The sequence below is a fragment of the Bubalus bubalis genome, chromosome 6 (genome assembly GCF_019923935.1).
Source record: "Bubalus bubalis isolate 160015118507 breed Murrah chromosome 6, NDDB_SH_1, whole genome shotgun sequence".
NCBI classification, from domain to species: Eukaryota; Metazoa; Chordata; class Mammalia; order Artiodactyla; family Bovidae; genus Bubalus; species Bubalus bubalis.
Genome location: NC_059162.1, coordinates 19,763,844 through 19,886,866, shown reverse-complemented (window position 1 = coordinate 19,886,866; position 123,023 = coordinate 19,763,844). Strand labels below are relative to the sequence as shown.

The window sequence follows — 123,023 nt, the reverse complement described above, 5'->3', positions numbered from 1 at the left end:
AATGAAAATAGGATGCCCTCCATTAAGCTATCAGCCATTGCAGTCATTCCCACAATGGTGCACCCTTTGGAGACTCAGGATGGGAAAACACAGGATACTGGCCCCAGATAGCTGAGATAGATATCAAAGGAATGATTTCAGCGAGCCCTGACTTTTGCATCTTTCCTTACATAGAAAAGCACTACATTCATTGACTTGACATGTCTTGTTTTCCTTAATAAACAGTAATCTTTTGATATTCTGACTACCTGGCTTTTGTTACAAAATTCCTATATATTCTGGCTCCTCCTTTACTTCTTCAGAGCAGTCCCTCAGAGCTATTTGAGAGGCTGCATTCCAGGCTTAAGTTCCCAGTATTGTCCACCAAACAAAACATAATTCTCTACTTTTACGTTGTGCTTTTTTTTTTTCAGCTGACCTTCTCATCTGAGTGATGAGGAAAACACTGAGAAGTTAGGAGACCTGGATTCTGGTCCCAACACCATGGCCCTTGGAAGTCACTCAGTCTCCTTGAGTCAGTAACAAGAGAGTGGTAGGTCAGGTCATCCCTAAGATCTTCTCCAACTCTGAAATTCTAAGATCTAGAGCATGGGTATGGAGGGTGATTTGTTGCTGTTGTTCAGTTGCTAAGTCTTGTCCAACTCATTTGCAACCCCATGCACTGTAGCCCACCAGGCTCCTCTGTCCATGGAATTCTCCAGGCAAGGATACTGGAGTGGATTGCCAAATCCTTCTCCAGGGGATCTTCCTGATGCAGGGATCAAACCTGCAACTCCTGCAGCTCCTGCATTGTAGGAGCATTCTTTACCCATGAGCCACCAGAGATGCCCTAGAGGGTGTTTTAGTAAATCTGAAAAGGGCCTCAATCTGACCCTGGAGTTTAACAAAACAAAACCCAGGGACAAAAGGAGTAAAGCTTCCACCAGGCTCAGAGAGACATCTATAAATGCGTCACACACCTCATAATGCTAGGCAGTCAGGACCATTCTTCTGCCTCCTCCAAATTCAGTATTCAGCCTTGCAGGTCAGCCAGCATTACCTTGCAGAGGTTTAGACTGGAGAAACAGGAGCCCTCTTTTGCCCTTCATTTCCCCCTACACGTACTTGGAACATGCCCAAAAGAGATTCTCAAGGGTACAGAAAGCCAAAGCCCAGGGACCCTGGCTGTGAAGCTGCTCTTCTGCTATACCAGCCTAGAAGTCTCCTGCGTGTGTGCTGAGATCCGTCTCAGCGGGGCCCCTGGAGTGAATGTCTACCTGAGTCTCTTCCCCGACCCTGCCTGCCCATGGAGTCCTCTGGGGAACCTCATGTCCTCAGGCCAAGAGAGCCCCTTGGTATCCCTCAGATACCAAGGGGAATCAGAGCCTCCTAGACCACGAATGGCCACCAGAGGGTCTCAAGGCTCTCTTGCAGTGGCTCTCTTTTGATGGCCTCTTGTGGCCAGATTGGGGATTTAAAGAAAGAAGCGGCAGAAGAGATCCAAGGTTGGAACTCTTAGGGAGATGCTAATAACAGTTACCACCATAAAATAACATTATAACATATGTATTATTACAAATTAGTAAATATTTTACCATTAAATGGTAAATATTTTACCATTCAACGCCCAGCACTCTCCTAAAGTGCTTTACATGTATTTATTTAATCCTCACAATAGCCTATAATATAAACACTGTTATTATCACCAGTTTTTTTTAACCTCTGTTTTGACAAGGAAGAAACTGAGGAGAGAAATGTTAAGGTGGTTCCCAGAGTCACACAGCAGACCAGAATTCTAAGTCAAAGGAGTCTGGCTTCAGAACATTTGCTTTTAATCACCATGCTGAAACTGCATCCCATTTTTCAGGCTGCCAGATAAAATATAGGACACTCAGTTAAATAATTTATTAGCATCGTGCATGAATGCTAAGTCGCTTTAGTCATGTCCAACTCTTTGTGAACCTATGGCCTATAGCGCGCCAGGCTCCTCTGCCCATGGAATTCTCCAGGCAAGAATACTGGAGTGGGTTGCCATGCCCTCTTCTAGGAGCTCTTCCCAACCCAAGGATCAAATCTAGTCTCTTATATCTCCTGAATTGGCAGGTGGGTTCTTTACCACTAGCACCACCTGGGAAGCCCTATTAGCATTGTATAGCCTTGCTTGGGGGACTCCCCATGGAGGGCTGCAGTCCATAGGGTATCAAAGAGTCAGACACAATTGAAGTAACTTAGCACGCACACACACATTCTATGAAACATGTGGGTCACACTCAGTACTAACAAATTATTGTTATATTTACTAAATCTGGCAATCTTAGTTTATAATGCATGTCTTAGAATATTGTTTATTATTTTAGATGTAATCCCATAGAATGACCTATTGGTATAAATCAGGATCTGGGGGGTTTTTTTTGGCCACCCTGCAGCATGCTGGATCTTAGTTCCCTGACCAGAGATTGAACTGTGTCCCCTGCAATGGAAGCATGGAGTCTTAACCACTCGACTGCCCTATAGGGCATTTTTCTGTCTCAAATGCCATCACACATATTACTTCATTTAATCCCCCCAGGAAGCCTATTTCCAGGTGCTGCCAGGATTCCCCCTCCAATCACCCAACCCTCCTACTCCCCCAAGCCCCACCCACAACACTTCAAACTCTCCCATTATCCCCTTTTTTTTCCCCTAGGTAAAGAAACAGAGACAGGAAGACCTGAAATGACTAGCTGAGGTTATAGAACTTAACAAGTGGCAGAACTGGGACTGAACCCACATTCTTCAGCAAAAATCGGTGCATGCTTTCCCCTTTAACAGGAGAGAAAAGTGAGGTGCAGTGATTGTCACCATGAAAATCTCCCTTTACGGCACCTCCTTAGGCCTGGTCTGCTCTGAGGATGAGCGGCCGGTCCTTCCTCAGGGATGCAGGAAAACCTTCCAGGGTAGGAGCATGGCAGAGGAGTGCAGATAGCTTCTGTGCCCAGCCCCTGCCTGACCTGTCTAGCATTGCAGGAAGGAGACTGCTCCCAGGCCCTAGGGAGTTGTCGGTGAGATTCGAGTAATTGCCTGTTCAGGGGCCCCTTTGGCTCCCTAAGACTGTTTACCTGCTGTTCTGTGCACTGACAGCCTCCAAGAAAGCTGCTGGAGTTGCATCACCTACCGCTAAAATAGTCCTGGCTGCTAAAAGGCAGCAGCAGGAATCTAAGACGCAGGGACCCAGGAGCCTCTTTCATCTCCCTGTTGCCTTTTGGGCACACGATGCTTCTGTCCACGGGGATTACCCTTCTCATTTTCCTCTCTTGACTCTGCTGATCTTCCCCCACTCAGAAATACCTGTGCTCTTCCTTCCGCGGAGGTTTACACAGTCTCCCCACCCTACTCTTTCCATCACTCCCACTCACTACTGCTCCAATAAGGCAATCATCAAGGAGTTCTGGGTTGGGACCCCTCTGGGGTGCAGGCTGGGGTGCCCCACTGGTATGTGCCCCAACAGGTTTTTCTCTGTCAGCCTCCAAATCAGCCTGGAGCCTGTCTGACCTGCCCCCCCGCAGGGATCTGGAGTCAGAGGCAGAGCCAGGTCAGAAACTGAACTCAGAGACTGGGCTTCTGTGGTCCCAAACCAGCCCCACAGAGAAAGCAGTGCACAAAGCCTCCTGTGTCAGGGCTGAGCTGCTGAGAGGCAAGCGGAGTTCTCTTGTTTGGGCTGAGGCCAGTTCCTGGGAGGAGAGATGCTGTAGGGAGGTGTTTGCATGTGGGACACGGTACAGCCTGGTCCTCTCCCACAGTTGGGAGGGGCCAGAGCCCGAGGACGGTGGGGCTAGTCTGCTGCAGAGGTCATCTGACTGGCTGTTCAGCTTGGGCGGCACATACCGCTGTCCTGTACCAGGCCACACCGGAGCTGGTGAGCACACAAGGCACCGCGCCAGAGTCTGACGACACCCACTTTGCCCCCAGCACCTCTGGGTAAGCACTGGACCTGGGCTCTCATGCTGGGGGAGGGGGGAGATTGGTAGGAACTCGCTGATCACTTGGGGGAGGGAGAAAGGACTTTTCTAACATGAGTGCCTGAGTCCTTCTCCAGGTACCCATGTACCCACAAGAACACACACTTACCTCAGCTCAGAAACTGTGGCTGCTGACCTAAAGATTCCAGCGGGAAACTCCGAGGGAGAAAGACACGCAGCACAGTGGTGGAAGCTGACGGGCAGGTGACAGTCTCACTTGTAATCTGGGGCTGACGGTGAGGGGAGGTGCTGTTATTTCCCACTCTGCATACTTAATCCTCACCTCCTCCACACTGCCCCAGGAACAACCAGCCAGGCCATGGAAGGGAAGGGGAGGTGGACCTCAGGAGGGGATCATCCATCTCAGACCACGGGGCTGGGGAGCCTGGGGACCAGCCCTGGAGTCTGGGAGGGTCTGTTTTGGTGCTAGGTCTGGCAGCATCCCTGATCAAACCTTGCTTCCTAATGACGGTGAGTGGTGGGGAAGGTGGGGGCACCATTCTTACCTTCCCCTTGGGCTCCCCAACCTGCCAAGCAGGTTGTTCTTTTTTTCTGCAACAAGGGAAAGGAGTGGGCAAAGGGCTCCCAGACTCCCAGGCTTGGGGGTCATAAAGAGGCCCTGAGGGGCTAGCGGGACGTTCCCCTCAATTGGCTCCTATGTCCCTCCCCCCAGGGCAGCCAGTAGCACCATGTCTGTGGCCCACGGGAAGATGGGACTCTCCTTGACTCAGGAGATCCTCAGTCACCTGGGCCTTGCCAACAAGGTAAGGGCTGCTGGGATTGTAGGAATTATTTTTAAAAATTATTTTTATATCAATGCAGAGGCTGTGGGGTGGGGTGAGGAGCAGGAAAGGAAGATCTAGCCTGAGGCTATGCCAAGGGCCTGGCTGGGTCACTGGGGAGGAGCATGGGCAGACTCTGGTACCCCCCTATCTTACAGACTGCAGCTTGGGGCACCCTGGGCACCCTCAGAACCTTCTTGAGCTTCAATGTGGACAAGGATGTACAGAGGCTGCTGAAGGCCATAGCAGGCCAAGGTGAGCCATTTCCCTCTGTGCTTGGGCATCTATCTTTTGGAAACCAGTCTGTAGACCAAGGAGCCAGAAGGAGGAACTGACAATACTCAATAGATGTTTGTGGAATGCCTTCATTCCTGTGTGTCCGGTACCCAGTAGGTATTTATCTCCATTTTCACAACAGCCCTGTGAGGCAAGCCATACTATTTCCGTTTCACAGATGAGGAAATGGGCTCAGGGAGGTCAAAAGCCTTGCCCAAGATCACACAGCTCAAAATATTGCATAGCTGGGATTCTAAAGCAAGCCTGTGATCCCAAAAGGCCATTTCCTGCACTGTACCAGGCCACCTTTGCTTAACTTTGGGTCAGATTTACATGCCATTGGCAACTTCTTCAGGATCAAATGGTGGTAGGGATGATGTAGCTTTTCCTAGACCTTGTCATCTCCTCCTCTGGAGGCTTCAAGTCAAGGACTAAGGGGATCTCAACTCTGTAAAGACCCTGACAGGGCTCTGCCAGGCTCACAGGCCAGCCCTCACCTTGGTTCAGGTGTGGACTGTATTGCCATTCTGGACGTGCTGACCAACCGGAGCCGAGAGCAAAGGCAGCTCATCTCTCGAGCCTTCCACGAACGCACCCAGCAGGTGAGACCACACTGATTCCCAGGAGCAGTGGGCTGGGATGAGAAGCTCCCAGGAAACTTGGGCACAACAAGAGCAGTTGAGACCAGCTGAGACCAGCCTTTACCCCCTGCTAAACCCAGTCTGCTGGGGGAAGGGAAGTCTGGTGGTTAGGTCTGAGATGAGAGCCAGCCAAATATTCCCAAACCTCCTCACACACCTGGGACTCTCCCCCTCATGCCGTTCCTCTGCCATGGGGACTGTTTCTTGTAGGACCTACTGAAGTCCTTGCAGGCAGCACTCTCTGGCAACCTGGAGAGGATCGTGGTTACTCTGCTGCAGCCTGCAGCCCATCTCGATGCCCGGGAATTGAGGACAGCCTTGAAGGTACCCTGGTAGCTCAGCTGGTAAAGAATCTACCTGCAGTGCAGGAGACCCCGATTCAATTCCTGGGTCAGGAAGATCCCTGGAGAAGGGATAGGTTACCCATTCAAGTATTCTTGGGCTTCCCTTGTGGTTCAGACAGTAAAAACTGCCTGCAATGTGGGAGACCAAGGTTCGATCCCTGGGTTGGGCAGATCCCCTGGAGGAGAGCATGACAACCCACTCTAGTATTCATGCCTGGAGAATCCCCATGGACAGAGGAGCCTGGTGGGCTGCAGTCCATGGGGTCGCAAAGAGTCGGACAGGACTGAGCAACTAAGCACATTGAAGAAACCAGGAGAGGAGCTTTGCCAGGAGTGATGACCCTATTGAGGGAGAGAATACGTTGACTGCCTTGCCTTTGCCCACTCCAGAGGAGTGGACTTGGCAGAAGCCCCCTGGAAAAGTAGTCGCTGTTGACCCTCAGAAGGACAAGTGGTCAGCGTCTGCTCCCCACCATTCTAACAACACGGCTCAGTCTCAGAGTGGCTTCCCAATTTCTTGTAGGGCTCAGGTTCTGCTGAAGATGTGGCCTTGGAAATTCTTGCCACCCGAACCCCACCCCAGCTGCAGGAGTGCCTGGCAGTCTACAAACACAGTAAGAGTGTGGAGGATGGAGCTCTAAGAGCTGGACAGGACAGTCCTCGCCTCCCCTGCACTCCCTGCAGTGAGCCCTCTGGGAGCCTTTCTGCTTCTGTTGTTCCCTTGGGGTCTCTCTTCCTCCTCCCTACCCCCCTCTGCCGGGCTCAGTCTCCCCAGGGAGACAGCCAGTTGTCATCATTAAAGAGAGAGAAGCAATCATTAACTGTCATAGTCTGGGGTTCCAGGGTGGATCCCGAGGTAATGACAGTGTTGAGCCCTGTGACAGTCCCAAGGGCACCCCAGTCACCTTCCCAGCCCCTTGCTGATTCTGCCATCACACCACATCCCAGGCTGAATGGAAGCTCGATGCAGCCAGGGGGAAAGGTGGGGACCTGCTCTTGTAGGTGTCAATTCTCGGCCCCTGGCTGCTGTCCCTGCAGTGACTGCCACATGCCTCACCCACTAATTGGTAACTAGTTTTTTTCTCACCCTCATCTTAACACACCCCCTCTTTTTCTTGCTTTCCCCAGTTTTCCTTTGATGTCCTACCTCAGCCTATCTTTTTTTTTTTTTTTTCAGCCTATCTTTCTTTCTTTCTTTTTTTTTTTTTTAACTTTTTGGCCATGCCAAAAGATCCTGGGCGTGTGGGATCTTGGTTCCTTAACCATGGATGGAACCAGTGTGCCCTGCAATGAAAGTGTGGAGTCTTAACTGCTGGACCTCCCGGAAAATCGATTTTCTTAACCCCTCTCCCACCCCTTTTCCCTTCCTGCTTCTCTTTTCCCCTTCCTTTTCTCCCTTTCCTGCTCTTTCCTTTCTTCACATTCTACCTCCCTCATCACCTCGCCTCACTTCCAAGGAGGGGGCCCGGCCCTAGCCATCTTGCATCACGATATGGGCACCCCCATCCTCTTTTCACTGTCTGGCCACCACCCGAGTAACTGATTGCCTCCCGCCCCCAGCAGTCTGGCACCGGGAGATGAGGCCGCCCCACAGGGCACGACCCCACAGCGCACAGGTTACTCGCGGCTTAGAGATGCTTTCAGGGTGGCCACGGTGGTGCTTCTGCCTTACATCCTGGGAACTAGCGGCCATCAAGCAGGGGATGGCGGGACTGACAGGGCACAGGCATCTGACAGGTCCTGGAGGTACCCTCATTGGGAAAAATCAGGAGGATTCAGAGAGCTCCTGCTCCCATCCCAGATTTCCAAGTGGACGCTGCAGAGGACATCAAGTCTGAGACCAGGGGCATCTTGCGGGACTTGCTCCTGGCCCTGGCCAAGGTAAGGGGGACTGGTCTGGGCGGAAGGGAGTTATCCACTGGGGAACACCCACCTGTAGTGTAATGAACAGGAGAGGGCTTTAGGGGAAGACCAGGGTTTGGTTTGTTGGTCTGGTGATAAAAAACTGCCCTCCAAAGAGTCCTCCTGAGAGTTTCTCCTCCTAGGGGGGCCGCGAGGCCTACACTGGAATCATTGACTATAACCTGGCTGCACAGGACCTCCAGGTGAGCAAGGGGAGGGGGAGTTTGCACCGTCGTGCACGTAAGACACTGTATCTTAGAGCCGGTGACCTGTGTACCCACTTGTCCTGCAAAACTGTCCTTGCCTTGGGAAGGAATCCTCAATGACGTAAGGCGGACATGGGCTGTCAGGCAGTGTCACGCATGGAGCTGTTTCCACTCATCTGGACTCTGACTCCTGAACTCACACATTCTCCTCTCATGGGTATTTGGGGATTATTTAATTCCTTCCACGGCAGGGGACATAGGTTCTATCCCTGGTTGCAGAACTAAGGTCCCACATGCTGTGCTACACAGATAAATAAATGCAACTAATTTATAGGTTAAAATAAGCTTTTCCATGTTTATGGATTCTGGGAACACCATAACCGTGGCTCCCCAATCCCCAAACCAGTGATTCTGATTTACTCCCTGCTCCCAGGCATTAAAGCAGGCTGAAGGACCCAGCACAGAGAGGACGTGGGTCCTCATCTTCACCCAGCGCAATCCCGAACACCTTGTCCGAGGTACACAGGAGTCTTCCGGCCTCTCCAACTTGCTTTAATGATGAGTTCTGGCTGAGGAAGGTGGGGAGGGCTCATCCTTCTCTGGGATAACCACCGCCTCCCCCATGTATTTTTCTAACTCCCTCCCGTGTGCACCAGTGTTGAACCAGTACCAGTGGTACACGGGGCATGAGTTGGAGAAGACTGTCCGGGCCCGTTTCCATGGAGCCGCCTGCGTGGCTCTGCTCAACCTAGGTAAGTGGTCTGTCTGCTTGGAACCCGTGAGGCAGAGGTCTCCTGTGGAATGGCGGTGGTCTCTCTCCATCTTTGCCTCTTTGCTTCCAGCCTCGGTGATCCGGAACACACCCCTGTACTTTGCTGATAAACTTCATCAAGCCCTCCAGGTAAGACTGACGCTCCTTTCCCCTTGCTTTGGAACATAAACGGGTGGGAGACACCTCCTGGGCAAGAGAGAGGAAGTTTCACACTGTTGCTAAGGTAACCATCTCATATTACTTTGTAAACATGGAGTAGCTCTCTTTTCCTAAGTTTACAAATTGTCTTGTCAAGAGTGGAGGAGGGAGCTGTGGTTAGAGATAAGTCCATTGACCCATCAGGGCCCTAAAGCTAAAATTTTTGGCCCAACGAATGTCTAGGTGGCCAGATACAGATATGAATTTACTCTGTAAAGACACTGCCTTGTCCGGGTTCAGTTGTTGCCAGAATGAGGCTGGCGATAACACTAAAAAGAAGAAAGAAATAGCCGCCCGTTTCTGAGGGGCTCCTTGTGTGCCAGGGCCTCTGCTGAGCACGTTTCAGTAAGTCCTGACATTAACACTCCATCCTTGTTTATAGACAAAAAACTGAAGCACAGAGAGTTTAAGTACCTTGCCCAAGGTCACACAGCAGTCTCCCTACAATACACATAATGATCCTATAGGACAAATTTTAACTGCCACATGTCAACTCCTAGTCTATTCCATAGGTGTTGGTCTATACTATAAGCTATAGCCTACTCTTGGTACCCAAGATCACCTTTCTCCATACTGATCAGACTTTGTTCTATATAATCCAAACTTAAATTGGCAATCTTGGTTTGAGTAATTTCATAAACCGCATCCAGTCATTCTGCTCATTCAACTAGGTGTCCTAATACAACTGTCCCCCAAGGCCTATAAATAAAAATCCCACCCAAACTTTGAAGATGGAATAGTTTTTGGTACACTGGTTGAGAAACCATGATGCCTATTGACAACTATTCAAAATGTAACACAGAAACTTTCTTAAAACATTTTCCTTTTATTTATTTAGGGCTATGCTGGGTTTTCACTGCTGTGAGGGTTTTCTTCAGTCGCTGGGAGTGGGGTCTCTGCTGTGGTGTGCGGGCTTCTCCTTGTGGTGGCTTCTCTTGTTGCAGGGCGTAGGCTCTGGGGCACTCGGGCTTCAGTAGTTGCGGCTCTTGGGCTCTCCAGCTCAGGCCAGTAGTTGTGGTACACGAGCTTTAATTGCTCCATGGCATATGGGATCTTCCTGCACTAGGGATTGAACCCGTGTCTCCTGCATTGGCAGGCAGATTCTTTACCACTGAGCCATCAGGGAAGCATTTATTTTATTATCCAGAGATTTCCATTTTGACAGTAGATTATTGTACTTATCCAATAAATCCTGTACTATTATAATGAGTGAACTCTAGGATTCACTTGAAAAGTTGTAGTTCTCTAAATTCCTGTCATAAAAAGAACCTGTACTCCAGCAGTGATTGTAATGTATTTGGATTATAGGACTTTAGACTCCTGGATATAAATTGTGGGTTTAATCTTAGAAGAAGGAGTCAAGAAGTGATGCAGGCTTATTTTTCTGGAAAAAAAAATTTTTTTTTTTAAAGAAAAACTCAGTCAAGATACTTCCATACTATTCTTTTGTGAGAAATACGTAAAAACATAATTGTGATAAATATTTATTCAGAAAAATGACCTTTAAGTGATGGCTGACTCAGGACAATTCAGTTCAGTCGCTCGTCGTGTCCGACTCTTTGCAGCCCCATGGACTGCAGCACGCCAGGCCTCCCTGTTAATCACCAACTCCTGGAGTTTACCCAAACTCATGTCCATTGAGTTGGTTATGCCATCCAACCATCTCATCCTCTGTCGTCCCCTTCTCCTCCTGCCCTCAATCCCTCCCAGCATCAGGGTCTTTTCAAATGAGTCAGCTCTTCTTATCAGGTGGCCAAAGTATTGGAGTTTTGGCTTCAACATCAGTCCTTCCAATGCATATTCAGCACTGATTTCCTTTAGGATGGACTGGTTGGATCTCCTTGCAGTCCAAATTCAGACCAATTTGAACCATAAAATGAATGTTCTTTATAAAGATCCTAGGGCAGTATGAGATGCCACATATACCCTCAGGTAACAAGAGAAGAATGATGTTTGATATAGGTTTATTGTGGAGAGCCACTTTACACACTGGGAATATTCACTTAATGAGCAACTCTTACCCCAGTTCTACAACTGTGGAGTACAAGAGTTGCAAGAAGGGAAGAATGGATACTGGGAAGCATTCAGCAATCTTTGTCACAATACAAAACCAATGGTACATGCCATCCAAAAGAGTAGCCATCAGGGAATTCCCTAGCAGCCCAGTGGTTAGGATTCTGTGCTCTGACTGCCGATCCCTGGTCGGGGAACTAAAATCCCACAAGCTGTGCAGCCAAAAAACTAATCAGATTAAATTAAAAGTGAAAAAAAAAAAAAAGTAGCCATCAGGCCCATTGACAATTAGGTAATGAGTCCAGATAAAATATAGCATCCTATATTCCCTTCATCATTTTTTATTTGTTTCTTCTAGGAGTTATGATGTGTAGGGTTGCCATAAGTATGGGTTTCAGGCAATTTTGGGAAGGGTCTCGGAAGTCAGGTGCCTGAGGAAACTGAAAAGGAGGATATTAGAAAATGATGGCAGCAGCAGTACCAGCTCATGACACAAACAGGGTTTTTGCAACCAAAATACTTTATTTAGAAATCTCTCATGATAACATTATTATAATCAGTTATAGCTCCTGATTTCATGACACCTCTATTGGGGCTTCCCTGATAGCTCAGTTGGTAAAGAATCCGCCTGCAACGCAGGAGACCCCAGTTTGATTCCTGGGTCGGGAAGATGTCCTGCAGAAGGGATAGGCTACCCACTCCAGTATTCTTGGGCTTCCCTTGTGGCTCAGCTGGTGAAGAATTTGCCTGCAATGTGGAAGACCTGGGTTCGATCCCTGGGTTGGGAAGATCCCCTGGGGAAGGGAAAGGCTACCCAATCCAGTATTCTGGCCTGGTGAATTCCATGGACTGTATAGTCCATGGGGTGGCAAAGAGTCAGACACGACTGAGCGACTTTCACTTCACAGGTGGCGCTAGTGGTAAAGAACCCTCCTGCCAATGCAGGAGACATAAGGGACAGTGGGTTCGACCCCTGCCCTGGAGAAATAAATGGTGCCCCACTCCAGTATTCTTGCCTGGAGAATACCATGGACAGAAGAGCCTGGCAGGCTAGTCTATAGGGTTGCATAGAGTCGGACACTACTGAAGCGACTTAGCACACATATACCTCTATTATTTCTAAACTGAACCCTCCGTGACTGTCCTTAACCAAAAGGCAAGAGGCCTGTTGCAGGTACAGGAGAAAGAGAATGATGCTGAACCTCAGGGGTCTAACCAGGAGAAACCGATGACAGTTTAGGGATAGGGTGAGTGTCCTCCTTAGATATTCCCTGTTAATAGTCTCTTGACTATCATGCTGTAAGTCTTCACAGGTAGCACATCTCTATCCTTTCTTGAGTCCTTGCTCTTGGAGTGAGACTCTAAGCTAACGGCAAGGCCAGAAAAGATGTGGAAGGAATGAGTGATATTGCTGTAAATATTCCCCGCAGCAACTGATTTTTCCTGCCACGTCATCTCCCTTGAGGATGGACACAGATAATGTTTGCCCCTAGATAATGTATATTTCTCTTTTCCTTGATTCTCTCCTCACCAGCACTCCCTAGAATAATTCACCGTGTGGCCCAATCCCTGCCCTGTGAGAATTTCCCTACCACCACATCCCCATTCTGTTTCTTCCTCTACCAGGAGACTGAACCCAATTACCAAGCACTGATGCGCATCCTTATTTCTCGAAGTGAGACTGATCTTCTAAGTATCCGAGCCGAGTTCAGAAAGAAATTTGGCAAGTCCCTCTACTCTTCCCTCCAGGTGAGGCTTGGCTGGTTCTTAAACTGGAGCCCCAGAGCTTCATCTTTTACCTCCACCCTGCACACAGTGGAGCATATTCATGGCCTGGAGAACTCCTGGGTCTCTGGTTAATTTAGTGCAGAACTCTAGAAACCAAACAAGCTCTGGACCAGCACGAGGGAGAGAACAGTGCCTGAGCCATGATGGTGGCAGGTCTTTCTAACATCTGACTTGCCTGTCTGCAGGATGCAGTGAAAGGGGACTGCCGGTCAGCCCTACTAGCCCTGTGCCGGGCGGAAGACCTTTGAGACCTCATCCCCGCATGACCTTCAAGGATCTGAGATTCTCTTGTTTGGCTGAGCCTGCAGGAGACCAGCTGGGCCTCCAAATAATGACCCCTCACTGAGCACCACATGTTCCAGCTTCTTGTTGAGGCCAGAACTCAACGTTGCTTTTAAATTCCTTCACCTCTCTCATTTCAAAGTGATGCCTGCACCTGGATCCCCTAGCTCTGTCCTGGGTGTGCAAAACGAGATCGCTTGGATAGTTTCTGTCCTATTCATTCTTCCTGAATTCTGGCCAGAACATCTCGCTGATGCTTGATTTCTTTTGGCAAACTTCACTGTCATTTGTGTTCCCTGACTGAAGTTTGGGTGGAGCAGGACACTGGCTGGGAGGAGGCCTTGAAGCTGGAGGTGCCTTTGATGCGCCCTTGGATATTCAACAGGAGGCCTGTTTGAGGCTCTGAACTGCAGTTGTCAACAACCTGCCTCCTCTGTGCATCCCCCTCACGCCCATTATTCTCTCTTCCCCAGGAAATTTCAGGCAAAATAAGTGAGAACCAGGAACCATGAGGCCAGAAATGCCTGGAAGTAGCAAAGGACCGTCTATATGACCTGAGAAGCAAGTAGAGGATCAAGCTACCCTTTCCCTGAATGGGAACATTTGGGTGGGTTAGCGGGGCATACAATCCTCAAATTCATCTGTCCAAAGCTGGGACTTAGAAACCCACCTCCCAAATTAGAGTACTAGCTCCAAAAGAAGGGGCTTCCCTGGTGACTCAGTGGGTAAAGAATCCGCCTGCTAATGCAGGCGACACGGGTTTGACCCCTGGGTCGGGAAGGTCCCCTGGAGAAGGAAATGGCAGCTCATTGAAGTATTCTTGCCTGGAGAATCCCCATGGACAGAGGAGCCTGGCAGGCCACAGTCCATACTGTGGCAAGAGGTGAACATGACTTAGCAACTAAACAACACCTGTGCATGCTAAGTCGCTTCAGTCATGTCTGACTCTTTGTGACCCTATGGACTGTAGCCCGCCAGGCTCTCTGTCCATGGAATTCTCCAGGCAAGAATACTGGAGTGGGTAAACAGCAACAACCACATGAAGAAAAAAAAAAAAAAAAAAAAAAAAAAAAACCACAAGAAAGGACAAAGTGGACTTTTGGCTCCCCCTGCTGGCTCTATTAGAAATGACAGGCCACCCCCTCTAGCCTCTACCATCCCTGCACCCCTCCCACCCCCACCACGCTTTGCATTCCTCAATTGGGTCAAATACTTAACCACTGCAGGGTAAGGCAAACAACAGATTTCAGGAAAGAAGTTTTATTTCCAAACCCCTAGGAAGGCATTACAAATAATAGAGATAGAAACCCAAATCAAACCCTGAAACAAACGGATGGATGGATGGATGGATTCGGATGGGCCTATTATAGGATGACCCAGCTAGTCAGGGGTGGGAAGTAGCAGAGATGGATTCTAGACAGGAACTTCACCCTGGAGCCTGAGTCTGTACATTAATGTGACTATTCTGGGGGAAAAGAGTTAGAAATCAGAAATCCTCCACCCCATCAACTCCAATGTTGTCCTGGATAGTTGGGAGGAAGAGGAGGCAGCACATGAGGGCAAAGAGGTCACCAAGTCTGACCTTAGCATTCACTGCCTGCTCTGATCCCCAACATCCCATAAATAAGTTACCCTGCATATCTCAAGTTGAGGGGGAGCAAGCAAATAGCCCCCACCTCTGAAAGCGGAGGCAAGGCAGCTGGGCCCGAGCAGGGCTACAGGAGGACACAGTCGGACTCTTGCTTCGGCCTTTGCCGACGCTCAGCAGCTGGGCGTCCAGATGCAGCTCCTCTCCCCTGTGTCAGATTTAACAGCTGGTCACCCATTGACCATGGCGGAACAAGGACAGGGACTCTAGATGGAAGCAGGGTCAGGACTGGGAGGGGCCGTGGGGAGAGAAAGACAGGAGGGGACCCAGGGCAGAGGGACAGACAGAAGGGCCCCGAGGGAAACCTTGAAGAGATGCTGGTGGCAATAACAAGTCTGGATCAGGGGAAGCCAGAGTGGCACGCTGGGGATGCGGGGATGCTGGAGGGGCAGCACTAAGAGCAAGGAGGAGCAGGCCCACCTGCGGTGACGGGGCCCGTGCAGGGGCAGCCTGGGCCGCTTGGTGCTGCTGGTACTCCTCTTGCTGAAGCTGCTGGGCCAGTTCCAAGTCGCTCAGACCCGATGTGCCCTGGGGCGGGGGCTGCTGCTGCTGCAGGGACAAGGCGATCAGGTAGTCCTAGAGACAGGGGCAAGAACAAGGGCAGTGAGGGAGGCTGGGGCAGGGGGCTGGCCAGGCTGGGCTTCGGCTTCCAAACCAGCTCAGCCTTTCCTTATCCTTCCAATCTCCCCACTCCTCCTCCAGAGAGAAACACACAGCCGCGTATTTTATCTGTGATGCCAGAGAACACACACCAAGCACAGAGATGGTCCACAGAGCCCAGAGAGGGGTCCGGGTGTCATAAGTTACAGTCTCTAGAAGATAAGATACAGGCTGCCCGCCTTGGGCACAAAGCTCTCCGAGGCAGACACGCTCTCTGCACCCCACCCCGGCCCCCAAGGCCCCACACACCTGGTCGACCTGCCGCTGCTTTTCTGGGGAGCCACTCCCACCTCCCGTCCCGGGTCCCTTGCCCGGGGAGTGACTGAGGTGAAAGTCAGAGTCACAGAAACAGCTGTCTCCGTCCACATTGTGCAGGCTCTCCCACACCACTTGCTCCTCCTGTAGAAAGCCCTGGTCAGTGACCAGTAGGTACAAGTGGCCCTGTGCGGGAGAGAACACACGCGCTGGTGGGACGGGCGGCAGGAGCAGCGCGCGGCAGAAGTGACCTGAGCTTCGCAGAGCCCCTGTGACTGGTCGGCACGCTAGCTGAAACATGCAGTGTGAGTGCGTGGACCTCTCGCTGAGTACACACGGCTGTGGGCAGAAGGGCTGTCTGAGGGCATGGTCAGGGGCATGTAAGTGTGGCAGTCACTGCGGTCAAGCACTGTGGGGCGGGAGTCTTCCTACCCTACTTCCCGAGGTTCTCTGGGCTCACGGGATGCCTATGAGGATAAATCCTTTAAGAGCCAAAGATCTTTCCCTCTTCTACTCAATTCCTAGAATGCTTAGACAATTTCTAGCTTTGGACAACTATGTGTGTGTTAGTCGCTCACTCGTGTTCGACTCTTTGCGACCCCATAGACTGTAGCCCACCAGGCTCCTCTTTCCATGGAATTCTCTAGGCAGGAATACAGGAATGGGTTGCCATTCTATTCTCCAGAGGATCTTCCCAACCCAGGGATCAAACCCGGGTCTCTTGCACTACAGGCAGATTCTTTACAGTCTAAGCCACGAGGGAAGCCTTGGAAAACTATAGTATTATTCAAAACTTCCACTGCTCCTTCCTGGGAGAGGACGTGCACTTTCTTGGCCCACTGATGGCAAGCTCACTCCTTATGTTTCGCTCTGGCCAGTGAGATAGCAGAGCCAACGCCGTGCATGGTGTGTTCCTCTTGCTCTCCTATGTTCCAGAGAAAGGCTGTTTTGTCAGCCAGGGCCCCAGACTGAAGATGATGTGGGACAGAACAGTAGCCAACCCATAGTGGACACGCAACATGAATGAGAAATAAACCTTTGTCATGGTGAACCACAGGGATTTTAGGGGTCATTTGTTACCACAGCATAATCTACCTTATCCTGACTGAAATACTGACCCGGAAGAAATAGGCATGAGGAAATAGACAGCACTCCAACCTCCCACCTCCAAACCCGAATCACCTTATGCTTAGTCATAGTGCTGAAGTGGTTGTTCCGGAAAAAGACGCTAAGTTCGCCCTCCTTGGCAGCTGCTGTTAGTTCACATAGGCCATGGTAGGTCAGCTGGGCAGCAGTGGTCTCCAGAAACTGCTCTGCAATCAGGCCTGGCAGCAAGGACAAGAAAAGAGGGACAGGGGACTCAAATCCAAAGTCCACAAGAGGATCATCCAGAGAGCCCCTATCAAAGCCCTAGGGATCAGTCCCACCTTGGGAAATCCCTTCCTTGAAGCCTGGTTAAATTCATCCATTCAACAGATGCTGAACTTCCCTGGTGGTCCAGTGGCTAAGACTCCGAGCTCCCAAATCAGGAAGCCCGGATTCGATTCTTGGTCGGGAAACTAGATGCCAAACAGCACAACTAAGAGACGCAGGTGGGGACTTCCCTGGTGGTCCAGTGGCTAAGACTCTATGCTCCCAATGCAGAGGGCCCAGGTCAGAGAACTAGATTCCACATGCCACAACTAAGACCCTCCGCAGATAAATAAATAATTATTTTTAAAAAATGAGAGAGAAAGATGCAGGTGTACACGCATGCTAGGTCGCTTCACTCGTGTCCTGCTCTTTGCAACCCTATGGATTGTAGCCCACCAGGCTCCTCTGTCCACGGGGATTTGCAAGGCAAAAAAACTGGAGTGGATTGCCATGCCTTTCCTCCAGGGGATCTTCCCAACCCAGGGATCAAACTTGAGTCTCCTGCATGTCCTGCACTGCAGGCACATTCTTTACCCACTGAACCACCTGGGAAGCTCATGCTGCCACTAAAAAAAATCCCGCATGTCACAACTAAGACTCAGCCAGATAAACAAACAGATGCTAACGGAGCAACCAGGCACTGCACTAGGTACCGGGGGATACATCAGTGAACGAAACAGACAACTCCCCAAACTCCTGCTCCTGGTGCCTACATTCTCATGGGACATGGTGGTGGAAAGACAGACAATAAACACTAAGCCTCAGTAGCCATAATTCCCTCCACATAAGATTGCTGAGAAGGGAGGAATGTCACCTTCTGTCACGAGATTGGTGTCACTGGAGTGCTTGCAGGTGATGATCTTCTCTACCAGCTGGTTGTAACTCAGCTTCCCGACTGCACTCACAGCCTCAGGACTCTGCATGGGCAGTGGGGTGGTGTGGTACCCCCAAAAATGGAGAGCTTTTTTTAGGAAGGAAGTGAACCAAGCCCACAAGGATTGCAACCCTATGACAAAAGCTTCCTGAAACTTGTGATGTCTAAAGAACTGACCCATCTTCATATTGCTTGCTTGTGTTTGAATGTTACCCCCAAAAGTTAAAAACTAAAGGAATTCCACACCGAATCCAACCTTGAAAGCCCAATCCCCTCCCTAGCCAATCTACTCCCTACCTCCCTAACCCCAACCCCACAAAATGCTGCTTCTCTCTCAGCTTGAGCTGGCTGTCTCATTTGGGCCCTCCCATCCTCACCTGGGGATCAACAAGCCAGCCATGGTACAGAGGAATGCCAAGGAGGTCAAAGACACTGCACTCAGGCGTGTACTCGAAATCAGAGACGCCTGTGAACCGCACATTGACATCCAGACCTGTGGCCAGTTTAGGCAGCACTGTCATGGCATCGTCCACATTCTGGGGTGGAAAAGAAAACGATGGATAGGTCAAATCAGCACACTGTGCATTTTAAACTTAGTGTTATAGATAAGCAACAAGGATATACTGTATACCACATGGAATTATACCCAGTATCTTTTTTAAAAAAATTTTATTTATTTACTTGTTTATTGGCTGTGAGGCACGTGGGATCTTAGTTCCCCAATCAGGGATCGAACCCATGCCCTCTGTATTGGAAGCACAGAGTCTCAATCACTGAACCACCAGGGAAGTCCCATATACCCAGCCAATCTAATTATAAGATACCCAGTATCTTAAGATAACTTATTACAGAATTTAATCTGCAAAAATACTGAATCACCACACTATACACCTGAAACTAACACAGTATTGTAAATCAACTATACTTCAATTAAAAAATAAAATGAAATGAAAAAATAAACCTTACACAGTATTATATGTCGATTATATATCAATAAAACTGGTGGAAAAAGAAAATGATGGATATTCTAGCCTTCCCTCTTCTTGTTCCACTCCTACCTCCAGAAAAAACAAAAAAACAAAAAAACAATTAATCTTGTTGCTTTTTCCCCCTGGTTTCCTCTTACAATGGAAAGTCCTCCCTTTTCTCAATCCTTCTTTATCTTATGTAAATGAACATGTTTTCTAAGACAGAGATACACTCTCTCCCTCCTGCAGAAAGAAATGATGGTTCAAAGAACCCTCTTGAGAAGCATCAGAAAGGCTTCTCTTAATAGCCTGGGTGCCCCTTATGAACCTGCAAGCCCCCAGTTCACAGACCTTTCACCTCACCTGCTGAAAATTAAGCTGAAGTCCCTCTGACTTTTCCTGAGGTTTGATGGACAGAAGGCAGTCTCCTACAAGACAGGATTCCTTATCAGCTTACCCCACCACTGTCCCAAAAGCTGCTTCCTCTTCTCTAAGAAAACAGAGGTATATCACAGAACCACAGATTTTCAGAGTTGCAAAGGGCCTTTGTTTCTCAGAGGAAGAAAGAAGCCACAAAAGGTGAAGGACCCACTCAAGGTCCCATGTGAAAGTTAATGGAAGAATGAGGGTGACGACCCAGGACTCCTGACACCTTGATTTTTGCTTTTCATTCCCCAGCCTTGCAGAGAAACCCTATAGACCTTTACCCTCCCTGCCACATAAGATCCCTGAATGAGGAGTCCCTCAATACTCTGGATTTCTGGCTCAGTAGATAGCACTGGAACCTTTCAGGTAATTCCTCTTGAAGGCCCAGTCACTCACCGAGATGGGCCATGAGCTCGTCAGACGTGATCACTTCTTTCTGAGGTGGCAGCTTTACCTGGAGGCAAGGAGAGATCAAAGAGTTGGTCAGTCATTGGTAAAGAATCTGCTTGCCAATGCAGGGGACAAAGTTTGATTCCTGGTCTGGGAATATTCCACATGCCATGTGGCAACTAAGCCCACGCACCACAACAAGGAGTAGCCCCCACCCGGCCACAACTAGAGAAAGCCTGTGTGCAGCAACAAAGATGCAGCACAGCCAAAAATTAATAAATTAAATAAAAAAAAAGTGAGCCAGGTGTGTGCTTTCCTTCATGGAGCGCTGAAGGAGGAACCCAGAGAAAGGCAGGAGGGCAGGGCTTATCCAGCAGTCAGGTGTGGTGGGCAAAAACGGCTTGCAACTGGAGCAAGGGACTGAATGGGAAGAATTGCAAGGCATTCCCATTTGCTAGACAGTGGAAGGCGCAGGAGTAGGACAGATAATTGTCTTGTTTTGCAAATATCTGATCTCATTTGTTCAACCTGGAGATAAAAGAAGAAAAACCTGGAAAGTTTGACAGGTTTGAGAAATGCAGAATGATCAACATTTCCTAAGACCCCATCCAAACTCCCTCTTACCTTCCACTGAAGAAAAAGGATGTTCGCGATGGCGATGAGAGGGCAAGGGCCATTGGCGCTCTGGGTGATGATAGGTGTCTGTTCTCCTTTCCAGGGGATCCACTTGACACAGTAGAAGTCTAGCTCAGGCTGTCGGGCCCTAGGGGACTGGGGAAGCTCCTGGAGCCTGGAGCAGGCCCCCGCTGTCTCTGTCTCAGGTCGAGTCTCCCGGGCTGGTCCTGGTTGGCTTGAGCTAGCATCTGGTAGAGGGGACTCGAAGCTATCCTGGCCTTGGGCTGGCAGTGAAGCTTGGTCTACTGGCTCCTGCTCTCCAGCTGCCCCGTCCGCCTCTTTGGCATCCTTGTCCTGAGGGTGCTCTTTGGGTTCTGACAAGACCTTGTGGTTTTCAGGGCTGACCGCTTCTGCAGTCCTGGTCTCACCAGCGGCTGGATGCTCAGGTTGATGGTGTTCCATGGTCAGGAAGGGCTGACTGAGGGGCACTAAAGGGCTTTAATGTCCTCAGAGACTGACCTTACTCTAAGCTTGATATGCAAAAGGGAGACGGATCCAATAAGAAGGAAATCATTGGGCTGAAAAGTAAACAGACCCAGAAAAATTTGGCAAAGGAATGTAGTGCAGAAGGCTTGGTGAGCGTCTGTTCAGCCACTCCAGGCTACGGGCAGTACAGTTTTAGGTTAAACAGAAGGGTCCCAGGCTGAGCTGTCACCTCTAACTTGCTGTGACCAGATGGGACCAAAGAGGGTACAGGACTCGAAGGTTTGGAAGGGATAATTCTGGTGGGATTGAGGACATTGGGTGGCGTCAGCTTTCCTGAAACAGAAACAACAAGGAATGAAGACAAGATAGAAAGGGAGAGCAAAAGGAGAAAGAAGGAAAAGAGATGGAGAAAGAAATGTTATACAATATTGACAGTAATCTTAATATGGTGATCTTTAGCTAACCTTGAAGTAAGCATTGTGTCAGTAAAACCCACCATAGCTGGAATGAAGGTGACTCCTCTGTCTCATCCCCCACCCCTGCCCTTGACTCTTCAGGGAACATCCTGAGCACACAGGGCATATATCTTTAGGGTCCTGTTTTCTCTGCTTCATCCCAAGGCCAAAGAGCTAAACAGAGCTTGGGGTGGAGAAAAAGAGTCAGTATCAAACCCCTAAAGGGGAAACACTGGTGAGAAAGAAGTCATTCTCCTTGAAGGACTCCACCTTTACAATTCCAGCTTTATACAATTGCAAACCACAACAAAAAGGTCCTGGGAGGAGCTTCCTGTAGGCTGGAGAGGGGAAATGCGGGCAAGGTGACTTGAAACAGATGGGATCTGCTAAGTGATTTCAGGTTAGAGGTACAACTTGTCCCACCCCACCCCCAGCCCCGTTCTTCAAGTAAGCTTCTCTTGCCAGCTGGAGTTGGGATAGCAACTTCTCCTCAGTTCCTCTATGCTCTGAAAACTGCTCAAACCCAGTATTCCCTTGCTCACTACATGGAATATGAAAATACTGATTATTGATTTACATTAAAAAAATTACTCCCTCTACATTCACCTATCTATGCAAATGTTGTTTCAATCTATTCCCATCTAGGTCATTTTAAATGTCACTCTGGACCTGTTTAACCTGCTCTCTCCCAGCACTAAGCATGACATTTAATTAACACCATGGATCGTAGATGATAAAAAGCCACAAACCCTGCCTCCTGGAAAATATCTCCCTTCAACCTCCTTGCTCCCCTCTTCACCTTGGTCAGGGTGAGAAAGGTGGAGAAATAAACTTGTTAGAAATCTTTTCTCTTGCTTCCTCCTAACCTGAGACTATGCTTCCTTTCGCAATCAGGTAGGATTTAGGGCTAAGGTAAAGCCTCGGAGGTGAAGTTGAGGAATGTAAAAGTTATGGAAATAACACTAGTCACCCAAATTGATCATCCTTCTGATTCAAATATAATCTATGCTGCTGCTGTGGCTGCTAAGTCGCTTCAGTCGTGTCCCACTCTGTGAGACCCCCATGGACAGCAGCCCACAAGGCTCCCCCGTCCCTGGGATTCTCCAGGCAAGAACACTGGAGTGGGTTGCCATTTCCTTCTCCAATGCATGAAAGTGAAGTCAAATGAAGTCGCTCAGTCGTGTCCAACTCTTAGCGACCTCATGGACTGCAGCCTACCAGGCTCCTCCGTCCATGGGATTTTCCAATCTATGCTAGCTGCATCTTATTTCCATGTGATTAATTTAGAATCAGAGTAGCAAAATTTGCCCGCAGGCCTTACACCTTTTTTTTTTTAATCTCTCTCCTTTTTTCCTTCCTTCCCAAATGACATTTAGAATGAGCCTCTGAAGCAGAAACCAGAGCCTGGGACAATTTTTTAAAAGCCTGGAGGAAAACAGGGCTTACTTCTTATCTTTTCTATCCAAATGCCAGAAATGATCTATAATTAAGTGGGGGCTGGGCAGTCCAGTGAGCCAAAAGAACCCAGAACTGGACTACCAGAGGAAGCTGGGTCTCAGAGAAACTGGGTTGAAAGCTAAGAGGGCTAATCCTTCAGAAGAGGGGAGGGAGTGTAATGGAAGAGTTCCAGGCTACAGGGTGCACACTGGTGGAGTGAGCATGGAGTACTCCAGAGCAGGATGCATTTTGAGACTCACAGGTACTTAAACAAACAAGGAATTCATTCTTCCCCTCTTAACTAAGTCCTATACTTTCTGGAATCATCCTCTGGTGGCAGACAGAGGAGGTAAAACAGCCCCTGCTCCTCCCTAGCCAGTGGCAATAAATAGCCAGAAGTTGGAAGAATGCAGGAATCAGGTCTGTAGCTTCAAGAAGACACGTCCCCCCTCCCACCCCCGCTCCCCAGGAACTTGACTCTCCCTTCAAGAGCGTAGGGCTCCCCTCCAATCTCCCTCTCACTCTGACCCAAATCTTCACGCAACTAATGGTTTAGATTTTCCCCTCAGAATAAGTCCACCACAGTGCCCTGTCTACTTGTTAGCAAGGGAGAGGGGGAAGGTGTAATTAAACGGGGGAAAGGTAGCATCTCTTTTACTTACTCCTTCTGCCCGAGCGCCTCTAGAAACCCAAACGTACAGAGACCCAGGGTGGGAGGATAGGCGGTGTCACCTCCCCAAAGCTAGAGAGGAAAAGGGGAAAAGGTGAAGGAAATGGTTAAGACGGTTTTTACCTTAAAGAAGTGGGGGCTGTTCCAGGACTTCGAAGGAGGGTTCAACTCCCGGACTGCGGTGAGGGAGGTGGGCTCAGAGTGGGGCGCCGCCACAGTCCCGGCCGCCTCCCAGCTGTCAACGCCAGAGTCTACACAGGTTTCCCCAGGTTTACGAGCGGCGGTCCCGGCTGGCTCGTGGCTACTTCCGGGCTCACGCCCACGACCGGGGGGCCCTGGAGAAGGGTGCAGGCAGGCACGGGTGCAGCCCAGGTGCGCCCCTGTTCGCTCAGAGCGTCTTCAGGATTTCTGAATCCCCGCGTCCAGGGCGCGCGCTCCAGGCCCAGTCTACAAGCGCTGGTTTTCAAAGGAAGTTTGTGGTTTTTCTTTTCTTCTTTCTCGCTCTCTCTTTTTTCACCGTCGGGACAAAGAAAAATCAGTCAAGGACAAGCTCCCCGAAGGAGGAGGAGCCTGCCCGGCACTGGCGGATTTCCATTCGGGGTTTCTGACCTGGTCAGCAGCTTGGTGATCAGCAGTGAGCGAGAGAAACAAGGAGAGAAAAACAACAGACCCTTTCTCTTCTCTCCGCCTGCCGCTGGAAGGGATGGAGCACTTGTGCCTCTCTGGTGAGAATAGGGAAGAGCAAGGGCCCTGGCTGCGCTGGGAGGAGCAGGGCTGGACAGCAGAAGCTTGTTGGATCTCCCTGGGTGCGGCAGTCCTCTGCTCTGCCTCCACAAAAACAGGGCCAAAGAGCCTGATATTTTCATATTTATTCATTTAAAGGGAAAAAAATCCCGATCCTTTCGAAATCCATACTGTATCATTTTTTCGTTTTTTTTTTTAGTTAAGAAATGAAACCGGTTGGGCTGCACCCTGGTAATGCAGAAGGTGTGGAAGAAGCAGCGGGCTCCAGGAAGAGTGCAGCAAGCAGAAAACTAGCTGAGCACGCAGGGGATCCCATATCCCTGTGGTCTGGTCCTTGTTACCCCCACAGGCCTCAGCTTCTCATCCATCACTTCCTCTCAATTCCTAGCTTGGTGAGGAGGAAAAACTGGTGTGAGGCTGGCGGCAGAAAAAAAAGGGACGGATTCATAACTGAGGGAACCTTTGATGATGAGAGTACATATACTTGCAGTACTCTGCACTACTTTGGGGCTGGAAGGTGGCAGTTAAAGGAGGTTGGAACACAACTCTACATTCTGAAAGGCCTTCCAAGCTCTACTCAGGGCTATGGCAGGATGAAACTTCTAGCAACTCTGCAGGCTGAAAGGGGAGTTGGAACAACTGGGGAGGCAGGAAGTATAGATCCCAGGTTTCAACAGACCGGGGAAGAATGAGACATTTGCCAACAGGCTACAGAGTTGTAAAAGAAGCAGCAGGAGTTGGCAAGAGACTGTAGGTGTTAAGTAAAGAAGAGGGGTCAGAGATTATTAAAAATTTTTATAATAAGGAAGACCATATAATTGGTCCATTTGGTAAGGAAGAGAATTCAAGATGAAGAGTTAGTTGTTTTTGCCCAGTGGAATTTTAGATGTCAACCAGGTGGTCGATATAATTTATGGAAAGACGCTATACTTAGCCTGACTAATGACGGAAAGTTCAGAAGCCACAAGGATAGATTATATGCCACATACACACTTGTTAACTCAGATAATTCTCCTTCCCGCAATTCTTGGGGAACCATAGCGGAGCTGCGGGACTACATTTCCCAGGATGCCTCCGCACCACGCTCCACTTCGCGCCTCCCGTGAGTCTCTGGGCGCAGAATTTGGCCTTCGCCGCTGGGGGCGGGGCATCGTCGGACTCCCGGGCGGCCCGGTTACGCACTTCCTCCCGGGGTGAATCGCCGTGTGGCGGGTTCGAGTCCCGCCTCCCGACTCGCCGCAAGCCCCTGAGTCCGGGGCGGGGCTCATTCGCCGGTTAACCTCTCCGCGGCAAGGGGCGGCGGCACACGTTGGGCTTCACCATGGAGAACTACCTGCAGGGTTGTCGAGCTGCTCTGCAGGTAAGGGACCCCTGTTTGTTATCGTAAGGAATGGATCCTAGGGTCCAGGAAGGACGAAGATGTGGGATCTGGGGAGCACCGAAGGTTTGTGTGGAGGGAACGCGGAATTGTGGGGTGGGGGGCTTGGAAACCTGAGGAGGGAGGAAGGAGAACCTAGCCTTTGAGAGTGGGAATGCATGCTCACTTAGGGGCTCCAGCCTTTGGGGTCTGCTCGAGAGCGGGGAAGCGGAATCGTGGGGCCGGGTCCTGCCTCTGAGCCCCTGCTCGGTGTCGCTGGGTTAGTTCCGTCAATGGGACCCGGGCTGTGCCGGCCGCGAGGTGTATTTGTTCCCTTCTCCCCGCCCTTTTTTCAGTTCTCCGTTCACGAGGCCTTGCTGGCGCCCTGGCCTCCAGGTGAACCCCGGGAGTACGAGGGAACCTGTGCCCACGGCTTTGTTGCCTCTCAACGGCGGTTTTTGTCTGACGGGCCTAACTCCTTCTAAATTAAAGGTGGTCATGGTGTTACACTTTAAATCTGTTTTTAAGGTAAACGCACACAGTACATCAGGCTTGCATTCCTTTGCCTCCAGTTTACTTCCTTGGCCTTAACACACACAAATTACATAAAAATCCGCGACCTGGATGGGGATAAGCACAAAGTATGTTTGGAATCAAAACTATATGCATGACTCCTGAATGCTTTGTGGCTTATCTTTGGTACTCTCAGAGCCAGTTGGAGTCTCCCAGCCTTGCTGACTGGCCGTGCAACGTTAGGTCGCTATTCCCAGTTAGCAGCAAACAACGGGCCAGAGAGAGGCTCCAGGAGGTCACCTGGCCCCCCTGCTTCAAGTTATACTACCCTTGGAGAAACCTTGACAGATGATTGACTCTGCTTCCTTTTAAAGTATCTTAAACCCGACAAATGCACCTGGGAAATAAGATTCTGGTCTGTAACAAATCCTAAAAGTCACCTAATTCCTCCTGCAGAATCAGCTGCTGTCATAAAGGAATGTCCTCACCTGAAGAATGGGAGTGAAGTTCTGGACTTCCCTGGCAGTCCAGTGGTTAAGACTCCACCCTTCCAACGTAGGGGGTGCAGTTTTGATCCCTAGTGGGGGACATAAGATCCCGTGTGTCGTGTAGCATGGCCAAAAACAAAAGAAGAATAGGAGCGAAGTTCAATTAGTGTAAAACCAATTACTCTACATTTTTCCTTGTGAAATACAAATTTGGGAAGGTCATTTTAATGTGTAAGACAATCTGGGACCAATTCATTTTGGTTACCTCTGATTTCCACCACAGGGACCTCATTAAAGACTAATATAGAGGCTTTTGGGCACCATTCCAAGGGCCAAGAAGTTGGATTTTCCCCTAATGACCCAAATAACCAGTCTTTTTCACCATTTGATAAAAGAGTCTTTGAGCCTGAAACCTTACCAGATAGCATTTCATTGCATGCCTCTATTCTATAGCATCTACTCTCCAGAAGTGTCCCAGGTTGAGTATGTCTTCCTCAGGAATATGAAGCTGAAAAACACTGGATTTTTTCAGTATTACTGATATCCTGACTTTTCTCTGCCTGAATTCATTCTCCCAGGGAACAAGATCTAGATCTTCCTTTTTCCAAACTTGTGAAGGAAAGATCATATCTTAGAGCTCTTATCACACAACCTAGCCTGGGCCAAGAGAAATTAGAAAGTTAGACTAGCAATGTTAGTGGGTGGCCTGGTAGTAGGAGATACTGGTGGACACCCAATGATTTAGATTGTTTTTAATTATGGAAGTAGAAAATGTACAGAGTGAAAAAAGTTAATACAAAAAAGTTAGAAAGTGAGAAAGATCTTTTTCTTCTCCATTTCCAACTTCCCAGAGGCCACACTATTGTTTCTTAGCTAAAGAAAGACATGATTTAGAAACTATTTTCCTAAACTTTTTATTTTGTGTTGGGGTATAGCAGATTAACAATGTTATGATGGTTTCAGGTGAACAAGCAAAGGGATTCAACCATACATATATAGGCATCCCTTCTTTCCCAAACTCCCTCCCAATCCGGGCTGCTACATATCATTGAGCAGACTTCTACGTACTCTACAGCAGGTCCTTGCTGGTTATCCATGTTAAATACAGCGTTGTGTACATGACCATCCTGAACTTCCTAAGTGTCCATTCTCCCTGGCAATCATGTTTGTTCTCCAAGTCTGTGAATCTCTTTCTGTTTGGTAAGTTCATTTGTATCATTACTTTTTAGATTCCACAAATAAGGGATGTCATACAATATTTCTCCTTCTCTGCTGACTGACTTCACTCAGTATGACAATCTCTAGGTCCGTCCATATTGCTGCAAATGGCATTATTTCATTCTTTTTAATGGCTGAGTAATATTCCATTGTATATATATATACCACATCTCTTTTATCCATTCCTCTTTCGATGGACATTTAGGTTTATTCCATGAGATATTGTTGTGGTTTTTTTTTTTTTTTTTTAATTTTTATTTGTTTGGCTGTGGCAGGTCTTAGTTGTGGCATGTGGGATCTTCTTTCTTCATTGTGGCATGCTAGATCTTTAGTTGCGGATTGTGGGATATAGTTTCCTGAGCAGGAATGGAACCTGGGCCCCCTGCATTGGGAGCGTGGAGTCTTAGCCTCTAAACCACCAGGAAAGTCCCCAGAGACACTATTAAGTTTGAGTGTTGCTGTTAAAATACAGTATAACTTTTAGGAAATCGTGAATGCCTGGACTTTTATATAAGACAGGAACAGCTGATACCTCAGCCAACTTTCCTATTGATACCATATTTTCAGCATTTGATACCAGTGAAATTTTCTAGTCTGCCACCACAATGATAGTAGATTGTTCTATTTAAAAGAAATCTTATTTAACTAAATGTCCTAGTCATGGTAAGTCATCTGTCACTTTTAGTTTGGCGGCGGGGGGCGGGGGGGGGGGTGTCTTTGCTTCAGGGTGCGGCCACATTCTAGTTTAGGTGCTCATCCAGAAGCTTTGGATACTGCGTGCCGTCTGCACTTCTCAGGCGTGAGGCAGAAATCCGGATTGGCTGACTCTCCCCAGAAATTGACAGTCCTTGGGTCACCGTCAGTTAGTCCCATCTTCCCTGCCGGAAATGCTTCTCTATCTCTGACTCCTTGTCTCCTTTTTTCTTTCTTCATTAACTAGTTTGTAGAGTAAGCATCAGACCGTATTCAGCCTCAGAAGGGAAGGGGTTGACTCTGCTAGCCCTAAAACCATCCCCTCTCACACCATTGAGGCCACAAAGAACATCAGAATACAGTCATTTCAACTAGTGGGTTTTTTAAAGGAAGGGAAAAAAAAAAGTTTATATCTACTTGTGGCTCTCAGATTGTATTTCTCCCATTGGCAGCTCAGGTTTTCTCATGTTCTAAGTATAGCTATATTTGCCCTGAACTCTTCTCTGATGGTCAGAAAACTGAGGCTGTTTGGCTTGTGCTTTCAGCTAGTGGGGGATGGCATAGGGATTAAGAGTTACATGTGTTTTTCCTAAATGAGGAGAATGGTACCTTGTAAGTTAAGCATTCATATACCTGGCTTGCCCAGGATAGTTTATTGAAATATAATCATTAATTGCAGCCCTTTTCATTCTCAAAGGAGTACTGGTTTGAACAGCAAAGTATATAGTCACCTAACTTGTAAGCTATGTTAAGGATTTGTGATACACGCCCATGAACAGATAGCAAGCTCCTTAAGGTGGTAGTGAAGTTCTGTACCCCAAGTACAGGAAGCTGGAAGTAGAAGAGACTGGTGTGGCCTGGGTGCAGGGACGATTTGCAGAGAGAGGGGGCTTGGGTAAGGACAGCAAGGGCTGGAGAAAGAAGATGGAAGGAAACTCCTCTGAACTATGACCGAGTTGGCTCTTATGTGCTGTCTCATTTAATCCTCATAACAACTTCATGAAATTGGTTACAGTAGTATCCCCATTTTTATATGAGGAAAAAGAAGCTTAGAGAGGCCAAAGTCCTACAACAAGAAGCAGAGCTGGGATTCAACCCCAGCCTGTAGTCTTTTCCAGTGACAGTTCGGCTGCTCTCAGAGAAAAGCAAACAGTGCAAAGGACAGAGCTGGGAATGTGCGCATCGTGGGCGCTGAATGGACCAGTCAGGCTAGGGGAGTGGTGGGTGCTGACGGCGGGGGGCGGGGGGAAGGAATGCCACCACCTCCCTTGGTTGCTCCTGTTCCAAGATTTGCTGACGGTCCCAGAATATTCCTTCTGTTTTAATTCTTTTTGGTTGCGGTCTGAGCTTGGCTGAGCACAAGGGCTTAGTTATTCACCTTCCTCTGGTGGTCATTTCTCCTCCCCTCAGAGCCATGACGTTGTATTTGGTCCCTACTTTCTGCTTAGCCTTCTCTTGGTGCTGGGGATCTGATTGAGTCTAATTCAGCTGCCACTTGGAAGGAAGCAGCACCAGTGTGAATTTTGGAAGGGTTCTCTGAGGGCCTCTTCAAGCCCAGCAATAGACCTCTCCTGCTCTGCCTGTCCTGTGTTTCTCTTACCTTTATTCTCCAGGGTCAGGACCGTGTGGCCTCTCTTGTGTATATAGTTCCCTCTCTAGAGAACACAGTGCCCTCCCTTACTGCTTCTGTGAGCCAGTTATCTCTGCGGCCACTTATCTCAAGTGCTTTGTTGTCACTTTGGTCCACAGCCATCTGGTCAGTTCGTGGTATCCAGGAAACAGAGGCGCCTTCTCTGGTATCAGGAGGACAAATTGCAAGTCAGAGGAGTTATTATGGGCCTTGGGTCTTGGGTACAGAATTCTCATATTGTGTTGGCAAAGAGTTTAATGTTGAAAAGAATCTTCCCTCTCCCATGCTGTTCAGTGTGAATGAGTCTTGGCTGCCACACTCTTGAAATAGGCTTAGAGAAATGGGCATAAGGGAGAACCTAAGGGCAGACTTTCCCCAGAGGTAAAAAATTTAAAAATGGGGTGCATGTGTGTTCAGTTGCATGGTCGTGTCCGTCTCTGGGACCCCATGGACTATAGCCTGCCAGGCTCCTCTGTCCATGGGATTTTCCCAGGCAAGAATACTGGAGTGGGTTGCCATTTCCTCCTCCATGGGATCTTCCCAATCCGGGAATTGGAACCCATGTTTCCTGCCTCTCCTGCATCGCAGGCAGATTCTTTGTCACTGAGTCCACCGGGGAAGCCCTTTTTCCCAGAAGCTCTTTGTGCAAAACCTTGACAGACAACCTCTGCCTTTTGTCCTTCTCTGTAGGGCCACTCACTGCAGTATTCTTGCTTGGGAAGTCCCAGAGGAGCCTGGCGGGCTACAGTCCATGGAGTCACAAGAGTTGGACACGACTTAGCGACTGAACAAGAACAACAACTAGGGCTGGGAGTAGAAGATGGAGAAGAGGGTGGTTTCATAATAAAAGCTTACCTAGTTACTAGACAGGACAGTTTTTACCACCAGAAGTCTTCTAAAATTGGCCCTTTCTGGCTTTGGGTTTCTGGGCAAGTGAGGAGAGTGGATAACAGTCAAATACAGAGAAGCTGATTCTAGGTCCCCCTAGATTCTCTTTCTTCCTAAAGTTATATTACTTGATAAACCATTACTTATTATGTTTTACTCTTCTAAATGCTTCCCCACTTCTCTAAAATCTTCTGTCTAGCAAATCTTCCCTGACTGAAGAAGCCAGAGTGGATTTTCACTTTTCTGTAACCCAGCAGTTCTCAACTGGGGGTGATTTTGTCCCGTGCGGAATATTTGGCAAATCTGGAGACATTTTGATTGTCATGACTGGAGGTGGAGTTTGGGGGTGCTGCCAAACATCTGACAATGCACAGGCAGACAGCCCCTGCAGCCAGGAATTGTGCAGTTCAAAAGGCCAGTGGGGCTGAAATTAAGCAGCTAGTGCATCTCTTAAGGAATCTCTTGTATTCCTTCCTCTCTTTTAGAAGTAGGCTGAGATAGAAATTCAAAAGTAAACTGGTAAGAGAGAATCCTTGTGCCTAAGCCGAGCCATGGACTGTATGGTCTCATTCCACCTGGCCAAATGCATCTTTGCTAATTTAGGCACCTGTAGGTTTTAGTGTATTTTATTTAAAGTCCGATAGGGAGAAGCAAAGTAACAAGGTTAATACTAACAACAGATGTGCCTCCCTCTTCAGAGTTCATATCAGCAGCTGGATTTTCAAAGCTTTAAAAATAAAAGTTCCAGCAGCAGCAATTGTTTTTGTTTTAGTCTGAACCCATTGGAGAAAATGTCAGTTTCTTGGGTGTGAGAATGTTGATTAATCTGGCTACCATTGACACTCCTTTGAGTAGGGGGAATTTCATGGACTAGATATTTGGATAAGGGACTTGATCTTATTTTTACTTTTACTTTCAAAGTCTATTCACCTATTCTCATTTAGAAGTAAAAGGATTCTTTCCCCTATTTGAAGACAGGAAAAAAGTACACACCAGAGTTGATATGGTTTGAATACATCAGCTACCCCAGATGCTGTACCTTTGACTACTCCTTGAGTTTCCCAAGGAGCATAAGAATCAGAGAATTATTTACTGCTCTTCTGAAAGCTTAACATTCAAGGAGACAGTGTGGTAGAGAGGAAGGAGTACATTTCCACTAAGTAGACACGTGTGGAATGCTTAAAGCTTGGCCAGAACACATATGCCCTTTTAGCTAATATCCTTATCTGGGAAATGAGGACCCATAAGAATTTCTGACCTACCTCCTCTATGAAGATCACTGAGAGGATGTGTGTGCAGCCCTACATGTGTATTAGATAAATGGAAATGATTAGAGGATGCTTTTGTTAATCTCATTCTCCCGCCTCTCTAGGAGTCCCGACCCATACATGTTGTGCTGGGAAATGAAGCCTGTGACTTGGACTCCATGGTGTCAGCCCTTGCCCTGGCTTTTTACCTGGCAAAGGTGAGTACCTAAGAACAGAGTCCCTTAGAAAGAAAAGATTTGGATTCAAAACCCAGCTCTGCTGTTTGATAGCATTTAGCCTTAGGTAACTCAGATCCCTTAACTTTGCTGAGTCTCATATCAGTAACTATACAATCTGAAATGATAATACTTTGCAGTGTTGCTGTGAGGATCAAATGAGCGGATGTATTTTGAAGAATTTGTAAACCATAAAGCAATATTCACACAGTCAGTTACTGGGTTATCACTGACTCAATGGGCATGAATTTGAGCAAACTCTGGGAGATAGTGGAGATAGGGAAGCCTGGTGTGCTACAGTCCATGGGGTCACAAAGAGTCAGACCCAACTTAGTGACTGAACAACAGTAGGTGTCAGTGGTCTGTGTATATTCCCCATGCCCATGTCGGCTCTGGAGGACTGATAGTCTCTTCTCTGCAGCATCCAGAACTAGGCCTTTTCCATGAGTTGTCTTGTTGACCTTCATGTTATTGCTAAGAAAGAAAGAGGGTAAGGGTCATCCTTTTATTTCGATCAGACTGGAAAACTGCGGCTTTGAGGAAGGCAGAAACTTCCCCAAGATCATGTCTCCCTTAGTCCCAGTGGTCTTGTGACTTTTCCTGTCCTGTCACATAACACAGCCATACCTTCTTTTCACTTTCCTATCCAGACAACTGAGGCCGAGGAAGTCTTTGTGCCAGTTTTAAATATAAAACGTTCAGAGCTACCTCTACGAGGTGACAATGTCTTCTTTCTTCAGAAGATTCACATTCCAGAGTCCCTCTTGATTTTCCGGGATGAGATTGACCTCCATGCACTGCACCAGGCCAGCCAGCTCACCCTCATCCTTGTCGACCATCATGTCTTACCCAAGTAAGTGGAAGAAATAAAGCTGATACTTATCATGTGCCATGGGCTGTGATGAGTAAGATTTTCACAGAGAAGAATGTTTGCTCTCAGGGATCTCATGGGCTAATCATAATTGATGAGTGATACCAGATATAGAAAGGCAGTAAAAAATATTGTCACTTCTCTAATTATACAAGTAATAAAAAGAAATAGAAACATAAAGAGTTCAAACTAAAGGATAACTTGGAAATAATTTAGATCTACCTTTGGTATCATTGTTTTAAGATTTCATGGCAGATTTATTGTAATAGAAACCTTTGAATAATGGTTACAATTGTATTTTTAAAAAATTAGCAAAATCATTTCCTTCATAAAGCAGTATCTCATTAGTGCTATTTAACAAATGAACACACCTATAATAATTCCATCCCTAATTTAGGATTGGAAAAAACTGGCCAACAAAACAATATGAATACTGATCTTTCCAAGTGTCTCTGGCTCCTACTAATACTAATATATATATTTTTCTCCTTGAGCACACTGGTTACAGCAGGGGTACTGACAGAGGATAGCCTTGGGGCGCTAGTCCATCTATCCACTCACTCATTAATAAACTTCTGTTTAGAGGATGAAGGGAAGTGGAGTCTGTTCTCAAGCAGTTGTTAGTCAGGAGGGAACTAGACAAACGGGTCATTGTAATGGGTGTTAGAGGTAAGTGGTAACTGTCATTTAGGGGACAATAGGTGCGTGGAAGATGGAGTGGTTAAATATACAAGTGGGGAGTGGAGGATGTCAGGAAAGTTTTTCTAACAAAATGGATCCTTGATCTCAGTCTTGAAAGACTCAATGTTTGCTTGGTGTATGAGGAGGTGAGGTAATTAGGAAAAGTATCCAGGCAGAGTAATGAACATTGAGATAAGTAAAATGCAGGTAGGCATGAAATAGTATGGTGACTTGGGAGAACCGGGATTTGTTTTGCATGACTGGAACATAAACTATGAGGGAGAAGCAGGACATAAAAAAGATAACTAATAGCCAGGGGCCTGATCATGGAGACCTTGTAGGCCCTTCCAGGAGATTAGACTTTATTTTAGAGCAGCGGGGAGCTATTGTCAGTTCTCTTTATTCCAGGTCTTAGCAGAACCAAATTTGCATTTTTCAAATGATCATGCAGGTAGCCTTGTGGAGGACAGTTTAGGAGGACCCTGAAAGCAAATGTTTGGTTAAGGAACTATTGGAGTAGTTCAGATGAGAGAGATTGAGGGCCTAGAATAAGGCAGCAGCAGAGGGCTGGAGAGAAGGGAATGGATGGGAGTTGAGCCAGAAGCCATAGGATCCTGTGAATTGCATGAAATTGCGATATTAAGTGAATTAAGGAAATAGAGATTTAGATGTTGGGTGTCCAGGTGTCAACTGGAAAGGCACATCAAACATGTGGATGAGATATGGGTAGCTGATACTTGGTCAAATTCACTTATGCAGTATTTAAAGATGGCCTCAGTTATAGTATTTAAGAAAAGAATTGAGAGGAGTGGGGCAGAGGTGGAAGTGATCAAAGATCTACGTGTTCGCCTAGGATGTCTGTATTTTCTTCGTGCAGAAGTGCAGCTGGAGTGCCCCTACCTGTCTTTCTTTCTCTTTCCCCCACATCCCCCCTTTCCCACACAGAGGTGATGCAGCCCTAGAGGAGGCAGTGGCAGAGGTGCTAGACCATCGGCCCATCGATCAGAGACACTGCCCTCCCTGCCATGTTTCAGTTGAACTGGTGGGGTCCTGCGCTACCCTGGTGGCCGAGAGAATCCTGCAGGGGGCACCAGAGATCTTGGACAGGCAAACTGCAGCCCTTCTTCATGGTGAGGGTGGCTTGGGGGTTGGGACCTGACCCTTTATCCCATCCCAGAGAAGGGAAAGAAGTCTAGAGTCTTCCAGCCTGACCATACCCTCTCAAAGCCAGTTAGTCCATAACGAAGGAGGTTCTTTCAAGGAGCAGTTAGGCATTAGAAAGGCTTTCGAGTACTTTGTCCTTTGAAGGCCTGGGGAATATTTTGTTGGAGAGAGTAGAAAGGAAGCATGAAACAACAGACCTAGGAGCTGCCTATTAGTAGCATTGTATAATGGAAGGAGGACTAGCCAAAGAAGCAGGAAATGAATTCTAATACCATTTCTGCCCAGGAAGTAGTTATATGACCTTGAACAAATCTCTTAACCTTTTTTGTTCTTATTTTCTCCATTTGTTAAAAAAAAAAAAGAGAGAGAACTGGATTCAACTATCTCTTCCAACTGGAATTTGGCCTACGGAAGAGAAGTCATCTCTCTCTGACTAGGTTTCAAAGTCTCCAGGAATTGAGATACACTTCCTTTCTACCTTTTCCCCATTTCTGTGCCTACATTTCAGTTTGGATTTGCGATATCTCACTCAGGACACGGTCCCAGTTATTTTGTTTTCCGTGAGTTGCCATACAGTCTCCTTAGGTATTGTGTCCTTTGGGTTTGAGGGTAATGTGTGCTCTAGTTGCCAGGAATGGAGTGCCACAGCATTTGAGTTCTGCCATGCTCCTTCTCTGCAGGAACAATCCTCCTGGACTGTGTGAACATGGACCTTAAGATTGGAAAGGCAACCCTCAAGGACAGCCACTATGTAGAGAAGCTAGAGGCCCTCTTCCCAGATCTGCCCAGCAGAAATGACATCTTTGATTCTCTGCAAAAGGCCAAGTTTGATGTATCAGGTATGAAATGTTAAACTAGTGGACAAAAGCCTTGTTCATTATATGCTTGAAAACCAGCGAAGCAATGTCAGAGCATGCTAAATGATTTAAGCTTTACACCAGAAAGAAGCTGGCTAGTATGTTGTGTGGATAAGAAGGAATATATTAAGAGTCTCAGAGGTTTTCAGTCGAATTAGAAAATACAGACATTTAAGGACTTCCCTGGTGATCCAGCAGTTAAGACTCTGCACTCCCAATACAGGGAGACCAGGTTCGATCCCTGGTCAGGGAACTAGATCCCACATGCTGCAGCTAACACCCAGCACAGCCCAAAAAAATGAATTTTTTTTTTTTAAAAGAAAGAAAATATAGACATAAGTATGCTGAAGGAATATAGTTGTCCCTCGGATCTGCAGGTAAGTGGTTCCAGGATCCCTCACAGATGCCAGAATGCTTGGATGAACTCAAGTCCCTTATATAAAATAGCAAAATATATGAATAAAGCCGGCCCTCCTTATCTATGAGTGTGAAGCCTGCATACAGAGGGTCAACTGTACTGAATTATGAGAGGGAGATCTAGATCACTGGTTAGGGAAGCAGAAGAAACATTTAGGGTAAGTATACAAAGGATATTGATGCTTTTGAATTGTGGTACTGGAGAAGACTCTTGAGAGTCCCTTGGACTGCAAGGAGATCAAATCAGTCAATCCTAAAGGAAATCAACCCTAAATGTTCATTGGAAGTACTGATGCTGAAGTGCCAATACTTTGGACACCTGATGCAAAGAGTCAGTTCACTGGAAAAGACCCTGATGTTGGGGGAAAAATGAAGGCAGGAGAAGGGGGCAGACAGAGGATGAGATGGTTAGATAGCATCACTGACTCAATGGACATGAATTTGAGCAAACTCCAGGAGATAGTGAAGGACAGGGAAGCCTGGCGTGCTGCAGTCTATGGGGTTGCAAAGAGTCAGACACGACTTAGCGACTAAACAAAAACAGTAATAGAAAGGACAAAATAAAAGAAGAAAAACTTCCATGACTTTTTTTACCCAGCTATTTCTTGTTGATATTTTAAAAAAGAGAAAGAAATGGACCACCAGCTTCCCCGGTGGCTCAGACAGTAAAGAATCCACCTGCAGTATAGGAGAGCTGGGTTCAATCCCTGCGTCAGGAGAAGGGCATGGCAACCCACTCCTTTATTCTTGCCTGGAGAATTCCATAGACAGAGGAGCCTGGCGGGTTACAGTCTAAGAGTTGTACATGACTGAGCGACTTTCTTTCACTGCTTGTGGATATTTAAAAAGGTCCTACATGTACTTTTAGAAAAGTGAACAACCCAGAAAGGGGAAAATCAGGAGTAAAAGCCTTTCTTCTTCCATTCTCCCTGCTCCCCAAAGTCCCTTGCTCTAAAGGTAACTGTTGTGACCCAGTAATTGAAAATAATTTTTTCTTTAAAATAAATTTCCATTCTAGAATTACATCCTGAGTTATGAGCCCTGTTCTTTGTGCCTCAAAGAGCGACTGTGTTTTTCCTCTTCCTTGACCTGTCTTGGTGTCATCACCTTCCTGATCCTAGGACCCTGGGTTCTCTTGGTTCTCTTGTTTGACCCTTAGTCTCACATCCAATTTCTAGGACTGACCACAGAGCAGATGCTGAGAAAGGACCAGAAGACCGTCTCCAGACAAGGCACTAAGGTGGCCATTAGTGCAATATATATGGATATGGAGGTAAGAGCAAGATGTAGGTGTGGGTGGAGAGAGAAAACCTTCAGTTTTGTTTGTAACCTTGTCCCTTATTCCTGGCTCACCTCCAAAATATATCTTGTACCTACTTTTTTATCCATCTCTACTGTAACTCCACAGTCCATCATCTCTCACTGCACTGTGAGACCCCCAGTGACCTGTGGTGACCCCACGCTGGTTTCCCTGTCTCCACTTTCAGCCCCTGCAAACCGTTCTCCACACAGCAGCCAGAGTGATCTCTTTTAAGATATAAGTCAGATCCAGGGGCATTCCCTGGTGGTCTAGTGGTTAGGATTCGGTGCTTTGGCTGCTCTGGCCCGGGTTCAATCCTTGGTTAGGGAACTGAGATCCTGCAAGCCACAAGGCATGGACAAAAAAAGACGTGTCAGATCCTATTGGCCCTCCTCCCTTTACTGCCTTTTCATCACATTTCTAATAAAACCTAAAGCCTTACTGTGGTTTAAAGGGCCATCTTTGATCAGGCCTTCATCCTTTTCTCTGACATCTGCTCATTCCAGCCCCATTCCTGCACTTACAGTACTGCAGCCACACTGGTTTGCTTTCTGTTTTTCAGAACCATTAAACTCACGCTCAACACAGAGCCTTTGCAGTCCTTCTGCAGAGCTGGCTCCTTCTTTTAGCTCAGGACTTAGCTCAGGTATCTCCTCCTTTAAAAGGTTTTTGCTGATTACCCTAACTAAAGTAATACCCTTTGTGCTCAAAAGTCTCTTAAGAATTACTTTTTATTTTTGGCCATGCCGTTTGCAAGATCTAGTTGCCTGGGCCCCTGCAGTGGAAAGCACAGAGTCTTAACCTGCCAACAGGTTTTTCATAACACTTAGCACACTGAAATAATCACGTTTCATGGTTTCCTTGTTTTTTGTCTCTATTCCTCTGCTAGTTTATCAGCTCCCCCAAGTAGGGACCCTGTTTGTTTTGTTTCGGGTATATCTCCAGCACTTTGACAGTGCCTGACACGTAGTGGATGCTCACTGAATCTGTCAAATGGGTGAATGAATATAACTCTGATAGTGGTATTTTAATACCTAGTTCCATATCATATTGGGTTAAATCAGTCAACAACCTGATCTAAACACATACTTTCATAGACTGCACAGCTTTCTCCTAAGTAACGTGTAAAAAACACTAAATAACTAAAAAGAGAATAGTTTGGCCTCTTCTCTTGTTACTCATAACCTAGTTTGGGAACCTAACATAAGAGCACAAAAGGCTTGGAATTCCCTGGCAGTCCAGTGGTTAGGACTCTGCGCTTTCACTGCAGGGAGCAGGGGTTCAGAGCCTGGTCTGGGAACTAAGATCCCACATGGCACATGGCACAGCCAAAAACTTTCTTTAAAAAAACTTTTTTTATAATAAAAAGAAAAACTAGAGAAAAAAAATTAAAGAACACAAAATGCTTTCCAAGTACCATAATCACAGTATAAATTGACTTGTTAGAAATACCAAGAACAAAGAAAAGCCCTAATCTGGAGCAGCTGGTGGTGGTATTCATTGGAGTAAATACCGCATGAGATTTTGGAGAAGAGTATAGACAGACAAAGAATGAAGAGCCCAGGATGCAGTTGTCATGCTGTCTGTACTTATTTGTATGCACCATTTGTATTCTGTTTTTATTTAGAATAAAAATACCCACAAGGCAAAGACCTTGCTTGTTTGATTGCAAGAGCAAGATAGCCTTGGACATGCCCAGCATGTTAGTTACATTATCATTTTTTAGTTCTTAAAACAATTATGTTCGATAAATGATTTATCCTCATTTGACATGAGGAAATTTATGATCAGGGATCCTTGATCGTATAACTGAGAAGCAATAGAGCTGATTTTCAAACCAATTCTGTCGGAACCAAAAGCCTATATTCTCCTCATTCTATATGTTGCCTTCCAGCACACACATAGCACAGAGTAAATACTAGATACCTTTTTTATGGAGTACAAGTCCCGGGTTATCATGCAAGAAGCCTTGAACAAGCATCTTCTGTGGGGATGATAATGAGGGTCCAGCTGTAGCCCTCAGCCCTGTCCGTTTCTTCTGTTTTAGGCTTTTCTGCAGAGGTCTGGCCTCCTTGCAGATCTCCATGCCTTCTGCCAGGCTCACAGCTACGATGCCCTGGTTGCCATGACTATCTTTTTCAACACTTACGATGAGCCAGTGCGGCAGTTGGCTGTTTTCTGTCCCCACGCAGCACTTCGAATGACGGTGAGTCTCTATCCTAGCGGCCCTATGGAGTACAGCCTGTGTGCACTGCTCTGTTCTACAAAGACTTCTCCTTGGTTCTTGTATTTATACAGAGGTCCTTGATCTATTTCCAGATTCCCTCCTCCTTCCTTTTTTCCATTTTCTCTATATATGACTATCCTTAATCATGCTATTGGTGAGAAACGGAGATTCCAAAGAAAATTAGAGACACAGTGCCTACTTAGTAGGACTTGAAATTGGGCTAAAAGAACCTATTATAAATCTGGAGTTAAAACTTGATTTAATCACTATTTCCTAATTCCTGGAAATCAATTTCTTTCTTTTTACCTTATTGCTTTGAAAACTGAAAACAGAAGAGAAACCTTTTTCACTCTTTAACCGGGCAAGGATTAGTTACTCTGTGCTAACTGTGCAGAGTAGTTGAGGAGCAGGTTTGGTTTTTAACTCTGATCTTCCATTTGGCCATCTTTCTCACTTCTTCACCTTTCTTTTCCTCTGTTGGTTACTCATAAACTCAGGGAAGAATTTAAGAGTGGACTTAAGGCAGTCCAGAGATTCTTTGGATTTCTTAGCAATGAGGACTGCTAGACTAGTCTGGATACAGCCAGATAATCTTTTTGTTCATAAAAGGTATGTCTGCCTTTTCCCACCTCTCTCTGTCTTTATCTTCTCCTCCAGGAAGCAAACATAATTTCATTCAATGGAAAGTAAGTTTGGCATTGTGGAAAGAACTACCCTTTTAAAGATAGATAAATAGGCTTTACTGTCCCAGATTTGCCACTTACTGGCACGTTGACCAGAGGGAAGTCAGTTGACTTCTGAGTCCTAAATGGCATATTACTACCTAGTGTGATGTGATCGTGAAACATAGTGTCATATGTGAAGTTCATTGCTGGGCACAAGGAACTCTTAGTAATCATGTCATGAAGGAAAGGGTGCTTTGACCCCACCTTCCTGAATCTCCCCTCTTCTGCCTGCCACAGTCCCTCTGATAACTTGACCATCGTCCTGGCTGCCTCTATGCTGGGAAATGGTAGTCCTCTTTTCACCGTCTGCCCTACCATTTCCTCTCTTTCTCCTTTGATAAGATGGTATATAATAATTTAGGACACTGCTCTAGTGACAGACCTGAGTTCAACTATCAGCTTTGCTCCATTCAGAGTTGACCTTTGGCAAGTTACCTAATCTATCTAAGCTTCAGTTTCCCTAACTATAAATGAGGGTAATAGTAATACCAACCAGTAAGGTAGTTGTGAGGATTGAGAAAATTAGTATTTGAAAATGGCCAGACATGGCGCAGTGCCTGGCATACTTCCCAGCCCCATTGGATCTATTCATTCTTTCTGCCTCTATCGTTCCCCTGACTTCAATGCAGATGCTTGGCCCATCTCAGCTAAGGATAGAGTTCAAGTTTTTAAACAGAGCAGTACCCTTGGAAACAACAAAATCCTAGGAGCGGGGAGTCCCAGATTCTGGTTCAGACTCTACCATCATCTGTGTTCAAGACATCAAATCTCTCTGGACTTTGGTTTACTTATTAATAAAATGAAATATATGATCTCAAACATTTCTTCTGTTTCCAAAATACTGTATATTAGTAATCAGTATTAGCTGATGTGCAAGCAATAAAACAACTCTGGATGACTTAATTTAAATTAAAAAAAAAAAAAAAATTTTTTTTTCCCTCTTCTGCTAGAGACGTCTCTTAGAAGTCTCAGCCTTTTGCTTCACCACCTTATATACCATCTCCCCATCTTGTCTCCTCTTTAGATCTGTGGAATCTTGGAACGTTCCCACTCTCCATCCCTGAAGCTGACCCCTGTCCCAAGCAGCCACCCTGACCTCCAAGCCTATCTTCAAGGCAACACCCAGATCTCTCGAAAGAAAGTTCTGCCTCTGCTCCAGGAAGCCCTGTCAGCGTATTTTGACTCCATGAACATCCCTTTAGGACAGCCTGAGACAGAGGGTGTGTCAAGGGAGCAGGTGGACAAAGAATTGGACAGGGCAGGCAACTCCCTGCTTTCTGGACTGAGTCAGGATGAGGAGGAGCCTCCACTGCCCCCCACGCCCATGAACAGCTTGGTGGATGAGTGCCCCCTGGATCAGGGGCTGCCGAAGTTCTCGGCCGAGGTCATCTTCGAGAAATGTAGTCAGATCTCGCTGTCAGAACCTACCACTGCCTCCCTGTCCAAGAAATGACCGTTGAGAGGGAAGGGGAAAGTGAGAGAGGTTGCTTGAACCATCCTGAATGCATGTTTTGAGATGTTTCAGCGGTTCCGTCTTCTTCATTGTTCCAGGATCTGGTGTACTGTTGTCATTCCTAGGAGGAGAAAGAAGACAAAGAAAGCTGAGCTGGCTTTCTACCTTTTCCCCCCACAATCTCAACCAATCAAACATTTTATTATTTAATTTAACTGTTGAAATCCGCACTGACTATCATCTATTTCATTTGCCAGGGTCATAATGTGATAACATACATTTGTATGTATTACATAATGTAGTAACATACAGGTGCAGCAGAGTGGCACAGAAATAATGTGTACCCCAAGAGTGCCCTCAGTCAGGCTCTTTAACAGAACCAGTATTTCTTATGGAACCAAACATGCATTGTCTCCAGTATTCATTTATTCTCTTATTAATTCAAGTATTTATTGAATACAATACCTACCTTAAGCTTATTCTGGTTTTAGCCTTTAGCTCATTTCCACCTCCATAACTCCTCTCTCTGCCCCCCAATTAGGTGATGGTGTCTGATCCCAGATGGTTAAATTTCTGTTAGTTTATTGTGACTGTTTCAGGATTATTTAGCGGCAGATTGGAGGCCCTTGTCTTCTGTCCTGATCAGGTGGCCTAGCTCTCAGTTTCTCTGGATCCCTCTGAGCCAGAGCCACAGGGATCCAGAAGACCTCTGGTTCAGGAGACCCCTGGGAAGACCTTAAGACTCCTGGGCACTCTTCTCAAAAGATGGCAAAGATACCATGAGAGCCCTGGCTCTACTGATTTCTTACCCATCTCATTCTCCTCTTGGACAGAGTAGAAGGAAACAAGAAGTTTCATAACGAGTGCCATAAACTGTCTTTTGTCCAGACACTCACTCCTTCAAGTCTCATTTCCCTGTCTGCAAAACTGATGTTCCCTGGTTTCTGTCCCGTTGCCACCTCAGCCCCTCTGGTTTTTTGTTTTTGTTTCTGTTTCCCTGGGAGTGCTCAGGGTCACTGGATTGTCTGTTTCTCTGTAATTGTACCAAGGTCCTCAGCCTCATGTAGCATGTACAGGGGTGTGATTCCTACCATAGTGACCCAGCACAGAGCCCCCCACCCCCCGACTTGTTCTGCATGTGTAGAGTCCCCCTTTTCTCTTCAGACCAACCTGTTCCCCCTTTTCCTCCCCAACAGCTCTGTCTCCTGTGGGTTGTCAACAGTTTGGCTGAACAGTGGGGTATGTGATGGTTTTGACATGATGTCTTCATATAAGGGAAACAGTGTGACTTCACTTTGAAGGGATGATGTTTGTAGCCATTGGAAGGTAAAATAGTGGTGTGATTATTGAACCAAAGGAATTTACGTTTTGTAACTTGGTTACTTTTATTTTGCATTTTGTTAAAGTATTAAATACTTTTTTCCTGTTTGAGGTCTTATTGTCTCTTTTTACAACTATAATCAGCCCTTTCCCTTGGATAATTGTTTTAACTTCATCAAGATTCATTTCCCTTCTTTCTGCTGTACTTACTGTCTTCCTTCTGTTGACTCTCTTTGGGAATAAGGAGCAACAGTCTTTTTATCTCCCTTCATCCTCAGCCTTTCCTTTAATGTTTCTTCTTCCAGAACTCTATCACATACTTCTGTGTCCTTGATTTTGCTTATGCTTGAAAAAGTAGGGACACGATAATTTTAAAACCAAAGTGGTTTATACCATTGCCTTTTTTTTTTAAAGCAGCTTCCAGAAGGTTTTAAGGAGTCTAGAAAATTGTCTTCCTAGACTCACCCAAGACTAGCCACTTTAGAAAATGTACTCTCCTCCCCACAACCCGCCCCCACATAGGCAGGGTTTGTCTTTTGTGCAAACCTGCTTCTTGGGAAGGGAGGTGGCAAAACCTGTTTGAAGGTGAGGTTACCTCCCTTCCACCCCTCCTTCCTCCTTGGAGGAAAGAGCAACGACAGCTGAGACAGAAAAAGGGGGTACAGAAGTGTTGGGGAGCTGGGGCATCCGGCTCCCCGACAACTGCAAGTGTTTCAAGGTGACAGGGAGACTTGTGAAGATGGGAACTGTACAAGAAGCCGGAGAAAAGACGGTGGATCTTGGGTGAGTAAGATCTTGGCTGACGTGATCGAGTGAATAGTCCTCAGGGATTTTCCCACCATCCAGCTCTTACCAAGTCCTAGCAGAGACTAGACTAAGAGAACTAATTGGCAGGGAAGGGATGGGGGTGGCCTTAGGTAGGAAGTAGCAGTATCCTACGGGAATTAGGGAACAGGGGATTCCAGGGTAATTCCCTATTGCTTTTCTTTTAAGGAAATTTCTATACGTTGATATCTGCCCCTGTTCTCCATTTTCTAACTCCCACCCTCCAGAATGGCCATGAGAAAAGCTGCCCCAGAACTGTGCTAAGATCCAGGTCCTCCTTCCCAGTAAATCGCTCTTCCTCCTTACCTTCTTCCCCCACCCGTCCACCCATGCCATGGTTCCCCTAACCACTCCCCAGCGTGATGGAGGTAAAGCAAGCCTGACAAGGTGCCATCTTTCCCAGCTTTGCCCAGTGACAGCTGGGCAGGTCTGTCGGGTTCCAGCCTATTGTAATGTGAAATACCTCTCACCCCGACAGTCCAGGTGGAACAACTGCCACACAGGTCAAAATAATTTAGCTTTTGACCTTAGAGCTAGAGGGATCTTAGAGGGACCCTCCATGCTCCCTCTGCTCCTATATCCAGCAGTAGGGATGACTGCCTTTCAACAAGTGAAGGTGGTAGAAACATCTAGGAGACAACAGATCTGAGTTCTTTTTAAGGCCTGACCTCTGCTCTGTACGTTACTACTATTCACGCCAGTGTTCTCACCTACTATCCAGTTCCTTAAGACATTGCCTACGGACTTCCCTGGTGGTCCAGTAGAACACTGTACTCCCAATGCAGGGGGCCCAGGTTCAATCCCTGGTCAGGGAACTAGACCGCAGGTGCTGCAACTAAGATCTGGCACAGCCAAATAAATAATAAATTATATATATATATATAAAAAGACATACCTAGTTTGTCTCAATAATATTTTCTTTCTGGGGGACTATCTTAGCATCAAGGAGAATGCAGAAACAGCAATACCAGGAGCATCCTTGAGACTTGGAGAACTGGAGCTGAAGGAAGAATGGCAAGATGAAGAATTCCCTAGGTGAGATATATGAGTGAGGCTGGGAAAAAGAAGAGCTGGTCACAAATGCAGGGTGGGGATGGTAAATTTGGACTTGAAAGAGAGAGAGATGGGAAAAGAAAGAAGAAATAAAATTATGGTAGGGAAACAGATTTGATAAAGTGATACCTGGCTTAATAAGCCTTAACCTATGTTTCTGCCCCCTTTTTGGCTTTCCCCGTCTAGATTGCTTCCTGAAGAGATTGGCCCTTCTGAGGATCCTCATGATCCTGAAAGAGACACACAGGCAGGTAGGTAAATGAGAACCTAGGCCTCAAGTCCTTGATTCTAGAGTCAAGGTTATGCCAGCCTGTCCCCTTGTGGTTCTACCTCCCTTTTCCCAAATGTCCCGCATTAGTCCTTCTTTAGAATTCACCCCATAGTATCACTTACATATACAGGAATTCTAATGTCCTGTGCCAACACATCCATCTTTCTCTTCTTTTTTTCCTCCTCCTCCAACCCCAGGCACCCCCAGCACTTTAGCCCTGTGTGGCCGGCGCCCCATGCGCAAGCGTCTTTCTGCCCCGGAGTTGCGACTGACTCTGACTAAGGGGCCTGGAGATAATGGAGCGTCTCCCACCCACTCTGGACCTTCCTCTTCTGATGGCAGTTCTGACCTGGAGGTAGACGAGTTGGAAACACCTTCAGACTCGGAGCTGCTGGACAGTGGACATGAATTTGAATGGGAAGGTGGGAAAGAAAGCTGAGGACTGAGCTGGTAGAAGTAGAGGCCAGTGTTAAAGCAGCTCAGGATGGATTTAATGGGACTGAAGTTAGAACTAATAAGGGGATCAAGAGGTAAGATGTGCAGAATTTCCTTGGAATGGAAAGGTGGAGCCTACAGATCCAATGTAGTCAGTATGAGGGGAGGGCCACTTCATTTACTGAGGGAAATTTTATTGAATAACTGTTATATGCTATCAGTGAGCTGGAAGTGAAAATGTAGTCGCTCAGTCATGTTCAACTCTTTGCGAGCCCATGGACTCCAGCCCACCAGGCTCCTTTGTCTGTGGAATTCTCTAGGCAAGAATACTGGAGTGGATTGCCATTCCCTTCTCCAGGGGATCTTCCCGGCCCAGGGGTTGAACCTGGGTCTCCCACATTGCAGGTGGATTCTTTACCATTTGAGCCACAAGGGAAGACATCAATGAGCTACAGCCAGGTTATGAAGATGAATAAGATAATCCACACCCTCTGGGAATTGTCTGTTTAGTATAAAATAAACATATGTATAGATTAAGTGTGGTAAAGATTATGATCTACATGTATGTAGGATACAGATTAAGCAGGGAAAAGGCAAAGGTCAGTTCTGGCTGAGAGGTATTAAGAAAGACTTCACAGAGGAAACAATTCTGAGTTTATTGGGTAGCTGGAGAGGCATTCTAGACGGAAAAAGCAAATTGGGCAATAGTGTGGCATGATGCGGAATTCAAGGTATTGAGCATGACTCTTTGGATATTAAGGAAAACTTTGATTTCTTCTCTACTCACAACACTTTTGATACCAAATGTATCAGTTTCCGCCCACCGATTCTCCAGACACAAATTGGATGTCCTACAATTCAGTCACAACACTTACCTGGAGATAGTACAGACACTACAGGTTGAGGGCTCACCCACAAGACTGCCCTCAGACTTCAGACTTCAATCACACATCCAGGTTGTCACCTGTGCTTCTGACTGACAGGGGATAAATCACAGGTGCCCACCACACCCTCCTCAGATTTGATAATTTGCTAGAACAGCTCACAGAACTTGGGAAAACAGTTTACTTACTAGATTACAGGATTATTATAAGAGGATACAGCTCAGAAACAGCCAGAAGGAAGCAATACATAGGACAAGTTATGTGAAAGGGGAGCACCAACCTCCCAGTACCTGTGTGTGTCACCAAACAGGAACCTCTCCGCATCCCTTCAGTTAGGGTTTGTTTGTCTATAGTATGACTTTTCGCTTACGCTGGGTCTTCATGGCTGTGCGTGGGCTTTCTCGAGTTGGGACGAGTGGAGGCTGCTCTCCAGTCGCAGTGTGCACAGGCTCTGGGCTCGCAGGCTTCAGTAGTTGCAGCACATGGGCTCAGGAGTTGCAGCAGGGCAGGCTCTAGAGTGCAGGTTCAGGAGTTGTGGCTCTTGGGCTTAGTTGCTCTGTGGCATGTAGAATCTTCCCAGACCAGGGATTGAACCCATGTTTCTTGCATTGGTAGGCAGAATCTTATCTGTCGTACCACCAGGGAAGTCTCAGGGTTTTTTTTATGGAGGCTTCATATGTAGGCATGACTGATTAAATCACTGACCATTTGTGATTTAGCATGACCTCCAATCTCTCTCCCCTTCTCAGAGGGCAGATGGCAAAAGTTCATCCCTCTAATCATGGTCACTTCGCCTAGCAACCAGTCACCCACCCATAGGCGCTTTCCAAAGTCACCTCATTAACATAAACTTGTGTGGTTGAAAGAGACCTGTTATGAATAGGAAAAGATACTACTTTCACCTTTATTGTCAGGAGCCAGGAACAAAACCAAAATATACATTATTATATTACAGATCTGAAGGACTGGGCAGTGAAGAGAGTGACAAAAAACTGTGTTAAATAGGCAAGGGTCAAATTATGGAGGTCCCTGCTGCCACACTAAGGCGCTTAGATTTTATCCTGTAGGCAATGAGTTTTAATCAAGGGAATAACATGATCAGGTTTAATGGCTTTTAAAAGATTGAAAACAGCCTAAAGATCTGTGTTAATTCTATTACTGTACACCCATGTAATGGGATAGAATGCAACAATTTTTTAAGATGAAACAGTTCTTTCTATGGCTATGGAAAAATCATGCAAAAAATTAGTGAATATAGAATATTACTATTTAAGTGAAAATGGGAGGGGAGGAAAAAATGTTTGCTCTAGCAGTGGTGGGTGGGATGGAGGAAAACAGAAAAGAGTAGGGAGATAGAAGGCTAGTACTAAGGCCAGATAAGAAATGCTAAGAAGTTATACCAGGACAGTGAGAGCAGAAAGAATAATTTATTATCTAATGGAAGTAGATGGACGAGGATCTGGCTTGAGGGCTGGTAAAGAAGTAAAAGTCTTGGATGGCATAGAATTTTCTCTCCCAGGCAGTTAAATGGATGGGGTCATTCACCAAGAAAGAATATAGGAAAGAGGAGGAAGAGAATGAGTGTGAGTTGCACTTGGGGTCTGGTGACTTGGAGATGACAGAGAAACACAAAATAGAGGTGTCCATTCCAGACATTCAAGAATATGGGTCTGGTATCAGGAAAGCAGTCTAGGTTAGAGAGGAGTCATCACCATACTGGCAGTAACTGAAGACACAGGAATAAATGAGCTCACCCAAGGAAGGAAAAGCATCAGAAGAAAGAAGGAATCTGGGAAAATGGCAGGGGCCATCAAGCTACCATAGTTCAAGGTGACCTTCAGGCCATTGTCCAGTGACAAAGTGAGGATGATAAGTCACAAGAAAGAGAAATCAGCAACAGGTTGGGTTGACTGGACAAACCAGGGCTAGTCATGGCGGGAAAATGAGAAATTAGTTGTTGGGGTAATAAACGCTAAGAATCTAAGGAAGTTTCAAGATGCTGAAGACACGTATTCTGCCTTGTTGATCCTTCCCCATCCCTCTTTTTAGATGAGCTGCCCCGGGCAGAGGGCCTAGGGGCCAGTGAGGCAGCTGAAAGGCTGGGCCACGGTTGTATGTGGGATGTGGCTGGAGAAGATGGTCATCGCTGGAGGGTGTTCCGAACAGGACAGCGGGAGCAGCGAGTGGACATGACTGTCATTGAGCCCTATAAGAAAGTCCTATCTCATGGAGGTAATGGCTATAATAAATGAAGGGTTAAGAACTGTGACTTCTTGAATAAAATGCTGAAGCTGGAAATTCAGTTATTGGGTTCAGAATCCTTCCTTCAACTTCTAGAGACCCACAGAGATGCTCAACCTAAACAGATGTACTGCCCATCAGTACTTATTTATTGAGTGAGTTTTCTCCTTCTCCTCCCCAGGCTACCATGGTGATGGCCTCAATGCTGTTATCCTCTTTGCTTCCTGTTACCTACCCAGAAGCAGCATCCCCAACTACACCTATGTCATGGAACACTTGTTCAGGTGAGGTACAAGGCTTAAAGGGCTCCAGAGTGGATGTTATGGAGGCAAACGTTAAAAAGCACCCCTGACTGTCGAGTCTACAGCAATGTCCCTCTCATTCCCCACAACCAAAATGCATACCTTCCCTGACAATTTCATCTGTCCAGGTACATAGTGGGAACCCTGGAGCTGCTGGTAGCTGAAAATTATCTGCTGGTTCACCTGAGTGGAGGCACAAGTAGGGCGCAGGTTCCACCTCTGAGCTGGATACGCCAATGTTATCACACTCTGGATCGGCGGTGAGCCTCTCGGACAAGAGGGCTGTAACTCTCTCTTATCCTTTTCTCTTTCATCTTTCCATTTTTTTCTTCTAATTGGTCTCTTCTACTTTTTTTTTTTTTTTTGGCTCTGGGATCTCATTTTCCTGACCAAAGATTGAACCCCAGGCACTGTCAGTGAAAGCCTGGAATCCTAACCACTAGGGCCACCAGGGAACTCCCTCTTCCACTTTTCTTTGTCCCCCTACAACCCTTTCCAAGGTTCTCCTATTTTCTGTCCTCTCTTGGAGTCAAGGAAATCTAGTTTCAAATCTTGCCTTTATCATTTACTACCTGTATGACTTTGGACAAGTGATTTAACCTTTCTGGGGTTCAGTTTCCTTCTCTGTAAAATGACAATGATAATATTAATATCTTTGCCACTAAGCATTTGTGAAAATCAAATAAATCAACATGGTGCCTTGCCTGGAACATGGCAGGCAGCCCTTCCTTTTCTCATAGTGTTGCTGATTATTTCATTTTCCACATCTCCATTGTCTTTTCTTGTCTGCCTTCATCCCTGGCCCTTATGCCCTTTTTTTTTAATTTAACTGTGTTGGGTCTTAGCTGTGACATGCAGGGTCTTCCTGTGTCACACAGATCTTTTGTTGCAGTGCACAAACTCTTTGGTCTAGGTACACAAGTTCAGTAGTTGCAGTGCATGGGTGTAGTTGCTCCAAGGCATGTGGGATTTTAGTTCCCCTACCAGGGATCGAACCCACAACCCCTGCCTTATATGACTTTTTCCCCCCCTGGTTTTTCTTTTTTTCCCTTCTTCCTTCCATCTTCCATTTGGCCACTTTCCTCTTCTGGTTCCTTTTTTCTCTCTCCTCACTGGCCTTCACCTTGCCATGGATGGATGAAGGACTATACAAAAAGAAATATGGGGAACATAGGGCATAGGGCATAGGAAGGAAGTGGGGCTGAGAAGACCAGGCTAAGGGATTCTGAGAGAAGAGTTTCCTAAAAAATGAGAAGGTTAAACAAGATGGATGGAGCTGAGATGGCAATTAAAGGAATGGGGATTCAACCCAACTGTCAGAGAACTCTAGAAATTAGAGAAGAAGTGAAGGAAATTAAAGTACAGAAGGTAGCTCTACCTGATCGTCAGGTACGAAGGCGGAAGGAGAGTAGGATGGTCTCATGTTCTTCTTCAGGCTCCGGAAAAACCTGCGTGCTCTGGTGGTTGTCCACGCTACATGGTACATGAAGGCATTCCTGGCATTGCTTCGGCCCTTCATCAGGTACTTGCTCGGGGGATAAAGACCCCCTGCCCCCTCCTCACTTTCACAATCAAGATTAAGAAGTTCTTGCCCCACTGTGGCTCTTTCTAGCCTTAACCACTCTCTACTTGTTATGTTGCACTTTGTAAGGATCTCCAAGAGCCCTCTTCTTAGTATAAAACACGCTTGGTTGATCGTCTCTTTTCAGTTCCAAGTTCACACGAAAGATCCGTTTTCTGAACAGCCTTGGAGAGCTGGCTCAACTCATCTCCATGGATCAGGTCCACATCCCAGAAGCTGTCAGACAGTGAGTCCTGGTTTAAGGATAAAAGTTTGGGATGGGATATGTAAAAGCCAGTTCGTGTTTTCTTAATGCCTTGAGGGCGATACAAAGGAACTGAAAGACAGGCTCTGCTTTCAGCTGCTTCCGTATATCTGGGAAAATGCCATACATGCAGAGAAGAAATTAAGGACATTACTGTAAAAAGAACAAATGAAAAAATTACCCCTAAAAGTGCATCAAGGAATAAAGGAGTAATCACAGCAAAGAATTTAAGGAGATTCAGACCAGCTGTAGAAATTAAGAAAGGATGTTGGCAGTGAATAGGAGAGAATATCCAGTGGGGGAGGGTTGTTAGGGAGCAAAGGAATGATGACTGACCCAAGCATCTTCCAGTTCACCTGGCTTCTCTCCCCAAACCCCTGAATTAAAACCAGGTCTGCTCTTGTACCGATTTTTTCCCCTCTTTTCCTCCTAGGCTGGACCATGATCTCCATGGCTCAGGAAGAACCTAGCATAGGACTGGAAAAATGGGCTTAAGAACCAATCAAAGATACGGATCTGCCTACACCCTAAACTTGAGCTGTTTTGTAAATCATCTTATCTTCAACCCCAGTACCACTGGATCTTCACATCTCTGTGGGATGTCTTTCCTTCCATGCCCCCGACTTCAAAGCAGGGCCCTGATGTGCTGGGTAACTTTCGTTTCAGCTGGAGGGCTGCATGTCCTGGCATTTTTTTTATAGGAAAGTGCAAAGCTGTGCTGCTTTAGCTGTAGAACCTTGGGCAAATCACTTCATCCCTTTTGAGTCCGTGATCCTTTTCACCTGGGGTATTCCCGCAGTCTGTAGAGGTGAGGGGCGGGCGGGCGGGCGGAAAGGGAGGGCAGGCCTTCTCCAGGGAGCCGGGAACCAGTAGCCTCTATTTCCCTCTTCCCGTCAGTAGTCACGTCTGCTGCCTGTGAGCCCGAGCAGGGGCACTTTCAAAACCTGTACTTTGTCCTCTTTAGTAAATTCTGATCTGTAGTAAATTTATCTCTTAATAAATCAGAGATTTATTAAGCACTGCGCCCAGGAAGTGAACTACTCTACTCAACCGCTGCATCACACACGATCCGTCGGTCGGTTCCTGCACGGAGTTCTCGCTGCAGATGTTCCCGGGGATTTTCACCTGAGTCCCGGGGCCTGCCAGGGCGCCCCGTGGGGAGAGGGCTTGGGGGAGGGGCGCGGCGCGCGCGTGCGAGCCCCCGCCCCTCCCCCCGCGGGCCTCGGTTCTAACGACCCGGTGGGTCTGGGTCGAGAGCTTAAGGGAGGGAGAAAGGTGGGAGCCCCAGCCTTCCTCACTGGCTCCCTCCCAACCCCACACCGTCCAGCCCCATGGTCCCCGCCGCCGGCGCGCTGCTCTGGGCCCTGCTGCTGAGTCTGGGGCCCCGGGCGGCGGGGGCCGAAGGCCTGACTTCGACCGCGATGCCGCGGGACAGTTTCCGCTTCGGGGGCCCTATGACCCGCAGCTACAGAACCACCGCCCGGACCACTCCGGGCGTTGTATTATCCCCGAGGATGAGGGTGACAATGGAGGATGAGGACGACGTCCTGGCCGCTGCCGACCGCCTGGCAGGCCCGGCCGCTGCGGAGCTCTTAGCCTCTACGGTGGCCACAGGCAGCAGGTCACGATTGTCTCAGGAGGAAGATGGGTCTTTGGAAGAAGGGGTTGTGATTTACGCCAGAAAGAATGACACCGAGTCGGAGACTGACAGTACGACTCGCATTACGCCTGGGAGGCCTAGCCCATACTTTACAGCGAATGACCAGGATTCCGACATCAAGATGAGTTCAAGCCTACCTCACTCCAGCTGGAAGGCTAATGTGGACTCACAGCCCTCTGACAGTACCACAAACCCGTGGTCCTCAGCAGGGTCCACGCTGAACCAGTGGCCGCCTCCCTCGCCCACGGCCATGCCAGCTCCGGAGGATCTGCGGCTGGTGTTGTTGCCCTGGGGCCCGTGGCACTGCCACTGCAAGTCGGGCACTATGAGCCGGACCCGGGCCGGGAGACTGCATGGCCTTTCGGGGCGCCTGCGAGTTGGGGCGCTGAGTCAAGTGCGCACCGAGCACCGGCCTTGCACCTACCACCTATGCCCCTGCAACCGCGAGCGGGAGGAGTGCCCCCTAGATGCAGGTCTCTGTGCTGACACCAGCTGCACCACTCAGACCACCACCAGGGCCACCACCAGGGCCACCACCACCACTCCCTTCCCCCCTCTAACCAGCAGACTCAGACCCGCCCCTTTTATCCCCAGTCCCATTCCCAGCCCCCACCCAGCCTATGCTTTTTGGAAACGGGTCAGGATTGGGCTGGAGGATATTTGGAACAACCTCTCTACAATGTTCACAGAGATGGAACCAGTAAGTGTTTAGTGATGAGCCAGGATTTTTGTTAATGAATCTGAAAAGTCCTGATATACAGAAACCTGTTGCTAAACCAGCCAGCATGTCTGCATGAACTGTTAACTTGTTTGGTTATTGATTCATAATATGCATTGGTTATTCACATTATTGTTAGCCATTGATTCTGTATACCATTTCTTGAGCAACTGCTGTTTGGCTATTAGGCAACATGTACTGATGGTCACTAGATGATTATTGACCAAATTGTTAAGATGGTAGTTATATAAAGAATTCTTGATGTGGAGATGATTAATGCATGTGGAAGATATTCATGGTTTTCAGTTTATTAATGCAGCTTAACAGTAACAGCCACCAATATCTGAGGTCTTCCTCTGTGCACTTTGCCTGGATCAATCCTCACAACAACCGTATATTATTATTCACACCTTACAGATGAAGAAACAGGGCTTTCAAAGCTAGTAAGTAGCAGAATCACAGCAGGATTTAAACTAGGTTTGTTTGACCCTAGTGCCAATGCTCTTAACCACTACTAACCCAAAGAATTGTCCTTCTGGGATTATTCCCAGAAACGTAAGAACTCTCAAGTAAAGATAGTCCTTTACTTTTACCAAAAGAGCTACCAAAGTTCCTGACTGACCTGATAAAATATTCTCAAGGTCTCAGGATAATAGGTCCTTTGGGGAAAGACAATAAAATGTATACTTGGTTATTTTGTCAGTTTCTGTCCTTGTCTTTCTCCTTGTACGTCCAATACCATTATTCAATATAATAAAGCATAGTGTGCAATAGTGTTGAGGGGATGAGGGTTTGTGGAAAGAGGGAAATGAGGCAAGGGAAGGGAAAAGAATATGGATGTGGTTATAATATTTTCCCTTCTGTTTTGTTTCCTCACCCAGATAAAGAGAAATCAGAGGTAATGGCCACTTCAACCACAAGAGGAGGTGTCAGCATCTCAACCTCTCCTCCCCCTCGAATCCCAGTTCCCACCGGATATATTTTTAGTACAGAAAAACAAAACTAGAAAAGAACTGTTTGGTCATGTATCTTTGTACAGAGGTATCTGAAAGAGAGACCATAAATCTCCTGAACCTTAAACCTGAACTGAGTAGCTAACAGCATCTGACTTGGTCTCTTCCCCTCTCCTCCAGGATAAAAATGTTGATATTGCTTATCTTCCTCATTTCTATTTTTTTTAATGTCTATTCATGTCCTCTATTTTTTTAATTTTTATTTGACTGCGCCGGGTTTACTTGAGGCACTCGGGGTTAGTTGCAGTATGTGAACTCTTGCTTGTGGTAAGGGGCCTCTGGTTCCTGACTAGAGATGGAACCTGGGGCCCCCGCATTGGGAGCTCAGAGTCTTAGCCACTGGACCACCAGGGAAGTCCTCATCTTCCTCATTTCTAAAGTTGTTTTTAAACAAGTACTTCTTTAAAGACTTGAAAAATCTCAGATGAATGCCCCCAAAAAAGAACAGGAAGAACAAGTTGAGCCCTTGGAAGGTGATAGTGATCTTCTCCTTGCCTTCACAACACTTAGCCTTCTCTCCTCAGAAGAGGCAAGGTCAGAACAAAACTCTACGACAGCCACTTTCTTGGAGTGGCCTTCATTAACAATGTCTCCCCGCTAACCCACACATACCTGTAGTGATTACTCTGCAACTATTTTGCTTCAACTTCTTTTATTTGAAAATGTATTTAAAAGTCCAACAATTTTTAATATAAATTATGACTCTCAAACCCATTCCCGTCACTCTCAATATTGTTAAAATGATGGTAGCATACACATTAGAGAAGGTAGCTAAAGGTGAGAGAGCACCAAAGAAAAGAAGATTGTGTGTAAAGACAGGCAGTAGAATAAGGCTCAAGATCAGGGTGACCAGAGATTCCAGGAGGTCCTCATCTTCCTGCCCTATCCTGTTAACACTTTAGTATAACCCTCAGGCTACTGAGCTACTTGCAGAGCACTTAGCTAGACTGGAACTGAGGTACATTGGGAATGTATCCCTATGACCAAGCTTAGACACTGAAAAACTGCAGGAAATACACTGAAATTTGAAAAATTAGAACCTCAGTTACTATAGGTGGGGGCGAACCAGATGGATGGTGGAATCAGCAGAGTGGACCTTAGTTTTCACATTCCTGACTCCCACTCCCATCAAACAGGATGCTTCCTGTTACTGAGCTAAAGAGACCCCCGCCTTCTCATCTGAGCAGGCAGGAGCTTATCTGTTCTGCCCTTCTAAATACCCTGCAAGGAAGGGGCCAGAACAAAACACCTGAGAAAACTGAAAGCGCCTTAAAGACCCTGCTCCTACAGTATTTTCCCACCTAAGGCAGACTCTTCAGCCAGGTGGGCAGTGGGATGCTGGTCTTCAGACAAAACTCCCTGAGTCTTATTTGTGTCTGGTTCTAGGACTAGGGCACAGAAATACAGTTTAAATTTGGGGGGGATAAGCTGGGCTGGCTGCAGCTCTACTGTTTCTCTTCCTTCCTTCTGCAACCCCATTTCACCCTGTTCAGGCCCCCACACCACAGGAACCCCTCCCCTGGAGAAAATAAGGATGGAGCGTTGCAGCACATGTCCATACAGAGACGTGAACCCACGCAAGCACAAGCAACACAGTGAGTAGAGTCTGGAGATTAGGTGCAGCCCTATTGAACCTGTTGTACAAGGGGCCCTCATTTATCCATGGTTCAGGCTTAGGATGAACAAGTGGAAGTCAGGTAAGAGGAAAATATCTTGACTCTAAGCTGTGGCTCTCAGCGGGGAGGTTGCCCTCTAGGAGACATTTGGCCACATCTGGGGACATTTTTGGTTGCCACCACTAGGTGGGCAGGGATGCTGCTAAATGTCCTACCATGCACAAGGCAGTCCCTCCCACCAAGAATCATCCAGCCCAAGGTGTCAAAGTGCCTAGTTTTGAGAAAACTTGCTCTAGAGGTCTTCCAGTTCCCATGCTGTGAGGATCTTAAGCTCCTTTTAGGATGACTGTTTTCAACCTATTTATCTCACCACCCCTCCCATCCTCAGTGATCAGTAAGTCTACGCTGAGACATAAACTCCTAGTTTTGTGGCCTTCTGGGTTCTTCTCCAAGATCCTCCTCTCACCTAGGCCAGAAGGGAGGTTGGCAGAAGGCAGATCCCCAAGACTAAAAAGGGATGTCTCCAGGTTAAGACTCACCCCTTAACTCTTATCCAATGGGAAATAATAAGGCTCATGACAAGGTTGGGGTTAAGGGCAGAGGTAGTAGCAAGATGGGGTAATTAAGAGATCTCATCTTAAATTAAAATTTTAATTAAAAAAAGAGGAAAAGATCTGAGGGAGCCAGCAATGCTACAGAAACAGGGCTAGAGGTCTGAGAGAAAGAACCCGGTACTGGTAAAGCGATAGGAGGGACAGTGAGCTTAAAGTCCACACTCGAGAAAGAGCAGCCAGTTGTCACCCACCAAGACCCAACCTGACATCCACTTCAGTTCCCTCCAGGAAGAAAGACAAACGCAGGGGGGTAGGGAGCTCCTCAGCAAAGCTGGCTTCAGCTTAGGTCATCTCACCTACCCACCACATGTAAGGAATTCCAGGTTAGCAGTTTAAAAACATATGGCACCTAGACCATCATTCAGGAGACAGGAACTCATTCCAAGTTCTCAGAAATCTCCTATCTCAGATCTGAGAGCGTCCAAGGCTTCAGCCGAGCTCCTCTGGCCAATTAGTCGTCACTTGGTCAGTCCTGCTGCCTTGACCCCATCTCCAGGAGGGGCTGCAACCAGAGGGAGGAAAGGGAGTCCAGCCCCCAAGCCTTGTGAGGCACTATGAGACAGACAGAGAAAGAGGGGCCCTGGGCCACTGATTCTGGGAGGAGAACTGGTAGGGGCAGCATCTCTCTGGGGCTGGACAGAGCGGAGGCTGGACACACAGCAGATCCTGATCAAATAAAAAAATGAAGATTAGCCTCGAAGATAACCTTTGGGAGAGAGCACCACCTGGCTCACACTCTTAACTGCTTCCACGATGTGCTCTTTTTTTCTATTTCTCTCTGTACATCCACTTCTCTCTGCCTTTCTGGATCCTAATTCTTTCTTCTTCCCTTAATTTCCCATTCCTGCAAAGGATCATGGTTCCAAGGCAGGGGGCTAGAGGCTCTGGATCAGTTGCTCTCATCACTCACCATTCCTATGGAGCTATAAGCCCCTAGAATTGCTCCATGGCCTGTCTCGGTTTCCCTTGGATCTCATCTGCTCCTGAACTGCACCTGTCTGTGAAAAAGCACATGTGAGACCCTCCAAAACCTTAATATAGCACAGCAGGAGTTCTGCCCTGTGCCCTCCAGGGAAGAGGTTGACCCCATCTCCTTGACAAGAAAATAATCACGAGAAGGTAAAAACTAGCCTCCATTCCTCCAAGGGAAGTTTCAATGCCTCCCTTCACATTGAACTTTATGAGATGCGATAAACTAGGTCTTTTACAAGTAAGATTCTCTCACAAAGGACTCTCTCATATTTATCTCAATTTCATAACTGGTGAAAAGATTCCTTCAATATCTCCAAGCCCACTCCCTCTTTTTTTTTGGGAGGTGGGGCATGGCAGGTGGGATCTTAGTTCCCTGACCAGGGCTTAAACCCATGCTCCCTGCATTCAAAGTGTGGAGTCTTAACCAATAGACCACCAGGGAAGTCCTCTGTTATTCTGAGAGCAGAAATGCATATTTAACAGTATTTAGAACAGAGGTGCTTAGCCCTTTTCCTGACCCAACACTCCCAACCTCAAACTGCTGAGACAGCAGGTTTTTGTTTTTGTTTTTGTTTTTTTGAGACAGTTCTTAATAGAAGAAAGGGTTATGATTTTGGGGAAAAGCCCTCTAAGTAACTATTAAGACATATATCCCCCATCCCAATGGAGAACAATTTGCTAATTATAAAGATGAGGGCGACTACACCAGAGACCTGAAATGCCAGATCTCAGATTTATGCAGCCTGCAAACAGGACTAGAATCCTAGCCTCTTGCTTCCCTTCAAGTATTCTGTTATGCCTCCAGGTTCAACTTTCAAAAAGGGGCACAGTTCCAGGCCATAATCCCATCTCAGCCTCCCCATCCCTTCGTTACCATGGCAAGTCCATCTCCGGCCCCCATCTCCCCAGAGCCAATGTGAGTCAGGTGGACAAAATTCATTGGTTCCCCAATCATGGTCCGGTCAATCCGTCTCCTCTTCTTCTTCTGCTTGGAGAAGACAGGGAGTTACATCACAGCGGAGGAAGGGAAGAAAGTCTTGAAAACCACTCAGGGAAGAGCTAAGGGTCTGGGGGCAAAGGGGATATGGCACTATAACAGGGAAATCATTAGGGTATGAAAGGCGGGGCTAGAACAACACAGATGCAGAGGACACAGGCAGGGTGGTAAGAGCAGGGGCCTGCACAGTGGCCAGAGAAAGGCATGTCTGAGTCACCTCTGGCTGGTGAGGGAACAATGGGGCAAAAGGACAGGTATTAAGCTCCACCTGCCACCTCCTGTCCAACTCCAAATGGACAGGAAAAGGAAGTGACAGCTGGCACTGCTCACCCCTTCCATCATTCAGCCCCTTTATTCCATGCCCACACCAGCCTGGCCTTAGAAGCTGTTCTGACAGAGAGGTAGGCAAGAAGCGGGCTCTTCAGACGGCAGATTTCAGATGATGTGTCTTCGTCACAGTCTATGGTAACTGATTTCTGTGTGTGTTGGGGTGGGGTTGGGAAGACTCACCGGCTGGGGTTTCTCTACCACGCAGCAGCCCAGTTTGTGCCAAAATTCACTCATGTTCCCTGATGGTTCCAGTTTCACTCCTCTGCCTGAGGCCCCAGAGGGCTCTTGTTCTTGTGCCTTGACTGCCCTCGCCTCACTCCCCTCAGGTGTAACAACGCCCTGAGTTTCGCTGGACAGGTCTAGACAAAGTGGAGTCCTTGGAGCCCTGAGCTGAGCGGTGAAGGTCAGTGTCTCAGATCCTGAGAGACTAGCAAGGTCAGAGAGTGGGGTGGGCAGGCAGGTGCAAGGTTATGTCTTCCACAGACTTGGAACCCTGGATGAACAGAGAGTAAAGAGAGAGAAAAGTTAAGGAGAAATCCCCCATCCCCCACACTTTGAGAAGCCTCCTGATGAGCCTATATCTTCTTGCTCCTGTTTAAGGCCACAGTCCTGTAACCAATGTTAACCTCTGTAAACATAACCTCAAAGTATGACGATCAGAGAAAGGCAAAGAACCAATAGGGCACCAAGGGGTTAAGAAGCTGTAGCTGCTGGGAGAGGAAGAGGGCTAGAAGCTAAGGTGACAGGATGGGAGGGGACCAAAAGATACTGGCAGAAATGAACAAAGTTGGGGTGCTCAAGCTCCACCTCCCTTCTCCCTGGGTTTAGGGCAGAAGGGGAGGGGCATTTAAGTGACTTTAAAGAGGAAATGGTGGTTTTTTTGTTCTCACAAACAAGGCCTCCACCCCTGACCCTCCCTTTTACCTTACCCTGAACACCTAGATTTTCTTTACCAAGAAAGGCTCTTACTGCCTAGGTCCTTCCTGGGTGACTAACTGCAGCAGGTTGGAACCTAAGAAAGATTTTCTTCAGTGAGGAATTCTTCCCTCTCTGTTCCCTGCCCTTGTTCCTCCTCATTTCCCTCAAGTGAGATCCAACCCCTCCCCAAAGCCATTTACTAGTTCCTTCATTACTTGACCTTGAGAGCCTTTCCGAGGACTGCTGGCACTGTTTCATCTGTGCTCTGCATCAGCGCACTCCTGTGTGTGCGCCTCAGCGTGCACATACGTGGCATGGCCCTTTCTCCATGTGCATGTTGTGGTGATCGCCTGTGCCCAGGTCGTAGGTACACTTGCCAGGCATCTTCTGTCCCATGAGGAATCTCTTTCCAGGCTCCCCACCCTCTTCACGTGTCGTGTCGTGCCACTCTGCTCTGCCTCACAACCCACAGGGCCTGGGCCGGCCTGCCTCCTCCCCTCATGCTGTGACCTGTTCTCTTTCTCCCTTCCCTCCTTAGCACTTCCACCCCCAATCTTCATCAGCCAACCAGATATGAGGAACTTTCCAGTAGCATTAGTGTCCAAGGACACTACTTCACTACTGCCTGCCAGGGTAGGACACCTGGGTTTCCTCTATCTTCAGTGCCTCTTCCAGTCGGATAATACAAGCAACCTCAAAGATTCCAGACAGGGCAATTTCACGGACACCATACTGGAGCCTGGATAGGAATCTCCCCTCCCTCCAGGACTGGAACCCTGATGCTCTGGCACCCTAGGCTGATCTAAGAGCTGAGAGGGATTTTTTTTTCTCAGCCTTGAGATGAGATCACACAGACACTGAGGTACAGTTTCTGGGGGATGGAAGGACCCAGGAGTCCAGGCTTCCTCTAACTTCCCTTTCCACCACTGGAGGGACAAGTAATGAGACAGGGAGGAAGTCAGAATGCAGCTGTCCAGAGAGGAGGGCTGTGGTCAGTGGGACAGTCAGTCAGTCACAGGGTTTGTTGTGATGGTGGTGGTGTTGGTTGGTAAGGGTTGTGGGGTGGGAGGGGATGAAGAAAACAATGAAGAATCAGAGGAAACCCCCAACACTACCAGACCCGCTGTGCTAAGACTGGACTCTCCCCCACACCACCACCCCCCCGCCCCCCCCGCCCCCCCCCCCCCGCCCTTGCTCAAAGCTGAGTGGACAGAAGCGGATGGTGGGAGGGAAAAGGAGAGAGGAGGGGGAGGAGAGAGGGAAAGGGGCAGTGGAGGGAACAAGGGCGTTTCTGTTCCTTTTCTAGGGACCTGGCCAGGGCTGGGTGGAGGGAAAGTGTGTGTGGGACTTGGCATGAAATGACCAATGATGATTAGAAGTGACCAGGAAATTCCATTCCCTAGGACACAGGACATAAGGGTCTCTGAAACTTGGCGGTGGGGTCAGCCTGAGAAGACTGGGCCGGGTGAATGCGGTGGCGGAGAGGGGGGAGGGGAACAAGGTCAGAAGAGGAAGTAAGAGTGATTGGCTGCCGCTCTCCTTTAAAACAGCTAAATCCCTAAAGAGTGAGTTGCGGACAAACGAAGTCCTGAACTGGTCAGTCCAGGAGGAAGAGGCACCTGAACCCACTACCCACTATTTCAACCCCACAAATGAAGGGGAAGGGGCTGGGTAAACAGCAGGAGAGGTCAGGATCTGATCAGATAAGGCCATATCCTGAGTCAAGCAGTGCCTTGACCTGGCTTGAGTCCCAAATAGGAAGGGTGAAATACAGAGCTGGAGAAGACACCAAGGTCACAACGGAGCTTAAGAACATTAAAACTGCCAGGGAGTGAGCAGGAGAATGGATGGGAGAAAGGATGTACAGAGGTAGTTCCCGAGTCCTGTTCTAGCCCCAAACCGGTTTTCCCGGTCCCGCTGCCTCCAGCCCCAAGGCCTCCAACCCGCTGCTTGACAAGCCTTCACAAGAAGCAGCTGGGGAAAGAGAAAGAGAATGGAGAGAATGGAGCGGGCAATTCTGGCCAGGAGCCCGGGGCTGCAGCTGGCCCTTCTGAAGACCTCCAGGGAGGAGGGCTGCTGAGGGGCTCTAGAGAAGTAGGGGGGGACCCCGCTTTTCAGTCAAGTGACAGGCATTCGCCCCAGCACCAACCGGGCCCTTCCCCCGGAAAGGTCTTGTGGAGGCTTAAGAGCAGAGATACGCCCTCAACTCCCCCTCCCCAATATAATTAGTCCCATAGACTCCATTTCTGCCCCCACCCCCGCAACTCTATCCAGAAATTCTCTGCTTCTCCCAAGGTTGAACTAGGATTGGGGCCTCTCTGTGAATCTTTCCGACTTTGTCGCTGTCTTCCGTGACTGCTTGTCTCAGATTCAGACCTTCCTGGACCAGCTCAGCTTCACTTTGTTGGCACATCCCAGCACCGAGGTTGGTGAGTCTCAAAAGAGACCTTCTTTCCACCGCCCATCTCCCCCCAGCACTCCAGACCCGTCTTCCCTTCTGCTCTTTCACTGGCCTCACCTGCGCACCGCCGGAGCGTGGACCGGGACGGTTACTCACCCAGCGCATCCGCGTTTGCCACCGACCCAGCATCTCGACAGCCGCGGACTGCCTGCTCCCCCACCCACAGCATCCGGTGCGTCTCCGCCAGGCTGGGCAGGCGGGGCGCACCGGCGGAGGGACAGACCCCAAAGCCTCACCTGCTCTGCTCCAGCATTGAGGCGTCCGGCGGCAGCTGATGGGGGGCTCCCGCTCGGGGCACGCCAGTGTGGGTTCCCGGGCTCGCTCCTCGGCGCGGTGGGGGAGCCGAGGGCGGACCGGCAGAGGTGGGGCTGGCCGAGGGCGGAAACGGCCGCGACGCGATTACGAAACCCGTCCGGCTGAGAGCCCAGCGCACAGCTCTGCTCGGGACAGAGGAGGCGCTGCGCTGCGCAAGGACGTGGGAGGGGCCTCGGAAGCCCCCGAGGGCCGCCGCCCTGCCGGGCGAACCCGGGAAGGTGGGCCCTCGAGGAGGGCCTGGCACCCACCCTGGACAGTCCGGAACCGTACGTTCCCTTTGCGCGCCGGCGGTTGCGGGGCAAAAAGGAAGCGGAGCCCCGGAATCCTTCGTCCCCAACCGAGTTAAGAGATTCGCAGAAGCACACCCCCGTCCCGATCTTCCTGTACCCTTCTCCAAATGGAAGGGGGCTAGGTTATTAACCCATTGTGAGGGTGGGGAGGCAATCAGGAGGGAGGGCTGGAGAATTTTTTCTGATTCTCGAAAACACTTCGAGTAACTCAAAATCCTTAAATCGGGGAATAAAGGGACACTCCTCTTCTCCATCGTTATCTAGAGTCAAGATTTTTTAATCCATAAATCTAAAATTAGAGGACAATTAAGTGCTCATTCATTACTATATCAGTCAGCACGGGGGTGCTGGAACCGTGGTGCAGACCAATAAACCTACGGAGATGCTTTAATCCTGTCTCCCTCCCTCAAGTGTTCTGGAACCTATCATTTGAATTAGCCAAGTCAGGCCGGGAGGGGGCGGGGAGTCCTTCCGCCCTTCTTAGGAGGGGCTGCATTGCAGGGGGAGACTGAGCAGACTGGCTCAGTCACTGAACAGGGAGAGGGAGTGAGAAGACAAAGCCGTCAAAGCCCCAGTAGCTTTCTTTTTCTCCAGCCCAGAGCACACACCGGAGCCCTGAGGTACTCCCTCCATCTTTGGAACACGCTAGTAATTCATTGATAACAGGTAAACGAGACTGAGGGAGGGGGGCAATGGGCTGAAAAGATTTGAGAGGTGCTGCTAGTTAGGTTGAAGACCCACTAATGAGGGTGGGGTGGGGGAACAGTTCTTTAGGAGCGAAGGCGGCGCTGGGAACAATAGGTAGGTAGGTAGTTCACCGTTTTACATCTTTCCAAAGATCTCCATCCATGCCTTATAATCCTTTACACAGACATTAATTTCTAACAATTTACGTGTAGCTATTTTTCAGCATTTCTCCCTATTTCAGTTGTCAATCTGCCTAAAATTTGTCCTGAAGATAAAATTATTGTCATCAGTTATCTGTATCTTCTTTTTCAAGCTGTCATTGGTTCTCCCTTTTTTTTTTTTATGACTCTCTAGTCCTCCTGTATCAATCATTCTGGCCTCTACTTCCCTGTATTCTCATTTTTTTCCTGTCATGTTCCATCGATGTGTCTACTCTCACCCCAAACTTATTTGTCTCCATAGAAAGGAGTTTGGGGGGAGAGATGTGATAATACTGAGATTAATCCTGACTTTTCTTTTAAATCTTCTTCTCCTATTCCCAAACCTTTGCTCGGAAGTCAGTTTGAGGTAGGAAGGGAGGGACATCTGTGTTGGACAACTGCCTGATTTCGTATTGCAATCAGTACAGTCCACAGGAGCTAGGTATGGGGGCAGATTTTGGAAAGGGAATGCTTCATTGTAGCTCAGTAGAGTAGGTGGGGGAAGGACATGGCTAGTAGGAAAATCCAAGCCCAGAATGAGACACCTCTAATGAGATGCCAGGGAGGTTCCATTCCCCTCCACCACCATCCCTTGTCCCCTCTATGGTGGCAGCATGACACAGCAAGGCCTGTTGGGCAGGCCCTGGATTCCCACAGAGGGTCTGGACAAAGGGTATTTGGGCGTGTCCTTGTGGCTCAGAGAGAGCCACTTTATGCTGTGTATTTTCTAATTGTGTATCTCTAAGAATAGATGGTGATATTTAGAAGTTATTATTGCCTAAAACAAGTGAAGAATTTAAAATGAAGGATAGTGGGAAGCATTTATTGAGCATATATTGTGGTACAAGGCACTATCCAAGCCCTTTGAGATAAATAAATGATATATAGATGAGGCATGGATAGAGAATATTTGGGGAAGAGAAAGCTAGCTGAAAAGGAACCTTATGCAAAATTCAGGTACTTGGGAATTAAATCCATACTGTATTAAAAATGTCATTGCTAATGCAAATTTTAGCTTCATTTTTGGTACAGCCAATATTCTTGACTTGATTTTAAGTGCTGATATGCTTGATTGAGTGCCTTTCTGAAATGCATTTAGTACCACATACATGTCTCTGAGTCAATGAATGGCATGGCTAGGGATTTGGGGCTTTTTAAGTTATTATTTTGTAAAATTTCCTCTTGCTTTTTTAATTTCAAGAGTAGCTCTGCCAGACACTCAGAATTGGTTGGACAGTTTTTATACATACACTGGTTGAAAAAGGAGTCAGTTTGTCAAAGAGCTTTTTCCCTTTCTCAGATCCTATCTTCCTCTCTTCTGCCTTTTGCATTTTCACCATTCAGGTTCTAATCACAGGAATAATCAACACCAAACCCACTGAATGTCTGTTCCTCAGGAAGTAAGAATTCTTGCCAGTTCTGAGAATACTGGTATAGGATTATATCAAGCTGCAGGCAACTATGTATAACACATCAAAAAAGGGTCAGATCGGAAATTATGAGACCCTATCCAAACTGACTGGATAATTTCTAAGGTGTTTTCTTGTTTTAAAATCCTATGCTTCCCTCTCCTCCCCCATGATTCTATTCTTTAAAGAGCCTATTTAAAATAGAATTTCTAAAAAAAAGGTGGGGGGGGACCTCCCCGGCGGTCCAGTGGTTGAGACACCACGCTTCCAGTGCAGGGGGTGAGGGTTTGATTCTGGTGGGGGAACTCAGATCCCATAAACTGCATGTTGTAGCCAATAAATAAATAAAATAGGATTTCTTTTTTAAAAAAAAAAGAGAGCCTATGATGTGCTCAGCATTATATTAAGCTTACTCTGGAGGAAATATAAAAGAGACCAGCTAGATAGGCAAACTAGTACTATTAATTAAAATCCCTCTGGGAAGGTTTACTTCTTACAGTCTCTACAGTCCCAGACTAAGCCAGGGTTAGTTGGTTGATAGGAACTTTTTTTTTTTTTTTAATAGCTTCTGTGCACATGTCTCTGCAAATTACTGTGGAGATGATCAGAGCTGAATATCATAGGATGATGACCTCACCTTTCCAACATGCTCCCCCACCCTTTTCCAGTCCCCAAATTACTCTCCTTCTAAGCAGCTTCTCCGCTGAGTAATGCTCAGTTCTCAGGGTTTATTTTGGAGCTTTCATCTAAGAAGACAAAGAGCAACTCAGAATTCACTTTTAATATTGAAAATACCCTAGTCTACCCACTTAATATTCCTAAAACCCCTATACTCGCATATAACTGTACATTTATGGGGGCATTTTGGAACTTATTTAAGGTCACTATTTAGGAGTCTCAAAGCTTGGTGAAAGCCAATGGAGTGTGTTGGAGGAAAGCCTTGTGAGATGGGTGAGATGGGGGTTCTATTTTTAGAGGCAGTGGAATGTTCTTTCTGCTCCTTTGGAACATTTCAACTAATGCTTCTTGCCCCTTCCCTTGGTTAGTAAGCAACAGGGAGGTCGCAAGGAGGTGTAATAGTCTAACTTGAGGGTGTGCATGGGACACACAGGAAAGATGAAAGGAGTACTCATTAGAACATGGAAAAGTAATCTATTGAAGGATCTTCTCCTTCCAATCTAAACTTTCCAGAAATTTCCAATCCATTTGCTGTATCAAGTGTATTCTAGCACTGAGATCAGAGAAAAGAAATCCTGTTATAGCATAGGAAAATTAACTTTAAGAACCCAGGTTTTGTTCTGAAGGAGAGGTAGGCTAGAGAGAAACAGATAGGCTGTAAGATTTATCTGTGGGCTTATAAATGGGAGTGGGAAAGTATTCATTGTATTACATACTGAGGGAAAATTAGTCAGCAGCTTTGGATGTTTTTGTGTGTGTGTGCAAAGCCCAGCACTTATGAAGGTGTAAAGTAGACTGGTTTTTACTTGGGGAAACTCTCAGTCCCTTGAAGGAGTTAAGATTATCCTTATATAAGACACGTAACAGTGATCTGTAACCCCAAACTGATGTAGTCAGGTAAAACTCTATAGGCATTGTAGGAAATATTGCAAGAAATAGGCTAGATGGAGTTAAGTTTAAGGATGTCCTCCTGGAAGAAGTGAGTTTACCGTAGGGTTTAGAAAGCAGGGAGGAAAATAGAAAAATCATGGACATGGAAACCCTTTTCAGAGGTACCATGACCTATTAAACAGGAAGAAATCAAGGATATGAAATATAGTAAGAGGTCAATGGAGATTCCTCTAGGGACTTGAATGGAGCCTTGAAACTTGGATAGTATTTTAAGATGGAGAGTGTAGAGTTAAGAGACAGGAGTAAGTATAGCTGTAGCATAAAATGTACTAGGAAATATGGGGCCCGATTCTGGAAGGCCTTGAAAACCAGACCCAAGCAGTAGGTAGTAAATAAGTTATTCCAAGATGGGGCAGAGTTAGGAAATGGCAGGAAAAGGTAATAGAGGCAGATTCCTGAAACTTGCCCTGGTTGGATTATGTACAGAGGCAAATGGGGAAAGGCCATGGGCCACAAAGAGGTGGCTGTAGCATGAATACTGATAATTGGTTTCTTTCCAGGAAGTTATGAGGGACCCTGTGAGTAGCCAGTACAGCTCCTTTCTTTTCTGGAGGATGCCCATTCCAGAATTGGATCTGTCGGAGCTGGAAGGCCTGGGTCTGTCAGATACATCCACCTACAAGATCCAGGACAGCAGCGCTGCCAAAATGACGGGGCAAGCACCCGGAGCAGAGCAGGAGAAAAACCCAGAAGGCGATGCCCTCCTCGAGTACAGCACCTTCAACTTTTGGAGAGCTCCCATTGCCAGCATCCACTCCTTCGAATTGGACTTGCTTTAAGCCCAAGACCTCTCTCTCCCACCACTTTGCCCTCATTGCCTGACATTTCAAATCCCCTTCCTTCCGCCCTTTTCCCCTATCAATCTTGCTGTCTCCCCTCTACTGTGTTGAGGTGGTGCTGATGAATCTGCCTGAGTTGTGTTTTATGTATTTATTTATTTATTTATCTTACCAGTTTTTCCTCAAAAGTCCTCAAGTCACAAAGTAAAGGGTACAAGCAATGGAGTATTGGTCACAGGGATTCCTCCTTTCCTTCCCCAGACATTAAATCCAGAAAAAAAAGACTGGTGAGGCCACAACTGAGTTGTATAGCAGTGTAAAATGGAGGACTGATTTTTTTTTAGTTCACTTTAATCAGCTTTCAGAGATTGCTCAAACCTTCCTAATTAGTTGTTCCAAGCCAAGAAACATAAATATTTCTTCAGGGGTTGATGAAAACCCTGTAAATTTTGAGATTATCTGCTATAAAACTATAGGGTTTCTAAAAGGTTAAGGTGATCCTGCTGCTTCTTGTGATACACTTTTTTTGCAGAGAAATTAGGGGCAGTTGAAGGTATGAAACAAGAGGAAATAACACAGTGTGGGAGATGATAATAAGAAGAAAGCCCTGAATCATTTCAGAAAGTTATACTCTATCAAAAGTTGTTCCTTCTTTAAACCTACTCAATTTACAATTTTGTTCCTGTGGGCTGAAAATGCTAGCTGAGGAAAATCAGATTTCAAATCTTAAAATGCAATCTTGCTGTTACGATAATTTGTAAGGTTTTAGTCTCTAAAAGGCATAGGCATGGGCCTTAGTATTTTAGTTTTGCCCTCCTGCATTTGCAGTGTAGGATACTGAGCAAATGGGCCTTGGGCACAGTTCTTCAGCTCCCTTGACACTATGAAATGAACAATCAACTCTGACCCTACACCATGTCTCCACTCCTCCCCAAATTATTGCTGATTTGTGCTGCCATTTAATCACTTCTTTAATAAAGATATTCAATCCCAGGACTGGATTCTAGTTTTCTCTCTTCACAGGAAGCAGCATAGATCTAAAAAATTAGCTTTGCTTCCATGTTCAGCTTATATATTTTATCTGATGTTCAACTTTGAGGAAGAAGGATTTAAGTAGCCTTTACACATTATAATGATGAACTTCAGGTTGAACAGATGTTACAAGGGTGAAAACAACTTAAAAAAATTATTTTGGGGAAAGCTGTAACCAACCACTCTTGTGCTTGCCCACTGACTACCAATGTATTAGGTAGTAATTCCAGATGCTGCAGAAGGCACCTGTGACATTAAATCTGCACTTCATTATCTCAGCCTGGGTCTCTAAGAAAACAAACGACTTAACCCAAATATGTTATATGCTTATACTTACAAGTCACTTCATTAAAAAAAAAAAAAAGCTATTTGGGGTAATTTATAAGTAGATTATGAGTGCCTACTGTATGAGACACCGAAGAGGTTATAAACAAGACTGATTCTGACCCTCAAAGAAGCTGTAAATACCAATTGGGCAATAAGCCAAAGAAGTCCTTTAAAGAACATGAACAGGATCTACGGAAATTGAGAAAAGGGATGGATTGGGAGTTTGGGATTAGCAGATGGCAAATTATTACATACAGAACGGATAAACAGGTCCTACTGTATAGCGCAGGGAACGATATTCAATACGTTGTGATAATCCATAATAGAAAAGAATTTAAGCATATATATATAGTTACAACGGAATCACTTTGCTGTACAGCAGATATTAACACACTACAGCAGATATTAACACACTATCATCTATACGTCAGTAATTTTTTTAAAAAAGCACGTAAATCTTCCCCATAGGCTTTGAAAAGCGTTGATGGTCTCCACCATCAATGACAAAAGCCAAAATCGAATAAAGAGTGGAGCAGTGATGTCTCCTTTTCTATTTATTTTCGCAAGTCTTCTTTCCCAGCTTCGCGCTGTCCTTTAGTTCCTGGCGAATGGTAGGTGGAGTTGGGAATCAACTGGTAAGTCAGGTGCCTAAATGAATTTGCAATTCCTGCTCCATCCTCTTCTAAGCCCCCACCAAGAAATAACTGTTGACCGCTTGGCTCTAGGATCCTTACATTCAGGCTGTGGCGGAAAACATGTCGGTCCGGTAGAAGAGCTCAATTCACGCGCAAACCCTGCAACGTCCCAGACATCTTCACCCGAGGCTGGGACCGCGAAACATGGCTTTCCTAAAAACACCCAAAAAACAGCGGGACAGATGAGCAGAATCCGATTTCACCAGGTTCTTGGCGCCAAAACAAACCATCGGGTCCGTCCCCTGCCGGACCTATACGACACGTAATCGACAATCCTCCGCCTCGCTAAATAGTCCTGTCTAAAACGTCTCGAATACACACTATTTTACCTCAAAAGGCCTTCCGAGGATAGACAGTGACCTCTGGGGCGCATCATCGTCCTGTTCGAATACAAATACGGTTTTCCTATCATTTTCTCTTCATAGATTCCTCCGCCAGAAATTATATTCGCCGAGTCTTCACTTCCGGGTCCGCCATTTTGCTGCCTCCATTTCTTCACGAGGGGGGGGTTAAAGGCCCCCAAAATATGCATATGTGAAAAGGCCAAAAAGTAACCGTCATTGACAGGGAGTCTTAACTAGAAAAGGAAACAGGACAAAACTGGCAGGCTCGGTGAAAGCACAGCCGGCAGCGTCCCGGACGAGGAGGTGAGGGGGAAAAAGAGATGCGTGGGCTCGAGGGGGCGTCAGGGCTGGAAGGGAGACTGCCGCGAAAAGTTGCACCGCTTCCCAGCTCGGCTCCGAACTTCTCGGTGCAGTCGGAGCGGCGCCCCCTCGCCAGAGCGGGGGCGGCTGAGGGAAGGAGAGGAAGGGGATGCTGCCGGGAGGAAGGGGAGGGGACTGGGAGGTGAAGAAGGGGGTGGGTGTAAGACCTGGGGCTGGGGAGCTGGACCGAGGGAAGCCAAGGCCACAGAGGTGACCGCTAGGGGGCAGCGCGGCGCGCGGGCTGGGGGCTAACCTCGAGGCTGAGACCCTGGTTCCCTGTCCCTAATCGACCCTTCTTGCAGAAAGACTGAAGAGAAAAAGGATTCCCTGACTCTCTGATCCCAGGAATAGCCTAAAGATTATTAATGAGCTCAGCAATCTGAGCAAGAGCAGTGAGGGCTCCGCCTCCAGTTCTTGCACAGTTGTTTGTACAGCTGGCGGAGCAGTGGGGACGTGTGCAATAGAAAAAGGTCGTCAGATCATGGACTCTTCAATTCCATTTCTCCTTCCCTAACCATTCTCCTTTTCTCACAGATTTTCTTGAGCCCGCAGACATCATCCCATTCTTCTCTCCCTTTCCAGAAGGACCTTTCTCTCTCATCTCTCTTTTTAAAACATCTATGGAAAAGAATATTCTATGATTTACCTTCAGCAACTTGACATTTTTGGCCATCTGAGACTATTTTCATTGTACCATTTGATCCACCTAGTCCACAAGAGATGTTCTTAAGCGTCTATGTTCATATATGCTTTGATAGCAATGAAAGAAGTGCCCCACCTAAATTTTTGTATCAAAAAGCGAAATTACTCTCTTGTAACAGAGTACGTTGTTGTGAAGAGCTCAAGCACTTCATCAGTTATTAAAAAACACTTATTCAAAATTCTTGTGTGTTCGTTTGGGAGGGAAAGTGGATGCTCTGTTATTTTATTCATCTCCAAAATCCTGGGAGGCAAGTTAGATCAGTAGGGAAAGTGGAGGTACATTCACTAAGGGAGAATATTTTCCTTTTGTTTTTAGTAATCAAGGGATCTCAGAAGTACCTAGACTGTCTCTTATCCTTAGGCTGCATCTCTCATCTGGTGTGGTATATGGGAGAATGACACATAGTCCCCCCAAAATGTCATTATTTTAAAAATACATTTTACTTTTAACTTAAAAGCAAAAAGTGAGAATAAGGGGAGAAAAGAACCTTAAACACATATCTAGGAAACTTTTTTTTTTCTATCAAATGATGAATGCAACAGCTTATTCACATTCTGACCCCAAAGTTTAACTTACAATTTATAATAAGAAATAAGGTTTTTGGTGGCCTGTTTAAACAATGGGATGAAACATTTGGGTCACTTTCATTTAGAGGTACTGATACACAGACTCATAAATATGATTTAAAAGTGTTAAAATTGACATATATATGAAGGCAGACTGTAGTGGACAAAATTGAGGGCTCAAAAATATTTTGTTAGAGTTCAGGAGCTAAGGACACCAGTTGCAGTGGGATTAAAATCGACTTAATTAAAGGACCTTGTCTTCCAGAAGTATCAGCTTCCCAGGAATGTGAAGCAAACTAGGTATCTCCTTAAGCAGATACCTCAGCCTACGCCTGAATATTTTTTTGTGGTAGAGAATAGAGCTGAAATTTCAATATTAGGAGAATTTAATCTGCTGCATGTCAACATTTCTCAACATTCCTGTGTAGGATGTTCTTTCCCTTTGTGATCAGTTATCGTAGAGGTGTTTTGGGTTTTGTTTTGTTTTTCATTTTTTGAGGGGGAGGTGAGGGAATGTGCTGTGTGACTTGAGGCAGGATCTTAGTTGCCTGACCAGGGACTGAACCCAGCCTCAGCAGTGATAGTGTCAAGTCCTAACCACTGGACGGCCAGGGAATTCCTATAGAAGTGTTTAGGGCTTGCTGATACTTTTTTTATATATAGATATAACACATTGGCAGGCAGATTCTTAACCACTGGACCACCAGGGAAGTCCAGAGGAGTGTTTTAATAGCTAGTTCAGGTAATGGTGATTATTCTTCTTCTATGTTACACAAAAACCCAACAAGTGGCAGGCGATTTCTTAAAAGTTAGTTGCAGTGAGGAATCTGAAACCATGTCAATGAATGTTTTATACTTGATTACCTTAAAACCCATTGATGTGCTTTCACTTTGAATCATACTTTTTACCTGAGCATAATTTTGTGACAATATTATATGGGTCATTTGAAAAATATTGGTTCACCAAATAATGCCCATCATACAAATGATGTATTTTATACAATATTTAAAAATCACAGTTATTAGTATCACCACCATTTTATCAGAAAAGTTTATAAGGACTTCCTTGGTGGTCCAGTGGTTGAGAATTTGCCTGTCAATACAGGAGACATGGGTTTGATTCCTGGTCCAGGAAGATTCCATATGCCACAGAGCAACTAAGACAAAAAAGTACAAGATGAAAGCAAATAGATAATAAAAATTAGATTGATCAAGAACAGCCATTTCCTCACTGGTTGGAAAATTTGTAATGTGTGGTGATTATACACCATTCAGACAATTCTCCATCGCATACAGGAACTTATTATCCTCTGCAACTCTGAATTGATGCCCAGGCCCGTTTCTTATTTACTTTACAACAACTGTCAATTTAAATGGCCATTTTGGTTGCTTTTTAAGACAATCCCCATCACTTACTGCCTTTGATTTCGTGTGTTTAACATAGCATTTTTTTTGGCTGCGCTGGGTCTTCTTTGCTATGCTTGGGCTTTCTTCATTTGTGCAGGCGGGAGCTACTCTTTGTTGTGGTGCATGGGCTTCTCTTTGTGATGGCTTCTCCTGGGTGGCACAGGCTCCAGGGTGCTCCAGCCCACGGGTGGACGGGCTTAGTTACTCCCCAGCACGTGAAATCTTCCCAGATCCAGGAGTTAAACCCACGTCACCTGCATTGGCAGGCAGATTCTTATCCACTGCACTACCAGGGAAGTCCTCTTTTTTTCTTTAAATGACAGAGAGTTGACTGTATGCCTTTTACAAGGAAAAAACTCTCCTACTCAGATGCTCTTATTTTACTGTGAGCTTTCACAAAAATGTAATGATGCCAGCATTATTAAGTGAAAAACTGTAATGATTTTAGACATAACTGTACTTTTAAACAAAGTATATAATCTGGCCAAACTGATGACTTTAAAAAACTCTAGGTGTTGCTGAGACACCTCTGACAGGTGCAGTGACATCTCTGTTCATTTTTGAAAAAGTGTCCTCCACATACCCGAGTCTCAATATCCTTGGTTTGTCTATTCATTTTTTTGTGTGTGTAACACATTATTTCTACCCATGGTTGTTTCGAAGGGATGCAATGCTGTTTTATTGAGTCCTCAAGTTAGAAAGGCAGCAATGTGTTTCATGTATTTTCAAAGTATTTTACTGGAGATTGAAAGTGAGGAAACTACGGTTTAGGGCCTGAAACTTTGAAATACCTGACAGTTTGTACTGAAGTAGAAAAGAAGTGCCTTATCAGATAGTCCACTTGAGAAGTATCTTACTTGTATTAGAATATATATTCTAATACAAGAGGTCTTCTAAAAATATTTTTACAGGCATCTTTCCTTGTGTTTGAGTTACAGCTTCCTGAAAATTTGTGTTCCTATGTATAAAGATGTCTTTGGTAGACTTAGGGAAGAGGTTGCTAGAAGCGGCAAGAAAAGGCCAAGATGATGAAGTGAGAACATTGATGGCAAATGGTGCTCCATTCACCACAGACTGGGTAAGCTTTCTTAATTATTCCCAGCGTGTGCTGTTAGTAGCCTTTTTCTTAAAGACTAAATAGTCTGAATTGATTTTTGTTTATTGTCTTTCTGCCTCAGTCTCCCTACAAGAGTTTCATTATCTTTGTCTCATCTGAATATATGGTTTTCTTTTTCTTTTAGTTTTCCAAATTGAATGAATCTCCTGTGGATAGATAGGTGGTAATTGTAAGGTATTATATACTTGTAATTTTCTATAATGTTTTTTGGAGTATTTTCTAAAAGGTTTACTTCTCTCTGGAGTGTACTTGGGTTATAGGCTTCTGTAATTAGCTAGAAATTAAACAAAATCAGTATACTAAGAGTACATTTCTAAACTAATAAACTCCTGGTTTCCTTTTTTCTAAAATGTCCTCATTAATAACGAATAGCCTAGCCATTTTGTTTTCTTTTTCACTGTTAAAAAACGTTAAAGAGGAAGGTGTAATTTCATGAGTTCGATCAGCTTGGAGAGCAGAGTGTCAGAAGGTCCAGGGTCTAGGCTATAACATGGGCTTGCTTGGTAGTCATAGATTTTGTTAGCATTGCCTAATTTTAACAATTCAATAAGCGGTGTCCTCTATTCTGAGGTGATTAATTCATAACTTTAGAGGCCAACACATCACAAAAAGGAAGAAAGGAAACCCAGGAGATTAACATTTCTATAAATAGACTTGAAAAGCACAGTGTGAGTTAAATCCAGTCAGGCAGAGAGACTGAATATATAAAAAGCAAAGAATAAATGAAATAGGTTTTAAATTAAAGAGCATAACCCAAAGAAAGGGCTAGATCTCTGACCAAATGGATGCTGATAGATAACTCTGATAGTAACAAGATTTACTTGGAGATGATACAGCCTTGTTTGTTGCTATTGACACACTATTGCTAATCTTTTTTCTTTTGGCTCTTCATCTCATCAGTCTTTCTGCTTTGCTTTACTGTGGTAACAAACTTCTATTTCAACCAATTAGATTTGCACCCTAAATTTCACATGTCACTTTCTAGTTTTTGTCCTCTTCTCAAGAATTGTTTTGAACCTGCCTGTCCCCCCACTTTGTTCCTGACTCAACATGTTCTCCTCAATTTTTTTAACCTTCTAAGCCCTGTTTAGAATCATACCCTTTATGGAATTTTACTTGTTAAGTCCACCTGACTTAAAGCCATTATACTTAGCACTTATTTAATTGATAGTATGTTTATTTGTCCATTAGTGTATTAATTTTAGTTAAATCATTTCTTCAGTTTATCTGTCCAGCCAGATTCTCTCTCCAAGGACAGGAACCTAGGCTTCTCCTGTTCTTCGTTTGTATCCCTCCAGTAACGATTTAGGACTTTGCACACAGTTGATATTAAATGAGTATTATTTCCCCACAGCTTGGAACATCACCCCTCCACCTTGCAGCCCAGTATGGTCATTATTCCACAGCAGAAGTGCTCCTTCGAGCAGGAGTTAGCAGGGATGCACGGACCAAAGTGGACAGGACCCCTTTGCACATGGCTGCAGCTGATGGACATGCACACATCGTGGAACTACTTGTTAGGGTAAAGCAAGAATAGTGGCGGTCTATATTGTAAAAAAGACAACTAACCTTCCTATTTTCTTACTTAAACAGGCATTAGGAAACTAGGTTGGAAAAGATTAACTTTAGGACAGTTTATAGCACTGAGTTGTAGCTCTTTCAAGAGTCATCATAGCTATGAGTATTTTACTTTCTAATCTTTTGAAGGCAAAACAGACTATTGATTTTTCTTCATTCTTCTTCTGCAGGTGTTCTTTGCTCTTATGCCTGTTTTTTCAGGCACTCAGCTTACTGTTAATAAATGCAACAAAAATCTGTTCTTTTCCCCTTTCTCTCCCATCTGTTATAATTTCCCAGTGATGTCCTTAAAAGACTCTCTCATTTAAGGCATTGTGTCTGTCAACATGCAGGAGAATTTTAGACATTTTTTCCCTTTGATATTTCTTAAACATTTCTAAATTTGAGTATGTGTAATCACTATGGAAATCCTCAGTATCTGGTGATGGGATATTGCACCTGTGCTACTATAACCAGTATCTCTTTGAAAAAAATTACTTTTTTATGACAGAATGGTGCAGATGTGAATGCCAAGGATATGCTAAAGATGACAGCTTTGCACTGGGCCACAGAGCACCACCATCGAGATGTTGTAGAGCTGCTTATCAAATACGGAGCTGATGTCCATGCTTTCAGCAAGTTTGATAAATCTGCTTTTGACATAGCCCTGGAGAAGAACAATGCTGAGATTCTGGTCATCCTTCAGGTCCTGTTCTTTTTATACCACCACAGTATACTTTAACTGAAGTTAAGGATTTTTCGTAGGAGCTGAATCAAAACTGAATTTTCTGTATCTTATCAAAGTAGTACTTTCATTATGTCTCAATCTTGTGATTGTCATTAGTATCTTAAAAAAAAAATTCTATAAAGCCCTGAATTATCTGTGGTGATTGAAGAGCAATGTTGTAACCAGTACAAAAATGAGATTTATGTGGCTTTAGAATTTTTTTTTCCTCCATGAAAATTTCCCTTTTTAATTAAGCTTGACTTGGGATAATATGAAAAGCCTCTTTATGTTTTATGAACATACATCAACTAATGTGAGATAGAACATAGCTCTAAAGCATATTGAGTCGTAAGGAAACCATCTCAGAATTAAAAATCAGCTGTGATGGTATCATCCATTGATTTCTTAAGCCAGTATGTGTATATCAGAAATAATAGGATGAGAGATACAAAGATTAATAGGGCATAGCCCTGTCCTTGGAGTGTTTACAGCATAATGAAGGTAAAGAGAAAATATAAAGCAGTACAATACTATACTGATGTAAAACTATGATGATAAACAGATACCTGGTAGGTGTTACGAGGGAGTTTTGATCATGCTTAAGGCAAAGATCAAAGTATATGTAGACTCTGAACTGAGTTTTGAAGGAGCATTAGGCAGAGATGTGAGAAAATGATACTCTAGGCTAGAAAAAGCAAATCAAAGACACAGAGGTGTGAAAGGGCATGGAATGATCAGGAAAGAGTAAGTATTAATAGTTCTGTGCCTAGAGATTGGTCAAGAGAAGCAGAGTTTAGGAGTGGCAGGAGCTAAGACTTGAAAGGCTGAGTTCTGAACATAGGGGTGTGCAAGAGTGTGGGCCATTTTGTGGTGTTTCAATAGAAGCTTTTAAATATAGGATTGATATGAGAAGGTTTTTTAAAAAGGTAATTGTTTAAAGTGTGGTACACAGACCTGAGAGAGAAGACAATGCTAAAGACCATACAGTAGTAGTAGTAGTGTTAGTCGCTCAGTCGTGTCCGACTCTTTGTGACCCCATTGACTGTAGCCCACCAGGCTCTTCTGTCTCCAGGACTCTCCAGGCAAGAATACTGGAGTGGATTGCCATTCCATTCTCCAGAGGATCTTCCCGACCCAGGGATCAAATCTGTGTGTCCCACATTGCAGGCAGATTCTTTACCATCTAGTGACTTTCATTAGGCCAGGCAAGAGTCAATGAGGGCTAGAATTAAGGAAGTGATATGGAGGGTAGAAGGGGCAGGTTCAAGAAGGAATTTTACGGTAACCAGAGAATGGACAATCTCCTTCAATTGAAACTCGTAGCAAAGGGATAGTTGTGTGTTAAAAAAAAAAATAGTCAACGAAATAAAATAGAGATAAGCATCTTTATACCAAAATTGTGCAGATACCCCTGAAAGCAAAAATGCAGTGTATGGAAATAGCCTTTAAAATCTGGTGCTCATTTGATTGTTTGTTATATATTCTCTTAGGGATTTCTTCAGAGGCAGAATGGAATAAGTAGTTGGACAAAACTCTGGAGAATATTGTTCTCTGTAGATTCTCTGCAGGGATCTTCAGCTAGCACCATGTCTTATACATAATTGATCAGAGAATATTAATGCTGGAAATTCCTTGTTAGGCTACCCCTTTTATTTTTCAAATTAAAAACCAAGGTCTAGAGAGGTTAAGTGAATTGTCTAAAAGTTTTTGCAAATATACACCTTTTTTTTTTTTTAAGGTAGAAATAATAGGGAAAGCAACCTAAGCTCTCTGTTGCCCTGGTCTGAGAAAAAAACAGTGGTGTTAATGAGAACTCTGAGGTCCCTAGGACATTGTGTGCCGGAACTAGATCTGCCTGACGGAGCATTGAGGGGGGGGGAGGGGGCATGGCTGTTCAGTAACTATATAACTGAGGCTAGTTAGTAAGTGTTCTTACTTTGAAATATCTTGTGTGGTTTTATAGGAAGCAATGCAGAATCAGGTGAATGCTAATCCCGAGAGAGCCAACCCTGTGACTATGGCTACCCCATTCATCTTCACGTCAGGAGAAGTTGTCAACCTCGCAAGCCTTGTTTCTTCAGCCAGCACCAAGACAACCTCAGGTGATGTTCTGATAATGTGACATTTATTTTAGACTTAAAATGAACCTGAATTACAGGTTTTTTAAATAAGATGAATAGATACTCTGTCTGATATCCCCTCCTTTATTAAAATATTCCCCAAATGGAAGATTTATAATAGATTTTAAAGCTAATGCTTTATTCTTTCTGGAGGAAGGGAAGATCATACTTGAGGATTATACATAAATGCTTGACTGTGTTAAAAGTAAAATATCCTACAGATTAATCTGTTTAAGGGTTATGTCTGACCCCAAAATGAAAATATAAGGTGCTTTAATATGGTACTGCTAAGGAAAATAGTTAAATATTTATAGTCTAAATCAGTAACAAATAAGAAAATAAACATAAATGGTTGTTGGATGCTGATATAAAAGAGGTGAGTATGGTTATTCGACTAAAGTTGAAGAGTCCTGATTTGTTCTTGAGAACATATAAAACAACAATATAGCGAAGAAAAGCCCTTGGTGTTGCTCTTTTGACACTTGTATGTATTTGTTTTAATTTATTCATTTTTGGCTGCTCTGGGTCTTTGTTGCTGCTCAGGCTTTCTCTAGTTGTGGCAGGTGGGGGCTACTCTTAGTTGGGTGCACAGGTTCTCGTTGTGGTGGTTTCTCTAACTGAGGAGCACAGGCTCTAGGTGTGTGGGCTCCGTAGTTGCAGCTCGTGGGCTCTAGAGCACTAGCTTAGTAGGCTTGGTTGCTCTGCAGCATGTGGGATCCTCCTGGACCCAGGATCAAACCGCATCCCCTGCATTGGAAGGCAGAGTCTTATCTACTGTACCACCAGTACACAGTACACAGTATTAATGTTTTAAATAAAAATAAAATATCTATCTAGAAAGGAGCAAATCTAATTTTGCTGTACAGCAGAAACTAGTACAACATTGTAAATCAACTATAATAAATTTTTTTAAATAAAAAAGAACAAATCAAGTTTATTTTCAACATCTCCTTACAGATATTTTTTTACAATGAGGAGATTATGTCCTCGTTTAAAGAAATGTTCCTACTGACCCTAGGTTTCTTTTTCTCTTTCTGATTTTCATTTAAAAATTGCAACTGCATTCATAGTTGTTTGTAAAATATCAGAGGAAGATCTTGACTGATGTATTATTATTGAGAGGCAGTATAAACTAGAAAGAATAGATACACAGTGTACAAAGGTTTTTGCATTCCAGAACTGCTTTCAAATACTGATTTATTAATTGACTAAGATACTTGGCAGCAGCAAGATACTTGACCTTAGAAATACTACTTACTTCCCTAAGCCTTCTGTACTTATATATTAAATTAGAATATAATAATCTACTTCATGAGGTTGTGGTGAGACTGAGATTTTGTATTTCAGTACCCATTTTATAGCAGGGCTTCAGAAATAGCTAATGTTGAATGAAAATGTAACTTCTCAGTGAAGGTTGACTCTCTCATGCCCACAAGGGGGCAGTAGTGCCCTTCATTTTATAAGCTATCAACTGTCATTTAAAATTGCTGTGCTTTCGTTTTCAGCTGGATGATTCAAAAAGTTTATCTTAAATATATGTATATATGTAATCAGAATATTCACAGCCATTTGGATTTGTTGTGGTTCAGGCCGCACTGATTAGAACAAGTGTTTTTTTAATTCAAAAGTTTTTAGAAGCCAATAAAGTAATATGTTTACAACATGGGCTAGAATTAAGTCTTTAGTCTAACTACTGAAATTCTCCAGACTCTTATCTGAAATGATAAGCAAAGTTGAAGGCATGCAGCATAAAGATTCTTAGCCTTGGTTCCTGTGGACCTATATCATGCTTGTCATGTTGCTTCTGGCAAACCTACTCCTTTTTTCTCTTCTGTATGTTGACAGCAGCAAATTGAAATTGCTGAACCGTCACATAATTAGAGCTGATCGCTCCAGTGTCATCCTACTCATGAAGCAGTTCTACCTAGCTGTTTCCCTTGAGGGGATTGGCCTATCAGTGCAGATAAAAGAAAGGAGAAAAGTTCTAAGTCAAATTCGGGTTGTGTTGTTGAACTGGGTTTAAGGATTTTCTTTTCCTGAATGGTGGAGAAGCCTTCTTGTCTCCCATCATCCAACAATATTTTTAGGAATTAACTGAAAGTGGGCTTCCCTGGTGGTCTAGTAGTTAAGAATCTGCCTTGCAATGCAAGCAACACCGGTTCAGGAAGATCCTACTTGCTGTGGAGCCCCTGAACCTGTGCACCAGGAGTCACAACTACTGAGCCCAAACACTGAGCCCAAACACTGCAACTACTGAAGCCCACACACTTAGCACCTATACTTTGAGACAAGAAAAAGCACCACAGTGAGAAGCCTGAGCACTTCGACGAAGAGTAGCCCCCGCTTGCCTCAACTGGAGAAAAGCCCGAACACTACAACAAAGACCCACCACAGCCCAAAATAAAATAAATACATAAATTTTTTTTTTATAAGAATTAACTGTAAGTATCCTAGGATTGTCATTTTGGTGGATATTTTTGATACCAAAATCCAGACTGTAAAGATTGCTTTCAATTTTCCATTTGTGACTAAAGAGATCAGTTATCATCAGTGCCACCATCAAACTGCAGTGACTGGAGAGGGCAGACTTAACTTAAATATTAATCAGGGCAAAACAGAGTTATGAAGATAAATTTCCTTTTTCTGTAGAATTGTAAGATGTACTCCAAAGTCAAGTACGAATTGCCTTGTATTGGTTCATAAAGAGTACAGGCCTTGGAATCTGACATAGGTTCTAATCTGGGCTCTTGAGATTCACTAGCTGCATGACCCTGGGCAAATTACTTAATTTTTCTGAATCTTAGCAACTAAGCCACCACCACCAGTTTTCACTGACTTGGTGATACTGCCTAGCTAACCATAGCACATACCCCTAAATCCTGATCTGAAGAGTTTATTTGTATAAGCCACATTCTGAGTAGGTAACAAATTGTCACTAACAATGCAATTTTCCTTCCAGCAGCCATGCACATTTCACTTTATTGATGGGGGGTCTTGTATTAAAACGAAGCAATTAGCATTGTTTAACAATAAAGTACTTTATTTTTCCAGAACTCTCTGGGATAAGTCTGAAGAGATCATTTGTATCATTTCTTTTCAGTTTCAACTTTTCAATTTAGTATTCTGTCAGAATACTAAACCTAATTTTTCACAAATGTTCTTTCTTCATCTTGTTATTGAAGAGAAGTTGGGTGAGTCATTATGTTTGAATTAGAGGGAGAACAAATACCCTTAGGTTGGAATCATCATGTGCTAAAAAGTATATAATGCCTTTCTATGAAGCAGTTCTACACAAGTAGTCTCCTTTAGCTTGGTGGCCTACCTGATTTGTCCTACTTGAACTTTAAGTGTAACAGCCTTGTTTGTGTGTTTGTCTGTGTGTGTTTAACTGTGATAAAATAATAGCGGTGTATTTTTTATTGTTAGTGACTTACTGTCACATATATTCCAACCTCCATGAGGGATGTATCTAAAACTTGCTTGTTCCTTGTTTGTTTCATTTGTGAGTTCTTATGTCAGCACTTGGTATGATAGTCTGAGTGATAAGAAAAGCATGAACTAAGCAGGAAAATTAGAGTATAAGCTATAGCTAATCTTGCTCTTACAAGGTCATTAGATTGACACAAGCTCTTTCTAGAGGTCACGCGCTGTTTCACTAAGACCATTGGGTTCCTTGAATATGAAAGAATTAAAATAAGGATATCATTATTTTCTCCACCCTTATCTTCACTCCCATAGTCATCATTCAAAAGCTTTGAAAGTATTTTACAGATAACTGACTTTTTTTAAGGTATATTATTGAGAAAACAAAAAGTAAGAGTACATTTAGGGCTTCCCTGGTGGTTCGGGGGTAAAGAGTCTGCCTGCCAATGCGGGAGATACAGGTTCGTACATGGCGCAGAGTAAGCCCGTGCCCAACAACTGATTGAGCCTGTACTCTCGAGCCCAGGAATTGCAACTGTGGAAGCCCTCATGCCCTAGAGCCCATGCTCCACAACAAGAGAAGCCACCACAATGAGAAGCCCATGCCCCACAACTAGAGAATAGCCCCTGCTCCCTGAAACCAGAAGAAAGCCTATGTAGCAATGAACACCCAGCCCAGCCAAAATAAATAAAATTAACCAATTATTTTTTTTAAAAAAAGATAAGTGTATCAGTCCATTTCATTCAGGAGACAAAATTATGTGTGGTATAGTTTAATTATACATAATTTTTTATACATATGTAAGAAATACTTATATATATACAATAAATATATATTATAAATATATAATTTATAAACTTTATTTCTAAAAACTTGTTAGTAACAATGGATAACTATTAAGAGGTGAGGAGAACTCTAAAGAATATAGGAATAGCCAGTATGGGGAGCAGTCACTTCTATGTGATAAAACTTAATCTCCTGCCAGATGACAGGAAATATTTATAGGATTCAGCTTCAGTATCACAAGGCACGGCAAAGAAGGGTGGATTTGGTGCCAAGTGGCAATTAATTTGCGATTGGTACAATAAGTTATCTCTGAAATTATAGTAAAAGATTTGGGGAAGTGCAATTCATGTTTTTAAAGTTGGATTTATGCAAAAGTGTTGAGTAATACTTCTGGTTCATAAAATTAGGCATGCCTGTTGCCAGATCTAATGCACTTCCCTCTTCGAACTTAGCTGTAAGTATATTACATACATAGAGGAAAAGGTTATGAACGAAGTTTTTTTAAATAGCACATCATGACATAACTAAGTAATTGTTATTTTTTAGCATCAATTATTGTACTGTCCTTTGACATTCAAAATGTGAAACTGCATGTTTTTAACTGTCCTTGCCCTTGAGGTCAGTCCTAGTCTTCTCACCTCTGGTGAAGAGAAGAGGCGTGACTGACTAAAGCCCAGGAGGGGCCTATTCCCTCACCACTGCCTAGCTTGGGGTGCGGCATGCTCTGTATGCTTACTGCCTGCTGCCAAGAAGAGCTCTGAACAGCCAGCCTTGGGAGTGGTTAGAACTCTTGGTGTGTTAGCTGCTGATGCTCAGCCTTGACAGTGCCAAGAGAATGATCAGATGAAGAGAATGTAATGGCCCTATACCAAGCATATTATCTTAATCCACTTTAAAGGGAAAACTTTAAACCTTAAGAGTTTTAACACCATGATAATCGGTTTATATAAGTTTGTATTAGAAAGCAAGATTAAGGAAAAGCTGAGATTTTGATTTAATAAGCCATTTTAGTTCATCTCTATTTATTCTCTCCACTGGACCTCATTTGCCTTTTTTACCAAAATAGGTGACCCCCATGCCTCCTCAACAGTACACTTCTCAAATTCTACCACCTCAGTGCTGGCCACCCTCGCAGCTCTTGCTGAGGCATCAGCCCCCCTCTCCAACTCACACAGAGCCACAGGTAGGTAAGGGATATCTGCTGGGTGAATCACCATTTCTTCTTTTGTTTTCAACTCTCCAGCAGATTTACTTTTCCATGAAATGTTAAAGAATTATGGTTAGAGACAACTAGGGTAAAGGGATGTAGAGTCACTGAGCATCAGAATGAAAAATCAATAAGTGATACAATCAGTCAGCTGAATAATGTCAGAGAATGAGTAAGTTACTCCTTTGTATTCTTGCAGCTTCAAGTTTGTTTGCACTGACTCGAGTTACATCAGATTGAAATGTTTCGTCTTATATAGCAGAGTTTTGGAAATACTCTATGTTGTGTTTTGACTGATACTATCATAGAATGATTCAAAATAGCAGCCTAGATACCTTGTATTAAAGCATCAAAATACATGGGACTGCTGCCTCGCTCGTTGTTCCATACTGTGTACCCCAGGTTGTCATGCTTCATGTCACTGGAGATGTTACTTTGGCATTCCCAGTGGATTTGTGGAGTAAATCCTATATAGTGCCCTTCTGATTTTAAAACAGAAAGGTTTCACGTCCCTTAGCCAGAGCTAGTGGCCTCCAGGGAAAAGGTTTAAGACTTCATATAGGTAGGAGGCAAATAGTTATAGATAGGGGTAAATAGTTGTCTAGGAATCTTTCTGGAGCCCTCTGGCAATCTGCTCCATCATAAATGAAAGCAGATTGTTGATTTCTTTCTGCCATAGACATTTAGATGCTGAGAACATTCCTCCAATTCTATTTTTCCAACTGGTAGCAATCATAAAAATCTCTACTCAGATGTGTATGAATGAGCAGCATGGCAGAGGAAAAAGCAACATATTAAACTTGTGCTTGTTAATTTTTCTAATTTTCTCTTTGATGTTGGATAAATCATTTGACTTCTTCAGGTCTGTCTCCTCATCTCTAACATGGTAGTTGGATTAGATTATATATCAGGGTCCTTTCAGCTCTAACATTTAACTGTTCTTTGCTTCTAAGAGGTGTGAATGCTCTATTTCCATTGAACTGCCTGAATGCATCTCATATGGATAGTTCCTACCCCTGTTGCAAACTTCTCCTTGTGACTCTTTAGATACAGAAATTTCATAGTAGTAGGAGCTGTTTCCCCTAATAGTTACTGGGGATATTGACTAACCAAAGTGAAAATCTTTATTCAATGTGATACATGTAAAGTTCTTATTAATAGAAAAGTACCTGGTGCATAGTAAATAGTGTTAGTTGCTATTAATGTTATTGTTGATCAGTCAGATGGGAGAAGCCACCTGTTTTTGTCGGTCAAACTTCTTTAGTGTTTTGACTTCTTGACATGTTATTTTGTTAATTCTCTATTAAATGCCTTTATTTCTTATAGAAATAGGTCTATTCTAATTTATAGTTATAGTCCTAGGCTCTATAGATTTATTTAGACTTTCAAGATACTTCCTGAAAGAAGAGTCCCAAGATCAAGTATGTTGGGGAAACTCAGCATATCTTATTTTCTATTAGAGAGTCACAATGCTCATTTGTCTATTAGGGTCTCTGATACTACAAAATAAAAACAAAAATTTAAGCATATTTAAACTAACATTTTGAAAATGTATTTGTACATAGAACCTGTCTGGTGAAAGCTAACATGTCAGTGAAAACATTTTAGAAAATACTGTTCTAATGCATTTCAAGTTTTTCTATTCCTGATATTATCAATTTCAAGGAGGCTGAAATTACTCTACTCCTATTTTTTTAAGCTGTAATTTTATATTTACTTTTGTCATCTCTAGCTAATTCAGAAGAAATCATAGAGGGCAATTCATCAATTGCTGTTGATTCATCAATCCAGCAAGTGGTGGGGAGTGGAGGCCAGAGAGTCATCACCATAGTGACCGATGGAGTCCCTCTGGGTAATATCCAAACTGCAATCCCTACTGGAGGCATTGGCCAGCCATTTATTGTGACTGTGCAAGATGGACAGCAAGGTGAGTTGTCCCATGTGGACAATTGTCTATTAAAAGATATTTTAGACACTCAACACACCTCTAAAAACGGAGCATTAGGGCAAGTTAGGGGGAAATGGAGAATGCCATATCCTAGATGGGGCAAAGAAGCTCTGAAAAAGAAAAAAAAACCCCGAAACCAGTCAGATTATCCTGCTGCTGCTAAGTTGCTTCAGTCGTGTCCAACTCTGTGCGACCCCATAGACGGCAGCCCACCAGGCTGGGATTCTCCAGGCAAGAACACTGGAGTGGGTTGCCATTTCCTTCTCCAGTGCATGAAAGTGAAAAGTTAAAGTGAAGTCGCTCAGTCGTGTCCAACTCTTTGAGACCCCATGGACTGTAGCTTACCAGGCTCCTCCATCCATGGGATTTTCAGGCAAGAGTACTGGAGTGTGATGCCACAAATTCTCCTAATATACATAAAATATGTGAGTAAAACCAATAATTTGATAGAAAAAAGAGCAAGTATTGCAAACTAGTAGTTCACAGAAAATACTGATGGTTCTTAAAAATAGGAAAATTTATTTCATTTATGGCAAGAGAAATATAAATACTGCACCAATATACCATTAAAGCACGATGCTGTCAAGGGTATGGGGAAGCAGGCACTCTTATAAATCACTGGTAAGAGTGTGAATGCATCCTCTGAAGAGCAAATTGTCAACATGTATCAGTATTGAAGCTGCACATACCTTCTGGTTAAAAAGTTATTTTTATATGAATTTATATTCACACACACAGAAATCACCTATATACTAAGTTATTTGTTACACCATTATTTGTAATCATCAGATTAAAAAGAACCTAAGTAGAAGTCATTAATGGAACTTGATAAATAAATTATGGTATACCCTACTCATGCAATGGAATACTATGCAGCTATTAAAAACAATGAAGAGGATTCTTACATACCAGTATGGTCTGATCTCCAAAATACCTTAAGTGACAAGATCAAGATACAGGCAGTGTGTAGAGTATGCTACACTGTATGTTTTAAAGGGATAAGTTTATATGTATATTTGCTAATATATTTGTAGACTTAGACTATCTCTGGAAGAACATTCAGAAATAACATTTAACATTGGTTTCCTTCTGGCAGGGCACCTGGGCAGCTAGAGATGGATGAGAAGCTTTTCAGTGTATATGCTTTTATAGCTTTTAATCTTTGAACCATCTGAATGTGTTTGTTATTAAAAAAAATACTTAAGTAAAATTTTTTTTAAAAAAAGAGAAACTAACATTACAACTTCATTCCTCAGAAATACTAGAGGTTGAAAAAGGAGGGTTGGTATCATTGCCTTTTGTGTCATCAGCAATTTGAGTTGGCCTAAATAATTATGAGGATTCTATAATTTTTAAATTATTTGAATTGATGGATCTTTGCAGTAGGGGAAGAAAGAGTAGGAATTAAACCTTTATAATCCAAGCTTTGGTATCATAAGTTCTTGGAATTTTATTTGGAAATATACTACTGATGTTTTTGTGGACATTATCACTTAAAGTTTGGGGGAGCTCACAGAATAGGTGAGAGACTACTTGGAATTAAGTAAATGAGAACGGAGTTTTTGGGGTTTTTTGCTTTTTTTTGCTTTTTTAAGATTGAAGTTGTTTTAAGGGAAAAAAATAAAAATTTAAAGTCCTCTGGCTTGTGGGATCTTAGTTCCCTGACCAAGGATTGAACCCGTGCCTCTTGCATTGGGAGCATAGAGTTTTAACCACCGGACCACTGGGAAAGTCCTGGGGGGGGAGTTTTTTTCAAGGTTTTGCCTGGATGAACTGCACTACTTTTTACAGATGCATTTAACCAGGCTCAAAGAAGGAAAGCCAAAATTTTATGAATTAACTGTAAGAAATTTTAAATTCCAGACAAAGCTTCCATTTCCACTTAGCAGATATCTAAGCTGCTTTCTACTGCTATCAATTGATGCTATCAATTTTTGCTTTAAACAAAAATCATAATGCATCCTAAAACCTAAATATAATTTTAACTTTTTATTTTGAGATAATTGTATGTGTAATTGTACATGATAATTCATGTACAGTTGTAAAAAATAATATAGAAAGATCCCATATATCTATCACTCAGTTTCCCCAAGTGATAGCATTTTGAATAATAGTACAAATATTTTGTACTATTTTGTGCATGTGTGCTAAGTCGCTTCAGTCGCAATTCAACTCTTTGCGACTCCACGGACTGTAGCCTGCCATGCTCCTCTGTCCATGGGATTCTCCAGGCAAGAATGCTGGTGTGGGTTGCCATGCCCTCCTCCAGGGGATCCTCCGGATCCAGGGATTGAACCCGTGTCACTTATGTCTGCTGCATTGGCAGGCAGGTTCTTTGCCACTCGTGCCATTTGGGAAGCCTACTGTACTATTTTGTATAATATACAAATAGTGCAATATTACAGACAGGAAATTTACCTTGGTACAATCCACCAACCTTATTGAAATTTTTTTGCAGTTTTCTCTGCCTTCATTTGTGAGTTTGTGTTCTGTGCAATTTACTGTATGAGCACCACCACAGTTGAGATAGAAAGCAATTCTATCACAGGGATTCCTTGTGCTACTCTATATCTACAGCCACTTCCCTTCCCACCCCATTCCTAACCATTGGTGACCACTAATTCATCTGTTCTCTATCATACTTTTGTCATTTCAAGAATGTTATAGAAATGGAATCATATAGTATATAGCTTTTTGCAATAGGGTTTTTTCCCTCAGGATAATTCCCTGAAGGTCTGTCCAAGTTGATGTTTGTATCAGTAGTTCATTTCTTTTTATTGCTGAGTAGTATTCCATGATGTACCATAGTTTATTTAATCACTTAACTACTTAAGTTGTCTCCAGCTTTTAGCTATATATGAATAAAGCTGTTATGACTCATCATGTACAGGCTTTATAGGAACATAAATTTTCATTTTCTGGGGTAAATGTCCAAAAGTACAGTTTCTGGGTCATATGGTAAATACATGTTCAGTTTTGTAAAAAAAAAAAAATTTTCTACAGTGACTATACCATTTTACATTTTCACCAGCAATTTATGAATAATCCAGTTTCTCCGCATTCTTGCCAGAATTGGGTGTTGGGTGTTATCACTATTTTTAAAATTTTAGCCATTCTAATAGGTGTGCAGTACATCTTGTGTGTTGTATGCATATGTGTTGACCCTTTTCTCACTTATCTATGAGAAGAGAAATAGTTAAATTAGATATAGCTGATGGTAAACTGCTTTCATGAAAGTTTTCTTAAAATTCTTATTTAAGACATTATACCTACTTTAGATAAGTTATTCCTGCAGAATTGCAAGCTAAGTGGTCACAGCTTCTGATTTATAGTCAGACACTTTTATATAAAAGCTTCAGACTTGGGTCTTAACTGCATGATTTCCAAACCTGCAAATCATTGGCCTTCCTTTCTGAAGTCGTCTTTATCTTTCTGTTTTTAAAAAATGTGTATTTGGCTCTGGGTCTTAGTTGTGGCACGTAGGGTCTTCATTACATCATGCAAGATATTTCGTTGTGGTGCACGAACTCTCTAGTTGTAGCGTGCAGGCTTCGTAATTGTGATATTCAGGCTCCAGAGCACATGGGCTTCACTAGTTGCCACATGTAGGCTTAGTTGCTCCAGGTCATATGGGATCTTCGTGTCCTAAAGAGAGCTCAAACCTGCATCCCCTGCATTGCAAGAAGGATTCTTAACCACCAGGGAAGTCCCTCTGAAGTCTTCTTAGTGCCTCTAATCTTCGGTTTCTCTCTACAAAGCCATGCCTTACCGTTGATTCTAAAATCTGAAGAGATATGAACAGTAAGATATCAGAGAATATGTTTTAGTTTGTTTTCTGATTCAAAGTAAGCAAAATCTCTTTGTTTTACTATGTATTCATCACCTCCAATTGGTGTCCTTTGGCTTATAGTTCTAACTGTACCTGCTGGTCAGGTTGCAGAGGAGACTATCATTGAGGAAGAGGCAGAAGAAGCAGAGAAATTGCCACTGACTAAGAAACCAAGGATAGAAGAGATGACAAACAGTGTGGAAGAAAGCAAGGTAATATTTTTAGCAGTGGTGGAGAGAAGGCAAAGACTCAAAAGCCAGACTTCTCAAGGCCTGAACCCTTGTCTTTTTGTCTACTCTTAGGAATCCTCACCTGTGTGGCTTACTTTTACAGGAAGGCACTGAAAGAGAGCTACTTCAGCAGCGCCTCCAGGAGGCTAATCGAAGAGCCCAGGAGTACCGACACCAGCTTCTAAAGAAAGAGCAGGAGGCAGAACAGTACCGCCTCAGACTGGAGGCCATGGCCCGACAACAGCCCAATGGAGTTGATTTTGCCGTGGTTGAAGAGGTGGCTGAGGTAGGTGCTGTAGTAGTCACGGAGCGGGAGATGGAAGAGAGAGAGACAGAAGTGCCTGGGGCAGCAGGGACCACAGAGCCTCATACTGGAGTTGCCATGGAAACTGTTTCAACTTAATGTGCAAGGGCCACAACTTGTACTGTGTCCATCTTTTTCCTCTTAAAAAAAAAAAATACAGAGGACAAACATTGTGTAAAAATTAAGAATGTCCTAAAGAAGAAAATTATAGCAGGGTACAATGCTATAGGCTACAACTTGGGCTCAGGAAAGCTTTCTATGCAACTGGAAAATTTGAAGCCAAATTTAGGGAACACGTCTTCTGAGGGTCCAAAATAATAAGGACCAGATTTCTCAGCTCACATCATTGCTTGAAGCATAGTGGTAAAAGAAAGGTGGATGTTATGGACCGATTGTTTTTTAAATAACTGACTTTCTATCAGAAGATTTTGAAATAATATTTCTAATATGTACATACCCAGAGCCTTTAATAGTTGTACCATCAAGTGACCTGAAACTTTGCCTTAGATTATGATGTGTACCCATTAGGGAAGAAACCTAATTGGGAGGAGGGATTAGATGTAAGCTTTGGGGAAGACAAAGAAATATACTCTGCTCCCAAAGGAACAGGCAGGCACTCCCCACTATCCTGAGTTAATTTCCCTGAGAAGAAATCACCTAAGTAAATTTGCATCCACTGTGTGTCCATAGCCCAGATGCCAGTTTAAGAAGCTAAAATAGAATTTTTAAAAACCGGAAAGGAAAGAAAACTTGTTCATGTGGGAGAAGTGTATGTAGATCCCAAATCCTCCAGCTGCACCTCTGCGATGCTGGAAAGTGGCCAGAAAAGAGGCCCATGGGGTTAGGAAACAGTCTGGTCTCGAGATACCAACTTTGCTTTGGCTAGATTTTATGAAATTGCAACAAGGAGGGTAGTCTGCTGTCAGAACAACTTGCTTCCAAACATTTATTTATGTAATGTCAAGCTTTAATATCAACTTTTTTAAAATATAAATTTATTTATTTTAATTGGAGGCTAATTACTTTACAGTATTGTATTGGTTTTGTCATACATTGACATGAATCCTCCACGGGTGTACACGTGTTCCCCATCCTGAACCCCCCTCCCACCTCCCTCCCCATACCATCCCTCTGGGTCATCCCAGTGCACCAGCCCCGAGCATCCTGTATCATGCATCGAACCTGGACTGGCGATTCGTTTCACGTATGATATTATACATTGTTTCAATGCCATTCTCCCAAATCATCCCACCCCCTCCCTCTCCCTCTCCCACAGAGTCCAAAAGACTGTTCTATACATCTGTGTCTCTTTTACTGTCTCGCATACAGGGTTATCGTTACCATCTTTCTAAATTCCATATATATGCGTTAGTATGCTGTATTGGTGTTTTTCTTTCTGGCTTACTTCACTCTGTATAATAGGCTCCAGTTTCATCCACCTGATTAGAACTGATTCAAATGTATTCTTTATAATGGCTGAGTAATACTCCATTGTGTATATGTTAAACTTTTTAACTTTATAAAATTTTGTTGAGTTTGCTAAGTGTGCCTTTCTGTGGAACTTACATGGTATCCACTCATATGCAAGAAAAGATAGGAGGAGAGATGAAGGCTGAGAATGTTGTATAGTTTTTATCCATCTGATTTGGGATGCATATCACTGTTTGTTTTCTAAGGTCAGGTGTTGTGTAGAGCTTTTGTGCTTTACAGGTGCTCAGTGTGTTGGCAGAGGGGATGAGGACAACCAGTGCCGTAACGTAAGGAACCAAAGATTCTGGCCAGATCTTTGTCACCTTACTCTTCTCTCTCCCACCGTGCCTGCTCCTTTTGCCTAGACACTTCAGAAAGTGTTTCATTGCTGGGATTTCTTGGAGCTTTTTTTTAAAAAAGAGTGGGAATATGGGTGGAGAGAGAAGTTGTGGAGAGGTCATCATCCTGGACTTGCTGTGTTATAAATTAGAAGCAACCAGAGGGAGATGTGAAGGACAGGGAAGCCTGGCGTGCTGCAGTCCACAGGGTCGCAAAGAGTCCGACACGACTGAGCAGACTGAACAAGAGGGAGATGTGCCAAGTAAACAGTTGAATGACTGTTTAGAATAAGGTTTTCTTAATTAGCGATCATGGGGAAAACATGTATTTTTAGTTTGGAATAAAATGTGACAGTTAACAGGGTTTTATTTACCTTGATTAGTGAAGTAATTTGCTGCAGTTTTCCAGAGTAGCAGAATCATTTAGGGCTCAAAATAGACTGTAAACATAACTCCCCAAACCAAATTTAACAAAAGTGAAAAGAAAAGTGAAAGTGAAGCCGCTCCATCATGTCCAACTCTTTGCAACCCCATTGACTGTAGCATACCAGGCTCCTCCATCCATGGGATTCTCCAGGCAAGAATACTAGAGTGGATTGCCATTTCCTTCTCCAGGGGATCTTCCCGACCCAGGGGTTGAACTCGGGTCTCCCACATTGCAGGCAGACGCTTTACCCTCTGAGCCACCAAGGAAGCCCCGAAAGAATTGGCTATTAGAGGCTTAAAGACAAAAATATCAGTTTTGAAATGAATCTTGGCTATGGGCCACCTTAGCTAGGTTTTCTCCATGGACCAAGTACTGAGCACTTTCCAGATGATCAGAGATTAGTCTGCACCATTGGGGATGGTGGAGAAATGCAGTGGAGCAGCCTAGGTAAGGGTGAGTGTAAAATGGTGATTTCTGCTGTCAAATCGTCCTGTTTCTATTTGCAATGTTTTTCCTTTTTCTGAGTCCCTTTGTGAATCAGGTGCTAACAGTAAGCTGCTATTGTGTTCCATTTCAGAGCTTTAGCTTAACTATAGAGGGACCAAGTGTTATTTTAGATGTGTTTTATGTGTGTTCTTGGTGTATATACTGACTTTAGTCCCTTATTTTTTGGTTTGTTTTTTTTTTCTTTCCTGTTAAGGGGGTGGAGGTTGACCTTGCAGAAAATATCTAGGTCCAACCAGCTTACTCTCTAAGGTAGCTTCTGATGGAGGTTGATTCCATCCCGCACACCCTTCTGAGTATACAGAGCCCCTACTGTTTGAAGGAACTGTTTAGAGGTTCTTATTCTTTTTCTGTAAAAGCCTATCATTCCCATCCAGAAAAAATATCTAATATAGCCCAAGTCATTTTTGATGATGGGGTCTCTGAGATAGGGGGGTTTAAGGAGGGGTTGGGTTAGGGAGAGAGAGAAGGGCAATGTTTGGAAAGGAGTGGGTACTAAAAGGGCATTTGTTTTTATTTACCTGGAATAGACCATTTAGCATTCCAGAGAAGGGAAATAGGATTTGATCTCTAGTTGTATTGCCATAGAGATAATGGTAGGTCAGGATCCCTTGTAGTAGTTCATATTAACGACATTATTGGGAGTACCATTATATGATTTTGCATATTTTTCTGGATCAACCTTGGAAGTTGGGAAAATGTGGCTAGGTCTTCTGGGTTTGGGAAATCCAACTGGCCTATTGGCAAGGTTGGATTACAGAGACTCAAATAACAGACAGGTGGTTCAGAGATGGTACTTGAACAGGAAAATCTGAAACCTGGATGACTGCCTATTTTAAAATAAAGCTGCTTTAATAGTATCAGTATTAATATAGAAATTTTAGACCCTACATTTACATTATGGTTTTAAGCTTCCCCCTAAATAAGAGAAAGAAATAAATCTTAATATTTCTGTTCTTGTTCCCGGCTTCAGGGAAATTACTTACAAATATATAGATGGACATTCCTTTCCTATCACTACCTCTGTGGGATCTCTTAATTATAATGCCATAGTTGAAGTCTCTTACTTGAAATATGAGAGAACTTGGCTTTAGGTTTTCTGTATTTTGAACTCAGCACCTTAAAAGAGTTTCTTTTTTCTCTGTCATATCTGTTTCATTATTTTTGGCTTTGCCTCGCCTTCTTTTTCAGCCTTCGCATTGCTTCATTAAGATTTTTGTGTCTGCTCAGTAATACTAGAAATCTGTGGCATACAAAATGGCTTTCCTTTCTTTCTTTATATTGCTGTAAAAGAAATGAATTTACCAGAAGGCTCTCCAGTTGAAGTTAGGTATTTTGTGACCAGTGCATTTTTTTAACACCCCTTTGCTGCATGTATATTATTGTGTATGTTTATAAATATATATGAATTTTCCCACTTTTCTCTTTGTTTTGAAGTCCAATTCTAAAAAGTACCTGGTAAAAGCTGGAAATATTTTTTATTTCATTAAACACTTTAGAGAGGGTTTCTTTCAATTCATTAAAGGGACTGAGGAAGAAAAAGTATTACTTTGGCCCTTTTCTGAGAGGCACACTCAACAGGCAGTAACGAGAAACCTGAGGAGCAAGGCCCTAGGGAGAGCCAGTACCTGGCTTTGCAGAGATTTCTTCAGCATATAGTGTTATGACATCATGTAAGCTGAAAGCTTCAGAGCAGAGTCGGGGGTGGAACTGGAGCAGCCTTTCCACAGAGCAAGCCTCCTTTCCACTCCTGTGGCAGCTGTTTTGACTGACATTTGCATAATTTCTTACACTTCTGAATAGGAAAGAAACTCTAGATAAACGTCCGTGGCAGAAGGTGCAGACATTCTATACATCTGCTTTTCCGGTTTAGACACCTCATCCTTTTAAGAAAAGATTGTTTTGAGAAATTTCTGTGGCTCTCTCCCAACAAACAACATCATGGATCCCCAGAACTCGAAGACCTGAGGCATATAGAGAACTATTTCCAGAAGTTTAATCCTGAATAGCAATTAGTCTTTGTCCAGATTTATTGGAGAATGGCCTCCTGTTCTCTGCTCCTTGTGTAGACATCTCTGTATGGCCAGAAAAGGAGCTTTAGAATGGAATACAAGCCAAGCACACCTATGTGCTGCTCTAAGCTCTTACCTATTTCCATTTTATATTTTCCCCTTCTGAGTTAGTATTCTATTTCCTGTGCCAACATATTTACCAAGAGACAGGAGCAAGAAGGATGTGAATTCAGTTTAAGTAGCTTTGAACCTCTGGTACTGCCTTTTTTTTTTCCCTAAGCCTCTCTAAGATTAGGAGGTGGAGTGATATCCCAAGATTGTACTATAGAGCAATTTGGCTTGTTAATGGCAGGAAATTGTGATTCCCTGTCTCTCTGTCCTCCCCTTCCCCTCTAACTACTTCTGCTTCTGTGACCCCATTGTTCTTATCTCATTGAGTCTTTCCCAGGCACTGGAACTTAATTAGTAGGTCATTTCTAATCTATGGGCCTTGTCTTTCCTCTTTCTATTCCCTGCCTTCCCCACCACATATTTTCGGTTTATTAAATGGTTTATTCTTAATTCTGAGAATTAATCTAGGTCATGCTCTTTATCCTGTGCTTCCTTATTGGTTTCAGGCATGTGGTTCTATCAGCACTAATGATAACAGCTCCCTTCTCTGGCTTTGCCCTGTGTTCTGTCCTTCTGTCAAGGCCACTTGTGTTAGGCCAGAGAAAGGGTAGGTGGGGTGCTTAGCGTCTCAAAACAGCTTCAGTTTTACAAGTTGTCTGACAGCTTTATGTACAGTATATTTTAGGAAAACAAATCTACTTCTCTTTTATTTAGGATTTTAATAAAATAGGGTTTGAATCTGATGAGCAAGTTCATGTGTGTGTGTAACCATTTATGTGTATGTACACCTATACAAATCTATATTATATATACAATTTTTGTACTATCATTTAAAATAAAAAGATATTTCTTAATAAAATGTCAAAGACTTACCATTTCAAGTGTCACTGAAATTTTTTCCATCTCCCGAGCAAAAATTATATCTATTCCCTGGTCCCAGATAAACCTTAGTAGCAAGTTTTCCCTGTCCAACTGAACTAATGAGAATGGAACAGTGGGAGGGTGTTGTTTTTTTTTTTTGAGGGGGAGAGCAGTGTCTTCTTTCCCCTGTTGAGGTCTCTTCTACCCATTCACACTCTACCTTTTCCTTATCTAGCTACTAGTTGACAGTCTTAACAGGCAGAGCAAGTTGAGGCAAGAACAGAAGTGAGAGTGAAGAGAGATTTTGACTGGGTTATTAATTTATATCTTCTTCCCTTCTTGGTCACTCCCATCCCTAAAAGCAAACAACCAAGAGAGGAGAAGAGTAGCTGAAGGAAATGATTCTGTGTCTTGTGTGGGAGTAAAGTCAGTGCCAAGATATTCAGGGACGGGGTGGGTGGACATAAGGCCCAGGGAGGCTGGGACAGTTGATTTGCTCTGCTAACTTCTAAGCTACTCTTGGTTAATAAGGTGCTTGGTGTTATCTCAGTCCAATTCAGCACACATTTACTAAGTAAATATGAGTAGCAGTCTGGTTGTGGTACAATCCCCATTGATAGCCAGGCTTGAAGGGATCTGGCTGGCTGGCTACTAAGGCGTCCCCATCAAGTGTATGTGAAAGTCGCTCAGTCGTGTCCAATTCCTTGCGACCCTATGGACTATACAGTCCATGAATTCTCCGGGCCAGAATACTGGAGTGGGTAGCTTTTCCCTTCTCCAGGGGGTCTTCCCAACCCAGGGATCAAACTCAGGTCTCTCACATTGCAGGCAGATTCTTTACCAGCTGAGTCACCAGGGAAAGCCAAGAATACTGGAGTGGTTAACCTATCCATTCTCCAGGGGATCTTCCGACCCAGGAATTGAACCAGGGTCTCCTACATTGCAGGTGGATTCTTTACGAGCTGAGCTACCAGTGTATGGTGTTCTCAAAAGCTGCTCCATTGGCAGTAAAGATGCCTTTCTTAAATAAAGGAGGGTAATACCAAAATCAAGGACATTTAAGTATAAGTATTCAACAGTAGAATCTCCAGGTAAGCTCTCAAAGTCAATATTTAGGAAACTGAACACTTACCATGTATTAGGCTGCATGTGGATAATTGCTTTTTGGTACATAATACTGTGTACACATTAACTATAGGGTACATCTGGCAGGTACCTCATAAATGGATATATGGGTCTTTGTGGTGCCGAAAGAAAAACAGAAATTTAAAAAGCTTTGAAAAGCAAGGAACTGGAAGTGTTGTTGAATCTCTCTGTAAAAGTAAGCCCTCTACTCCAAGATCAGTAGGTAGAAAATACAAGAGAAGCCTGAAGTGTGAGCAGCCTCGTGATAATTACACCTACTCAGGGTTTACACAAGATGTCTGATAGCTAACAGTAAGTTAGTTAAGACTATAGAGGGGGACTACCCTGATGGTCCAGTGGTTAAGAATCCACCTGCGAATGCAGGGGACACGGGTTTGATCCCTGGTTCAGGAAGATCCCACATGCCTCAGAGCAACTAAGCTTGTGCACCACAACTTTGAGCCCGTAACTACTGAGCCTGTGTGCTGCACCTACTGCAGCTTGGGTGCCTAGTGCCCACGCTCCGTAACAAGAGAAGCCACTGCAATGAGAAGCCTGCACACCGCAACAAAGAGGAAGCCCCACTCACCACAACCAGAGAAAGCCTGGTCCCAGGAAAGAAGACCCAGTACAGCCAAAATAAATAAAAGCTAGGTATGGGGCTGTACTCTGCTCCCATAATCAGTCCTAAAATTTAAGAAAGTTCTTTTTGTAAAGTAAAATGGTATTTGAGAGAGAAGCCAATATCATAAATAGGCACCCCACTCCAGTACTCTTGCCTGGAAAATCCCATGGATGGAGGAGCCTGGTGGGCTGCAGTCCATGGGGTCGCTAGGAGTCGGACACGACTGAGCGACTTCCCTTTCACTTTTCACTTTCATGCATTGGAGAAGGAAATGGCAACCCACTCCAGTGTTCTTGCCTGGAGAATCCCAGGGACGGGGGAATCTGGTGGGCTTCTGTCAATGGGGTTGCACAGAGTCGGACACGACTGAAGTGACTTAGCAGCAGCAGCAACATGCTTTTAGGTTTTGCTATATATCCATCAATGAGCTAGGTACTTTGTATATACACAAGCATACCTATCTTGCAAGGTATGTATTATCTTCAGTATATAGATACTAAAAAACAGGCTGTGACTTTGCCCCAAGTCTCTCAGCTTAAAGGATATTTTTTTTTCTTTCTAAAGCTCCTGTTTCTACACAGTTATTAGTGTTTTTTTCTCTATAGTTTGTCCTTTAGTCACAATACCATCTCACTTAGTTTTGGGCAACTTAACTCATCCCAAATTGTAGTTAAGAAATGGGAGTAGTGGATTTCCCTGGTGGTACAGTGGATAAGAGTCTGCCTGCCAATGCAGGGAACACGGGTTGAATCCGTGTTCTGGGGAGATTACACATGCCTCGGAACAGTTAAGCACAGGTACAGCAGCCCCTGAGCCCGTGTGCTGCAACTACTGAAGCCCATGTGCCTAGAGCCTATTCTCTGCAACAGAAGCCACTGCAGTGACAAGCCTGTGCGCTGAAACAGAGGAGCCCACACCCACGGAAACTAGAGAAAGCCCGCACGAAGCAACCAAGACTCAGTGCAACCAAAAATAAAATAATTTTTTTTAAAGGAAAAGAAACTGAGAAGTAACTTCTCCAAGCAGCCTTTCCTGCAAAATCCCCAAAGTAAAATTTGCTTCTGAACTAACTTAGGAGGCATCTTCATAAAGTTGCTGGTCAGCAACACTTAAGCAGGGAGAGTTAAAGATAACCCTTCTTGTGGGAAATGGATGGGTCTTCATATCTAGGTATGCTGGATATTTTTATATTTCTTTCAGATCACTCTCCTTCTTCCTGTATCTTGTTCTGTATTCTGGGAGGCTGTGTGTGTGAAGCCGTTTCAGTTGTGTTGGACTCTTTGCGACCACATGGACTGTAGCCCACCAGGTTCTTCTGTCCGTGGGATTCTCCAGTCAAGAATACTGGAGTGGATTGCCATGCCCTCCTTCAAGGGATCTTCCCAGCCCAGGGAATGAATCCTGCATTGGCAGGCAGGTTCTTTACCACTAGCGCCACCTGGGATGCCCCCTGTGAGGCTAACCTGCATGAATTTCATCAATGGGTTCCCTGCACTTTGGCTTCCAGTTGGATTCAGTCAATAGGAAGTTCTGGGCAGAAGACAGGATGGAGAAAAATGACTGAAATCAGTCTATTGATTTCCCAGTTTCCCTCCCTTGGGGTCGCCTGGGCCCCACTCCTTTGATTAAAGGCCACTGCTCCTCTCAATGCTATCTCACAAAGGCTCAGTAACCACTACCTCCCTTTGTCCTTTCAGGTGTAAGGCTGTTACTAGCCTCCAGTTACTAACCTATCCCTTGCCAACAATTTTTAAAAGTAGTTCTTCAAAAAAAAAAAAAGTAGCCCTTATTTTGAGCATGTCAATTATTTTCTGTTGGGACCTTAATACACCTGGTAAAAGCAGGTGATATTTTGGATTCATAAATTTCATATTTTATCCATATACTTCAATCTTACTCTCATACATGTAACCTTAAATTCTTATGAGTCAACAGTTCTAAAGGGTCAACTGCTGGCTTAAGTAACAGAGAGTGACTCATACCTGTGAGGTTCCCAAGGGTAGGGTAGTGGTATCAAGGAGACATAAATCTGAGAGATAATAATAGCTCAGGCCCCTGTGACTTAGCTACAAAAGATGCTGAACAGCTTTTCAAGCTTTGTGACTGTGGAACCTTCTGTGTTTCAGGTCCCCAAAGCTTTATACAAGCTGATGGACTCTGCCTACTGGGGCCCTGGTTTCTCCATAACCTCCTAGGATGCCTCTGAGAAATCAGCTTAGAAATCCCTCAGGATGATAACTTTATCCTCCTGTTAGCACATTTTGTTTTTTTCTGAAGACAAAGTTTGAGCTAATATCCTAAAAAAAAAAAAAAAAAAAAGACTATCAGCAGATTTCTCATTTAGGATCATGTTTATCCCTGTGTTGTCAGTGATAATTTCTTTCAATTCAACCCTTAATTATTATTCACTACTCTGTCAGGATGAGGTTTTTCATATGTGCTAATGAATAACATTCTTGGTAGTAGTCTATTTGGGATAAGTTCTGGAGTGGGTTGCCATTTCCTTTCAGTAACCTTGAAAATACAGAATCATTTGGAAAGGAGTATGTCGCTAATAGTCAGACCTGACACGACTGAGTGACTTCACTTTCACTTTTCACTTTCATGCATTGGAGAAGGAAATAGCAACCCACTCCAGTATTCTTGCCTGGAGAATCCCAGGGACGGAGGAGCCTGTTGGGGGCCGTCTATGGGGTCGCACACAGTCAGACACGACTGACGTGACTTAGCAGCAGTAGCAGCAGCAGCAGCAACTATTTCCCACAAGGCAGTTAATTTAAACCTATATATTTATATAATGTTTTATAAACCCCTATTGGCATATTTATTTCCATACTTTACAAAAGAAGTTGAGGTACAGAGAGGTTAGTTGAATTGCCAAGGTCACCCACAAGACTATTTAGTGGCAGAGTCCAAGGACTGTTTGCTCTCACTGCAACATAGTTGCTTTCCCAAGTCCTGAGAAAGTTCTCAAGAGTACAGCTTGGGTACTCTTGACTAGAGAAGTTGCCATCCTTTAGAAATACTAATAAATGAACACCCTTCACAATTAAACTGAAACCAGGACTTTGTAAATTGCAGCTGCCTGCAGAATCACAAGGTTAAAATTCTATTGTACTTCTCTTTGGGGTCTACATTGAAACCTGAGGGTATTTTACCCCTTTCTTTGTGACCACCTTCAGGGCTGAACTGAAGAATTTGTGTGAATTTGCCCTCAGAGGGCTATGAAAGTTTGCAGTCTTAGAATTTTTCTTTGTCCTGGCTTGGTTTGAAAGGGATAATGAAGTCAGGGGACTGAAAAGTTTCTTTACTTCTTCCTTGCTCTCCTCTACTATCTAGAAACTAGCAATGATTTCAAAGAATCTCGGTTTAAGTAAGGCATCCGGTGAGGAAAAAAAACAACAAAAACCTGAGATCTAAAGGACCTCTCCAAGCTGGTGTAAACAAGCTTCAAGGAGAAAGAAGGTAGATTCTCGAAGGCAGCCGAATTTGGTGGAACTAGCTAACAAAGGTGTGAGAAGTATTCAGAGAGCATTTAAAAACCTTGAGGGGAAAATCTTTAAGTGAAGTTTGTAGGGATACAAAGGGAAACAGATTGCTGAGTAGAAGAAGATCGCAAAGATAGGAATAATATCCTAATTTTGAGTTTGGAGGGCTCAGACGGTAAAGCGTCTGCCTACAATGCGGGAGACCCGGGTTCAATCCCTAGGTCAGGAAGATCCCCTGGAGAAGGAAATGGCAACCCACTCCAGTGTTCTTGCCTGGAAAATCCCATGGATGGAGCAGCCTGGTAGGCTTACAGTTCATGGGATCGCAGAGTCGGACACGACTGAGCAACTTCACTTTTTCACAAATAATCACAAGATACCAATGTATTCTCCTTTAGAGTTTTCTCATACATTATCGTACTTGAGCCTCTCAACCCCAGTTTTCGGGCTAAGGCTAAGGGGTGGATCTTTGACTCTGCAGGATAACAAAGAGTAAAGGGCGGAGCTAGAAACCATATCACGGTTCTTCAACAAACTGTTCCAAGCGGATTCCTGCCCAAGCCTTTTAGGCAAGGAACCGGGAGAGAGCCCGGCGAGATTTCTCTAGCTGCAAGGCGTGGACTGGCCTCTAGGCGGCGCCGGCGATAGGGAAGCCTAGGGCTCCAACCCTGTGGGATACTCCAGCCACGCGCCGGTAAAAAGCCAGACTTGTAAATCCGCAAAAGCGGCCACCGCCAGCTCAGGGCCTTAAGTGTCCTTAGCTCGAGGTAGTGGGCGGGCCAGATCCTGTTCGTCCCTCTCATTGGCCCCCGGGAGTAACGGACAGGTATCTACAGCCAGCCCCGGCCAGAGGAACCGCACTACACAAGCTAGCTGATCTTTGGCGCGCGGTGTTGGAGTGTTGCAGGGGCATTCGCTAGGGGAGGCTACGCATGCGCGCAAAAAATCATGCTTCTCGGCGTCCCTCTGGCTCTGTGAAGGGTAACTGCTCCTTAGGGAACTGTTGGGGCAAACCCCTGACTCCTCCAGGACTGAAGCCTTTGCTGGTGTTTTTCTTTTTGTAGCCTTCTTCTCTTGCGACCCACGTTTTTCCAGCGAAATTCTCTTTTGACAAGATTTCCTGATGCGAAACTTCAGTCACTTACACTGCAGCTTCATTTTATTTCTCCCCAAATACCCTTCTCCCGCCCTGTCGAGCATTCTACGAAAAAGTGCATCTTACCTCGATCCAGAAACAGGCTTGGAGTACCCTCCCTAACCCCACCTAAATTCTACCCGGGGTCTCCTGGGCCCTGGTTCATCTCCACGCACCATTTCTTCGCTTGCCTTCTTCAGGAAACCTTTCCTGATTAACCCCGGTGGGACTGCAGCCATCCCAATTACTCGGGAGAGAGTCAAGGCCAAGTTGAAGGCAGAAATTCTGGAGCAAAGGTGCTCAGAGTAGCCGACCGGTTCCCGTCCCGCCCCGCCCGCTCCGTGAGTAAAGTCAGGCAGCGGCTCGGGGACACAGCTGTATTGGGAAGCGGAGGCTCCTACATAGTAGGAGGAGGCACGTCCCAGGAGGCCCGAGGACTCTGTACACAACGCGAGTGGCTCAGCCCCGGCCGTCCGCCGTGCGGCCCGCCCGGGGCCCAGTCTGTGGAGGCCCGGAGGGGCGAGTTAAGGCAGCTTGGCTGAGGGAGAGGGGGAGTGGGAGTGTGCCAGTTACCCCCGAAAAGCTGGCTCACTGAGGGGGCGAGCTTCTCACCTCCCACTCTCTCGAGGACAGGGGGAAAAGACAGTCGGCAGTCAATAAATAAACCCGAGGCGGGCAGGGACCTCGGGAGACTCTCAGAGTCTAGGAAGGCTGGAGGTGTGGAACAGGGAGGGAGGTCATCTGTCCTTGGAGACGCGTCCACGCTCACGGCCTCTGAGGGCATGGGCCTCGAGGGTCCCACTTGAGGCCCTAAAGCAACTCCCTTCAAAAGTTAAAATGGCTGCCGTCAGGGACGGCCGCCTGCAAGGAGGGCCCGACAAAGGGAGGCTTCAGGGGCCCCTGGGGCTTCTCGACCTTCCACCCTCTTGAGGGCGCGGCCCCGGTGCCCCTCAGGCCGACCCAGGTACAGGAGGTGTCTCCCGGCACCCCCCGAGTACCTGGAGGGGCCTCCCGAGGGGACTCGGGTGAGCAGCGCAGGGGGTGCACGGTGCGAGGAGAAGGGCAACTTCCGGCTGCCGCCCACCCCGAGCCGGGGAGCTGGGGCTGAGAGCGCAGGCCGGGCGGCGGGGGCCGGGCACTTGCCCTCCGGGGGCACGTCCAGTCTCCGAGGCGGGGCACAGTCCCGGGGCAGCAGGCTGGGGCCGGCAAAGAGGGTGGGGGCGGGCTCGGGCGGCAGCGGCCGCGAGGTGAAAGGGGCGGCGACCGGGGGCTCGGCCTCCTTCCTGGGCGCCTGCGGGCCGTGCAGGTAGCGCAGTAGTTCCTCCAGGGTGGTGACTTCCACGGCCTGTCCGGGACAGCCAGGCGGCGGCGGCTTCACCAGCACGCGCGGCGCGGGGCCACCCGCCGCGTTCCCGCCCCGGGCGCGGCTCCGGCCCTCCTTGGCGTTATTCCCGTTCTGGTTCCACTCCCAGGGACCTCCAGCATGGCGGAGGTGCTTGACCGGCAGCTCTGGCGTGGACTCCGGGGTAGGCAGGCAAGCCAGCTCCGGCGGGGGTACGCCCTCGGGGGGAGGCAGGAAGGTGGTGTAGAGCTGCGGCGTCTGGGCCCCCTCTCCGTCCTTGGAAGGCGGCGGCGGCTCTGGGCCCGCCCCATGCAGCCGGGCCAAGCTGCGAAGGGAGAGAGGACGTGGGATCCCTGCAGACTCGATATCCTTGCTCCGCCGTCGGTGCGCTCGGCGACAGGCGCAGGAGACCAGGAGGCCAGAGACCGAGGCGCCCAGAGCGAAGGCCGCGGCCACACAGGCCAGGAGGAGTGGGATGGGGACTGAGCGGGAGGCTGAGGCTGGAGGGAGGTCCCGGCGCACGCCTGCCAACCGGGAGAGAGGAGAGATGGAGGCTCAGCGAAGGTAGGCCAGCGGGAAGGCAAGCTCCAAAGTGTCCCTCTCTCCGACTGCTGCTCTGCTTTCACTCCGACACAGCCTTGACCCTCTTCAGGAGTCTCCTCCCCTGACCCCTCAACACACAGCCCACCCAACCACCCTCACACACAAGCTAGAGCCTGGGCCTGGGGAGTCCCATCCCAGCTCCGGCCTCTGTAGCCATGCCAAGAGCAACTGCCAAACTCTGCCCGTGCTGAAGGAGGCGGGACTGGGAGGGCCAGCTCTGGGGAGAGGAAGGGAGGGGAGGCTCCAAACAGGCATTATTAGTGAACACCAAACAATGATCAGTGAGGGGCTTAGAATTCGTCAAGAATCGGCAGCTCCACACTTCACTCCTGTCCCTCCCCACCAGCCCCCTTACCCTGAGTGTGAGCTCCAAGAGTGGAAGACTGGGGCCGGGGGTGGGCATCACTGGGGGGGCTGGGGGTCTCAGGGGAAGGGCCAGGACTCAGAAGCACTGATGACAGAGACCAGGTCAGAGCCAGTGAGACTCCTGTTTTCCACCTCTGATACCCTCAGCGGGTCCCCCACCCCCTTTGGAACCCAGAAGTCCAGAACTACAGCCTTCATTTTCCTCTGGGAATGGGGAAGGGCTTACATGCAAGGCATTCTTTCATTTCTTTGTTCAAAAACTATCTATTAGGCATCCTATTATGTGCCAAGCACTGAGCTATATGCTAGATACTTAGAATGTTAGCCCTTTCTGAGACTCTCTCAGAGTGTCCAGGGTGCTGGTCTGCTGCTGCCATGGGGCATGAACTTGGGTGAGTATGGGCTGACCATGGTGAAGTTGAGACAGCAGAACTCACCATAAGTGGAATCCCCTGTACCAGACTGACTCCCAGTAGCTCCATCTATGAAACAGGGAGAGAAAGGGTGAAGGTGGGGGGAGGCTTCATGAGGAACTGATGGGCATGACCGTGCCACAGAAGGAGAGGACAAAAGCCCACACCTGGGATGGTGTCTATGGCCATCAGAGCCATGCTCAACAATGGATACAGCTGCCTTTGCCCTTTTTACCTTGGCAGTCATCATGTTCCATGGATTCCTGGTTACCGGTTGGATCCACATCAATCCTAGGAGGAAATGGAGGTGGCTCAGTGCAGGTATACCTCTTGTCCCCTCTCCCACCCTAGCCCTCAGCCTCCTCTCTTAGTAGTGGGGAGCTTTTTCCTCAGGAGATCCAGGAGCCCCTCACTTACCCACCAGGTGCCCTGATATCCACGCAGCCTCTGGAGCTGTCCCATCCACAGTATGGGTCCTGAGAAGCCAGACAGCTCCTAGGGAAAACTGAGTCATATGAGGCTGGGACCCTCCACTCTAATCACAGTCCATTCCCCTGCCTCTTTCACTCTCACCCTGGCCTGCAGGAGGCTCCTAGCCTGATACTCCCATCCTATCCACACCAATCCCTAGTCCTGTCCCTGGTGACTGCCCACCTGCAGGATGCTTGTGGACATCCCACCGCACACAGCCATCCCCTGCATTTCCCTGCCACCCCCAATGCCTTTGTGCCTGCAGGCCCAGGGAGCCTGGCCTCAAGTCCCTCTCACCTCCGACAGGCCCCATGCCGGGCACACCGACTAAGAGGGAGGTAGATGATGCAGCCAGAAAAAGCCACAAAGAGCCTGTGACCTTCAGTGTCCAGCTCCAGCCCTATGACCCGCCGTGCTGTTTGGGCTGCCCGCTTCCCGCTGCACCTAAGGTGAGGCCAGAGGGAGTCAGAGGTGGAGCAGGTGAGGCTCCTTTTTCCCTGGGTAAGGTAAAGAAAAGAAGGTGGGGAGGCATACAAGCAACTGAATACAACTCATGGGGCTACCCTGCAGTGCTACACAATGTCATCTTCTCTCCAAGTCCCTCTCTCTTCCCCATAACTTCCAATATCGGAGTCCCCACCCCATCCCCATATCCCCATCTCCCACCTCACATTTCATCCCTGCTCTGCAGGGGGCCTGCTGGACAAAGGGCTCACCGGGAGGGGCTGTAGGCATCGATCTCTTCCAACAGAATGGGCTCAGAGCCCCCAGATTGCCCCCCTGGGGGCAGCACCTTCAGCACTGTCCCATCATTGGAGCCAAGGAACAGGACTGTGGTGTTACTGTAGGGACCAGCCATGCCATCCACAGCCACCTGGGTCAGTAGGGCCCTGGAGGAATAGGCCTCGGGTCAGGACAGCCTGACCAGTGGAAGCTTGAGTGTTTCAAGGACCTGGATACCCCTTCTCTGCCCTTCCCCCAGCCCAGGGTTTCCTTCTTAGCTCTGTCCCTCCCACTTTCATAGGTTCTTCCTCCTACTAATATGATTTATCTTGTGGGGTCAGAAAAAGAGAGTGGGTGAGGGGCGGATGGCAGTGGTCAGGATTTTTCAGCCTGATACCTGCTGGTGAGGGTGAGCAGAGGCTGATGGGTGGCAGGTGGCACGGCAGGGTCCAGGAGTGGGTGAGCCTTGATGAAGGTCAGGACATCATCAGGGAGATCTCGGGAAGAGGGGAACAATGCAGCCACACCTACTCCTGCACAGGATCCGGGCCTGGAGGACACATAGGAAGAGGCAGCCTTAGGACAGGGAGCTGGTGGTTACAGAGCCTAGCTAAGCCCCAGCAGCCTGCCCTAGGGCCAGGAGGCCTCTTGTTCCATCTGCACACAGACATTCACACTACTGCTTCCCTTCCCTGCTGCCAACCCATGACAGCCCCCTCCCCAGGCCTTGGACACCTTGCCCTCTCCTCAGAACTTATTTGGGGAGCAGACACTGCTTGCTTCTGCCTCCACCAAAGCCCCCCATCCTTGGTACCTGGGGGAGGGGACCCTGTCCTCAGACACAGGGGTCCAGGCCCCATCCAGACTCCTCTGCTCCTTGAACTTGCCCTCAAACCCACGCTCGATATCATCCAGGTAGAAGGCGCAGACCGCAGAGCCAGGAATGCTGAGGGAGCCAGAGAACGATGTGGGCTAGGTGTTAGAAGGGACAGCAGAGCGCCTCCCAGGTAAGACTTGGCCGCCCCCCTTCACGTACCATCTTAGGGGAGAGCCTGAGAGAGCGGGGCAGCCCCTGGGGGCCATGCAAGGAAAGTACAAGGAAAATGGAGCTTCCCCTCACCACCCTCATCAGTAGGCTCTGCAGGATGATCTTTGTTGCTGGGGGGCGCGGAGGGAAGGGGACAGACTGGGCTACATTGACTAGTCTAGTACCAACCTATTGGTCTGGGTGGTGAAGACCCCAAAGAGAGCAGAGCGACCATACAAGTTCACAGGCCCTGTCAAGGCCTGTAAGACATCAAAATAGAAGGTCGAGTCTCCAGGGACAGAGCAGTTGAGCCGCAGCTTCAGGAAGGATGTCCAGTGGCGGTCCAAGGCCCTAGGTGAGCCACCCACGTCGCGCTTACACACACGGGCCACACGGGAGAACTGTACCTGCCGGGAGAGCCAGGGAGGATGGAGGTCAGCGAGAGCCCCGGCCAGCAGGGTGAGAGCAGTTTGGTGGGGTTAGAGTACCAAGAGACCAATGTCAGGGGCACAGCTAAGGAAGGATGTGATGTGGTTGGTCAGTCCGGGTCAAGGTGAGGGACAGCAGGATGAGGGGACAGAGGCCTGAGGGCAGCTCCGCGGTGGGGCTCAGAGCCCAGCCAGGAGCTCTTCCCCAAATGTCTGGCTCCTAGGAGCCAGCAGAAGCCTCTAGCTACCACCCCCACTGCCCACCTCCTTACCCTCCCCAGCCGGGCATCCTCCACAGAGACTTCTCGGAAGAAGAAGTAGACATGGTCTCCATGCTCCAAAGCGTGGACAAAGTGTGGCTCTGAGTGGGGAGTGACAGGAACAGTATGGAAAAGTATCTGTACCTGTCCAGAATCTCCTGATCCCACGCCGCCTTTCCCCTTAGCACACCTGCACACAATTACCACCACCTGCCTGCCGCAGCCCTCCCCCTGCACCTCCTCCCCAAGAGCAGCCTCCCTCCCCCAGGCCCACCCTGACCTCGGAGCCACTTGGAGTCGTACTTGGCGGAGCGGAGCGGGGGCTGAGGCCCAAGGCTTCGGTAAACCACAGCATCACTGGCCTGGAAGTCTGCAGCTGTGGCTGAGTACAGGCTGCCCTCTGGAGGGGTGGGTAGGGTGGCATCAGGGGGGCTCAGGGATCTGTATCTTGGCTCTTCTTGGGCCTCCCACACCCCTACCTTGGCCTGACCCTGGCCCCTACCTCACCCCTGATTCAGGAGCATGCAGGAAAGACCAAACTGGGGAAGGGGCTAACATGGCAGCCACATGCCTGCTTCTCACATGCCCAGGTGCACACCTGCAAACACGGCCACGTTGGACTGGGTGGCATCAAAGGGGCATCGAGCTTGCCCACTCAGCTCCTCACCCTCCTGCTGCAGCGAAGTTATCTGGAGACAGAAGGAACAGGTTCTTGGAACACTCAGGGTGTTGCAAGTCTGGCTCCATAGCCCACTTCCTCACGTCCCCTTGCCTCCTTGCCCCACCTCTTCCGGACCCTCCACCCAGAGCACTCCCATCCCCCACCCCCTGCTTGTCCATCCCCACCAAACTGATTGCCCAGCTTGAGTTCTCCTCCTGCTCCCATCCTGATGCCCCCCCCCCCCCCGCCTTTGTACCCCATAGCTGCGGCACACAGGGCTGAATGAGTTCGTTCCACAGGCAAGGAGCGTCTGGGAGTCCCAGGGCACGAGAACGCGAATGTAGTTGTAGCACTCGTCCTAGAGAATCCAGAATTCTAGGTCAGCCACAGGGCTCCCTGGGACTGGGACAGGGGGCATGGAAGTAGGGTTATCCTCCTTGAGCCAGTTAGAGCAGTAGGGGGTAAACTTTCAAAGAAGCTATTTACTACTAGTCCTGGGGTCTTAGGCAAGTTCTTTGGCCTCTCAGAGCCTTGCTCTTCTTTTGTGTGAGATGTGTAAAGGAAGCTAAAAATCATCAATTCCCTTTCCTGTGTATTTTCCTCTGTGACTTGAGATAAGAGAAGTAGCGGAGATTTGGGTAGGTGGAGGGTCAGTTGGACAGAGCCTGCAGGCTGGATCATCTCCTACCCTCAAGATTTTCATCCCACTCCTCACCGTCAGCTTGCCCCGCACGGCACAGTTCTCCATGTCTTGGCTCCTCCATGTTAGATACTGGAGGGAAAAGTAGAAGAGGGACAGTCGTGGCACAGCCTGGACCCACCGCACATTGTGGTTCCCTTTTGGAGTCTTCTTCCCACCCCCTGGATCGCCGTTAGACCTTTCCAGCCTCATCTCCATGCCTCAACCTTCTCCCACACAGCCCCTCACCTTGTTGGGCACGAGCCCCTCCCCTTCTTCTTGGGCTTGAAGATCAAAGGAGAAAACGTGATCCCTGAAGGGATAAGCAAGGAGGGATCAGAGCCAAGCCATGGCTCCCCACTTGAACTCCCGTGTCCCCACCTAGTCCATGTTCAGCTGCTTGGGGACAAATAGTGTAGACCTCCTGCCCCATCTTCTCCCCTGACTCCACACCTTGGCAGCTATGTTCTGGGTCCTAACATGTCCAAACCCCAGGGCTTGTACACCTGCACGTGTCCTCTTCAAGATGTGGCAGTGGCCATGCAGGTCCCGTGCCTGCCTGGAAACAGGCCTGGCAGCCCCACAATGGTGCCACAGCCAGTTTACCTGGCAGCCACTAACAAGGTCCGGTTCAGGGTCAGGAATCTCTGAAAGTCCAGCCCAAGTTCTGCAACCACAGCATCATCCTCCAGGCCCCGGAACCAGGATAATGGAGAAATACCTAGAAGGCACAGAGAGGCGGGTGCTGACGCCCTCAGACACAACACTCCCTCAACATCCCAGCCAGAGGAAACCCAGCCCTGGGCATGTTAATAAAGGTATTAAGAAGACTAAATACAATATCAGCTAACTCGGAGCACTTCACCTCTGCCAAGCACTGTGTTAGCACTTGAGCGGCATTGTCTCATTTCAGACAGCAACCCTATGAAGTAGGTTGGTGCTGTGTTACAGATGAGGAACCTGAGGCTTAAAGCCAATAAGAAATTTGCAGAGCTCATTTAGCTTGGGAGTGGCAGGGACCCCAATTCAGATCCAGGCCTGTCTGAGTTCAGAGCTGAGCCCAACCCAGTTCTTAGATCTGCCTTAGGGCCAGCAATTCCCTTTCTTTCCACATTGTATGCTGTCCCACGTAGACCATTTCCTCACCCCATCTCTCCCAGCCCTCCTTTTGCACCCTTCCCTCAAGGCTGTTCACAGACCACCTCAATCCTCCAAGCTTTCTGCCTCCTCTAACCAACTCCAGCATCCACCTGGCCTGATCATGGAGACCACAGTCATCAGTGTTCAGAGGGAGCCCAGAGTTCAGGGAGAGATGATTTAACATTTGTACTGTGATTAGAACGCTGTCTGGCACATGGAAGTGTTTGCTACTCTTACCTATCCCCCAACAGTTACTCTCAATAACCTAACTGCCATTCCTTCAACCTTAAAATTACTCTAAATTCTACATATATAACAGGAAGCTGCAAATAGATCTATCTGCAAGGTCTGTCACGGTGGGACGGTGGCCCTTCCCTCTCCAACTGGCCCAAACTGGCTGGTGTGAAGCCTGCCAGTGTGACCCCAGGTAAGGACTGGATAAGCCTGCTCCCTCCCCCTAGCCTTCTCACTCAGCCTTTCCTCCTCTCTCCTGACTGGGCCTGGGACATTCGGTAGGTCCTGCCGTGACGGACCTAGATGTGGTGGTGATAAAGTGGTGGAGAGGGAGGTAAGAGGTGTTGGGAACCACTGAATTAGTCCCAAGCCTTCATTTTGTAGCTAATAATAATAGCAAACACATATACATCATTTACTTTGTGCCAGACAGTGTTCTTAGCACTTTACCTGTATTACCTCATTTAATCCCTAAATAACTCTATGAGGTAAAATACTATTTTTTGGCCATGCCTCATGGCCCATGGGATCTTGGTTCCCAAAGCAGGAATTGAACCTGTGGTCACTGTGGTGAAAGCACCAGACCACCAGGGAATTCCTGGTAGAATACAATTATTATCTTCATTTTGCCGATGAGGAGACTGAGGCAAAGAAGGTTAAATAACTCCTTATAAAGTGAGCAGCAGGAATTTGAACCTGCCACGGTTTGGTCTGACCAAGAGTCCATGTTCTTTATTACTGAACAATGCTGCCTGGAAGTGAAGAAAGTTGGCCCACAGATGAGAAGTGACTGGCCTCTGTGCCACTCCACCTATCTGCTCCCCTTTCCTGTCAACTCTTAGCTTCCTTGAGACCGAGAGCCCTCCTGCAGCTTGCCACCCACATAAAAGGTCTCGGTGTCTCATTGCCAAGACTGAGTGCTGAGCTCACATAGAGGGCCAGGGTGCCAAGCACTCACCATGCAGGTCAGAGGTCAGTAGAGGGAGAGGGTCCTGGGGAAATGCAGCCTGTGTGTGTGGAATTGAGAGCAGCAAGAGTAGTAGCAGCAAGGGCATGAAGTGGGGGGCGCGGGGCATCCTGTGTGGGGCAGCTCAGGCCCCAGGGGCTGCCCCCTCACCCATATGCTGGCCCTGAAAGAGAAGACAGAAGTGGGCGAAGAGGCCAAACGTCCTCCACCTTTGAAGCAGGAGGGCTCCTTCCCAGGTCTATCCCCAGAAGACCCTGAGGAGAAGGGTAAAGAATCCTATCTCTGGCACTGCCTCAGTGCCAGCCAGCTGTTACTGTCACTCAAGGCCCTTCCTTCTCCAACTGGCCCCAACTGGCTGGTGTGAAGCCTGCCAGTGTGACCCCAGGTAAGGACAGGATACGCCCGCTCCCTCCCCCCAGCCTTCTCACTCAGCCTTTCCTCCTCTCTCCTGACTGGGCCTGGGACATTTGGTAGGTGACACCTCCTGGCCCCCTCTTGCTAACCTTGTCTCAGCTATAATTAGACACTGAAGCCTTAAAATTATAAATAGTGATTCCTTGGCACCGGGGGTGGGGGAGGAAGAGGATATCATGTCTGCCTCCCCTCCCCCACAGACCCCCATGGCACCGTGGGAGCAACTTAGGCACCGTGCCTTGGTAGAGGCAGCTGTGAGGCAGCCATTGTCCTGTTTAGGGCTGAGGAAGAATAGAGTTGGGGAGGCAGCCCAGGGGTCTTTGCCCTGGTCTAAGCTCCTGCTTCTAGGGCCCTTTCCATTGCTAGGGGGAAGCTGGGTAGGGAGAGAGTGGGGGAGGGGGACTGTCTTAGCCAAAAATGAATCTGCATCAAAGCCAGATCAGAGGCTAAATTTAGCTCTGGCTGCAGCTGTCTGCCCGACCACTGTGCCCCCTCCCAGCCTCCCTAGCCCCCTGTTCCCTCCCCAACTCCTAAGAAACCTTGCATGTGCTCAATTTGTAGAAGAGCGGACCCACCCCCTGTGAGGAGCCAGTCATAGAAGGGGCTATACTGGTGAGGAGATATGATTGAATATGTCCCTCTCTCCCTTCCTTCCCTCTTTGGGCTGCCGTGGAATGAAAATGTAAATAATTCAATGACAGGCAGGCGATTGTAGCCCAAAGTCCAGGAAAAGAAAGATATGGTGGAAGGGACTGTAAGACAGCCCTCCTTCCCACCCATCAGCCTCCATCGGCCTTCCCCAGCCAAGCTGACCCTGGCTAGAACCCACAGTGGGAGGTGGACACCAGCTTCCTGCCTTCCCCTGATATTGAAGTGAGGGGCTGAGTAAGCCCAGGAAATCAGGTCAGCAAGGGTGAGACTCCCTCCTTTCCATGAACAGACAGTTATCCTACACTAATCCTCAGTTGCCTGTCCTGCCATGTTCCCCGAAGAAGAGACCCTGGGCTTCCAGGCCTCCCCCATTCCATTTCCCCCACATCTCCACTCTTGGAGCCAGGACCCAAATGTACCCCACGCCCAATCCAGCGTCATTGATGGGGAGGCTGACGTCAGATGGGATCCCAAGAGAGCTGGAGGAGGGGAAGGGGTAGGAGCACCTAATGATGACCCCCTCCCCAGGGGCAGAGCAGTCAGCTAGCTAACGACCCTCTGGTGCTGAAAGGCCAAGCCTCCCTCTGCCACCATCCCCTCCCCGCACCCCGCCCCACGGTTCCGGATGGTGCTGCTCCCAGGGGAAGAGAAAGGGACACAGCTTGTCTCCTATCCTCCCCCTCCTGCCCCCCCCCAAGTTGCCCTGGGCAACTGGTATCTTCACCCAGGAAACAACTTCAGTCTCAGGCAAGTGGGGAGAATGATCTGACCCTCTTCTGTTCCCAGGCCATGCCTACTTCCATCCCCTGCCCTCAGGGGCTATTGCCCTTTCCTTACCTGGGGTGGTGACTCCTGTGGGGGTTTGAGGGGGATAGGAGACCTCTGACCTGATGGAAGAAGGGACAGAAGGAGGGAAGAGACTGAATTATACCTCCTTACCACATCCCTTAAAAGTAAATGTGAACATCAGGAGAAGTCTAATGAGGCTAGGGTAGGGGAGATGCTGCCCTGGAACTGGGGGACACATTGACATTGAGCTTGATTACAAAGGTGCTGGCCATTCATGCCTAGAGCTGTGAGGACAAGGGCAGGTGCTGGGGCTGGACCCTACCCAGAAAATCCTGGAACTTCAGGACCAGTCTTGGGAAAAGGGGTGATTGGGAGAGTTTGGAGGGCATGCTGACCACTCCCATATGAAAACCTTCAGAACCCAGCAGCCCTCTTAGCAAAAGCACCCTAGCTGGGGACAATAGAGGCTAATTTGCATATCATTTGCATGTTCTTCATCCCTAAGCAATATGCTCTAATACCAAGCCCCTTCCTTCCCTCAGAGTAGGCCCTGCCTCCCTCCCACCCTATCTCTCTCCACTCTACCCTCCACTTTAGACTGGATTAGTCCAGCCTCTGAAAACACTTGGTTGGCCATTGCATTGGCCCCCCAGACTTAACTATGCTGTCTTTAAGAGGTCTTCCCATAGATGATTTTAGTGAGCAGCATCTGAGTTGCCCCCATGCAATGCCTGGCTTGGGGAAAGGCTTACCCTGCCAGGACCAGTCCCAGCTGCTTCACACCCCCCATTTGGAGCAAATGGGGGAGGCCCGGCCAGCTCTTTCTCCCCCTCCTAGGTTCTCCCCTTGCTGGGAAGAAGAAACAGCCCTTCTCTCTCCTCCTGGCCCTGCAGCCACCTCTGGGGAGTGGCCAGGGTCATAGCCAGATTCTAGCAGGGGGCTGGGGAAGGCAGGGAGAAGAGACCCGGCTGGGGACAATAGCAGGAAGCCTTCGGGCTGGTCGTCTGCCCCAGTCCACGTTCCTCTAAGGATGGGGTGGGGGTGGGGGGCGCACCAAGGAGTCTCAGGGAACAGGCGCCTTCCCTTCTCCAAGACAGTTCCCTTCACCCTTAGCTATCAGCCCCAGGTTTGGTCCCTACCTTCCCTCCCACCCAGCCCCGAACGAGGATAATCCAGGTGTCTAGAGCCTCGCCTGAGGTGGGCCTGAGGCCAGGGGCTCGACGTGTCTCCCCCTCACTGGATCTGGGGCTCGGAGAGGGGCGGGTAGCAGAGTCTGGGCCGGGACCGGGTCCCAGAGCCACGTTAGCGGGAGGAGGGGCTGGAGGGGCCTGCAGGCGCAGATCGAACAGGGATGGGAGCGGGGGTTGGGAGCGGAGGCGGGTCTCCGAGGCCAGGGAAACAGGGCCAGAGGCTTGGAACCGAGGAGGGCGGGCCTGCGGCCAGCGCAGAGCGGGGTCCGCGGGCTGGAGATGCAATCGTCAGCCGGGCTCTCCGCCTTGGGAGACCAAGGTCTAACAAAGCCCCTGGGCAAGTGGGGTGAAGGAAGGTTATGGGCTCTAGGACTAATGTTCCTCTGGGCCCATTCCCGACTCTATGATCAAGTCAGCCCCGCTGGGAGGTGCTCAGACTCCCGCTTGCACAATGACAGAGGTGCAGCCGGAGCATCAAAGTCTGGAGCGACGCGTTCTCCTTCCCTTCCCTGCAGGGGAAACGCGAGGGTCCGGTTCCCCACGGGTCTCGAAGCCTTAATCTTTCTGCTGGAGAGGCAAGAGACCAGGTTTTCCACCCTCTGTATGATGCGCGCCTCAAATAATGCCTTTCGCGCTCTTCAATGCGAGGGACGCGACTCGGAGAAGCCAGGTCACAAGAGGCGCCCAGACCTTGCGCCCCACAGTGCCGTAGCGGGGCTCCCCTCTTCCCTCGGTTCACCCCAACTCCGCTGACCCTCTCCGTCATCCAAGCACGACAGAGCGCTGGCGCCCTCCCGGGTCCCTCTGGCACTTCGAAGCTTACCCCCAGCCTTCGGCGCCCCGATCCTCCCCGCCTCCCTGCAGCCTCAGCCCTACTCCAGGATACTTGCTCCGAGATCCGGGTCAGCGGGAGAGAGATCGCAGCGGTCGAGCAGCGGCCGCGCACCGCCCCGAGTTCTCAATCGGTTGGGGCCCCAGTGAGATGTGGTGAATGTCCGAATTGGATGGAGCTTGGATCTGGGCTGCCGGGCGCTGACAGGTCGCGCGAGTCCTGGATCCCAGTCGCAAACCCCACTCCCGCCGCGGTTCCGCGGAGGAAAACAATGCGACCGCCCGGAGCTCTGGGCCGGGCCCCAGCCGCCCCGCCCGCCTCCCGACCGGACCCGCCTCCGGCCCGCCTCGGGGTCCCCATTACTAATCGGGCTCTCGGAGTCCGGTTAGACACCGCCTTCTCGACACCTCTCCGCCAATAGTTCTCGGAGGAGGAGGGGCGTCGGGAGCACCGCCCACCGAGAGGGCCTGGCCGGGAGGCTGAGCAGGAGACCCTAGCCAGGCGCGAGATCCACGGAGAGTCGCTGAGGCCCGGTCAGAGGAGGGGTCACACGCTTTAACATGGAGAGGCCCGGGGAAGAAATCTCGCAAGAGAGGAAGAAACAGCAGCTTGGAGGAGATACAGACAGGAAACCCGAGGACCTCGGCTGGGCTGGGCTGTCAGAGCCGGCGTGACCCTCCCTCTCTTTTCTCTCTCCAATGTCTCTGACTCCCCTGCTCCTGGGTACACCTCTCCCTTACTCTGCCCCCAAACCTCTATTCCTCCTCTCCACTCTTTCTACATCAAATCGTTTATTCTTCTCATGTGCCTCCTCTGGTTCATCCCGACTCGGGTAAGGGAGACCTAGCATGCATTTGAGGGCTTGAGGCCTGGAAAAGGAAAGGAAGATGTCGCCAGGAATTTGCCTTATCTTCATCATCTCCCCTCCTATCCCTACTATCAAAGCAAGAGGTACTTAGGCCAGTAGGCCAGAAACTAAGGAGCCAGGAAGTCAGGGTGGCCAGCAGTTAGGCTGCTGCTTGATGGAAGAGGACAGGTGAGTAGGGCTGAAGCCAAAACAGAGATGTGGAGACTGGGACAAACTGATTCAGAGTCACACAGAAAGAGGAGCAACATGGGACCTGAAAGAAAGGAAAAGTAATCAGCGGCCCCAACCCCACATATCCTTACTGCCCCACAGACAAGGATTAGTGATGTCCCATTTTTCCTCAGGGGGCCCTGGACATCCCTCCAAACAGCAAAACTGCCTTTTCTCGATTCCCACCCTCTATAAAGACCCTTTGATTCCAGGAATGTCAGTGGGGAGGAAGAATGAAGCTACTTCAGACAGCTCTGCTTAGCTCCCACCTTGGTATTGCCTGCTAAGATTCTTCCCTGCGTGGGGTCTGGGACAAAAGACGTTCTCAAAATTCCCAGGATAGTGGGTGGCATGGGAGACATTGATATTATTGGATAGTTTATCTGAGCGGGCACACACACACACAAACATACACATCCTGGTCTCTGGACTTGAGGAAAGGAGAGGCAGGGGTTTGCTACTCCTGGACAGTCTTTAATGGACTGAGATCAGGGTGGATAGCATCACTGACCTGTGAAATGAAGTGAAGTGAAAGTCGCTCAGTCATGTCAGACATAAACATATACACACACAATCACAGAAACAGAGATGGAAGGTGAATCAATGAGATAAACAGAATCAGAAACAATGGGACTCTCCTTACACAAGGTGAACTGCCAGGGTATTCTTGGGTCCAAAGGAAGTCAGTGGTCAGACAGGGCTGTTTTGGGAGAAAGACGCCTCAGAATATAGAGTCACATGGAGGTCGAAAGAAATGTCCCCAGTTCCTAGTACAGGGCTTCGGTATAATGTGCTCCCCGGATCTCCCCTGGAGGTCCAGTGGTTAAGACTCTGTGCTTCCACTTCAGGGAGTGTGGGATTGATCCCAGGTTGGAAAACTAAGATCCTCAAATATTAAAATATGTTCTCATTGAATAGAATAGTGAATGGGGATTAAGACATAACTCATTTGAAGTTCTAGGGCCCAACTAAAATCTCAATTCAATCCAGTAAATATTAAGCACTTCAAATATTATTTACTGTGGAATGTGGTTGGAGGGTTTAAGAAAACACCATCTATTTGAACTAAAACAAGACTTATATGTACTGAATGATTAAAAAGCAATACCAAATCTCAAACAAAAAAGTCTTCCCCCCTCCCCCCACCACAAAGTTACATTGGACATAATTCCTAAATGAAAGAAAAGACAGAAAGTGCCCTTCAGGATAACTGCAGGGAAAAATGTTGGATACATTTTATCATGGAGGCCAGGGAAAACCTGGGTGGGAGTTGGCTTGGAGCAAAAGAAAGGAGAAAATGTTTCAAAGACCATAGCTTCAGCAAAAGCTTTTACTTGGTGAGCAAGGAGCCTGAAGCCTGGATAGCAAAAGGACCTGTGTGACTTGATATTTAAGGAATATACTAGCAGAGGACAGGGGAAGAGGGAGACAAACTATGGAAGGCCGGGAATACCAAGGTGAGTAGGTTAAAATAATTTGATAGGAAAAGGACATCATTTCAAGTTCTTGAATAAAGGTATTACCAACAAAATACTTTATTTTAGCAAGATAAGGAGACCTTCTAGCAAGAAAACACGAAGGTTCAAGGACGAGGGGAGAGGCAGTCAGACAAGGATGGTAGCTTTGGGTATGTAAAGAAATGGGTGAATCTGAGAGCTGTTTCAAAGGACAAACCCAGATGACTTTCTTCCTACTCTCCGGGGTCTTCTGGAAAAAATCACAGTCCCACAGACTAGAGCCTTTTATAAGTTCAGCATCTCCAAGCTCGGAAAATTACCCTCTCCCAGCCCCTACAAATAGCTGTCTCAAATGTTTCTTTTCTCAAGTTCCTTTCCTCAGAGCTTCCTTGCTCATCTTCAGAACAGATCAGATCAGTCGCTCAGTCATGTCCAACTCTTTTCGACCCCATGAATCGCAGCACGCCAGGCCTCCCTGTCCATCACCAGCTCCCGGAGTTCACTCAGACTCACGTCCATCGAGTCGGTGATGCCATCCAGCCATCTCATCCTCTGTTGTCCCCTTCTCCTCCTGCCCCCAATCCCTCTCAGCATCAGGGTCTTCCAATGAGTCAACTCTTCACATGAGGCGGACAAAGTACTGGAGTTTCAGCTTTAGCATCAGTCCTTCCAAAGAAATCCCAGGGCTGATCTCCTTCAGAATGGACTGGTTGGATCTCCTTGCAGTCCAAGGGACTCTCAAGAGTCTTCTCCAACACCACAGTTCAAAAGCAGCAATTCTTCAGTGCTCAGCCTTCTTCACAGTCCAACTCTCACATCCATACATGACCACAGGAAAAACCATAGCCTTGACTAGACGGACCTTTGTTGGCAAAGGAATGTCTCTGCTTTTGAATATGCTATCTAGGTTGGTCATAACTTTCCTTCCAAGGAGTAAGCGTCTTTTAATTTCATGGCTGCAGTCATCATCTGCAGTCATTTTGGAGCCCAGAAAAATAAAGTCTGACACTGTTTCCACTGTTTCCCCATCTATTTCCCATGAAGTGGTGGGACCAGATGCCATGATCTTCGTTTTCTGAATGTTGAGCTTTAAGCCAACTTTTTCACTCTCCACTTTCACTTTCATCAAGAGGCTTTTGAGTTCCTCTTCACTTTCTGCCATAAGGGTGGTGTCATCTGCCTATCTGAGGTTATTGAGATTTCTCCCGGCAATCTTGATTCCAGCTTGTGTTTCTTCCAGTCCAGCGTTTCTCATGATGTACTCTGCATATGAGTTAAATAAGCAGGGTGACAATATACAGCCTTGACGTACTCCTTTTCCTATTTGGAACCAGTCTCTTGTTCCATGTCCAGTTCTAACTGTTGTTTCCGGACCTGCATACAAATTTCTCAAGAGGCAGATCAGGTGTTCTGGTATTCCCATCTCTTTCAGAATTTTCCATAGTTTATTGTGATCCACACAGTCAAAGGCTTTGGCATAGTCAATAAAGCAGAAATAGATGTTTTTCTGGAACTCTCTTGCTTTTCCATGATCCAGCAGATGTTGGCAATTTGATCTCTGGTTCCTCTGCCTTTTCTAAAACCAGCTTGACTATCAGGAAGTTCACGGTTCACATATTGCTGAAGCCTGGCTTGGAGAATTTTGAGCATTACTTTACCAGCGTGTGAGATGAGTGCAATTGTGCGGTAGTTTGAGCGTTCTTTGGCATTGCCTTTCTTTGGGATTGGAATGAAAACGGACCTTTTCCAGTCCTGTGGCCACTGCTGAGTTTTCCAAATTTGCTGGCATATTGAGTGCAGCACTTTCACAGCATCATCTTTCAGGATTTGAAATAGCTCAAGTGGAATTCCATCACCTCCACTAGCTTTGTTCATAGTGATGCTTTCTAAGGCCCACTTGACTTCACATTCCAGGATGCCTGGCTCTAGGTGAGTGATCACACCATCGTGATTATCTGGGTCGTGAAGATCTTTTTTGTACAGTTCTTCTGTGTATTTTTGCCACCTCTTCTTAATATCTTCTGCTTCTGTTAGGTCCATACCATTTCTGTCCTTTATCAAGCCCACCTTTGCTCATCTTAGCAGAATCCATATCCCTCTTCAGAGAAAAACAGAGATAATAAAGTGAGAGTCTCACCAACCTTTTGCCCTCTAGACACTCACTTAGCTGCCCCCTCACACCAGTCTCATCCCAGCAGGTGGGGCATCAATACTGCTTGTCTAAGGGTCACCATTCTGCTTTACTGTAAGGTCCACACACACAGGGCCCACCTATGTCTCTCTCACCTTTGTATCCTTTGCGTTTCCAATACGGCTTGGCACATTGCAGGTATTAACTGTTAATACATTGGTTGAATAAATCTGATTCTGTATATCCTCCTTAGAGGTTTTATGCCACATATTTTCAAATACTTTCTTCTTTATTTCTAATCTCTCCTTTTCTACTGACATCTTCCCCTCTGCATATATACATGCTCAAATATCTCCCATGATGAAAAGAAAAAAAAAAAAAAAACAACTCTAAACTTTCCCTTGGAGAAGGCAATGGCAGCCCACTCCAGTACTCTTGCCTGGAAAATCCCATAGATGGAGGAGCCTGGTTGGCTGCAGTCCATGGGGTCGCTAGGAGTCGGATACGACTGAGCGACTTCACTTTTACTTTTCACTTTCATGCATTGGAGAAGGAAATGGCAACCCACTCCAGTGTTCTTACCTGGAGAATCCCAGGGACGGGGGAGCCTGCTGGGCGGCTGTCTATGGGGTTGCAGCACAGAGTCGGACACGACTGAAGTGACTTAGCAGCAGCAGCAGCAGCAAACTTTCCCTTGATCCTTGCCTCTATTTAGCCATCACTCAATTTCTCTCTTTCCTTCATAGCTTAATTTGTAGAGTCATCTATTCTTGCTGCATCCATTTCCCCATTTGCCAATTATTTTCATTTTGGCCCCCATCACGCCATTGAAATTGTTCTCATCCAGGTCACTGATGACCTCCTTGTCACATTCGATTAACAGCTTTTCAGTCTTTATCCTTTTGGCCTCTTTATGACATTTGGCCAAATTAATCTGTCCTTCCTTGAAATGCTCTCTTTTGCCTCCTGAGTTCTTTCTTTCAACAAAGACTAGGGACTTAATAGATATGTTTTTTAAGCGAATGAATGGCTTCATTTCTATTGATATGGTCTCTTTCTCAGCCTTTCTGACCTCTCCTTAAATATTAGTGTTCCGAAGGGTAATATCCTTAGCTTCCTTTACCTTGCTCTACACACCATCATTGGTCAAGATAATACACACCAACAATTCTGGTAACTATATATATGTGGCTCACCATAAACTATTGCTATTCAATCTCAGTCTTTCTCCTGAGCTCTAAACTCACTTTTATAATTGCTTAGTGGATACTTCCATTTGGATTTTTCAAAGGTACTTACCACTTAAATCTAAAGAAGGAAGCTTGTCTTTTATCTTTGTATCCCCAGCACTTAAGTCATAATGCCTGGCACATAGTATATAGTAGGTAGAGAAAGAAAGAAATGCACCAAAGATGTGAGCTACCTCCAGGTATGTCAGGCCAAAGTCTTGCTTGCCTGCTTCAAATCATGTTGAACTTTCTCTTTCCAAACTATTATGTGAGTACTGATCCTAACCAGTGTGGTAAAAGTATGGTAAAACCTCAGCTGAGGAGAAACATAGGAATGTTCCACTTTGAGTATTTTTCCAGATAGTTACCAAATTAAGTGCAAAACATTTTCATTCTGTTTCAAATAGAGATTATTCAAAAAGATAGCATTAATTTCCTATGGATAATATAGTGAAAAGACCATAACAAGGAGTCATTAGGGCTTCCCCCAGTGGCTCAGCATAATCTTCCTGCAGTACAGGAGCCACAGGAAACATGGGTTTGATCCCTGGGCAGGGAAGACCCCTGGAGGAGAGCATGGCAACCCACTCCAGTATTCTTGCCTGGAGAAGCCCATGGACACAGGAGTGTGGCAGGCTACCGTCCATGGCATCACAGAGTCAGACACAACTGAAGTGACTCAGCACACATACACACACAAGGGTCATTAAGACTAACCTTGTAAATAAACTATTTTATCTCTAAGGCAGAGTCTGTCACCTGTGAGTAGACACTACCTGCCTGCCTAGGTCACAGGATACAGTAAGATAAAGTAAAAGTGAAATGTTTTATAAATCTCAAAATATTTCACACATTTAAGGTACCATTTAACCAGATTTTTGCTTACTCAGAGGAAGTTCTGTGAACTTAATTGTCTAGGTAAACAGTGAGGACCCCAAAGTCTAGAATATATATAGTTAATACTGTTTGCTCCTCTTCCTTCTAGCCCAAAATGCTGCAATTTTCAATGGCAAGCTTTTTTTTTTCCTTCTCTTCTCTTGCTATCTGTGTCAATTCTCATTGTTATCAGTGTTTTTGCTTCTAAAAGATTCTCTTTCCCCTTTTATTTACTTTTGGCTGTGCAGGATCTTTGTTGCTGAGTGGGCTTTTCTCTAGTTGTGGTGAGTAGGGGCTCCTCTTTGTTGCCGTGCGTGCGCCTATTGTGGTG

At 46.2% G+C, this 123,023-nt stretch overlaps 9 protein-coding genes and 1 long non-coding RNA gene across 44 annotated transcripts; 6 read left to right on the top strand and 4 right to left on the bottom strand.

Annotated features, from left to right (window-relative positions):
- Positions 1 to 3,541: 3,541 nt before the first annotated feature.
- On the top strand, positions 3,542 to 13,360 carry ANXA9 (annexin A9). 5 transcript variants are annotated; one of them, XM_044944054.2, is made up of 14 exons: positions 3,555 to 3,936; positions 4,092 to 4,181; positions 4,651 to 4,741; positions 4,918 to 5,014; positions 5,492 to 5,637; positions 5,887 to 6,000; positions 6,544 to 6,634; positions 7,822 to 7,901; positions 8,066 to 8,125; positions 8,562 to 8,646; positions 8,785 to 8,880; positions 8,971 to 9,029; positions 12,738 to 12,860; positions 13,085 to 13,360. In XM_044944054.2, the coding sequence occupies exons 3-14, from the start codon at positions 4,667 to 4,669 to the stop codon at positions 13,145 to 13,147; spliced, it is 1,089 nt and encodes a 362-aa protein (XP_044799989.2). In that variant the 5' UTR covers positions 3,555 to 3,936; positions 4,092 to 4,181; positions 4,651 to 4,666; the 3' UTR covers positions 13,148 to 13,360.
- Positions 13,361 to 14,425: 1,065 nt separating this feature from the next.
- MINDY1 (MINDY lysine 48 deubiquitinase 1) lies at positions 14,426 to 23,837 on the bottom strand. 3 transcript variants are annotated; one of them, XM_006058140.4, is made up of 10 exons: positions 23,602 to 23,837; positions 20,440 to 21,249; positions 19,822 to 19,879; positions 19,363 to 19,427; positions 18,409 to 18,567; positions 17,972 to 18,074; positions 16,927 to 17,069; positions 15,739 to 15,930; positions 15,250 to 15,405; positions 14,426 to 14,977 (listed from the first exon to the last, which is right to left on the bottom strand). In XM_006058140.4, exons 2-10 carry the CDS (start codon positions 20,890 to 20,892, stop codon positions 14,897 to 14,899), a joined length of 1,410 nt encoding a protein of 469 aa, XP_006058202.2. In that variant the 5' UTR covers positions 20,893 to 21,249; positions 23,602 to 23,837; the 3' UTR covers positions 14,426 to 14,896. The 3 variants fall into 3 exon arrangements, with proteins under 3 accessions (XP_006058202.2, XP_044800318.2, XP_044800317.2); XM_044944383.2 differs by lacking the exon at positions 23,602 to 23,837 and adding an exon at positions 21,381 to 21,626; XM_044944382.2 differs by lacking the exon at positions 23,602 to 23,837 and adding an exon at positions 21,413 to 21,626.
- A 229-nt stretch (positions 23,838 to 24,066) lies between these two features.
- PRUNE1 (prune exopolyphosphatase 1) lies at positions 24,067 to 43,615 on the top strand. 6 transcript variants are annotated; one of them, XM_006058137.3, is made up of 9 exons: positions 24,067 to 24,203; positions 24,422 to 24,500; positions 32,382 to 32,474; positions 33,143 to 33,345; positions 34,990 to 35,174; positions 35,889 to 36,047; positions 37,661 to 37,755; positions 39,830 to 39,988; positions 41,759 to 43,615. In XM_006058137.3, exons 2-9 carry the CDS (start codon positions 24,429 to 24,431, stop codon positions 42,185 to 42,187), a joined length of 1,395 nt encoding a protein of 464 aa, XP_006058199.2. In that variant the 5' UTR covers positions 24,067 to 24,203; positions 24,422 to 24,428; the 3' UTR covers positions 42,188 to 43,615. The 6 variants fall into 6 exon arrangements, with proteins under 6 accessions (XP_006058199.2, XP_044800319.1, XP_006058200.2 ...); XM_006058139.3 differs by lacking the exons at positions 24,067 to 24,203; positions 24,422 to 24,500 and adding exons at positions 25,338 to 25,582; positions 25,936 to 26,107; XM_044944384.1 differs by lacking the exons at positions 24,067 to 24,203; positions 24,422 to 24,500 and adding an exon at positions 25,335 to 25,582 and having other exon boundaries at positions 33,233 to 33,345.
- Positions 43,616 to 43,762: 147 nt separating this feature from the next.
- Positions 43,763 to 52,151, top strand: BNIPL (BCL2 interacting protein like). Its single transcript, XM_006058141.3, has 10 exons — positions 43,763 to 44,290; positions 45,272 to 45,367; positions 45,572 to 45,636; positions 45,854 to 46,078; positions 49,025 to 49,207; positions 49,398 to 49,500; positions 49,647 to 49,778; positions 50,954 to 51,040; positions 51,228 to 51,326; positions 51,778 to 52,151. Exons 1-10 carry the CDS (start codon positions 44,247 to 44,249, stop codon positions 51,812 to 51,814), a joined length of 1,071 nt encoding a protein of 356 aa, XP_006058203.1. The 5' UTR covers positions 43,763 to 44,246; the 3' UTR covers positions 51,815 to 52,151.
- Positions 52,152 to 52,675: 524 nt separating this feature from the next.
- C6H1orf56 (chromosome 6 C1orf56 homolog) lies at positions 52,676 to 54,910 on the top strand. Of its 3 annotated transcripts, none has more exons than XM_006058142.4 (2): positions 52,676 to 53,477; positions 54,604 to 54,910. In XM_006058142.4, exons 1-2 carry the CDS (start codon positions 52,676 to 52,678, stop codon positions 54,726 to 54,728), a joined length of 927 nt encoding a protein of 308 aa, XP_006058204.1. In that variant the 3' UTR covers positions 54,729 to 54,910. The 3 variants fall into 3 exon arrangements, 2 of the variants coding, with proteins under 2 accessions (XP_006058204.1, XP_025143669.1); XM_025287884.3 differs by having other exon boundaries at positions 52,676 to 53,704; positions 54,604 to 54,740; XR_006551657.2 differs by having other exon boundaries at positions 52,676 to 54,165; positions 54,604 to 54,730.
- Positions 54,911 to 55,370: 460 nt separating this feature from the next.
- CDC42SE1 (CDC42 small effector 1) lies at positions 55,371 to 63,020 on the bottom strand. Of its 3 annotated transcripts, none has more exons than XM_006058151.4 (5): positions 62,880 to 63,020; positions 59,445 to 59,757; positions 58,812 to 58,922; positions 57,876 to 57,963; positions 55,371 to 57,631 (listed from the first exon to the last, which is right to left on the bottom strand). In XM_006058151.4, exons 2-4 carry the CDS (start codon positions 59,496 to 59,498, stop codon positions 57,889 to 57,891), a joined length of 240 nt encoding a protein of 79 aa, XP_006058213.1. In that variant the 5' UTR covers positions 59,499 to 59,757; positions 62,880 to 63,020; the 3' UTR covers positions 55,371 to 57,631; positions 57,876 to 57,888. The 3 variants fall into 3 exon arrangements, with proteins under 3 accessions (XP_006058213.1, XP_044800329.1, XP_044800330.1); XM_044944394.2 differs by lacking the exon at positions 62,880 to 63,020 and adding an exon at positions 62,740 to 62,867; XM_044944395.2 differs by lacking the exon at positions 62,880 to 63,020 and adding an exon at positions 62,701 to 62,827.
- MLLT11 (MLLT11 transcription factor 7 cofactor) lies at positions 61,661 to 68,945 on the top strand. Of its 12 annotated transcripts, none has more exons than XM_044944388.1 (4): positions 61,661 to 61,778; positions 62,478 to 62,607; positions 63,843 to 63,914; positions 67,674 to 68,945. In XM_044944388.1, exon 4 carries the CDS (start codon positions 67,680 to 67,682, stop codon positions 67,950 to 67,952), a length of 273 nt encoding a protein of 90 aa, XP_044800323.1. In that variant the 5' UTR covers positions 61,661 to 61,778; positions 62,478 to 62,607; positions 63,843 to 63,914; positions 67,674 to 67,679; the 3' UTR covers positions 67,953 to 68,945. The 12 variants fall into 12 exon arrangements, with proteins under 12 accessions (XP_044800323.1, XP_044800324.1, XP_025143670.1 ...); XM_044944389.1 differs by having other exon boundaries at positions 61,733 to 61,747; XM_025287885.2 differs by having other exon boundaries at positions 61,741 to 61,869.
- On the bottom strand, positions 68,089 to 70,475 carry LOC102413479. Its single transcript, XR_327527.3, has 2 exons — positions 70,336 to 70,475; positions 68,089 to 70,159 (listed from the first exon to the last, which is right to left on the bottom strand). It is a non-coding gene; the product is annotated as an uncharacterized LOC102413479 (long non-coding RNA).
- A 38-nt stretch (positions 70,476 to 70,513) lies between these two features.
- Positions 70,514 to 102,795, top strand: GABPB2 (GA binding protein transcription factor subunit beta 2). Of its 5 annotated transcripts, XM_025287881.2 has the most exons (10): positions 70,514 to 70,653; positions 74,325 to 74,464; positions 75,858 to 76,025; positions 76,572 to 76,766; positions 78,751 to 78,889; positions 84,184 to 84,300; positions 86,057 to 86,251; positions 90,183 to 90,313; positions 90,435 to 90,617; positions 102,661 to 102,795. In XM_025287881.2, exons 2-10 carry the CDS (start codon positions 74,357 to 74,359, stop codon positions 102,718 to 102,720), a joined length of 1,296 nt encoding a protein of 431 aa, XP_025143666.1. In that variant the 5' UTR covers positions 70,514 to 70,653; positions 74,325 to 74,356; the 3' UTR covers positions 102,721 to 102,795. The 5 variants fall into 5 exon arrangements, with proteins under 5 accessions (XP_025143666.1, XP_006058205.1, XP_006058208.1 ...); XM_006058143.3 differs by lacking the exon at positions 102,661 to 102,795 and having other exon boundaries at positions 90,435 to 90,777; XM_006058146.3 differs by lacking the exons at positions 75,858 to 76,025; positions 102,661 to 102,795 and having other exon boundaries at positions 90,435 to 90,777.
- On the bottom strand, positions 102,738 to 116,072 carry SEMA6C (semaphorin 6C). 5 transcript variants are annotated; one of them, XM_025287872.2, is made up of 20 exons: positions 115,980 to 116,072; positions 113,948 to 113,997; positions 112,037 to 112,208; positions 110,311 to 110,425; positions 109,954 to 110,017; positions 109,741 to 109,797; positions 109,282 to 109,383; positions 108,963 to 109,053; positions 108,645 to 108,764; positions 108,377 to 108,465; positions 107,866 to 108,083; positions 107,464 to 107,595; positions 107,047 to 107,199; positions 106,643 to 106,816; positions 106,224 to 106,370; positions 105,873 to 105,950; positions 105,691 to 105,746; positions 105,480 to 105,524; positions 105,032 to 105,127; positions 103,095 to 104,597 (listed from the first exon to the last, which is right to left on the bottom strand). In XM_025287872.2, the coding sequence occupies exons 3-20, from the start codon at positions 112,152 to 112,154 to the stop codon at positions 103,579 to 103,581; spliced, it is 2,874 nt and encodes a 957-aa protein (XP_025143657.1). In that variant the 5' UTR covers positions 112,155 to 112,208; positions 113,948 to 113,997; positions 115,980 to 116,072; the 3' UTR covers positions 103,095 to 103,578. The 5 variants fall into 5 exon arrangements, with proteins under 5 accessions (XP_025143662.1, XP_025143657.1, XP_025143659.1 ...); XM_025287874.2 differs by having other exon boundaries at positions 115,913 to 116,049; XM_025287875.2 differs by lacking the exon at positions 115,980 to 116,072 and adding an exon at positions 114,652 to 115,014.
- Between the last annotated feature and the right edge of the window lie 6,951 nt (positions 116,073 to 123,023).

What these genes read in the sequence shown, in the direction of transcription:
- C6H1orf56 (XM_025287884.3), top strand. Translation starts at nt 52,676, where the DNA reads ATGGTCCCCGCCGCCGGCGCGCTGCTCTGGGCCCTGCTGCTGAGTCTG. An exon ending in TGTTCACAGAGATGGAACCA is followed by an intron (nt 53,705 to 54,603) that starts GTAAGTGTTTAG and finishes TTCCTCACCCAG; the next exon opens with ATAAAGAGAAATCAGAGGTA.
- PRUNE1 (XM_006058137.3), top strand. Translation starts at nt 24,429, where the DNA reads ATGAAACCGGTTGGGCTGCACCCTGGTAATGCAGAAGGTGTGGAAGAA. An exon ending in GACCATCATGTCTTACCCAA is followed by an intron (nt 33,346 to 34,989) that starts GTAAGTGGAAGA and finishes TTTCCCACACAG; the next exon opens with AGGTGATGCAGCCCTAGAGG. An exon ending in GGCCAAGTTTGATGTATCAG is followed by an intron (nt 36,048 to 37,660) that starts GTATGAAATGTT and finishes TCCAATTTCTAG; the next exon opens with GACTGACCACAGAGCAGATG.
- SEMA6C (XM_025287872.2), bottom strand. Translation starts at nt 112,154, where the DNA reads ATGCCCCGCGCCCCCCACTTCATGCCCTTGCTGCTACTACTCTTGCTG. An exon ending in CCGTGCGGGGCAAGCTGACG is followed by an intron (nt 109,384 to 109,740) that starts GTGAGGAGTGGG and finishes TGGATTCTCTAG; the next exon opens with GACGAGTGCTACAACTACAT. An exon ending in CAACGTGGCCGTGTTTGCAG is followed by an intron (nt 108,765 to 108,962) that starts GTGTGCACCTGG and finishes CCACCCCTCCAG; the next exon opens with AGGGCAGCCTGTACTCAGCC.
- CDC42SE1 (XM_006058151.4), bottom strand. Translation starts at nt 59,498, where the DNA reads ATGAGTGAATTTTGGCACAAACTGGGCTGCTGCGTGGTAGAGAAACCC. An exon ending in TGGTAGAGAAACCCCAGCCG is followed by an intron (nt 58,923 to 59,444) that starts GTGAGTCTTCCC and finishes TTCTCCAAGCAG; the next exon opens with AAGAAGAAGAGGAGACGGAT. An exon ending in CCGGAGATGGACTTGCCATG is followed by an intron (nt 57,964 to 58,811) that starts GTAACGAAGGGA and finishes GCTTTTTCACAG; the next exon opens with ACAGGTGCAGTTCAGGAGCA.
- GABPB2 (XM_006058143.3), top strand. Translation starts at nt 74,357, where the DNA reads ATGTCTTTGGTAGACTTAGGGAAGAGGTTGCTAGAAGCGGCAAGAAAA. An exon ending in CTCCATTCACCACAGACTGG is followed by an intron (nt 74,465 to 75,857) that starts GTAAGCTTTCTT and finishes ATTTCCCCACAG; the next exon opens with CTTGGAACATCACCCCTCCA. An exon ending in TCGTGGAACTACTTGTTAGG is followed by an intron (nt 76,026 to 76,571) that starts GTAAAGCAAGAA and finishes TTTTTATGACAG; the next exon opens with AATGGTGCAGATGTGAATGC.
- BNIPL (XM_006058141.3), top strand. Translation starts at nt 44,247, where the DNA reads ATGGGAACTGTACAAGAAGCCGGAGAAAAGACGGTGGATCTTGG. An exon ending in TGAAAGAGACACACAGGCAG is followed by an intron (nt 45,637 to 45,853) that starts GTAGGTAAATGA and finishes CTCCAACCCCAG; the next exon opens with GCACCCCCAGCACTTTAGCC. An exon ending in TTGCTTCGGCCCTTCATCAG is followed by an intron (nt 51,041 to 51,227) that starts GTACTTGCTCGG and finishes GTCTCTTTTCAG; the next exon opens with TTCCAAGTTCACACGAAAGA.
- MLLT11 (XM_044944385.1), top strand. Translation starts at nt 62,918, where the DNA reads ATGGGGGGCTCCCGCTCGGGGCACGCCAGTGTGGGTTCCCGGGCTCGC. An exon ending in ACCCTGGACAGTCCGGAACC is followed by an intron (nt 63,225 to 63,842) that starts GTACGTTCCCTT and finishes CTTTTTCTCCAG; the next exon opens with CCCAGAGCACACACCGGAGC. An exon ending in TAGTAATTCATTGATAACAG is followed by an intron (nt 63,915 to 67,677) that starts GTAAACGAGACT and finishes CTTTCCAGGAAG; the next exon opens with TTATGAGGGACCCTGTGAGT.
- ANXA9 (XM_044944054.2), top strand. Translation starts at nt 4,667, where the DNA reads ATGTCTGTGGCCCACGGGAAGATGGGACTCTCCTTGACTCAGGAGATC. An exon ending in AATTGAGGACAGCCTTGAAG is followed by an intron (nt 6,001 to 6,543) that starts GTACCCTGGTAG and finishes AATTTCTTGTAG; the next exon opens with GGCTCAGGTTCTGCTGAAGA. An exon ending in TCCCGAACACCTTGTCCGAG is followed by an intron (nt 8,647 to 8,784) that starts GTACACAGGAGT and finishes CGTGTGCACCAG; the next exon opens with TGTTGAACCAGTACCAGTGG.
- MINDY1 (XM_006058140.4), bottom strand. Translation starts at nt 20,892, where the DNA reads ATGGAACACCATCAACCTGAGCATCCAGCCGCTGGTGAGACCAGGACT. An exon ending in TTCAGCTTAATTTTCAGCAG is followed by an intron (nt 18,568 to 19,362) that starts GTGAGGTGAAAG and finishes TTTCCACCCCAG; the next exon opens with AATGTGGACGATGCCATGAC. An exon ending in GCTGGCTTGTTGATCCCCAG is followed by an intron (nt 18,075 to 18,408) that starts GTGAGGATGGGA and finishes CTGCCCATGCAG; the next exon opens with AGTCCTGAGGCTGTGAGTGC.